The 144179-nt window shown below is 38.6% G+C and overlaps 5 protein-coding genes across 15 annotated transcripts; 3 read left to right on the forward strand and 2 right to left on the reverse strand.

Moving 5' to 3' along the window:
- Positions 1–6506: 6506 nt before the first annotated feature.
- MYOCD (myocardin) lies at positions 6507–45353 on the forward strand. 2 transcript variants are annotated; one of them, XM_063292694.1, is made up of 13 exons: positions 6507–6762; positions 17432–17497; positions 22294–22349; positions 24589–24664; positions 25694–25855; positions 28714–28889; positions 31854–31979; positions 32703–32959; positions 33470–33623; positions 35450–36400; positions 37075–37188; positions 38811–38868; positions 40441–45353. In XM_063292694.1, the coding sequence occupies exons 1-13, from the start codon at positions 6708–6710 to the stop codon at positions 41007–41009; spliced, it is 2820 nt and encodes a 939-aa protein (XP_063148764.1). In that variant the 5' UTR covers positions 6507–6707; the 3' UTR covers positions 41010–45353. The 2 variants fall into 2 exon arrangements, with proteins under 2 accessions (XP_063148764.1, XP_063148765.1); XM_063292695.1 differs by lacking the exon at positions 6507–6762 and adding an exon at positions 18049–18097 and having other exon boundaries at positions 17435–17497.
- Positions 45354–52588: 7235 nt separating this feature from the next.
- On the reverse strand, positions 52589–111688 carry MAP2K4 (mitogen-activated protein kinase kinase 4). 7 transcript variants are annotated; one of them, XM_063292710.1, is made up of 13 exons: positions 111327–111688; positions 101077–101109; positions 91718–91817; positions 86059–86154; positions 74964–75138; positions 69422–69541; positions 67851–67970; positions 63388–63439; positions 61224–61351; positions 60526–60603; positions 58970–59118; positions 55474–55519; positions 52589–54952 (listed from the first exon to the last, which is right to left on the reverse strand). In XM_063292710.1, the coding sequence occupies exons 1-13, from the start codon at positions 111406–111408 to the stop codon at positions 54839–54841; spliced, it is 1293 nt and encodes a 430-aa protein (XP_063148780.1). In that variant the 5' UTR covers positions 111409–111688; the 3' UTR covers positions 52589–54838. The 7 variants fall into 7 exon arrangements, with proteins under 7 accessions (XP_063148780.1, XP_063148781.1, XP_063148783.1 ...); XM_063292711.1 differs by lacking the exon at positions 101077–101109; XM_063292713.1 differs by lacking the exon at positions 86059–86154.
- A 5647-nt stretch (positions 111689–117335) lies between these two features.
- On the forward strand, positions 117336–124004 carry TMEM220 (transmembrane protein 220). Of its 2 annotated transcripts, none has more exons than XM_063292707.1 (6): positions 117336–117501; positions 118848–118877; positions 120287–120347; positions 121426–121549; positions 122673–122732; positions 123603–124004. In XM_063292707.1, the coding sequence occupies exons 1-6, from the start codon at positions 117394–117396 to the stop codon at positions 123733–123735; spliced, it is 516 nt and encodes a 171-aa protein (XP_063148777.1). In that variant the 5' UTR covers positions 117336–117393; the 3' UTR covers positions 123736–124004. The 2 variants fall into 2 exon arrangements, with proteins under 2 accessions (XP_063148777.1, XP_063148779.1); XM_063292709.1 differs by lacking the exon at positions 117336–117501 and adding an exon at positions 117961–118374.
- Positions 124005–125021: 1017 nt separating this feature from the next.
- ADPRM (ADP-ribose/CDP-alcohol diphosphatase, manganese dependent) lies at positions 125022–128152 on the reverse strand. The gene is made up of 3 exons (XM_063292717.1): positions 127508–128152; positions 126679–126795; positions 125022–125691 (listed from the first exon to the last, which is right to left on the reverse strand). The coding sequence occupies exons 1-3, from the start codon at positions 128112–128114 to the stop codon at positions 125378–125380; spliced, it is 1038 nt and encodes a 345-aa protein (XP_063148787.1). The 5' UTR covers positions 128115–128152; the 3' UTR covers positions 125022–125377.
- Positions 128153–130027: 1875 nt separating this feature from the next.
- LOC134489846 (protein SCO1 homolog, mitochondrial) lies at positions 130028–136582 on the forward strand. 3 transcript variants are annotated; one of them, XM_063292718.1, is made up of 6 exons: positions 130028–130208; positions 130766–130856; positions 131742–131939; positions 133714–133806; positions 133943–134058; positions 135840–136582. In XM_063292718.1, exons 1-6 carry the CDS (start codon positions 130059–130061, stop codon positions 135969–135971), a joined length of 780 nt encoding a protein of 259 aa, XP_063148788.1. In that variant the 5' UTR covers positions 130028–130058; the 3' UTR covers positions 135972–136582. The 3 variants fall into 3 exon arrangements, with proteins under 3 accessions (XP_063148788.1, XP_063148789.1, XP_063148790.1); XM_063292719.1 differs by having other exon boundaries at positions 130093–130208; positions 130763–130856; XM_063292720.1 differs by lacking the exon at positions 130028–130208 and adding an exon at positions 130257–130427.
- Positions 136583–144179: the final 7597 nt, after the last annotated feature.

Genomic DNA, 144179 nt, shown 5'->3' on the forward strand with positions numbered 1-144179 from the left:
AGCCTTTCTCAATCTTTTGACCTTGGAGAAACCTTTAAAATATTTTTCAGGCCTTCAGGCTCAAATATAAGCCAGAAGTTACAAAATTATTATATTTGTTTCATGTGTAGGCCTGTATATATGCATTAACTGTGTTCGTAAATTGAAAATAAAGAATGGGACTTACCTCTTTAATGTGAAGTTGCCCAAATTTGAAATAATTTTTTAAATAAATCATGATCTCCCAGGGAACCTCTAGTGACTTCTTGTGGAATCCTAGGGTGCCACAGAACCCTGGTTGAGAAACCCTGATCTGAATTATCAGAGGAGTCAAAAGTTGCTTCCTACTAGCAGAAGATTATCAAGGCTGAGTTGTGATGGTAAAGTTTAAGGTAAGGTAAAGATTCTCCTTTCTGTAGAACATCCTAGTCTATTTATTGCCTTGTAAGAGCTATGTCCTATCTCTCATTCAGAAGCTGAAGTTGGTGTACTTTAGCCCTTTTTCCTCCCTTTTCCCTAGTACTAACAATCCTTTGGTATAGATTATTTCCCTAGCTGAGAGTAGATTAGAACCTGGGTCTCCCCAGTGCTGGTCCAGCATTTTTGTCAGTAGACCCCACTGGCTCTCAATTCTCTTGGCATCATTACAATTCTGTCCCATTGGACACCCTTCAGAAATACTACATTTTTGCAGATCAGTTTTTCAAGAGGCCATCCCTGCCACCTCTGCATTCCCCATCAGAGAAGTGATTGGCGAGGTTGACACCTGAAACATTGCCTGCATCTCTGCTCTTACGCATCCTGATGCATGGTCTCCCTTTACATTATTCAACAGTTGGCATTTGCCTTTTCCTTAATAATTTTTTATGCTATGCTTATAGCAAAAGGAAGTGTACTGGTAAAAAATTGGTTTATCTGTCTGTCTGTCTGTCTGTCTGTCTGTCTGTCTATCTATCTATCTATCTATCTATCTATCTATCTATCTATCTATCTATCTATCTATCTATCAAATTTGTCGCCGCCCATCTCCTCCAACTGAAAGTGTTCATTTGGTAGGAATCTTCAGATAAACTGTGCCATTATGGAATTATAATGGAACACATTGCACAAAATTAGCGAACACAATCACAGTGATGGACTTTTTTTCAGCTGATTTCAGAAGAGCAATTTATCAGAAATGGCAAAAGACTCTGGGGGAAAAGAACCTAAGTACTGGAAACATACTTATTTTATACTACTTCCAGATATTCTGATTATATTGGTCCACCACACTAAGCATGGGGAGACTCAGGTTTGTTTCCACCCTCATGGAAGCTCACTGGATGGCTTTGGGCAGTCACTCTCTCTCAGGAAAGCCTACTTCAGGACTATTGGACTGGGGAGAACATTGGAGCACTGTTATCCATGCTGCCTTGACCTCTTGGAGGAAAGGCAAGATATAAACCTAATGAATATTCTTTCTCAGATGATTAATCTTATATGCTGTTTTATGTATGTTGTATGCTTTTTGCTCAAAGGGCTTCTTGCCTGCACCCAAATGCCTATGTACCCCCAATACTTGCTTTAAATGCAGGTTGTGCATAAGGATTCTGTACGTGACTTTTTGAGAGCCAGTTTGGTGTAGTGGTTAAGGCACCAGGCTAGAAACTGGGAGACCGTGAGTTCTAGTCCCACCTTAGGCACGAAGCCAGCTGGGGGACCTTGGCCAGTCACTCTCTCTCAGCCCTAGGAAGGAAGCAAGGGCAAACCACTTCTGAGAAAGCTTGCCAAGAAAATTGCAGGGACTTGCCCAGGCAGTTGGCAGGAATCAAGACTGATTTGAAGGCCCACACAGCCACGCACACAAAAAGACTATTCATGTTCATGTAAGCCCATCCAAATAAAAGAGTTTGAATCCTGGACCAGCCCATCCTGATGCATTTATTTAGATATCCAGTAATCAACACTTATTTGTTAGTCAAGCAGGGCTTGACTTTTTCAGCAAAAAGGACAATAGACCAATGCTTCAGTTCTATGCAGAGAGATGGTAGTTGTTCATCAGCACCATGAGATCCCACTAAATTCTGATCTTATGGACATTTAACATCTCTCCCTTTCCTAGTTTGACCCTTCCTTTCATACTTTCTTCTGCTTCACTGTTTTAATGAGGGAGGTTTTTACCTTTCTATTACAAAGTGCATATATCAATGACATATTAATACTGCAGACAAGATGCTGTATCTCATCCATCCTACAAGAGCTCAGAGAGGCAAATTTGATGACAGTCATTTTATCATTACAATAGATGCGTAGGTTCAGAGACAGCGTTTCCAAATATCAGTTCATACTGTTACTTGAGCCAGTACTGCAATGAGGATTGCATTGCCTATAGAGCACTTGCCTGTTTTCTTGATGCCAACTCAATGTTCACTCATTTCCTTTTCTTGCTTCAGCATTTCAGGAGCCAAATTGTCCTAGAACTATATTTGGCCAATGAAACAACTTTTTTTTTAGATATATCTCATATTTCTTTATGAGGTTTTATATCTTTACGGTAGTTACTTTACAGTTGCATTTCAGCATTTGCTTCGCCTATTACATCACTGTTTCCTTGCACAATGCAAGGAAGCAACAACAATGGATGGTTTGCGCAATTAGACTTGTTTTCCAGTGAAATAAATGCTGGTTTTCCCTCAATCGCTAATGCTACCTGAGCTCTGGATCTGCTGGCCTCTCTAGATACATCTTTGCTTCTCTGACTATATTTCTGTACCTCAGCTGGCTTTTACAACAGAGCTGTTTTTCAAATGATTGAGAAGTCAGGGGTTATGTAGTATTTTTAAAATGATGAAACTGAATTTGATGGATGCTCATTCTAGAAATGTTCTGGATATTAACTTGGAGAGAAAAGAAGACTTCATTTTTCAAAACCTGGAAATGCCAAATTATAAGGCTTGGGCTTCTAGATAGGTGGGTGATTTGTTTGACATAGCGCCAGCCTGGGGGAGGCTTGCGTATTTCCCTGGGGGATGCTTTATAATATATGTACTATAAATGGGGGAGAGGGCACCCACAGATTGGTAATTGAACTGTTGCCCTTTCCTTCTAGTAGCTTTTGTGTCTTCAGTGTGTATTCTAGAGAGTTCCCATGAGGACATCTCAAAAGAGCCCACCAAGGTTACACTGGCCTGGAGATTAAGGAGCTCACACAATGATCTTCCAGAGGGATAGAATTTGTAGTAGCAAAGCCAGCCTACCCCACCCTGCACTTAGTTTGCATTTTGCATCCCTTCCTTAATAAACACAACAGATTGCCATTTTTTTAACGATTAAATATTTACGCTAAGCAGAAAACATTTTGCATGGTTTTTTAAACAGCTATGTCATCTTGCTCTTTTCATTCTCTAATCTTACAGTTCTGAACCAGAAGTGAAGATTTTTAGCCTATTTACCAAGAAGTAAATATTATGATGGAAACATCAGACAGCTTAGTAGTGACTTTAAAAAAGCAGAGAAAGCACTTTCTGGTAGCGTTGTCAATTGCAAAACATCCCCTGGGCTACTAATGTGCCTCGAATGATTTTGTTCTAGTGGTCTAATCTTAGGGTGTTACCAAGTAGATGGCTCATAATGGTACCAGTCCAAAGGCATTGTGTGGCTCCTTCCATCTTTCCCTCTTAAAGGATTCTGGGGTGGCAAAAGACAATGAAAGACCACAAAACATATATGAAATATATGTTTCAACATATTGAAATATATCATGTCATTCTGGAACTCTGGTAAAATTCCATGCATAAGATAGGGCAATTGCATAGTAAGAACCTCATCACTGAACATCCTGAGGATGTTCCATTCCCGTTTCTCAAACTCCCTCCTTTGCAAGGGAGATGGGCGGTGATAAAAATTTGATAGATAGATAAAACCACTTTGAAGATGCTCTGTGATCACCTCTTTCTAAAACACTGCAGTGCTGAGTATGAGCAAAAACAACCCCAACCCCACAACACTGCACTGAACTATACAGATCCCACGGAAACCCCTACTGCACATAAAATGGAAATATATAAATTAATTGCACCCCCTCTTCCTCATCCTTATTTAATGTTGTATGCATTTGACTGCATGCAAAAAAATTCTGAGCAGTTCCTATGAAGGGGAGTTGCAAAGCCAGCAAAACACCTATCCCTTTAAAAGGCCTGTTAGGGGGCCTGAAGCCTAGGACATGGGGCAAGTGGTGAAACAGTGTTGCCTATAGGTCCTGTACAGCCTCTGCATTTCAAAGAAAAGAGTAATTTTGCAGTGGTTTCATATATATCAGCTGAACCAGAATTCAGCCAGTTTAGCTCTCAATCACTGCCAGTGTTATAGGATTGTATAGTTTCTGAGGAGGTTTTGTCCTGAGTTAGAATGCTTGTGTGGAAATGCTTCTCAGTCTGCTTGCCCATAATCCAAATCTGACAGTAATTGAGCAGTGTGAGAGCTAGTACAGTATTGATCCTTTATCTGCAGCTCCAGAAGCTTCAGACTTACAGAGATCAACATAGAAATGAAAGTTTGCACATTAACAAATATCTTATCCGAAGTCAAAATCAAGTTAATTATTTATAGTGATAATACCTCAAGGTAAGTTTTCAGATCTGAAACTGGAAAGGTGCTTTTCGGTGGATGTAGGTATACACATTGTATCTGTCAGCACCTCCTTAAAGAATCTGTCTTTTTCTGGGCTTGCCCAGTATCCACACAATTTCAGGAAAATAAGGGTTTGATTTAAGGAGGTGCCAACAGGTGCAACAAGATGCTCTCATATCCACTGCAAAGCACCTTTTCAACTTCAGGGCACGTCCTATAGGAATACCATGAAATGTATGGTGCTATGAAATGCACCACCATTTTCTTTCTGTATCTCCATCCACTGCATAGCAGAAAGGTCTATATTTTGCAGGGGCTGAGAATACCCATTGGGACTATAGGGAACTATCAGTTGAGAAAGGTTTTGGCAGAAGAGACAGAGATCAAAATTACTGTTTAATTAATTGTGAATTCCTCATACATAAAGTTAAAACATCAACATTTGGTGGGTACAAGGATAGGACAGAATTAACCACCCCCAGTCCTTTCTCCAGCTATGCTTTTTTTCTCCAAATCACATTCCTTCCTGAAACTGGCAGGCACCATTTTGTCTTCTTTCCAGAAGCCTTTTAGAGTGAGAGTAGAAGAGTAGAGTCCTCGTTTTCAATCAGAAAGACGCATCTTCATAAAATCCTCTCCTGCTATACAGTGGTAAGTTTCACTGCTACTGCCAACAATGAAAACATCCCAAATGATCCTCTCAACTTTCTGGTGAATGGGGCATCCAAGTTGGAGGGGGGCATTTTTGATTAGGATTTGATACACAAACAGTGAAGCATCTCTATTTTAGCGTATTCTGCAATGGCAGGCGTTGCCATAAAGAGACAGTAGCCAGGTGGGGAGGGCAATTAACTTGGCGGTCTCAGGTCATTCTTGTGAGATGCCATTGCCAAAAGGGTTGAAGACTATGCTGGAGTTGTTTATTCCCCCCCTGCAGTATGTGTCCCTGTTATGTGAAGTATCTGTGACTGAAACATTATACAGATTAAAGTAAATGGCACTGCAAGAATTCAGCTGAAAGATTAGATGCATGGAAGTAACTGATGGCAAATTTAAGAAAGTACTGCAAACATTTAAAATAGACATGGGTTAAAAACAAGTAGTAAAGCTGGATGAAAATCCTGCCCTGAGTTTAAGAGGGTAATAAAAAAAAACAATTCTAATTGAACTCCAGGATATGATAACCTCTTACTTTCCTAGCTAGCGAGCTATTGAAACCTTTCCATTTAAGTTTTCTTTTTTGGCTGGCTAGATAATGATTTAAACATGCTTTTTGAAGTGGGTAGAGTAGGGAGAACTTTGCAAGTTCTGGACTTACACAGAACCTGTGTTTTCAGCAATGATAGAATAAAGCCATGTCTACACGTGATATCTGGCTTTGGTGAGTTTTTGATCATTATTTCTGTGACATCAGTGAGTTTATTAATACCTTATTTATCTATAGTACTAGAATAACAGACATAGAAAAGAAAAGCGACCCCAGCACAGAGCCCCACTGCCAATTAGAAATCTCCACTGAAGTCCTTGGAATGTGAGTTATTAAAGTCCACGGTAAGAGCCACGTCCCTGCACCAGTCCTCTTTCTTGAATTCTTGGTTGCAACAGCTCAGCATCATGGAAAGAGTTAAGCAGGAGTCTTGTTGATATTTCAGAGCTGCTTTGAACCCCTGCAGTCAGAGGGAGGGAGCGTCTTGATTGGCCAAGTTCCTGTTGGTAGTAATAGCGGATCAGATATCAAACTTCTGTCTTTCCTAAAGACCCTTTAGGGATAGTCTGCTCCCTGCTAGACTATGACATCAGTCAGGACACCCGGTGATGTTGCTGATAGTAAACTTTGAGAAAGGAGGGGAGGGGGTGGATAGAAAGGAGGGGTCTGCTTGTTGAAGTTAACTAGCCCAACACAGTGCAAAGGCATGCAGTAGGTTTTTGTGGCGGGTTAGTGCTGGATGAGACCAAACTTTCCTTAAGTTACTCTTCTGCTGTTTCTGCAGTCACCTAGACTCCAAGGAGGGCTAGATGATTTGTGATCCTTTGGTTGTGGTCAGCTTCTCTTCTTGGTGCCGGTTAATGGTTTGAACCGAGGGGCTTTCTGACCCTGGGAATTTTCACAAGGCTTCACCATGACACTGCTGGGGTCTGAGCATTCAATGCTGATTCGGAGCAAATTCAGATCAGGTAGGGCTAACACAGCAAGAATTTCTCCTAAAACTTTCCTTTGCTGTAAACCTCAGCTGGAGGCTGTTTCTCATTAAACAGCATGCAAGTAAAATAACCAAGGAGTTGTAAAGCTGTCATGGGCTTGCTATCACAGAGGCTGCTCAGCAGATGAAGAAATGCATTTTCCTTTCTATCTGCTTCCTCTCTTTCTGTTCTTTCACTGCTTACAATTTATGTCAATGTCTAGTTTATTAAAAAAAAGGAATTCCTCTATAATTCTGAGCTCTCCTAATCTAGGAGAAGTTATATATGTTTGTGTATGTGTGTGCATGCAAGAGAGAGAGAAAGGGAATTGGATCAGAAGTCCATAAGGGTTGTTGTTACAACAGGAGTATCTCCTCCCATCCGCTCAAGTCAGGTGCTGTCCTGTGTGTGCCGGCCTTAATGCTTTATTCCAACATCTAGGCAGCCAGCTTTCTTCCTTTAGAGTTGTGACTAATTGGACAAACATGAATTGCAGAAAGGCATCATTTTTTTCAGAAGTACAAATAACAAATGGAACATGCAAAATATTTAAAATGACATCACCAGAGAAATAAAGCTAGAGCCAAGCGACTGATTGCCATTTTCTGAAGCTTTGCTACAAAAAACATGTACCAGATCTCCACAGAGGGTTGAAGCCCCATTCAGGGCTTCTTCTTTGAGGACCTGCAGCAGGAACAAAGGTGAGTGATGGTGAACAAGAACGAGACAGCCATTTGACTGACTAGTAGCATCTGTAAGTAGCATCACGGTAATTTTGAGTGAGTGCAGTATCATAGTGCACAGGAGAAAGGAGGATTCTTCTGTGCACCCTTGTCTTGCTATTTTGTTTTTATTGGCTTTGATGAAAACTGTTGCCACTTTTGAAAGCATTCTGTTCTTGCCACCCAAGGATGTCTCTATGTGTGTCCAATGAATGTACAGCACAATCACATTCTGCATTTAGATGGTGCAACTCATTCCAGAATGTCACCCACTCAATATGGGAAAGGGAGATGGTGGCAGCTGGGTTTGATCTCTGCTACATCAGAGATAACAAGAAGATCAGAAGATCCTGATGCTAATGCACTCGGGTACTATCAGGACGTGTGAGATAGCTGGGTGGTCAGTTGCAGTGTTTGCTTAGAAAATTGGCAGCTACTTAAAAACTCCAGAGATGTGTGTACAAATGTAAGATGCTTTGCCTGGCTCGGTTCTCCATGATTTGGGACCAGTGCTTTGCTGTGGTTTCTCTATCAATGTAATCTTACATTTCATGAGAATAACTCATTCCTCAAAATCCATTAGTACACTCTCTAATGCTAATAGTACAGAGCCATTCACTGAAAAGAAGGCTTGATCTGCAACCCAAGAATCCCAGAGCAACACTGCCATCTTCCTGAAGCAGGCAGGAGAGATGCTGACAGTTCTTTGAGCCGCTGCGTTCTTCTATAATGAGCCACTATTGCTTTTAAGAGTCATTTTTGTGTTATTTTTAAAGGTGGGGGTGTTGGGGGTATGGAGATTACAGAGGTGATGGTAGGATCACAGAACATAGTTTTCAAATGATTCCAGGCTAAAAGTAAACTTTATGACTCTTTGAGACCCATACATTTTGTTCCTTTTAGTTTTTCTAATGGAGTCAGTTTATGGGGCACACTTCCAATCAAGATTCTCTTTCCAAAAATTTAATTATCATGTACTTGTTTTAGGGCAATGACATCAACAGTGCTGGGGTGACTGTGCCCGTCTCGTTTCATGGAGAACCTTTTCTATGGACAACTACAATCATTTCTCTCACGAGTTAGTATTTTAGAAAATTAATGCCACTTAAACATGATGCTGCTGGGGCACCAAGTAGATGCGTTTAGTGTTCTGTCGTTCAGCATATTGGGTGGAACAAAATGAGTCTCTGACATATCCTTTCATTTGTATAAAGCTGAGATCCAACCCTTAGCTGGATCACAGTGCTTAAGAATAGGATCTTGGCTATGGTGTGAACAGTCCCTCTTGTTGAGTCTTGTGCTTCAAGTCATCCTCTCTAAAATGAAGGAAAGGTGCTACTTACAGATTGTAGCTCGCTTGTTGCATCCAGTCCCTGCCATAGGAATAGTAGTGAAGAGACCTAGCTGAATAATGGGTTATTTTACTTTTTTCATTAAGTGAGCTATTGAACCAGATGACCAGAGAAATTAGTTAACAATCATTTGCATCCTTTGTGCCTGATATTGTTATAGAATGACTGCATATCAGCATAGACAAAAGAACTGACCGATATAAGGATAGATGCTTGCTAAGAAGTATTTCATTTCTTAAAACCCCAAGCTGCTCATAGGGAACAGCTTTGTCATTACAACAGCGTGAAGCAGATCAACAATCAGACAAAATGGCAACTGTTTCAATGGCCCAGTTCTCCCTGAGGTAGAAGAGCTGTGTCAAGGCTACTTGAGGAAGGGAGTTAATAAAAAATCAGATCTCTACATTTAGAAATTTCAGCCACAGCCTCCTTTCCTGATACCTAATTTCTAGGCAGAGAACATACAACTGTAGGAGAGTGCAGATCAGACATTGTGCTACCATCTCAGTGGTACAAGGCTAATGTGACGTACATGAGATGAACAAAATTAATTCAAAGTTCAGTGCTTAGAAATACTTAAGCATATTCTTGGCAGTCCTGCTGTAATCAGTGAAACTTACAAATCCTTAACTTATTGTAGTAGGCACGTAGATGCTTACTATTTTGAGAAAAAAACACCTAACCTGTATCTGGTTGATTCCAACGAACATTAGATAGTTTTCCATCTAGATAGAATTGTTGAACGGTATGTTCCAACTTTGCAGTTTGTTTTTAATTTTTATACCTCCCTGAAAACTTTAGGCGATAATAAAAACAGTGTTATCATACTCATTACTTACCACATTGTTCTTATACCTAAGCATATACAAATTCCTGCTTTCTTACCACTGTCACTGCACTGTTACCGCTAATTAATACTTTTGAGTTTCATTCATAGTGCCAACAGCTTGCTGGACTGTGCAGCATTTTCTTGTGATGGACAAGTGGCAGAAGATTTTGTAACAAAGCAAATTTTATAAAACAGCAATGTATCTTGCTGTCTTATAAAATTTAATTCAAATTTGTTATTGCCTTTTCACTTTTAGAGTGCATTTTGGGGACATATTGGATTCTTATGATGACTAATTAAAATAACAGTTACAGAATTAATAAGTGTCTCCTTAAGTGTCTCCTTTCAATTTCTGTGCCAATCTTTGATTTTTATAATTCCCTGTGATGTCTCTTGGAGACTGTCAAACTATTTATGCATTCTTTATTTATTTAAAGGAATGAAATGGTGCTGAAAATGGCATTCTCCTTGTACATATGTGGGAGGTCAGAAGAAGGGACATGTGGCTATTATTTGACACATGAGGTGTAATCCTCTGTCTAAGGATAAGTTGCCTGTATTCAACTAATTGTACACTTGGTTTTTTAAAAAGTATTCACATAGCAAAAGAAAAATGGTATTTCCATGACACTCTCTTGTTACCATTGTATAAAATGTAGTTTATATCAAGATAGTTAATTTCTTGGACTTTTTCTACCAATAACTTTGTGGCAATGGTCATTTTGTCTACTTATGCAATCCCCACACTGGTAACGTATTTGAACATGTACTGAAAATGCTTTGGGGTGATTATTTATGGGATAGTCTGAAGATTGGGGTCCTTGCCATAGTCTTGCATGCCTTTCAGGTCAACCCCTGTAATTGTAATGTTATATGTTGGATTCCCCTAGTAGTAAAGAAACTTTCCCAGAGCAGAATGCAGCAGTTTGAATTTGGTCATCCATTCTAGGTGACCTTCCCTGGTTACCAGGCTGCTTCCAGGCCAAGTTCAAGGGGCTGACCTTTCCTTCTAAAATCCTAAATAATAGGAAGGCATATCTAAGGAATAATTTTGTTCATAGCTTCTTCCTTGTTTTAGAGTCAAATGTAGAAATGCTGACTTAGATGCCACCCCATGCTCAGGGGAAACTATTCTCTCCTAATTGTAGGACTTCCTCTGGGGTGACACCTTATTACAGAATGTTCTCCCATGACAGATTCACCTGCCTTGAAATTGCTAAGCCGACAGTAAGAAATCATATTTTGACAAGCTTGTTGAGATTTGTTTTGTTTAGCTGTTTGGTTTTTTCTAGTGCTGCATTCATAATAAATTTAATTTTAACTGTATCTTACTTTGATAATGTTAGCATGGTTTTAATGAGCATTACAAGGCCAAAAATCTCATTACAAATAAATAAAACAGGCAATAATTTTAAGGTGGAGTTCTGCCAACCTCATGCCAAGGAAAATTTTGCTTACAGTGAGAACTACTTCAAATGCCACTTAGGACAGACCAACCACTGCTCTGAGTGGGGTATAAATCTAAAATGGGTTCAGCAATCTTGCAAGCATGGAGATTTTCTCTCCTCCCATTTCCTTGAAGTTAAGAAACTACGGTGTATGTTATTTTGTCTATTTTGCCAAATACAAAACCTGAGGTCATCCTGACAAATTTCACAAAAAACAATGATTCTTTTGGCCTGGCTGCCAGGTTCCAAGTATCAATGGAATTGCATTAAATCAAATGGACAAACATTAAGTGGTTGGCCCAAGAACCCTCCCCCTAACTGTTTAACTTTTCCTGGAGGTGGAGGGAATCATTCCAGAGAGTTGTTGCTCCCAAAAATACATGTCCAGATATTATCGGAGTGCTGTAACTAGACGATGCAACTTGGGAGACTACTTAAGAGTCCATCTCTGATCTGCTAGCCATCACTGAGGGTTCAGGTTGGTGACTGGTGATTGATTACTTGGGGAGTTACGATATTCTAGGCCTGTGAGTTCAGCCTTAAAAATTGTACTGAAAATTGGCTGGTTGTCAGTGTAGGAAAGGAACATGTGTGTTTCGAACTGAGCATTGAATTGAATTGAGTGTGTTTTGAGTACCGAGATAGCTTGGTGTGGCACACAGTATGATACTGAAACCTCGATTCATTCAGACTATTTATTCTGTCTCTGCTTTATTTGGATTCAGTGCTGTCTGAATGTATTTTATGCTCTCCTATGAATGGGGAGCTATCTTCTAGCTATTTTCATGTCAATAGGTATGAAGCTGGAATCTTTGCTTTGTCTGGAAGTTCAGGTGCTAATCAGGATGAGAGAGTGCTGAAAGAACTAGATATACTGGATTTACATTATAATAGTGCAGACTTTGGCAAAGTGTTAGATAAAAGATCCATTTTTTAAAGATCCACCTAATGTGGTAAGGAAAAGTCTAAAAGCTTCGGATGAAAAAATGGGCAAGATCTAAAGCAAATATTCTTTTGATTATCACCTAAAAGTTCCCAGACTTGTGGCTGTACCTTGAAATCAACACTGTAGGTTTTATTTACACTTACACATTTAATTTGATTAATTATATTTTTCACTGCGACTATTACCGTACCTTTATTACAAAACCATTGGTTAGAATCCTTGTGGTAAGCTGAGGTTTATCCTGGTTTAAATCTCAGATTTATCCTGCCTGTGTTTGTTATAATCTGTGGCACGGTTGGGATTGATCTAAAGGGTAAGGCAAAGGAGAGCAAACTTGTAAACACCTGAAACTGTTTATTAATGCAGAGATTGAGCAGGTGTATGTAGTCTCACTGCTTGAACAGTGGTGTGAAAGGTGCTTCTGCATTATGGGGAAACAATTAAAACAGACATAATGAAAAGAAAGGAACACTGGATTTCATAAATATTTTTGATAGATTCTCTTTACATATTTTACCCAGACTTACCACCAAGTCTAACTATTAATGACCACCTGATCAGTTTAGAAAACACCTAAAGAATTATAATGACTTACCATTTTGATGATACCATCATTTAGTAAATCCCTGATGTGCTAGAAGTTTCATTCTGAGAGACCCAGGGCGTATCAGTTCTTTCACTAATGAACATATGGTGGGGTGGGGTGGTTATAATAATACTGTGCCAAAATTGGTCTTCCAGTTCCCAGGCAGTTTTTTTTCTCTGCATAGGTAGCTTCAGTTTTTCCACCTCTGGCTTTAGAATTCCTTTTATGAGGTTAATGAGCTTGCTTTTGTTATGAGGTGATGACAGAGGTTGCTCTCGGTGGGCGTTGTTTTGTTCTGGGTTACCCATCTTTCCCTTGTTCTGTGGTCACTCTTGCTGCCTGTTTCCGATTTGAGAAGATCCTCTGTGAGGAATTTCTCCATGATGGCTTTTCTTGGGATTAAACTAAGGTGTGGGAAGCCAGAGAAGCTGAAAACCACTGGAAATGAAAGACTGGACACCCTCAGGCTCCCCCCTCCCCACGTCTCATGAAGAAGGGAAGTTCAAGAACTCTGGAACTCAACATACTGAATGAAAATGGGGTAGGGGTGGGGGAATGCAGAATAAATTTGCATTGAACTAGTTTGTATTATAGATAAGTAGCCTGCAAAGCACCAGAAAGTTCTCAAGCTTAGTATAATTTCTGGCCCTGTATCACACATGCAGAAAGGACTGTTACTTGCTAATTTCTGAAAGTGATTTCTACTTCCCTGACATCCAGTACTGGAAGATCTCAGATGGGTGAAATTCATCGGGCAAATGAGATTAATCCATGCCTTGTATTGAACTCTGAATAATTAAATGCCTTTTATGCAGTTTTGTTGCACTAGAATAAATGTCACCTGTGAATGAGCTTATACCCCCTCCCCAACGGCGCTACTGTTGGTCATAGTGGGGCTGCTATCTTGATTAATATACACTGGGGAGTATGGAACAATTGTCTGGGGGTGGGAATCAGAAGTGTGTGTGTTTTGTGAGTTAGACTCTGCCTCCCGGGCTGGTCTGCTGCCCTCAAGTGCAGGGAGGACCAATTTTTGAATGTGCTTAAGGGAGGGAATGCCATGTTCTCCCTTACTAAGGCAGAAGAATGTCTTAGGCTACGCAGGCTTTTTGGCAAGCTGTCTCCATCTGTGTATTTGTAGGGTTATGTTAACTTCCATGGAGAGCTTACGTATTGTAAACATAAAATAGACTGATGGCCCATCTTGTTCATTGTTTTAGCTAAATAGTTTTTCATTTGTGAAGCCATGAAAACTGCATGTTTCATCTCCTGGTTTTGTAACAAATCGATGATGATGATGATGATGTCAAGTAAGCTCAGCCTTCGTTCAAACCATCACTAGAAAACAGTGTATCTCTAAAACTAAATCTAAATTATCACACAGCTTCTCAGCAGATTTATTCAGTAGTAGAATAGCAAATGGATTGTAAATAAATAGAAATAATAATTCAAAATTGTTGCACAAGAGTAATCCACTGTAAATTCTATCTCACAATTGCAGATACTTTTATTAAAAAAAATATTCATAATATCAGTTGTATTGTTATGATACACACAAGACCAAAGTGGCGTCAATTCAGACTTGTGAATAAACATTTTGGTGTTGATTTTCGTAGTATATAAGTATTTACATATTCCGTAAGCTAATAATTAGTTGAAACATCCTAGTCATTGTTTATGCTGTAGTTCAAATGTAAAGAATAAAGAAAACTTTCAAAAAAAAATTCCCACCATCATCACAAGCACAACTGAATAAATAAATAATTACTAGTAGTAAATGCCCAACTAGGAAAGAATTAATATTCTGCCATGAAAATCAGTAATTGTCTATGGCTATATAGCAACTCTTTCTTTTAAAAAGAGAAGAACTTGATTTAGACATTCTGAACCTTGGTGGTTTTAATCTTCTGGTCTCCTATGGGGAAGAAAATTCCTCAAAATTCCTGGAAGTGACTCTCCCCCTCCCATGCACATGTGCTGAAGGTGCAGATCAAGCATTCATACCATTTGAATTGAAGAGTGTAGTTGAAGTAAGGGACTGCAGCAACTCATCTAATATTTTCTTCCAGGATTGGAGCTTTGCAGTGAAAGGGAAGTATTTTGGCATATGTACAGTTAAGTTTTCATGGTGTCAAAGCTTTGCATCTGGTTCCTCAGACCATATGAAACAGGCCACTCTTTCCAAATGCCCAGGTCTGTGGCAGCTCCCAGTTCTCTATCTCTTTTCTCCCATGTTCTCTTGCTGAAGTGACATCTCTTAAGTGGGCAAGTTCCTTGTCTACTCCTGATTAAAGCAGCAGGCAAACGGATGTTTTAATCCCTCTGCAGTGCTAAGCCTGAGCAGGCATAAACAAATCACGAGAGCTTTTCAAGAGGGTGCTGGTGCCCCAAGGAAGCCATTTGTCTCCAGGGCTCATTTCTTGGAGATTATTTGTGGAAACTGCAAGATTTTTTTTCAGTTCCATCGAAATAAGAACTGGTCCCTATGAAGAAGGCAGAGCTCCATGCCTCTAACAGTTCTGCACTGATTTAAAAATTGAAATGCTTTCTCCTCCCTGTAGCATTAATGAATTTCTTCAACATTTGGATAATGGCTTTTGATTTGCTGTAAGTCTTTTAGGAGGCACCGTATGTAACTACAGCAAAGATTCTTAATAGAGCTTTGTCAACTTGTTGACATAGCATTTGTTTTCTTAAGGGTTAAGAAAAAAAAGTCGATTTTGCAAAATGAAAAATCAACATCAGTGAATAGATATTACTTGGAAAAGGAGAAGAAAATTCTTTCAAAAATTTTTATAGGGAGACCTTAATAAAATATTTGTCATCTTCAGCTGGGTTTATGCTGAAACTAATACATGAGGTGAATCAAAATGATTCACCGTGGCAGCTGTAGTTAATCATTTGCGTATAATAATTTTTCTGTTATAACATCTTATCAATAATCTCAGATTTCTTGATATACAGGAAAGAAAGAACTTGATCTGAAAAAATTCTAATGTAGAAGAAAGTGAAGTGGCAAATTCTTCCATTCAGGCAGAGGCTTTGAATGTTTCACTTTTACATGATTGAATTGTATTTGGCCAATGCAAATAGGTGAGATTTTATTATGTTTGTTTTTGGATAAGGACTTTCTAGAAATGGCTGATGTCTTCATCAACAGGATGGAAAAAATGTAAGATGTTTAAAAGGGTTCAGGTGGGAGCAAGTGCAATTGACAGATTCATCCTTTCCTAGTCTTGCTGGACTGTTCCTCTCATGTTGCACTTTTGTGGATGTTCAGTCCTACTGTCCTTTGTCAGGCTTTTACTCCCTAGTAACTATGTTTTGGATTGCAAGTCAGTACAGGCCTATAAGCATGTTGAGCAATTTTGAATGGTTTCCACACAATATTTGTAATATGTAAATTGATTTTTATCTACTTCTTTGGCAAATGGCTGAGTGCATCACATCTCCCTGTTGCAGGCAAAATACGATTTCTTTACTAAACATTTTCTCAGGTCTGCAGCCATTTCCCCTAATTTTTAAAACTTCAGCAGTCCAAATTGCCACTGAACTTGATTTTCAATTTGGAAACAGAGCTGGTAACTTGGATTTACAGCCATGGTAGCTGTTAAAGATGCAAATAGATTTCAGGAAAACCATGCAAGCTAAGGTGACAGTGTTCAGCTTTTGTCCTTCAGGACAAGCTTATATTATGCCAAATGCACATGTTAGCCATGGTGAGTGGAAGTGGAAGAAAGAAAGGCCTTTGCTGCCCCTGTAAGTGGACTTTACTCATAGTGAGTGAGCCAGTGAAAGGGAGAACAGGCTGGGCTTCATAAATGTCAGAAGTTTCAAGATTAGGTTCAATTATTTATAGTCACAGACAGACCTCCTGCGTAAGATTGGCCATAGCTTCCTGGACTGCCTCTCATTTTGAGCTACATCCACTCTTTAAGTTCAAAGGGCCTAAAAAAAAAACAAGAGGAAGAGGAAGAAGATGATGACTTTGCATAGCATGATTCAGTAGCTTAAGGCTGCAATCTCGCTTACCTGGGAATAAGACTTACTGACTTCTGAAAAGATACATGTAAAACACATTATGTTATCTCTTAGTTTAATTTGATCTAGTTAGAATTTCAGTCTAGTAAATCCCACTCATGTTCTGTCAGAGAAAAAATACTGTTCGTGATCTCTTCTTTCTTCATGTTCTTATCTATACAGATCAAAGTTATCCCATTCCTTTTCTGTATCTTCTGTTTCTTGTTGTAGATCATAGAACAGTAAGTATCTGTTTGGACCACATATTCCATATGTGAAATAATTTAATTTTGCAGCTGTCTTCTTTTCTTGTAAACTCCTGAACATATTTTGTTCTTTCATCCCTAAGTAACATGTAAGGGAGCTATACCAATCAAAATAGAAGCATTAAACTTTATTAAACAGTATAATAACTATAGCTCAATACTTTCTTCAGCCTAGCCAAATTTGCTATAGCTCCAGTCTTGCTGCAGTGGTATAAAATTGTTAACCTTTGCATCTGTGGGCTAAAGGGAGAGAAGGTGGAGAAAGGATCATTTGACCAAACCCCAGGTTAATTGGCTTAGTTTTAGAGAATAAAATAACCGCATTTCAGTAATACAGCAAAGCTGTTGGAATTAGGGTGATTCCTTCTTGCATGTGATAAAGCACTGAACCTTCCCTTTGCAGTCATGGTGGGGAAAAATCTGAACGAATAAAAGGTTTGTAGTTATTTGGGCAGAAGTTAGAATTCACTTCTGAAAGATGCACTCTCTCCCAGTTTTACAGTTGCGGCTGCAGCAGCGAAGAAGCCGAGAGCAGCTTGCCAGCCAAGGAATCATGCCACGTAAGTACTTTATTTTCTCCTCCCTACCTTTACGGTATCTGGGCAGCCTTGGCTGAGGTCTGCCCCCAGTCCCTGGAGCGTTTCATTAGGATTATTACTGATTCAGAGCAGGATACGGCCTCTACAGGTGCACTGCTTTAGCATCTCCAGTCTAGTGCCATGCACTATCGTTGCAGGAATCAACTCTTTCACAGGGAAGGGAGCAAAAGGGAGTACTGTACAGAAAGATCTTCTTCCATAATCCTCATCCTGAGCGGGTTGTACTCCTACTTTCTGCTATGATGATAAGCAAGGAGGAGGAGTTTCCTTGTAAAGAGTGTTTGGGTTTTTTTTTCCTTCATCGCCAAGAGCTTGTTACTGCAGTGATAGTCAAAATAAGGTATAAAACTTTAACTTGTACTCTCACACATAAATCTAGAATTCTAATGAGCCCAGGGAGCATTGGGGAGTTATATGTACAGTAGACTAGATTGTTATCAGTTTGTTGCCAGGTTTGCAAAGAACCCCTCTAAGGTAGGTCACTAGGTCATTATTATTCCAATTTTTTGCAGATGGGGAAACTGAGACTGAGAGAGATAACACCTTTCCCAAGGCCACCCAGTGAGTCCATGGTCAAACTAGGATCTGAAAAATCCAGGTCTCCCAGCCCAAAGCTCTATCTGCTGGATCACCCTACCTCTTAGCCACACACACAATTACTGCATAAGCCTTTGGGTTCAGCATGTGGTTGGTAGCTGTGCTATTGCTTTCCTCTTCAGTCACAACCTGCAAACCGTTCTACGTGTTTGGCATGGATTGTCTGTCACTTCCCTGCAAATGGCGCATGCAGCAGCTTGGCATTTTCATAGGGCATTTCAGGGTCTGTAGTATAGGTACAGCATGTAATCACTGCTGAGTGGATCCACACGGACTGTTTATGTAATGGGTTGCCCAAAGTTCTTGACAGTTTTATTCCTAGCCCACTATCAGACCAAACTGGCGTGTTCTACAAAAATAAGGTGTCATCGGTGTTTGCCAACTGTCAGAGGGTGCTCTGACACCCCATAAAAGTTGCTAGTTTACCTCCCCAAAGACATTTTGGTTCACAAAGAGAAGGAGGAAGAAAGTGACGGGGGAGCTGGAAGCAAGACTGTCCTTCATAATCCAAAATGTATCTCCTTCTAGAGGACAGAGGTTGACAATATCCTTCACTACCTCTGAAGAGCAGTAGATTTATTTCCCTAGGTTTTACAAAAGCAGATAGAGCAGCCATGAAATAAGACCTGTGTTTTGTTAGATTTAGCTAGCCATGTACAAGATAAATGGATTTATGTAATATGTCTCTGACCAGTTTATATTTATATTTTTTCCCCAAAAATATTTTTGGATGAGGAAAAATCTGAAATAGCCTTTAGTCCATTTTAAATTGTGGTCATGTGTTACGGCAAGGGATGTCAATTACCTTTCAGTCTGATTATTCCCTTATTCATTCAGTGGTGATTTCTATAGAGTAGGCAGGAATACTCCGCTGTGAGGCTTGGGAATAGCTGCTGTGGCAATAAGATGGATGCTAAGTGGTGTGAACCTGGATAGGAGATCACTGGAAAGCCCACATAGAAGAAGAGCAGGCTATAATGATCAGCTGTATTATTCAGTCCTCTTCCTCATTTCCTGTCAGTATTTACTTTATATAAATATTTTGTTTTCCTTTGTGACTTTTCTCTCTGTATTCCTAGCAGCACATTACATTGGCAAAACTCATAACTAGAGACAATGATTAGATTAGTGGTATTATTTGATTCATTGGGTAGGGTAGATTTTTTAAAAATCTATTTGCCTAAATTCTATTCTTCAAATAATTTTCATCACCCCATTAGCTGCACATTGTACCTCTGGACAGGCATATCTCCTTCTAGAGCATCTCTAAAAGCAGGAAGGAGGTTTTAGATCAGTGAAGTTGGTAATAATCGTGTTTATAACTTATTCTGCTTTTACTCACTATATTTTTTCTGTTGCTAACTGTTGCATTAGAAGGGGTTCTATAACTTTTTTACTTTACCCTTTTTCTAATTTGTATATCCTCTTTGGACATTTAGTTTTTGTAGAGTTGCTGTTTGCATTTTGAGTGTACGTTGGATGCATATATCTCCTGCATCCACTTAAATGCAGGAGATAATAAATTAGCTTGTCCAATTACATCAGTGCAGAATGACTCACATCTCTGACAACAAATTTATTTGGAGCAGAGAGGCAACAACTGGCATGTGAAGATTAGATAAAACATTAATTAAAAGCAGTTTTTACTGTCTTAATTTTTTTCCAGTGGAAAAAAGTAAAAAAAAAACATACTTGTGAAATAAAAAAAATCACCTTTGATTTTCCAGTTCCACATCTTAAATCCTTATCACAAGTTGTACAAAGAAAGCAAACAATAATTTGACACTTACTAAAACAGAGACCTGAATTTTGTCTGTAAACTTTCTTTTTGGATCCTGGACAATTTTCATTGCATAAATAACTAGGCCACACTTCAACAATGAGGTAAACTTCTAGGAGCTTTTGTATAGCTTTGGACAGTGAGAAGCTTTGCTCTTTAACCCTTGTCTTTAACCTATAATAAACAGAAATAAATTGCAAGGCTTAGAAATGGTCCCAAGAATGAGATTGAAGTCAGTCAGGACTTATGTGCCAAGGCACCCTCACTAAGCCTCTTAAAATACAGGGGCAGCCTCCCTCTTGATGGAAAACAGTTCCAAAAGAAGCTTATGAGGAAGGAAGATTTCCTTGTGAAAAACTCACCAATGCTAGAAAGAGACAGATTGGGCCATATTGATCCTGATCCATTTAGCTTCTAGCCAGTACAGTTTTCGAAGTTTAAGATTCTGCAAAAGAAGATTTCTGCCTCCTATTTTCTCATTTTGAAACGAAATGAAAAAAAAATTGAAAATGGGGAAATGTTTCTATCTTAATCTCTCTCTTTTTTCCTTCTCATTTTCTTTATCTCAAATGAGATTACTAGATTAAAGAGGAGTCTCAGTTTTGGCATAAAATGAGCTCCCTGCTGATTAAACCTTATATTCAGGGATTTGAAGTTGCACAAGTCGGTTCTCTATCTCCATTGTTTCTGTGAACTTCCATTTTAATATAGTTCCTTTCTCAGCACAAACAAGCACCAAGAAAAAAAAAGGCAAGAATGCTGGCCTGTCCCCCTGCTGAAGTGGGACTTAAATTGTCCCACAGCTCTCTCTGCAATTTTTTTTTAAAAAGGAAAAAGATAAACTATTAAAAAAAAAAAAGCCCAAGAACACACTGGCTGGTTCCGTGCAAAAGACAAGGGGACTTTTTATTTTTAACCTGCTTGGGAGAAAACAGATAATTAGAGCTGGCCTGTGGCCTGTTAACTCTGTTAAATTTCACCCCTGCTCACTTTTCCTAGGCTATAGGACATGCAAGAAGAGTTTCAGGCAAGAATAGACAGGGGAAAAAATCCAGAAGCAAGCAAAATATTTTTTCTGGGATCGGAAGAGATGGGAGATGGAAAACCTGATTTTCTGGAAGTGCCCCCTGCCAGTTCTTAATTTATTTTCTAAACGTATTGTTGAATTTATACCCTACCTTTTTGTTTACTCCAACATTCCAAGTGACTTACGCTAGTCTTAAAATTGTTTCATACCATAGCAATGTTTTTTAACCTTGGCAGCTTCAAGATGTGTGGACTTCAATTCCCAGAATTCCACAGCCAGCATAGGGAGTTGAAGTCCACGCGTTTTAAAGTTGCCGAGGTTGAAAAACACTGCATTATAGCATAATCAGAATTGGATTCCATGTGAAAGACCTGCGAAGAAGAGGAGATGACTGGCTACTTAATACTGGGGAGATTGAAGAAGCAGATTTTGCTTCATGTACAACCATTTCCTTGTCCCTTCTGTTAGCTGTTCCTTGCTGTAAGGCAAATAAACGTTTTCATAAGAACATTGGCCAAATCTGCCTTCTTCCATTGGCTCTGGGAAACTTGGTAGTCCCAAGAGGCCATGCAAGGTGCAAACCCATTATTATAATTTGGTATTTTTTCTGATATATTTTGTCATTAGCTTATTTAGATGGTTTTTAAGCTGCCTGCTACGAGAAGTATACCAAAGTGGTTCATAAAAGAAAAGAGGCACAATTGGGAAAATTAAAATTTAATGGATAATTTTGCTAACCCTCTAAAACTGAGAAGAGATGAAATAAAAAGGGGTGGTAGAGGGAGAACATATTTTTCCTTTTATTGATCCCTTACGTGCTGACACCATATGATGAAACATAGTTCAAGTTTTGCTAAAGGGAGAAACTCACCGGCAATCCAGTTCACAGCTAGATCTTCTCTGACTGATCATAAATAAATAAAAAATAAATCCAGTTCACAGCTAGATCTTCTCTGACTGATCATGCTGGACTCTCCACCAAACTGTGTATGGCATGACCTAACATAACTGAATTCAGGATTAATGTGCAAGATTACCAATGCGTCTCTCAAGCTTTTCACAGAAAATGTTCAGATCCTGGACAAGCTGTGCTTTTGGGTTAGCCCCCCACCCCACCCCAAGATACCCACCTCCAGAGGGTCTCCTGCTTAGACGACATCTGACTCTTTGCTCGGCTCCACCCTCCATCATTTTTCATGCCACAACCCAACCTATGATAGAGACTGGTGATTTCCATATGATTGCAGCTGTTAGTATTGTTGCAATGATGATGATGATGATGATGATGATGAAGCTGACTGTATGCCCCATGCATGCTGGACTGACTGGGCTTCTGTCTGTTTCTGTTTGCAGCACTGAAAAGCCCCTCTCCCTTCCATGAGCAAAAGAAGAGCTTGGAGAGAACCAAGGTAACACTGGGTAGGCATTTGAGCGGGTGAACGGTAATGGCGCTGCCGTGGATAACAACTCTTTTAGAGCACTCAGGACTCAGAAAAACCCTCTGCTGAACTGTGACTGAAAAAAAAATGCTTAGTGACATCCCACAATGAAGAGAACAGAGTACAATACACATTTATGGGGTGTTCAGCTTAGGCATTGGCACATAGCCATAGGAAACTGAATAGGTGCACTCTGTAAGCTGGAAAGTGTATTCAAGTTGGCTACACTTGTTTGTGCAAGCCGGGGTGGGGTGGGGGGAATCCCAGAAGGAAACCTTGGTTCTTTTGTCTGATATGTACTGCAGTACTCTTCAGTTCTTATGACAGTTTAAAGTTCCTTTGAGCTGGTGACCACTGGCGCTCTGTGTTTTTTGGCAACAGCCCTTGCATTTTGATTAGGCATTGTTAATCAAAGCTAATGGAAGAGCCAAAATGGAAGAGCCAGTGATCAAAAATTGCAATATATTCCCACATTTTTCTTGCTACACACATGCTCATCAGTTAAGCCAGATTCTTATTATGAAAAGAGATTGGCTTCTTCAGTAGCTGATCATAGGCTTGGATGATAGAAACACCAGTACTGCAGCAGAGTTAGAAGTCTAGTAATCTTACTCCCCGATTGCTCACTCTCCAATTGCAATTAATTTACATATTCTGAAAAAAAGTTTCTCATGTGTAATGGATTAAGGAATTTCCTGTGTTTTCTGGTGATTCAATTTGTCATTCCACTCCCAGCTGGTGGAGATCCTCCTACTTTCAAAGAGAAGAAATGCCCCCACCCATCCCCAACAATATCAGCAGGATGTTCACTCTAGACTGCCTGTGATATACCTGATAGAAACAATTCTTCTGTTCAAACAGACAAGATTCCCTTTTTCACTGCAGATATATTAAGGTAACATGGAGGCCTTTGTCTGCGTGGATCAGTCTTTTTCAGGAGATCTAGACCAACAAGTGCTTTTTAGATAAATGTATGAGAAGAACTATAGTCCCACTGGAAAAGCACCTTCTTTGTTTGTTTGTGATTGTAGGTTCAATCCCCAATATTTCTAGCTTGTGGAACATGACAAAGTGGTTGGAAAGTCCTTGGAAAACTACCTACCACCATAAAGAATGCTGGGTTTGGTGGCCAATAGCATAGAAGCAGCTTTGTAAGATCCTAGAAATGTCCATTGGTTTGAATTGCTTAGGAATTGTACTTCTGGCTTACCATAACACACCATATGTGTCATTTCTCTGTTCATGGAACAGCAGGGTCTATTTAAGACATGACTGAATCTTATGTAGACTGGGGAGCCAAATCATTGGCTCCAATTTTACCAGTGTTGGAGAAATATACCCACTTTTTTTCAAATTGATGCCAAGAGGACGATGCATATATTACACTATTTTACATGAATATCTTGCAGAAATTCATGGCTAATGTAAGGAAGGATCTATAGCCCATTGTGAAAAATTAATGTGCTTGGGAGACTTCAAGCAGTCTGAAGTATCTTTGAAGTGCTGTGTATGTTCAGGCATAGGTTAATATCTCACTGTCTCTCTTCAAAAGCTTCTACTGGCTGGTTGCCTGGAAGAAAAAAAGGATTATATGAGTCAAAAGACCTAAACTGGATTCATTCGGAAAGCCGAAATAGACTCATAAATACGTTCTCAGCCTCTGTTGAAAGTACTGGAGGCAGAGTGAGAAATTTACATTAGTATATTTCCTAGGTAGTTAGAGAGGCTGATGGGAGGTCTGTATGAACCTTTTTTCACACACAAAATAACATCAGTTTAATTACCATTGATTCAAACAAATACAGCAGTGGTTACACGGAGAAAAAGCAGCAATTCATCTGAATGAAGTCAGTGTATTTGCTTTAGTCCATCTGTATATGTTGTAGAGAGTTGCAGCCTGTGTTACACGTACAACTGAACTATTTTGGATTTAATGCATATTCTAAATTGATGTTTAATGTCATCAGTCTATTGTATCCGCTATCAGTAATTTGCGTTCTAAGAAATATTCATGGAGGCCTTTAACTGATCCAAATCCTAACTAGCAGATCCAGATAACAAGCTGTTGTAAGCATTTTATGTTTTAAGTCTAGGGCAAAATATAAAGTGAATGTCTGCTAAAAATGTGGAATATCCTCTCTATGATGTGATGCCTAATGCCTTTAAGTTAAGCTAGTGAAGTAACAATCTCTGCTCTTACGTTCTACAGACTGAAGATTATTTAAAGCACAAGATCCGAAACAGACCTGAGCATTCTGAACTGCTTGATATGCACATTGTTCAAGGTAAAACTGGCTGAGTTGCTCTCTGTTGTAAAAAAAAAAAAATCTATTTAATAAGTGAATTGAGTCTTATTACTCCCTCCAACTATATGCCATTCCATCTATGGATGGTACTTCTCATCCACTAGTACAAAAGTTTTAATTCAGAAGTTCAGCACTTCTCTCTTAGTTTTGGAGACCTAGTTAAAAATGCAGTGAGCGTGTAAAGTTACTTTATCCGCATACAATTTCCATAATGTCCAGTAACTCTAGTCTATTTATGCAAAGAAGTCACTCATCGATGATCTCTAGTCTATCCAGACAGAGGCAGTGTTGTGGGAAATGTTCACATGAATGGGGAAGAGCGTTGGTTGGGAACCATATGCAGATAATACTTTTTGCACATTAAACCAACCCTGAAAGAAATTTATATTGGGGTTGAACTAAAACTACAAAGCCCTTTCCAACTCTTACATTCTAAGGTTCTGTGATGTCAAATATCTACTACCTAATGTAGTTAATGTAATTATTTTTGCTGCATATAACTAGTTGGCTATGCTCTCTTGTCATACTTGCTAGAATTTATTTTAATCATGCTTTGTTGAACAAGACAGAAAGAAAGCAAAATTAGCCATGCAGTTGAACAAATCTTTATGATAGTGTGAATATTTCTGATTGGTATCGCTGTTCAGGCATCATAGTAGCTCATGAGATGCAATCAGTAAGTCAATCACTAGCCATAGTTTCAAAGCATGAATTCCTTCCCAAAAGTAAGTCATGATTTATTGACTGACCCCACTGACATATCACACTAAGCCACAATCAAACACACCACTTTATGATATAATACAATGTGCAAACCCAGCTGTGTTCTGGTTAAATGCTTTGTGTTACAGTTGTATCCATGCCAAGGGGCCTGCATATTTCCTCTTTGAATAAACTGTTCTGACATGACACATAGCTTGTTGTGCTTGTTGTGCTTCTTTTTAAGCAGTAAAAGATAAAACAAGTCACTTGGTACAAGACTTGATATTTTCACCATTTACTTGACAGATTCAACTTCAGAAGAATCCATTCAAACTACTCAGATGAAACTAAAACGAGCTCGTCTTGCAGACAATCTGAATGAAAAAATTGCTCTTAGACCAGGACCTCTAGAGCTGGTGGAGAAGAATATCATTCCAGTTGACTCAGCTGTGAAAGAGGCCATCAAAGGTAATTTTATTAGGCACCTGTAATGCTACAGCAATACTTTTCTACCCAGCACACCAGAGGAAGAAGGCACCTTCCACTGTAATGGAGCAAAATCCCATGGGATTGCCTTTTGAGTAATTCCTCTGAAGGAGCGTGGATGCACGTTGAAGAACTACCAGAACTTTCGTATTCCTGAATGGTTTATTCCTTATTGGCGTGTCCCCTCCAAATCCAACATATCTCTTTGCTAGCTAAGCAGGAAGACACTTGATCAAAGCCAGACATGGCCCTGCAAAGATTACAGTGCATAGAAGGAATCTTCTTTTCTTCCACTGCCTACCCTCTGTCTTCCAGCCTTTCGGGGGCTTTGTGATAGAGCCTGTCTTTCCCAGCACTTTACTTATCAGCAGAAGCCAAGGGTCAAGCGCTTTTGCCTGCTAGATGACGGGATATTGCACTGGAACACTTTCCAGAGCTCCTCAAGTCTGCTGAGTGGCAGAGAAACAGCATCTGGCAGGAGCCATACTGAGTCTTGAGGAAGCAAAACCAGCAACATAAAAAGTCTCCTCATTGTGTTCCTCTAAGGAAATTACTAGGTGCTGTATTTCAAAAAAAAAAAAGAAAAGAAAAGGGGGGGAGGACATTCTAGAACTTTGATGTTTGTTGAACAGATTATCTATAGGGCAACACAGTCTTCAGGACTTCCTTGAATATGTTACACCCCCAGGATGAACTATATTTTGCAAGCATTTCTATCAATGTTTAAGAAACAAACTGACATGAGAGGAATAATTTGTTCTGAAAGAAGGGATATCAGTTGCATTCTTGAGAGATGTGAAATTCTGTAATAAAAATAAGGAACTGATTCGACTGAGGCTGCTTGTATTAGCGTATGGCCTGCAGAAGCTTCCAAGAGTTCATTATGGGCCATCATGTTGGGCCCAATTTGGGTTGAACGTGTAAGTGAAACCCTCTGTCTCAACTCATCCTCAGTGAGAATCCACAGCTATTCCAGAGGTATTCCAGTGATATTGTAGATCCTGTCCATCCACCTTATCCATTATCTTTCCCTTCCAGATTGTAATTTTTAATACGAAAGAAGAAAACGATTACATGACCATAGAATAATTATATTTTGTTTCATTTAAGATTCAGTATTAATTAAATGAAATAAGATTTAGCTTTTGTCCTAGAAACACCATTTTTGCAGTGCTGATCCAGCATGAGATTCCAAGATCCAGTGTAGCTTTTGGCTCAAAGAAGTTGCACAGGGGCTGATCAGGGTGGTTTAGCAACCTACATGGAAGCAAATTATATACAAATCATACATTATAATACTTCCAGTAGAATCTTTCAAAAGCCCAGAATAGAAAATAATGATCCTTACTGCTGTAAGAAATATTCTGAATATATACATACAATGTCTGCTGAAGAATCATCACTTGATAGAAATTCCAGTAGTCTAAGTTTGTAACTTACGTGTTCAGCACAGTTTTATCTGTACACATATGATGATGGTATATACACTGAGTTTTACAGCAACAGCAGAGTATTTTTCTGAAATATATAGAGTAGTCTCTTGCAATTGCAAGGCTCAATCTCTATATTATTAACCTTCTATGATGGTTTTCAACTGACTGGGTAACAGATGTGTTGACCATTTCTGCATCTGGGGTTTCTTGGAATTTCTTTGGGGATTGGGTATTTACATTTTATTTTGCTTTATTACTGGTCTTTAGTTAAAGAAGCTATACCAGTGGCCCTTGCTATTGCAGTTTTGCTTATCCTTGATTGCTAAATAGAGATCAGGCTATGGTATATGCATAATAGGTTTCCTATATGCAGTTTTGGTCCTGTTTTTTGTTATATGACACATGTGCAAATAATATACAGACATTTGCACATGTTGTATTTTAAATTTATATATCAAATTTACACACATTTAAATTAAGCTTTTTAAGGATTATGATTAGATCTTCTGTGCAATGTACCTCCTCATTATCCTCCCACAGTCACTGTAGGTTTTGGTGGATCAGCCTGATTGTGAGGCTCCACATGGGTTCCTTGTGGCAACAGACCTTCTTCATCTTTGGGATGATTCACTCAGCTGATGATGGAAGGAATCACCTCAGTTGCATCACATGATTCATACTGGTTTCTTTGCATCATGTGGCTCTTTCACAATCTTGAGAGAGGATCCTCTTGATTGTGCCACTGGATGCTAGTGCTGGTGCAGACCACTCATAGCTTTGCACCACATGGTCACTAGAGTTTGCTGTGAACTGCAGTGGCTCTTTTGTGATCTTGCCGGATGGGCCTCTCATCAGGGAAGCATCTGCAGACATATACTCAAGACTACCTGCATCATCAAGAAGCCCCCTACTGAGATCACAAGGACTGCATTTAGTGGAAAAGCCTGTGCAAGTCATGTGAGACAATTGTAGCTACTCCTTCCATCAAGCAAGTCACTCCAAAAAAGAAGGATAGCTTCCTTGGGAAGCCATGTGGAGCCTTGCAACAGACCTGACTCAGTGAGATCTGCCAAGAAGTATGTTGTGCAGATGACCTCAATGGAAGGACAAGAAAGGACACGCTGTATGGAAGGAAGATGACAACTAAAGGCTCTGGAACCTAACCCCTCAATTCCCATAGACTCAAGTTCCTGTTATTCCCAGTTTTGTGGTCCTCATTTTTAAAATGGGACATTACCCCCCGCCCCGAATAATCGAATAATCAGTGGCCTCTGTTGATGCTGTGTATAATCTCAAGTATGAAAATTGTTCAGTTGCAAATTTTCTTTCTTGCAAATTCGTTGGATGCTCACTGTCATTCACAATAGAGTCACTATCATCCATCACTGAGTCCATCTATCTGTCTAGGTACCCAGGGAAACTTCACTAAATCTTCAGATGCCTTTGCTTTTGAAGAAGATAGCAGCAATGATGGGATGTCCCCAGAGCAGGTTAAAAGTGAAGATTCTCAGGGATCCACAGAATTGGCAGCACGAATCAAAATATCTGAAGCAACATTTCCTTCAGTGTCTGGGACAACTCAGGTAAAAATAATACTTGGTGCAGATGGTTCAAGTCTAATCTATTAAATAACAACAGGTTGTTCTTTTTTAAAAAAAAAACACCTTTCAGGAGTGTTATTCTTAGGTTTGTCTGGAAGCAGAAAAATATGGGGAGCTGGTGAGAAAATGAGGTTTGAAGGTTCAATAATAGTTAACCTTTGAGTCAGAGAGACTTCATAGCTTAGAATCTGTTTTGAAGTGCTCCTCTCAAGAATGTATCATGCCTCTGTAAACAAAGTCATTCTTTTGCAATCATCTTTGGCCCCAGCGGTCTTGTGTGAGAAAAATCTCTTACCTCTTGCCCCCAGAGACAGCTTTTAAAGGGAGTGTCTAGGTAAAATGGGGGGAACTTTGCTCTTGTTGTGCTGAAGGGCTGTTTTAAAATGAAAACTCTGAGATAGAAAAAGACCAGAATCCAACAAACAAAGGACTCTTGCTGTTGTCTAAGATGGGTGGGTACATTTGAACAAGTCTTCAGGGGCCCAAACATAGCTCAGAAAATTATCAGAATTCTTTCCAAATTTGGGGAAATAACTGGATCATATCTGGCTTAACACAAAGTGAGCTGGGGATTGTTTGCCCCAATCTGTAGACAGCTTTGTACCCTGCCATAGTGCTGATGACATGGGACATTATAGGCCTTGGCAGCGTAATGAGTCTAGAGGGATGATCACTTTCCCTTTCTCTGCAATGACAGAGCCTTGAGATGATCAGTCTACCACATGGTTAGGATCACCGTGCAGAAACGTCTAAGTTAGTAATACGTTATTTACTTTCCATTACACTTCCTTGAGTTTCCTCTCTCTCATCTCTTTGAAAATGTAGTCACTATGGTCATAATGCTAATTTCATTGTTTTGTTATTTATTATATGTTTTAGTATGCAAGGTGTGCAAGCAGCAGGCAATATTTCTCCCTCTTCTATTTAGCATGAGGATGAACTGTCATTTATAGCTCCAGATTTCTACTTTCTCTGAGCCTAAAAGCCCCAAATTAAATAGGTGTGCTCAGAAGAAAGTTCCATGAAGAGTATATAACTGTAGAGTATATAACAGTTGCAAGGTACTGTAGTCTGTTAGATTGATATATGACTTCTATAATTTTGCTTTGCTCTATTTTTGGTATACAGGTTCTAGCATGTACTCAGTCAAATATTCATCTTTCATATTTGAATTTTAGCTGTACTGCCAGAGTTTCTGTTTAGCTAAGTATTCAGGGTTGTTAGCAGACTATCATGTTATGCAACACAAGTCTATCTTGGATTACTTGTCAGAATGACACTTACTTGTACTAGCTGGACTAAAAAGTCCTTTGATCTGATGTAGCAAAGCTGTTCTTAGATACTTTCTTAGATATTTCTATCAGCTACTGCAATTTGGAGGATAGACTGCAGAAAGCTGTGGGAATTATGTTCAATCACACCACAGTTTGGGATTTGACTCACTCAGTAGAAGGTGAACCAAAATCCCGTTTGATTTACCAGATCACTGAGAGGATTAATTAGATTGTATATTGTATTACCTCTTCTTACGTGAGTTGTTTGGCCCATTTTTCTGAATTAGTGGCCAGTCATCTCAACTTAGTCTTGGCTGATCACAAAAAGGTAAGGAAAGATCTGGTTAATATTCAAATGGGAGACTACCGGGGGATGTCAGGGATGTTGATGACTAGGAAGTGGAAAAACATCCTGGAAAAAGGCAGTGACAAACTACTACCATATTGCTGCTAGGAAAACTACACAGAAATGTCCATGAAGTCACCAAGAGTAGAGCTTAACTCAAAGGAGATATTACCTGCATTTGGTGCAGTGCACAGCCAAAGCTGTGTAAAAGTGGTAGAATCAGCCATTCTTCCCATCACTACTCTCTAGGTCTGGTCTGGGAAAAAAGATACACTACAACCTGTATAGTAAGGATACTTCTCATCAGCCCCATTGCTATATATTTTTGTAATTTGCCTTCATTCTAAAATAGCATTCAGAATTAGCTAATTGATTCTAAACTTCAGAAGAGGAATAATGTATTCCTTCTAGGGCAGAATACAATCAAGGTATGGGTGAAAAGATGCAGTACATGTCAATATTCTCTAAGGGAGCTGTAGCCTATGGAGGAAGTCATCTATAAGGTCAGCCTTTGGTGGTTACATAAAACATGGAGGTGTCCTGCAAAGGATCCCAAGCCACTGAGCATGACATATTCTTGGCTAGGGCTGCTCTTGTTCATTCCAACAGCTTTGTTACACAGTGTACTTGGCATAGGGCATCTCCATTTTCCAAGCACTTATGGCAGGGAGCCCAACGATCATCCATTTGGTTTCTTAATAACACCAGCCCAATAAATGTGATTGGTCTTAGTGATATAGGAACAGTATAACAGGGTTTCCAGAGTCACCTGCAAAAGATAATTGATTGTGGTGAAAACCAAAAACTGTTGTTTGTACATACACCTGTATATGTGAATTGCATATTACAGAAGAGTTTCTATTTATCACTTGGCAGCCTGGATTTACCTATGCATGTGAAAACTAAAAGATGGCCAGACTTTAGCTCATCACTCTCGCAGCTTGTCATGCATATCTTCTATCTACCTGAGCTTCAGGCTACTCTACTTACATCCTCATTTTGACAGAAGGCTGCTTTTGCCATGACTCATCATGGGAGTCTTCCTAATTGTACAGAGAGTTTGTAAACTGACACACAATCCATGTGATATGCTGCATGGAGAATCACCAAATGGAAGTGACCTCTCAAGAAGATGAGATAACATGTAGATTCAGCCCTTATTATAAGGAAGAATGGGACAAAGCCAAAATAACCAGTTGTCAATCCAACTAGTGTAGCTTATTTATATATGCTTTTGTAAATTGCCTGCTTGCACTAAGCGTCATGAAACTATCCCCATTGATGGCATAATTGCCACATGTATTTTCAGTGGTTTTCTGGTTTCAGGGTCATTCCCATAGTTCTGAAAACGATATGGCTGATTCATCATCTCTGCAAAATAGCCAGCCGGAAAGTCCAAAACAGCTAAATGGGGAGCAGACACCTCCTATCCCTATTACTACATCTGTAAAGGTATGATATTACCTTTCACAATTTAGGCAAAAAAAAAGGGGGGGTAACTAGATCATAACTAGTGCTGCTCTGGAAGACCAAATGTAGGTTTTAAGAATAACTGGAATCTTTCTAAAAAAAAAAAAAAAACTGCACACAAATACACAAATATGGGTTCTATGGCAATTTTACATAATTAAGTGAATTAATCAAAAAGGCAGAATTGCAATTAGTGCTGTATAGATGCATCCTTTTTGCCCTGCTCTCGTTCATGAGGGTGATGGATTTAAATTAGAAAGCTCAGCTTTGGCTATTTAAGGGTACTTTGATTTTGAAATGTTATGCGAAATACCTGCACCAAAATACAAGGGTCCTGTGCCATTTTGAATTGGGTTATTTTCCATGTCTTTTTAAATGGCAGCAGGTGGAAGTTCAGAATGTTTGAAAGGACTGTGCACCAATGCCATGTGAGCATGGTCTTCAAAACTGGTGCCAGTTGTTTTATACTCCGAGCTGCACACAAAGGGGGAAGAGTGACTTTTGGCAAGGTCCCTCTTATGTTTCTCACCCATCATTTTGAAGACCAGAGGCTTCTGAGGGCCCTGAAAATCAGTGGCAATCCTCACAGAGATTTCAGATTTGGTAAGAATTGGGTTATTAGATGGGCTGGTCAAAATTGAGAGGCTGTTGAAAGCTCTGGGTTCTAACCGACATTTCGGAACTGTTTTTTTGCGGAACGAACAGTCAAAATCCTCAAGCGATGGCAAGAATCGCCACAAAAAACCTAAGGAGATGAAGCCCAAAGTGAAGAAGCTGAAGTATCACCAGTACATTCCACCAGACCAGAAAGCTGAGAAGTCCCCTCCTCCCATGGACTCAGCCTACGCCAGGCTTCTGCAACAACAGCAGCTCTTCCTGCAGCTCCAGATCCTTAGCCAGCAACAGCAGCATCGGCATCCACAGCAGTTCAATTACCCTGGGTCACATTCCTCTCAACTGAAGTGAGTCGCTCATGGAAATGCTTCCTGTCTTCCCAGGCAACCTGTTTAGTTACCGACCTATGATTTTGTGCCACAGTTTGATGATGCAGCTAACTAGGTGCCTTTAAATATTAGACTTGCGTGTTTCAAATATTCCTACTGAGTCAGCTGTGGGAGCAGCTTGTGCTCTGGGAACAAAGGGTCGATACATATCTAATTTGTTTTGCTGCCCTTGCTAGGGGAAATGGGAAGAGTTTGGGGCTTAGGAGGTGGGCTGCTAAACTAGGGATCCTTCTTGAACTTGAAGACCTTGAAATAAGACTTTTCATGTGAGCACTACAAGACTGTACCGGGCCAAGGCCTTCCTAGCATCTCTCATTTTGAAATTCTGCAAAAGTGCTATCATTCTGTACTGAAATCTCTGAAAAATGATGGTGAATACATGATAAAAATTGGCACATTGACAACTGACACTGATATTAAAAACAAAACAGGGAATCACAGTAATAAATTTTGCTTCTGTTTTTTTAGGCAACCAAATGAGCAAATGCCTAAAATCTCAAGCTCTTCCCCTGCGACAGTCACCAATAACCCTCTTTCTCCAGTGAAGGGAACCTTTTCTGGGCCATCTTGCATTTCTTCTCTCAAACCAGGTCCTCTCCCATCCAATCTGGATGACCTGAAAGTGAGTCTTATGTGTCAAGTTAGGTGTAACTGTGTTAGAAGACATGGCAGGTTATAGCTTGTTTGATCATGATTTATTGAATCAGTCACAATGGAATGGGTTTGCACAAAGGCTAAACCATAAACTGTGACTTATTGTACATACCAGAGTGCTAAATCACAGGCATGTAACCCACAGCCAACAGACATCATCTGCACCCCCCACCCCAATACTCTCACAAGTACCCCAAGTCATGTTGCTGAAATAGGGTGGCAAAATGGCAGTAAGGATTTTTTTAAAATTAATTAATTAATTAATTGAATTTGTCCCCGCCCATCCCCTCCCATCAGGGGACTGTTAATGTCTTGTTAGAGAGGCCATCCCCACTCTAAGGGGCAACCTCCAAAATTATCATATTGGGAGTCAATTTTGGTCCTTGTGTGGGATTTTTTTCCCCGGGGTTTTGTCCTGACTTAAACAAAAAAACACACTGAGACAAGGATATTGTCTCTAGTGTTTATTAACTGCTATAGTAGATAGAATATCCTACCAAACTGAAGGAGTGTGGGAAACCCAGACAGATAAACCCCAAAACTCAAGGTGGGTCTTCTCTGAGTTTCTTTGAAGGACAGTTCAAAGCCTCTAAACTACACATGCGTTTTCCCCCCTGGATAGGGGCCCCCTCCTGCTCACCATCTACAGGTTTAAAGTGTAGGAGTGGACTTGGAAGCTTCCGAGAGGTAACCCATTTCCTTCTCACCCTTACCCCCTCCAGATGCAAGTTTTGAGCTATTGGGGTGTGGGCTTAAAGTCGACTTGGGATCGTTTTGACTGTTCCCAGTGGCCTTCATCCCACCCTAAAAACTGCAAAAAGAGGGACAAACATTTTCACTGTCCTTTGAGATTACCTTCTGAGGCTCTTGAAAAGGGGAGAAAGCTGAACTGGGATCCCTGACCCTTTAATCGTTACACACTGCTGTGCTAAGCCATGACAGCTTGATGCATTATGTGAGCTCAGTCTTGCAAATGTGGTGTTCACTAACCCTAGCAATTTAACCAATTTGTGTGAGTCTTCCCAATTAGTACAACACCTAGTTAAAGCTACTGTTACTTTCAAAATTAAAATTGCAACCCTTCAACATGCAATAGTTGACAAATGGTTGATTTTGTGCCTGATCTAAGATGCTAGTTAGGTGACAATTAGGACCGTATAATGATGTGGATTTGGCACAGACATGGGCATGCAGGTCACATGTAAGCAACTACTTAAAGACACCGTATCTTTATGTGACTACAGGAAAAGATGCACCTGATTTTGACTCTGGATCTTTCATAGCCTTAGAGTCATTGAACCCATCTGAATTCTGGCTATCTGAGCTAAATCACCTTCACATGACTTCTGTGATCCACACTCTGATTTGTTTTTAGATAAATCAGTTGATATATATCTAGAAACTCTGCATTGTCCAGTATGATTGGAATCCTGTTCTAACAAAATCTGACATATATGAATAATCACACAGGCTGAATTTAGACAAAAAATTGTACAACAAAGGCATTCAGTCTTGATTCAGACTCATTACTCATTTATGATTAGGATATTGAGAATTTCATATAATTCCAAGGTTATAGAAGTCCATTAGAAATGACAATGGTGTACAAAGTATCCCAATTTAGAGTTAATAGCAGTTTCTCTGAAGTCTAGATTATAACAAGACCTCTTTGTCAGAACAAATGATTTAGCTTTTGTTTGGCTAAAACAGTTTGATTAAAAGTTTCTTTTTCAACAATAAACATGCAATAATGTAAAAAATTATGTTGACACTAACTAAACCATTTTATCACAGGTGTCAGAATTAAGACAGCAACTCCGAATAAGGGGACTTCCTGTATCAGGTACAAAAACAGCCTTGATGGAACGTCTTAGACCCTTTCAAGAGTGCAGTGGGAATTCAGTGGCTTCTTTCAATGAAATAACCACTGTCACTTTCCCAGTCACTCCAACAAGCTCTCTGTCCAGCTATCCATCACAGTCTTCTACCAGTCTGTTATCCAATGGCTTTTACCATTTTGGCAGCACTAGTTCTACTCCACCCATCTCTCCAGCTTCCTCTGACCTTTCAGTGAATGGTTCCTTGCCAGACAGTTTCAATGAAGGACCAATGTCTTCCCCACAGTTCATCTTGCACCCTTCACCTGTGCAAGGTGGTTGTGAGGAGAACCTGGTGGGAAGCATTAACGGAGCTGGCATCCAGCATGATGTTGAAAGGGTTGACACGGAGAAAGACAAAATGCTGGTGGAAAAGCAGAAAGTCATCAATGAGCTGACTTGGAAATTGCAGCAAGAGCAGAGGCAAGTGGAAGAGCTGAGAATGCAGCTCCAGAAGCGCAAAAGAAGCCATGGACTGGAAGAGAAGCAGCCCCCAGCACGTGTGTTTGGTTTTCCAGTCAAGCAAGAGAACACTGTGTCCAGCTGCCCATTTGCCTCTAAGCAAGCTGCCTTGAAAGGTAAGGCTAGCAACTCTGAGGCATTGAGTAACTGTGGGACACCTCAGATGCCTCATCTTGTAAATAGCCATTGCATGGAACCTTCTGGACAAAATGGCATACTGTCCTCCACATTCCTAAGCCCACAGTGCTCTCCTCAGCATTCTCCACTAGAGGCAGCAAAGAGTCCTCAACATATCAGCCTTCCGCCCTCCCCAAACAGCCATTACCTTCTCTCCATGTCTCCTAGCCATCAGGGTGAAGGTCGCAGCAGTTCTCCACAACCTAGCCGCCATTTGTGCACAGCTCTGGTAAGGAAGTACATATATTTTCCTCTTGTCATTTTACTCATCAGCCTTAAAATAGTCAGTACAGGCTATCCAGTAATAAGAGTCTTGTTTTAAAAGGACTGAGCAGGAAGTATACCTGGAGGAAGAGTTCTAGTCAGGGTACCATAAGCACCATCACTATTTCCAGTGATGTTGGATGTAAAGAAACAGCCGCTTAGATATACTTGTAATACTTGGACAACTATATACAGAACCTCTCAAGATAGCCAGATCCCAGGTTGTTTGGGGCTTTAAAATGCAAACATGGCACTCTGAATTCAAACTGAAAATAAATTGGGAGCCAGTGCAGATATTTTTAAACTGGTGAGATGGGTTCCAGGCACTGTCTCAGTGCTGAGTAGACCCGCATTATTGAATGTCTTCCATGGATCATTTGGAAATGGAGTTGGTTTTATGGATTATGTGAGGGTGAGAACTAAGCAGAGTTTCCTTTGCATCACTTCAGTGGGACCGTATCAGTGTGGCAAAACTATTTTCAGCAACAGCTGGGTTCATTTTTTTCTTGCTTTGGGGTTGCATTGAGCTACTGATTTACACCCATATGCAAGAAGTTTTAGCTTAGAGGACTTTGGATGCAGCTGCAGAGGAGCACAGGATTCGAATGGATTCCTGTAGTTGGTTTTGCTTCCATGTAGGTGCCGACACAAGGGGGCCCAAAGTATTCCATTCTGTCTGCCAGCTTTTGTAAATCCAGTGCTGCTCTCCCAGAGGGAAAACAGCCTCCACCTTATGCTGATGCTGTGAAACAGGTAATGGTCCAGGGTGGTATTTTTAGGGCTGTGCTTGACTACAGATGGTTTTTACTATTGTGCAGTTTTGTGGATGAAAGCCTCTTGCAGATTTCAGCAGAAAACACAGTCTGTTTCAGGGGTTCTTAACCTTTTTAAGAGTCTGGTGAAACCTATGGATGTCATATAGCAATATATGTCCTTCTTTATTAATTCATTACATTAATAAAAGAATACTCCTTTTTAGGTTTTAATAATTTTAGCTAGTGAGAGTTCTTGAAGTTAACAATCATTTTTGGAGTCTAAAGACCATAAATTACTTTGTTGCCTACATACATTATTGAATGAAAAACTAAATTTCAGTTAGAGGTTAGTGAAAATAAAATTGTAATTTTTTCCCATTCAAGGTAACAGACTCTTTGAAATCCAACCATGGACTCTTAGGTATCCATAAATCCCAGGTTTAGAACCTCTGATCTATGTGGTCCAGGAAAAAAAAAATTCAATGAAAGATAAACTTGAAGGATCTGAGATGCTGTGTATTGCTGTAACATGCTGAAGTTACACCAATTCAGTCTGGGCCAGCAGGGAGTTTACTACAGGAAAAGTGATTCTTCCTCTGGAGTTAAAAGATAACTAGCTTTAATTTATTTGGTCAATGAAGTACAGACTATTGGATTCATTCCTTTGTAGTCCTTCAAGCCGCCTTATTTCATATGGCTTCCAAACCTCTGGCTCTTACACTGTTATCTAGCTATCGAGCTGATTTTTTTTGTCCACCTTGTCATAGTGTGACATTGCAGTTTACAGAATTAAAATAAAATACAAAAGAAAGAATTAAGCCAACTTTTTATTAGCAGTGAAAACAGCACTGGATTGCATTTACTTGAGTCATGTAGACATTTCCTTCCTTCCTTCCTTCCTTCCTTCCTTCCTTCCTTCCTTCCTTCCTTCCTTCCTTCCTTCCTTCCTTCCTTCCTTCCTTCCTTCCTTCCGAGAGGTTACAAACCCAACCAAGTAAGCACTATAAATCTGGTGGAATTTACTTCTTAGTAAATATGATAAGGATGAGGTTGAATATCTCAGTAAACCCCTGAGAGGTTTTCATTCCAGTTTCATCCTTGAAAAATGGGACATAAAATAATGCACATTACGGCATGTTAACCACTGGGTCAGGTGGGCAATATTTAGGGGAGCAACATTTTAGAACTCATAGGGTTGGGTGAGGGTTATAGGGAGGGTGAGACCAAATCAGACATACTGGTGCCCCTGGTGTTTGGAGGAGTTCCTTATTTTTTAACCCTTTTTGTTCACATGGTCCCCAAGTCAAAATGGTGCTGCCAGTTTTTAGCAGTTATGGTCAGTTGTGGCTCCAAGGCCTGCAAACATGGGGAACCACCTGCAGCCTTGGGGTCACAGGTTGCTCATCTGTGCTCTCTGTGCACCAAAAACTGCTGACATTTTTGAGGAGTTACCTTGTCACATCAGACTGGATTGAGCTTTTTAAGTGTCAGTGCAAACACTACAGAACCATGGTATTTCTATCACTTAAGAGTGATTTTTATGCAATAATAATAATAATAATAATAATATGTGGTCCAATCCTCACTTCCCATTTTCTTATGCTTCTTTTCTTGCTGCAGCAAATGACTCAAAGTCAGCAGATGGATGAACTGTTAGATGTGCTTATTGAAACTGGAGGTAGGTGGTGCCACTAGAATGAGGCTCTTGGTTCTAATTTAGCAAAACAGGATTAAAACTTCAGGCTACCCACAGCAGATATTCTGTGCTTATCAGGTTTGGGGACTGCAATCCATAGTGGATTCTGTCCACTTCCTGAAGCAATGCCTAAAATAGCTGCTGCCTAGTTAATTATTCTAAGCAGTACTCAGTCCAAGCACACCCAGCTTCTGCCTACTAGTTACAGCCATAGCCATGGCCACTGCTCATTATAGAAGACTGCTGCTTTTTGCCACAGTTACAAGAAGTGATTATTTAAGAAGAAAGAAGCCATTCTGGATGCTTAGCTGCTGTCAGCAACTCCCAGGAATTGGCCATAGAAACTCTTGTGGTTTATCCTGTCAATTTGTATCTTGCCTTTCCAAAATTGAATAAGGGGATTTGAAATCAGTGACACCCAAAACATCATTAGAAACACAAGGAACCTGCACAGTAGCAATAAAAATAGTCCAGGCAAAATTGAAAATCTGAATGCAAGAATGAAAATAATGCTGAATAAAGTCAGGGAAGAAAACAAACTGACTAGGCAAAGGCTGGCAGTTTATTTGTAGATGCTACAAAGGACAAAGAAAGAGCCACCAAGCTCTCTGAAGATCTAAAACAGGCAGTCATGCAAAGGGGACCCATGTGTCTTCTGGTTCTTCCTTTGGTGCACAACAGGCTCCCTACTCTAGAGCACCTGATTTTTTAAAAGAATTATTTTTAAAAAAACTGAAAGAAGTGGGCATATTGTGCAGGACCCATAGATTTTCTTAAGAGAATTAAAAAAGGTGGGTAACTGCAGCCCAGTACTTTGCTTGGAAGTGTGCCCCAAAGGAAAACAGCCCTAAAACAGGCAAGGCACTGTGGGTGGGAGCATTGTGTGGGGAGGACAGGAAGCGTTTTCTTTTGTTTGCCTTCTGTTATGAGCATTTTGTGATGCTCACCATGTCAGCTATGATGTGAATGTGCAAGCCTCTCTCAATGTGAATGTACAAGCCTCTCTCTCAGTGGCAGGCATTTTGGGAGAGAACCCACAAAATACTAGACTCCACAATCCCACCTTTGTAAATGCTTTTCCTCCCTAGCTTCCAGTGCATCATGTACAGTACACAACTTTCCTGCCTTCATGCCTAATTTATAATGCTTTAACAATCTCTTATCCTTTGCATGCTCAAGCACGTGTACACGTACCTGTATGATCAGTCCTTATTCTAATCATTCTTTACATCAGCTTTTTTGTTGATAGTAGACAGGCATTACAGCACCACTTATAACAACTTTGTCTTGTATTAACACAACTTCATCACTACTTTCAATTGCAGGCATTTTATATGATCTTCATGTTCCTCTCACCATCCCTTCTGTAACTATTTGAGCTAGCATAGCATCAAGTAAGGTTTTATTCAGCCAAAACAAAAGGTTGGAATGTGTCATTGCAATGGCAGATGCTGTTGGGAAGTCCTGTTGCACGAGCAGAAGTGTACTCACTTAAAATTGGAAGTAGACCAAAAGTGGTTTGCTCTTGACTTATCATATTTGGTTTGCAAACAGAAATGCCTGCAAATGCTAAAGAGGACCGCCCTTGTCTTCAGAAGGTACCTCAGATAACAGTGTCTTCAGGGACTTCTGGAACACCCTTGCTACTAAAGGCATCCACATCATTTGAGCAAAACACCTCAAATCAGCTCTCCTTTGAACGCTGCTCTAGCAGCAATAGTCATTTGGAAATCTTGTTAAATTCCCACAGTCCTCTTGGGCGGTCAAGTGAAGTCACCCTCCTGAAATTGGGTACTGAGGAACCTCACTTTGATGGCACAATGGAAGGATTTTCTAACAAGGCTGCCGATGAACTAGTCTCACCCCACGAGATCCTGCCAACTCCCCTCTCGCCCATGGAGACTCAGTTGTCTCCCTCATCTGGTGAAGGATCTGGTTTGCACATGAGCTTCACAGAGTCTCCCTGGGAAACAATGGAATGGCTGGACCTCACGCCACCAAGCTCAGCCAATGGTTTTGGTTCCCTTACCACAACAGGGCCCAGCATCTTTAACATTGATTTCTTAGATGTTACTGATCTCAACTTGAACAGCACTATGGATCTGCACTTACAACAGTGGTGATCAAAGCAAGCTTTAAAAATGAGGAGGCAACCAACCACAAGTAATTTCTGTGGAAAGATTTAAAAGACTATTTCAGCATGCTCTGGAATCATCGAGAGAGAAAGAAAAGAACTGGAGTCACTTTTCCCAGGGCGTAATTTATCTTTTCACCATCAGTGGATTCACCAAATAATTATTTCCTCTCCCTGCTACACTCAAAACAAACAATCCTTCATCTCTAACACAAGTTTCTTCCTCCCCTTTATAAGCAAAGCCAGCCCCAGGAAATGTAGCTGAGCAATAGCTACTCATCAATTCCAACCTCTTCCAGGGGAGATTGTCTATGCAAGACAACTGTACGTTGCCCAAACCTGTCAGTATTAGCCCTAACAGGCTTATCTAACTATATGACTCCGTTATGGGCGTATTTGTAGATTCCATACACTGCTCCTAGGGAACCTTTGCCCTTCATGCTTATCATATATATGAACAGTTTTACTGTTGTTGTTTTTCTCCAAGTCATCTTGCTCAGAAGCATCAACAGATCAGCAACCTTTTACTATCTTTTTTCAAAACTGAAATAATCTTCCAGCATTTCCCTGAATATTTTTCTCTCTCTGTTTTACGTTTATTTATTCCTGTTGTTTTGTTTTAAAGACACATGCAGCAGAGCTGAAGTAACATGACTTATTTTGTGGTGGGCACTCTTCTTGGAAAGGATTTCAAAATGGAAAAAGAAGCAAGTGTAGAAATAAGAGGTCTTTAATTGAGTGTAAGTTGGAGGGGAGCCTCCATGGCCTCATCAATTTTCTGCTTTAAAGGTACATTCCTCCTTTAATAAGTACTTATCTCATTTTTTATTTTTTTATTAAATTAAAATATAAACATATATATGTATGTATATAATTTGAGATACATAAAAGGTTATAACAGATTAGCACATAACCATTATTAATCCATCATTCAAAATCTTTAAACAATTGATATTCTGAATATAAATATTGTCCATGACCATTAGTGTAGAAATTCCAAATATCCATAATCAGATCATCAAAAATAAATTTACCATGAGCAATAATCACTATTTATAAAATGGAGAAGATGGGGAAGATAAAACCTTTATTTTGATGTTCAGAAATCTCCATTATTCTTCAGATCTCTTTGTACTGGGTAGCCATATGTTGTACGAATGTACCAAATAAGTTTATTCAGTAAGTCCCAATGTTTATTGTATTGTCCTCTTGCTTCAGTGTCTTTCCTTTTGAAATATTTGCATATATTATTTTTGCTGCCACTATGGGGGAAAAGCAACAACAATCTCCTTGCCTTTTGGTACCACAGCTCCTTGAAACAATACTAAAAGCATAGGAATCTAAAGTAAAATTAATGAAAAGCTATCTTAAGACCAGAAATTGCTTGGTGTGGAACAAGTATATCACCAGTACAATTTCAGTCTGAGCTATTACATTTTGTTGTTCTTGTTTCCACATTTTAATTCATTTTTCTCTGAGAGGTCTATGAACTGCCTAAGCCAGGAAGTGTTCTACTTAAGTGGAAAAGCAGCTGTGCTGAATTTCTCTGATTTCTTCAGTCTACTGCAACTTCCTAAGTTTCATATCTGTTGCCATTCTAGGGGATCCATCAACCCACAAAAATACTTCTCTGTGGGTTAGTATCAAGTAGGGGAATAAAGTCAGGAAAGCTGCAGTCTGCAAATGGAGTTCCTTTCAGTTTTATCTGGATCCAAAGCTGTTGTATTAATACCGCATAATTATTAATAACCATTGACTTGCTGCAGGCATCATTCCTAGGATTCATTACCTAAGATTTCTAAGAGAACAATCTTGCTGCCGTCAAGGTTGTAAGATAGTGGATTGTCCACAGCTTCAGAAGACTTGATAGCTAGTTTTGGAAAGAGAACCCTGAAGTTGTGTTTTTGCTTTTCACTAGTTAGTAAAAACAGCTCCAAAAAACCCCTCTCAATAAACAATTTTTTCTCCAATGCTTAGTGAAAGGCGTTGTTTATAAGCGCTCCTTCAAACCAACCTTAAAGTTTAAAATTTTAATTTAAAATTTTATTATACCTGGCGCCAGCAGGCAAAGATTGCAGGATATTCATATTTAGCAATCTCTGAATTAAGGGCAAGAGGTAGCAAACAAATTTGATTGAGACACATGTCCGCTATATTTATCCAAAATCAACCAAAACCTTTGGATCACACACCATTACTTTGCTGTAGTGTGTGTGTGTGTCAGTTCTGCTGATTTGGTTCCAAAGGATTCCAACATTTTCCTCTTCCCCATCTCATTTTCTGTCCTGGCCGACATCTTCAAAGTAGCAGTTCCTCCAATATGGACTCTCTTCCCACTCCATGACATTTCTATGCCGAGGACCACCAGAAATCAGGCAATATCAAACCACTGCTCGCTGCCTTCTTACGGTTTAGAAATCTTGCTATTTGTCACTTTTGCATAAAACACTGTAATAGAACTTTACAATCTCTCTTTATTACTATTTTTCAATATGGATATGCTATAAAAATGTAAATGTATTTGGTGAAGTACTGATTGAACTATGGCAGTCCTTAATAAGCTATAGCTTTTGTTTTGACATTCATCCATTTCTTGTTCCTTTTAATTCCCACTTCATTTTAATTTAATTTAACTTTTATAAATCTTTAAGAGAGTAAGAAAGGGAGGGGGAAAAACCTTGACTGGAAAATCTGTTTTAATCACTGTTGATACTTTCTTGCTTAGACTTCAGTGACAATAATTTAGTTTAGGTAATGTTCCATTTATTGCCTATGACAGGACAAATTCATTAGTACATTCAGTATTTCTTCCAAAGAAGGATCTGTGTATCTGATATAATTTGTGTAACCAGAAAAAATTACTTTCTTAATCCTTAATCTCTAGATTACATTTAATATCTCTCAATAATAGCTTTAAATATAAATTAAGTTTGGAGGATAATGACAGCTTTCTATCATGTGCCAACCCAAACCAGGACAGCTTCCCATGAATGAAAACTTTATCTTCCATTATTTCCTTAAATTTTCTTATTTTTGTTAATGCAAAAATATTGAATGCAAATTTCCCTGCATTCAAGATTTTGTAGTTTTGTTCTCAGAACTTCTTCATAATTGTCCACATCAGTTGAAAACTGGAAAAAATGTTAAAACATCTCTAGGATTGAATAACTGGGCACATGGGTGTCCTGCATTTTTATAAACAAATAATTCAGAAGACATTAGTATCTTTCAGAATCAACTTTAAACTAAGCTGCAAGTTCTCTGATTATTTCTCCCTGTATATGTCTTCTATCACTAGGACTTCACTTGATTTCAGTTATCCTTATTCTCTGGTAAATGGATACTGGCTATTAGGGCTATTAGGTCATTTAAAAGTCTCCAGTTGGTTTTTCAAATCAATTACATTGTTAAACTACAGGATCAGCTAGCCAGACCAGCTGTGGAAATTTATACTTCAGTATTTTTCCTAAACTTTTAAAATCAAGTTACTCCAATTTTCTGTTCCAAAAAGGGGAGTCTTGCGTATCTCGTCCTGCTTCATTCTACATCCCTTGAAATTCAAAGCATGCATCGTAGCATATGTTGCACAGTCTTAATAGTTCCATATATATTCTTTAAATATTGTTGCTCCTCTGTCACGTAAACTTTTACTCACCATTTTAGCTGTCTGCCAAGCATACTTTTTTTTTCTATTTAATTAAAAAAGTGGTCAAACAATTACCGCTTTCCTTTGAAAGACTAAAATGTTTTTGGTAATGGTATTTCCTTTAACAATTTGGTACTAAATATATCTTGTTAATTTAATGTTTTAATTTAAGTATTGATTCATAAATAAATAAAAGCAAATATATAAATAGGCAATGATGGATAATATATGGAAGAAATATTTAAGGAAGCATCATTTTAAGAAATTCCTATGGATTTGTAGAACCAATTGATAAGTAATTCAATAACATAAGTTCATAATAACACAATACCGTAATAATCATAAGTTCAATAATGTGATTTATTCTCAACGTAAATAAGACAGCCAATGTGGCCCAGGGGTTAAGGTGCTGGGCTAGGAGTGAGGAGACCCAGGTTCTACTCCACCCTCAGCCATGGATGCTCCCTGAGTGACTTTGGACCATCGCTCTCTCTCAACCCAAATGACCTCACAGGATTGTTGCTGTGGGGGAAAAATACAAAGGAGTGCTAGCATTAAGTATCCTGCCATATTGAGCTTCTGTGTAAACAGCAGGCTACAAATCTAATAAATAATAACAACTGAGAATGAAAAAGGTACAAAACTAATTCACCAAATAAACAAGTGAAAAGAAAAAGTTTTTTTTTTTTTTAAACCTTCTGGGATGATTTTAAAGCACTTTATTTAGATCATTTCCTCAGCAACTCTTCTTGAATATCTGCTAATAGTTTCCCTATCTACATAATTAAGATAACTCCTTATCTTAGATAGGAAAGAAAAACAGATTGTAGAGAAGTTCCATGATAGGGCTACCATATCTGAGTTGCAGCACTCCAGACTGCCACTATTTAGCTGGAGGGCACATGGAGAAATGTGCTGCCATCTTAGGGGGCTTTGGAATTTTTCAGCCCAGCTATAGCAGCCTGCTCCAACTATCTGTCTATAAGTCAGCAAACTTAGTTCAGTGTAATAACATCAGCACCAAATGGAAAGAGCAATCCCACTTTTATATATATATATATATATTTAAAGTCTTTTCAGCTCAGGTGCAGTACTCCATGCTCCCACCCAGTGTCTCTCCAATGCCTGAGACATATGCAAAGTTGCTGCTCTGCCACCTCTATCAACTGGATAGACTGGGAATGGTGGCCCCAAGGGTATTTACCAGGTGTAGTCAAAAAAAGGCAGACACAGATAAAAAAAGCTGGAGGAGCCATCTTAACTTTTTTGACCACATCCTGCAGATACCCCTGGATGACTCCATCCTAGCTTTGCCTCTGCCCTGTCTAGAATCCAGCCGGACTGAGGGTGCCATTTCTGCAGGGAGAGGCAGTTTTGGGGGCAGTAGTAAAGAATAAGTACAAGTTCCTATGCCAGTTCCTTCTCTTCCCTTTGACAAGGTGACATTTTTAATTCCTAGGCTTACAAATGATATATATGAATATGTAGAGAGAGAGAAAGATATGCATCTTTAGCTAAAATTGTGAAGATTTCTGGTATTTAATAAGAAAAACTGGGATTTTGGGCGGGATCTCAGCAAGAGAAACCATTGTCAATAAACCCACTGAATATTCCTAACCATGGAGATACTGGTTTGCGTATCTCATACATACTTTATTTGGCAAAGGTAGCAAAATAGGCAAAGGCCATTTGAATCAATTGCAGAGTTTAAAGCAGTGTTAAATAATGTTGTGCACTGAAAGCTATCAATTTGTATTAGCATGTACACATTAGGAGGAGAAAGATGAACTAGGACTAGACTTACTTTCTAAGCACCATGGCCTATAAGCTTTGCTATTTCAACTCAGAAATTAAAGTGCGTATGTTGGACAATGACACATTAGTCTGTAAATGTGATCTGGCACAATAAATCTGCATGCAGCATCACTGAGCTATCCCTGGAATGCTCACATGTGTCAATAGGGCAAAACCTAGAAAAGGGTAAGACGGATTTAAAAAAAAAGGCTAGGACAAGACTAGGCTAATTAGACTGAACCCCAGCTAGGGAGCAATAAGTTTTCAGGACCAAAGGCTTTAAATCTAATAAAAATACAAGCAAACCAAAAACAGTGTTCTTTGCACTTATGCAAAATTTCCAAGTAATCCAGAGTCCCTGGAATAAGAAAGTGGATGCATCTTACTTCAGCATTCACCATAAGCAACATTTTTAAAACCAAGCAGTAGTTGTCAAAATTGATAGAAAAGCAGGAAAAAAAAACTTTCCATACTTATCTTTAGTGAAAATCCTTTTTTCCAACCTCCAAGGAAAAGAACTCTTCTCATCCATTACTCCAAATATACTTGAAGCTATTTGAGAACAAGAGTATTTTTGTAGGGAAAAACCACTTTAGCATCAACACACTTGGCTGTCTTCTATCCTAGTCATAAATGTTCCACTGAAATTCAATTTGAGCTATTGAATTCATAATTTTCCTTCAAAATAATTGTTGTATGTTTTATTCCCTGTAACAATATACTTTCTGACCAGTATCTATCTTTTTGTCTCACTATACATTATTCATTTTAGCAAGTTGAAGGTATCCTTTTCCTATCTGGTTTTTGTTAATAGACCATGTACAGAATGATTACGTGTAAGAAACAAAACATAAGGTAAAGATGAGTACATTCAATCTTGTCCAATAATTGCATTATATTGTTGAAAATGATGGAAGTAATGAAGCAACTCCAGATGGAACTTTAGATCCAGATAATTTGGCTCTAATCCACACAGACGTACCCCCTTCATATGATTTTATCTTTTGTGATGGTAAATTTTATTTTATGTCTGTCACTAACCCTCTTGATGTAAAATTCAGAGTCTTTCCTAAACGTCATTTTGTTTCAAATCAAGCAATCAGCTGACTTGTAATGCCATGAGACAGGCTTAAAAGTCTCAAGAATACCTCAAAAATCAGTCTTAAACCCAAACAAAAGCTAGATAATTGCCACTCAAACAGCACAATCCCATGCATTTCTCTGTAGAATCTTGTAGAAACAAGGGTATTTCTTATGTTCTTTATTTTGGTCACAGAGCAGAGGAGTTAGATACTACTTTTTCAAAAGCAAGTAGATACAAACCAAGTGAACTGATAAGACATCACTGCTGGAGCCTTTTGAAAAATAGGTGTAATAGGCAGCTATATGTGCTTCAACAATGCAAAAGACTTGCTCATTTCTTGAGTGAAAATATTTGTCACAGCACTCCTGTTGTTACATGGATTCTCTGGTAGGAAAAACTAACCACACCTCCACAAAATGAGGCACATGCAATGCATGGAATTACAGTATTCATACTGAGTGAACAACATACAATGATTTCCAAACACAGTCATGGCTGGCCATCTCTTCTTTCTGGCTGATCTTTTAACTCTTCAGATGGCAGCACAGTGGCTCCTGTTAAGCCAATAAGACATTAGCTACTGGCTTAGTGCTTCATGCTTCAAAGAATAAACTTTGAAAATAAAGTAAATAAAGCCTCTTTCCCCAATTAACCTTCTGATCTGTTCCTGAACTGTAAGTTTACTATAGTTCAAGCAATAGGTGATATTTGTATAGAAGTACAGTTATCAGAAAACCCAATCCAACCCTTACTAGAAGGTCTTTGATTGGCCTCTCTTACTAGAATCCAGTAACTTCTGCTGTAAGTTCTGGGCAGATTTCTCACCAATTTTCCATAATTGAGCAGGATAGGATAGGATACAGCATTTTTGTGACAGATGGGGTGGTGTCCTCTTGAGTGTGCTTCCACTACTAATAGCTATGTAGGTGGAGATGGGACAACATGGTACATAAATGTGTAAAATTTGTAGTTAAAACAGTGTTTTAATCTTGATGCTATTACGTATGTCATAACTTTTTAAAAATATATATATAAACTTCTTAAAGAATCAGCACTAATTATTTGATAGTACCAAATTATACAGTGCCAGAACAGATGCATAGTGATAGATTGTCAAGGCAAATGGAAAAAGCAAAAAGAAATCAGGGGAATATTTAAAATAATTGTATCTGTCTATTAAATAATTGTAAAACGAGTTAACAAAACAAAGCCATTCCATACTTAAAATCTAATCTGAATCATGTAGAGAGGGGCAATTTGCATGGAATGCTAATCTATAATTCAGTATTACAAATACATTCAAGGAGGTGTTCATGAAAAATGCTGGGTTCACAAACTATGCTGGTCTATGACCGTAAAAACAATTTGATTTGATTTGTATGGGTTCACAAAGGCTTCCTCCAATGTGAACATCAAATGAAGGAGAATTTACTTTCACTTTTTTAGTACATTTCTGGTTCATCATTACACTGAACCTCAAAACAAAACCTCAGAATAAACACTGGGTTAAGTGCTAAACAAACATCAAGATCTAGATTGCTATCTAGCTTTGTGTTTTGACTGATTAAGCTACCGTTCCTGGTATGCAAATTATAAGAAGCCAGGATTGAAGCCAGAATTTCTGGTTTATTCCTCCTGTCAGACTTACAAGAAGAGGAAGAGTAAAGAGGAAAGGAAGAAATCTTTTCCAGATTTTCTGGCAAGTCCCATCTTGCGATGAGCTGGAAAACCCCATTTAGGATATTTTAGAGCAGCGGTTCCCAACCTTTTTGGCACCAGGGACCGGTTTTGCGGAAGACAATTTTTCCACGGACCGGTGGGGACAGGATGGTTTCGGGATGATTCGAGCGCTTCCTCTTTTTCCCGACCTTTTATTTTTTCTTTGAGCAGTTTGGAGATAGCAGCCAATGGGCTTGCTTTCTCTGACAGGAGGCGGAGCTCAGGCAGTAATGCAAGCGATGGGGAGCGGCTGTAAACGCTCAGGCTGTAAATTCGCTCGTTCACCCACCGCTCACCTCCTGCTGTGCGGCCCAGTTCCCAGGGGTTGGCGACCCCCATTTTAGAGGAAGCCTGTGAATCTGCAGATGAAGAGGAGGAGCATGTTTGCTAGCTATTTTGCAATATTAGTAAATCTATTACTGTTCTTGTTTTTCTCATAAATCTAGGCACAGAATTCAGAAGGTTCTGTGGGGGGAGGGGGTAACGAAGGAGGAAAAAAAATTGTATTTGTCTTTACTATTTCCTGAAGCTTGTAAAAGTTAGGATTGGAACCTAAAAATCATTATGTTTACCAAATGAGTGTACTTAGTATCAAGATTACTGGAGGCAGCATTTGTTTGGAAATCATGTCAGCATATAAAGGACTGTGTGCCATCAGTATCGTCACAGAGGAAGATTAGCAGAAGAACTCTGCAGACCTCAGTATCTGTAAAACTGTGGCCTCGTTAAGATGACTAACTTCAGAGGCTGAAAGAGGGAAAAAGTAACAGCTGCTGCATGTTAAAAATGTTACCTGTTTGTAAGGTCACTATTTAACGCATGGGTTTTTGATTGTACAAATGTTCACAGCGCGCTAGTAGCCGGAATAGTCCTTTCACATGCTTATTTTCCTTTAGCTTTTAATGTTAATATGCAAAGAAGTTAGAAGCCATTCCAATGAGACTTTTTAAATAGCACTTGAATCCAGAATAGTTTTAGGTGCTACGCTGTTGTGCGGTACAGAACTTTAATGACAGCTTTATCCTTATTTAAAAGGATGCTGTTAAACTACAAAAAAAAAATTAAAATAAATCACATTGTAAATAAATACACTGCCTTACCTCTGTGACCAGCACTGCTGTACTTATTAAAAGAATCCTGTGATGTCACATTGAGCTTGGGTTGTAACGTTATTTTGTCATGTCAAGTCTTACAGTATGCGCTGCTCCGTTTCCATTCAGGAGTGCTTTGATTTCTTCTGTATCCTATCCAAAGAGCTCAGAACGGATTATATTTTTATATTCACCTTACATTCACAAGGAAGACAGCCAGGTTCATTGCTGTAAAAAGGAAGATTGGACTGGAAACCACCTCATCTGCCTCCACTGCTATTTTGTCAGTGAATCTTAGGCAAGCCTACTCTTTTAAGGAGAAGTTATTCGGGCAGGGAAAAAGTCTTCCTTTCTATGATAGAATCTGTTATCACAGCTTATTTACAAACCCTTCTAAGTAGGAGATGGGCTCAGTTACTTGCCCAATAAGCTTTGCAGCTGAGAAAAAGAGTAGGAACAAGTCCTAACTGGCAGTGCAGCCACATCAGTTTCTACTCTCTGAATGCTAAAGGAAAACTTGAAATGTGGTAACTCCCTCATCTTTTTTTTATTCTTCCCCTCTCCCTCCCGTCCTCCTCATTCCTCACATAATAAACATAGGCTTGGAGAAATCAGTTAAAATGGTTTCAGTCCATTTTGTTGAAGCCTATTACCCAAAAGAAACCCAAACTCCATAGACATTGACAGATGGAACAGTAATGACAAATGGTGCTATAGCACTACTACAGATGTTTGGGATCTTGGTGTTAAAGGGTAAATCACACATGTAAGAGAAATCAGCAGAACAAAGAGTAGGAGTAAATGGACATTTCTCACAATGGAGGGATGTAACTAGTAAGGCCCCTCAAGGTTCTGTCCTATGACCAGTGTATAACATGTATATAAATGATCTGGAATCAGGTGTGACTAATGAAATAGCTAAGTTTGCTGAGAACACTAAATTATTCAAAGTGGTAAAAACTATAAGGGACTGCAAAGAGCTCCACATTAGGGGAGTGGGCATTAAAACTGCAGATGTCATTCAATGTGAACAAGTATAAAGTTATGCATGCTGGTGCCAAAAATCCTAAATTATGCATACAAACTAATAGCATCAGAGGTAGCAGTGACTGATGGGGAAAGAGATCTTGGAGTCATGGTAAACAGTTCAATGAATGTTTCAACACAGTGTGCATTTGCTGTCAAAAAGGCCAACAGCATGTTAGGAATAATAAAACAGGACTGAAAATAGAGATGCCAATATCATAATGCCCTTATATAAATCAATGACGTGACCACATCTGGAATATTGTGTGCAGCTCTAGTTGCCACACCTCAAAGATATTGTGGTACCAGAGGAGTTTCAGAGGTGGACAACTGAAATGATCAAGGGGCTGGAGCAACTCCCCTATGAGGAAAGGTTATGACATCTGGCACTTTTTGGACTAGAAAGGAGGTAAATGAGAGGGGACATGACTGAGGTGTACCAAATTATGCATGGTGTGAATAAAATGGACAAGAAGCTACTTTCCCCTTCCCAAAATACTAGAACCAGAGGTCACCCAATGACATTGAATCCTGGAAGAGTCAGGACAGACAAAAGGAAATAATTTTTTACACAATGCATAATTCAACTTTGGAATTCACTACAATGAGATGTGGTGCTGGCTACAGCTTGGCTGGCTTCGAAAAAGGGTTGGACCAATTCAAGAAAGTCATGGGGATCAGTGGTAATTAGCCTTGATCACAGTACAGTTGCCCCTGAAGACCATCTGCTGGGAGACTAGGGAGCTTTCTTGTGCAGTTGGTTGGCCATTGTGAGAAGAGACTGCTGGACTAGATGGGCCAGGGGTCCAATCCAGCAGGACACTGCTTATGTTCTTAAGATGCCACTGCCCAAACAGCAAGTGAAGTTTTGAGATACATTAACAAAATATACATAAGAAATAAATAGACCACTCAAGTAATACTCCAGGTCTCAGTTGCAGTAGCACTTAAGTAGTCATGATTATTTAGGGTTAGGGTTAGGGTTATTTAGGTGATGTATCAGCAGAAGTGGTTGGCAAGGATAAAGACCGGTTTTAAAATGTATCAATGATCAAATACAGCTTATGGTTTTTGTTTAAGGTGGGAAAAGAAGGTAATCATCTATTTTGGTTCTTCTTTCAATAAATAGGGAAAACTGGCCAGAGAAAGGTGGCATTTATTGATTTCCCCATTGCATATCTGACCTTTTAACAAAAATTAACAAGGTCTAAGTTGCATTCTTGATTTATTACAACTGACCTGCAGGCGAAAAAAATAGAACTATTACATTAACACTTTGATTCCATGTAGAATATTTTAAATAGAACAGGAAGTCAATTCAGGAAAAGATAAAATAGTTGGAAGCTCTTAAAAGCCATCATGTTGTGAAACTCCATTTTACTTACAGACGATTAGGCAATATCCCTGCACATCAGCTTATCAATAAACTTTTATACATTTTTTTCTATAGTACAAGAAAAAAAAAATTAACCAGAGCTCACAATGTACAGTTCTTACACTATTTTCACAGCTTCTGAACACTATACATCTTTATAAACATACACTGTAATATAAATGCTGCACCCTTAATAGTATATTATAACAATCTATGATTAATATGCTAAAACTGTCCATCGCACTGAGCCTGCGTCGAAAGCTACCTCCATTTCCTGATCAACTGCATGGAAATATTCTGCTTATATACACAAATAATAGAATTGGGAAAGGGGGCTCTATAACAATTGTTCATTTTTTGGCAAAGACAAGGAAGAGCCAACAGGAAACTGATATGCACAGGCTGGGAGGCTCTGTACATTTTTCGCCTGAAAGGACCAAAAGGAAGAATTACTGCATTATTAAAGTCCAAATTCCATTCAAACAGGTATCTCATTTGATATTTCGTATGTTCTTGCAAGGTTTTTGTTTTGACTTGATTGCTTTTCCTGTTGAAAGATTATTAACCAGTTGGTAAACTAGAAATGTAAGAATTAACTGGCTACAGAAATAAGATCTTGTTTCTGTTGTGTCTTAAAAGGGTCACTTCCTTTCTGCTGTCACTTAGAAATGAGTATTTCATCAAATATAGCTGAAAAAATGAATACCAGTTAATTTTATATGGCTTTTTTTTCTTGGATTGACAATATTCTTATTAAAATTCCTTGTTCTGTCATTCTGTCTTTGAAGAATTCAATACATAAATTCCCTTATATTATCGATTATGTGCCATCAGGTCGGTGTCAACTCCTCGCAATTTTTCCCATGATTTTTTCAATAAGCCATCATAAAACTGAATTCCATTTTCAGGATAATTCAGTAGAGAATGAATTCATCATCAAAAGAACATCAAACTAATTAGCACCATTTTGCAGTGATTTTGGAAGTACAAGTATCTAACTGAAAGGGAGGGAGGGAGGGAGGAAGGATGCTTATCTGATTTCATACTGGGTATCAGACACGAAGCAGAGATCCAAGCCACACCTGGAGTTCTTTAATAACGCAATACAGCTCTTCACAACTGCAGGCCATCCAGTGCCCTTTCCAAATGTGAAAGTTAGCCAGCTAAACAGCAGGTTACAGTTAGAAATCAGGGGTCACAAGCCGGTTAAATTCCACTGAATAGTTTAATAATTCCTCAGTTCAAAATTTTATCTCATCGGTTAACAGTTTGTAGGATACCTAGTTCTGCTGAAGACTGGTTTCCTTGGAAAGTAAAAGAATACATTATTCTCCCTCTCTTATAAGTTGAATTGTTAGCTCTTTCAATGCACTGAATGTTTTTGGTAAAGAAATAATCCATTTTACATGATCACTCCTTCCTTCCCCAACATTATGAAGTTCTGCTGAGCCACACTGTCCTAAAAATATACACTGTGGCTGAAAAGCAACAGAATTTCAAACCAATCTATTGCACTTTGTGAAGAAAAATATATTTATATATATATATATATATTTATATTTATATATTATCCCCCGTTTGCCTTTGCTAGCTCCAGAAGGTTAAAGTAGCTCATTTGGCTGCACAAGTTACTCTCTCTCCAGGCAGAGTTTTTTATATTTGGAATCAGACAGACCAACAACTAACTTCCTTTCCTTTAAATTATTTGTAGCAATTGGAAGAGTTTAGAGAATAAAATCCCTCCAGTAGCTGCTGAGAAGTTTCTGAGTTTAGAACTTAACTTTAGGTGCTATCCAATCATGGCCAACAAATAAAATGTTACTTATTTCTACATTTTATGTATATGTCCACAAAAAGAGCAAAACAAAGTCTCTCTTTGACTTGACACTAACACTGTGAGATCGGCTATTACATGGATGCACTTTGTAAGTGACAATAATATACAGACAGAATGGAGGAGAAACACCAACATTATTGCACATGGTGTCTGGGCGAGCATTAAAACACTGCAATATGGGGTGAAGATTCTGTACATCTTGCTTTCTCTCAGCACTTGCACTAGAGTTTTGATATAGCAGCAGTATCAATCAACATACATTGGTGAGCTGGGAGTTGTTGGCATTTGATCAAGGATTTTGCAAACATAGCATGCAACATCCACTGTTCGTTCCTCATACATCAGGATGAAGGGATGTTTCTGGAAGAAAAAAGGAACAAAACAGTCTCACTGTCAGTATATGTGATCACAGAAGGTACCTACAAGACATAAAGTATTGAGTGATTCTATGTAATTGTATCTTAAATTCTATGAGCTACTGCAATGATTTCTACAATTTCTCATTAGAAAAAACAATCCTCACATGGTTTAAAATAGCTATAAAACATTCAGGATAAAAATCTATAAATTAGACATGATCTGACTGAAGCACTTCAAACTAAGTCTTCAATCAAAGTAAGTTATTTACAATAAATTGTCATGCAAGTCTTTTACCCAGGCACAGAATTTCAGTTTTGTACCCCAACCCTGAAAATAAATAAAAACTGGTTTCCACTCAGTACACCATAGAGAGAAGCAACCGTCACTTAATTCTATTAATCATATTCCACACCTTGAGAGGTACCAATATTACTGTTACAGAGCTTCAAAGTAGTAAAGATGACAGGAATGCCCTAAACCTTCAGTTAAATCTTGCTCATAGGTTCATACTCCATACTCACCAGAAGTTCCTTGTACTTTGGCCTTTTGGATTCATCCTTTGTAAGGCTAAAAAGATTAGTAAAAAGATTACAGATGAAAATGATTGCAGAAAGCCATCTGAGTTAATTCTTGGACAGTACAAGTTTTGTTTTGTTTTTTATTTTATTTTCTATCCCGCCTTTATTATTTTTATAAATAACTCAAGGCAGCGAACCTACCTAATACTCCTTCCTCCTCCTCCTTTCCCCACAACAACAACCCTGTGAGGTGAGTTGGGCTGAGAGAGAGTGACTGGCCCAAGGTCACCCAGCCGGCTTTCAGGCCTAAGGCTGGACTAGAACTCAAAAGTTTTACCTTTCTCTACTTCTTGTCCAATTAATATATTAAACATCATGGAAATTCTAAGACAGCTTTTAATCTGAGTACCTCTGAAAACCACCACCAGAGTAATACTGTGAAGTTACTATAACCTACAGACCATTATTTAACTTGTTTTCAAATTCTGTACACAAGACGTACACAGCCTTTCATCTTCTGTGGCACTCATATATGCTTCCTTTGTTCTTCCTTCCAAGCCTACTCTAACCTTTAGAAACAAATAGTTTTCTAAAAAAACATCTGTTACATTAGCTTATCCTGCCAAAATAGCTATAATCAATAATTAATAATTTACCAATAACCAGACAGAGCTTAGCTGGAAGATAGGGAAAATGGAAGCTTCTTTTTAAGAGAGAAACTTACTTTCCCATTGCTACATAATACAGAATATCACTTTGTTTAAGCTTCCCTGTGCATCAACTCCTGTCTTAGATTAAGACTCCAACTCTATTCTGAAAACAACTTTTACATGAAAACCAGCAGGGAGACCAAACCCATCCAGATTGAAACATTTCAGTTTAATAAACTAAGATACTAAAAAGCCTCTTGTACCCTCTTTTCTGCGAGCTGTCCCTTCATGACAGCAAAGAAACTAGGAAACTATAGCTGACTTTAGCTTTCTGTTGCACCCAAAGCAATAAAAGATTGCCAATGGCTTTCAACCAAGCCCAGATATGAAGTTGTGATTTGCTTACTTATTCAGTTACAGGGCTTGTAGACATGCCAATCTACCGTCTCTGGGGAGTGTGCAGTTCCCCAATATTTCACTGGGATTAAAACCATACAACTATATTCCATATTCTTATGGAACTGCAAATCCTGAGTAAATATAGTAATAGTAAAAAGGCCTTATCCTGCAACCCAAGCGGAAATCACAACAATTCCCCCAGTTTGGTGGAACAACCAGATTTTCATCCATTTTCTAAAAGCCGGGCCACTTGCATATTTGGGGAGTACTATTCCACAGGAGGGCTTTGCAATGGAAAAGGCATGCTTACGTGGCCCCTGAAGTTGACAGCCTCCTATCAAGGAGCCCACCCTACTGGATCCTATCAGGTAGGCAAATATTACTGGGAGAAGGTGGTCCCACAAATTCCCGGGCCCTAAACCATGAAGGACTTGATGACAATCAGACCTTGAACTGCCCCTGGAAGCAAAGTAGCAATCCAGTGCAGCTCTGGGAGTGGGGAAGGAATGAGAAACTGTTAAGGGGAGAATTTTAGAAAAGATTACTTGCTCCTCAGAAACCAGAAGAAACTCAAAATAACCCTGCCTCGGTTTTGTTTGGTGTAAGATTAGAGAGAAACTGCTAAAAAAGCTGAAAGCTAGCATCCAGAATTGGGTTTATTTGAAAGCCACCAAATGCAGCTCTTGTTTGGACATAAAGGAAAGCTATAGTTTAACTGCAGCTTCCTGGTTTTTGCCCTGTGTGTGCAAAGGAAGGGTTAAATGGCTTTAAAAAACTGGTTTAAATATTGCTTATTAAGCCACAAGTTGATAGTCAAAATGTGTTCTACAGAATGTTTGAAACATTATCAGGAAAACAGACTGACCAAGTTTCCAAACAAGCCATAAAATAGCTCTTGCTTTAATCAGTTTGTAAAACCTATTTCTGTACTGTTGTCAAGAAAATGACATGGATATTTCCATGAAATCACCAGGAGTTGAGCATGTCTCAAATGGAATGTTAGTTTACTACTAAAAGTTGTACTACACAGAATGTTCATTATTCTTAAAAATATCTTTCTTCTGCTTTACTTTTTATATAATTGAAGATTCAAAGGCAACTATTTTATCCTGGTTACTTTTACATGCCTGAGGTCCTGTTTGGTTTGTAATTATTTTATTTGTAGATTGTTTGGATGATATTTCCCATCTGGCACTCTAATTGCAATGAGACTCAGAAACAGTTCATTTTATCTCCAGTATAACGTAACAAATGTGTTTCAAAGCTACAAATACAGCCAATTGTACAGGTTCATCAATTCTTGTCACTAGTTACTATAGCAAGGGTAGGCAGCCTGATGCCATCCAAATATTTCTGATTAACTTCTAGCAATCTCAGCCAGCAGGGCTACTGGCAAGGGACTGTGGAAAAAATCTGGATGGCACTCAGTTGCCTATTCCTTCAGAACAATGATGTGAACCCAGTTGGATGCAATCAGCACCATACTACTCCAAAATGCTATACACCCATGAGTACATGCCCAAATGAGCAGTCTTACTTGTTAGAAAATTCCAGGGCCTGCTATGGTGTCATAGCATGCTGTGGGAAGAAAACTATTATTTCCACTCACTCCTATTTAGTACGTCGTCTCAATCAGGACCTTAGGTAGGACATATCCAGTCATTCTTACAACAAAAAAAGTACCAGGACCCTCTATGCCAGGAGTGGGACAGAGGAAACATCTCAGTCATAGCACGCCAGTTACAGGATTCAAAGAAGTTCAATTGGCACAGATTGTTCTGTTTATTAATTTGAGCCTTTTAATTTTTAACTATATTTTTGGGCATGCTGTGAATTTCCTTCCTGCATTTTATGATTTTTTAAAAAAAATATTTTACATATAAATAATATGTAAAGTGTGTTTCCATCCCACTTTGCATTTTAAAAATTCCATATCTTTTTTTAAATCAGCTTTACAAGAAAATATTTTACAAGATTACACAGAAATATCATAATAAATATAGTATTAATTTAAAGCCTGAAACTCATTGTCTCAATTGATACACAGTACTAAGAAAGCCTTACGAAATAAGCTGTAGTTGACTCATTCACCACCATGCTAAGGCATAAGGCATATACCATGTTATGCGAAAAACACAATGGTTGGTTTTACTTTTCAAAAGCAAACACAAAAACTGTATTTTAGCTTAGCATATTGTAGAAATTCAGCAACTCTATATACTAGTCTTTCCAAATCTGGTGGTCTCCAGATGTTAGAACTACAATTCCCAGAATTTTCTGATGTTGTCAAATTGTTTTCTACAGCTTACCTATGTTCTCTGTCCCAGTGGTTATGCTCTTTCATGGGACAGGATTTTTCCAGAAGATAGAAATTCTCTGATATTGCTGCCTACACACACACACACCCTAAACCACTCATCCAGAATGGGATCAGAATGAATCATACCCACCACAAGTTGACAAAGTTGATAAAACTTTGGGAGAACTCCCGCTCCTCTGAGTTGCTCAGTTGCGGAGGGTCTCCTTTGACCACTTGTGTCAGCTGATCAAATACACTATTCCACTTAGGATAGGGAAACCGTCCTGTGGCTAACTCATACTACACCAAAGAGACAGCACAAAACACAAACACACAGGATGAGTTATTCAACAGCATTCACCAAAACAGAAACAGTTATTGCTGCTATTGTTTATGGTACACTATTCTTCCTTCCAAAGAAGCTGAGTGCAGTATATAACGTAATACAAGAGTTCTATAACAAACATAAAACATAAATCAAAGCATCCCAGCCCAGACACTAAATGAACTGCAGGCTTATCACTTCTCCACTGTAAAGAGTACAGGTCCAGGGCCAATTATATCCCCTATGCATGGGGAAACAAGTATTACAAGTGCTGTATCAATCTTAACTGTGCCTTCCTGGGAAAGGAACTCAAATGGGGCACTATAAATAAGAAGGCTGTAGCTCAGATTAGCTAAAAGCAGCAGCATTATTAGTGCGACTACAGATTATTACAAAGTACAGTAAGTCAGTATGTACATACATGGGAAATGAACTTTTAATAGTTTGGATCCTAAGTGATTGAGGGCATGATATACCATATAAATAGTAATACCTTCTGTTGTGCCTGGGAGATCATACTTAGCCATCCCCATTTAAAATGTTGTGTTCTGCACAAACTGTAGCTTTGCAACCATCTTCTAGTTCAGCTTCACACAAAGTACATTGCTGAAGCCCAGCTGAAAGGTTAGCTGAGTGTCAATAATTGGTGCAATAGTCCTGATCCAAGAGGCCAGAGCTAACAAACCAGTTGAAGCCAAATGTAAGCATGTGTGTGTTTCTCATGCCCAAGGACACAGATACAAAAATTGATACTAGCATTGAAAAGGTAAATGGTGAAGTGAAATGGCTACAGCAGTTGTCTTCGTTACTCTACACAGTGTATATGTTGGCAGTGGGCCCAGAGCAATTCTGGTAGCGGCAATGGATGGAGAACTGGTGGATGGAGTTATGCTGCTGCTCTCTTCAGTACCACTGGAGCATCCATCTTTTCTGTTGCCCACTGCTGTCATTTTGGAAGAAACATCCAGCACAGCACTGAGCAGCAAGAGAAGGAAAATGCTCCTTGCTGCATGCGCCTTCAAATCTGCCACTGGTGCTGACCAGTGGCTTCGCCCAACTCAAACTGGCCTGTTTCAAACTTTCTCATTAGTCATTTATGCTAAAATGACATGACTTTCTACCTGAAGCAAACAATTCTTTATACAAACAGTAATTTTATACCTCCACTAGGGGGCAGCACCACATGGTAAAACCCAAAAGTAGACAAAAAAGCCTAAACTATGTACTTTTGCTTAGACATTCAGATATGCAGCACAGGCCATGTGACACCCGACTGTATTCATAAAGGCAACACTGCTCTAACTTTTACATCTCCCAAATCCAATTACCACTTCATAAGCAGCTTTAGGATCTTCTCTTCAGCAACACTCACTATTTCTTACCAATGTAATCCCTAAGCTCCAGACATCAGAACGGACATCATATCCTTGCCTGGATGCACTAGGATCTATCCTCTCTGGCTGAAATAAGAGAGAAAAAATTAGATATGTAAGAAAAAGATCAGAAATATCAAGAAATGATATAAAGTGAGATGGAGGTAGGATTTCATGTAATACCAATTGTCCCTTCATTAAACATCACTTTAATGAAGAGCAAAAACCAAATGGAATTCTACAACCTGCTGAGCGATTTCTGGGCTCTGTATGAATTGTGCAAATTAAGCATAATTTGAGCAATTGTTTACATATTAATGATCCAATACCCCAATCATACAGGTAGTCCTCACTTAATGACCACCATAGGGATCAGAAAACTGGTTAAATGGTGTGGTCATTAAGTGAGTCACGTGACTGGTCCTGATTTTACGACCATTTTTATTACTGTCATTAAGCAAATTGCCACAGTTGTTAAGTGAATCACTAGTCATTAAGTGAACACAGCTTCCCTGATGGATGTGTTTTGCTGGAAACTGGCAAAGAAGAGCGCAAATTGTGATTACGTGACCTCAGGACACTGCAATTAAAACTGACCCAGGACATTGCTCCTCAATATTTAGTATCAGCCTACATATCAGGGTTGTGAAATAAAAGATTTCATTCTTATTCCCATCTCAGCAATTAAGTTTTCCAATCCCACTTACTGCCATGTATGGCCGACATCCAGCATCTCTGGTTTTGGCAATGGAGTCTACTAGTTGTCCACTGATGCCAAAATCACAGAGTTTAATATTTCCATTTCTGTCCAGAAGTATATTGGAAGGTTTAATATCTGAAAGAAATAAAGGCAAATACATATTTATGCAGGCAAATTCCAGTTTAGATACTTTTATTTCAATCTACTGAAAGCTCCCAAACTACAAGAAACAATATCAAGATATTGTTTGCATCTATCCTGGAGAAACCTGATATTCTCTATCCTCCCCCCCCCCGCCCCCCAATACTTAATCAATATGGGTGTGCCAAACATTTTGAATCTGAAACAGGTATTTCAAAGTTGATACAGGTTATTCTAATCTAATCTAATGTAATCTTTTTCAGCTCTGTTTTGGCCTCACCAAAAGTGTTCTGAGCTCTGAGTGAGGCATTTCCAACTTGGAATGTTTACAAATCAAAATATTTGGTGCACCCAGTTATCAACACTGATGGAAGATAGGCAAGGGGAGATTATTTATGGCTAGTGAGAATCTGCAAAACCTAAGAAAGTGATAAGGAGAATTTACTAAGAAACCTAATTTCTTAAATCCTTTTTATATTTTATAAGTATGATATAATGAATGCATACAGGAGGGAGATTAACAAGAAAATATCCACCCAAACATCCACATTTCTTTGCTCTATACACAGAGATAGAGCTGGCTCATTCCATAAACCATTGAGCCTGCTTTGCAGTTTATAGTCAGCTATGGACACACTGTGATCCAGTTCATTCTCTCTCTCTCTCTCTCTTTCACTCACACTCACACACACACCAGAGTTAGTTGATCACTTTTAGTGAAAATTATGCAGCATAAGAGCAAAACCTACCTTGACATATGTCAGGAAATGTTGGGTGTTATTTTCAACCAATATACTAAGGCAAATAGGGTCAATATGACCATTGTGAATGTGAAAGTACACATGAATTCCACTAAGTGATGGCTAAAGTATTTGCATTTTTTCCATTATCTAAAACTTGTTCTGAACATATGGGTCTGGTGATTTGAAAACATAAAAACAAAGAAAAGGAGATGAAACTCACAATGCCTGCAGTTACTTCTTTAACCAGAGGAGGTAGACTAGAACTCTTAGCAGGTCAAGCTAACACGGTAAGCAATAGAGAATGCTGGAAGTTGTAGTCCAGACTGGAAGGTTGCAGGTTCCTTACCTTTGCTTTAAGCAGTAATTTTACCTTATTCTACCCATTTTGGGGGTTAGGGTTCAATTATAAGTCAGTCAATGATAAGTCATTGTTTGGGACATGGAATTCCCTTCTGTGCATACAGAATGCCTTTCATTTATGGAAAAGCAAGCAGGGGGCAATTCTCCCTACTTCCTGCAGCTCCCAAGATCACAGTCCTCATTGTTCCCAATGCCCTGCTCCCCAGTTCTCTAGATCACGGTTTCTCAACCACGGTTCCGTGGAACCCTAGGGTTCCATGAGAGGTCACTAGAGGTTTCCTGGGAGATCAAAATTTATTTAAAAATTGATTTCAAATTCAGGCAACTTCACATTAAAGAGTTAAGTTTCATTCCTTATTTTAGTTTAAGAACATTGTTAATGCATGTATACAGGCCTACGCATGAAACAAACATAATAATTTTGTAACGTCTGGCCTTTTTTGAGCCTGAATGTGTAGGGGTTCCCCAAGGCCTGAAAAATATTTCAAGGGTTCCTCCACGGTCAAAAGGTTGAGAAAGGCTGCTCTAGGGAATCTTTTTTAAGTATTGAAGCATGGAGACAGGAATGAACAAATATGGCCACTTCTACTGGTGGAAGCATCCTTTGGGTGGAATAAAACTGAAGGGACATTCCTGCAAATGGTGGTAAGCTACGATCCACAACAATACAAATAGAAACAGCAGCAGATTAAACAATAAAACAAATAGAAACAACAGAAGATTGAAAAATTAAAAGCAAAGGGCCAGAATTAAAATGCCTCAACAAGACAAACTGTGACAGAATTAAATGTCTTAAACTAGGTATAGACCATAATACATGCAACATCCCTGAATGGCTCAATGTTTTAGATAGATTGTTTCCAAAGATTCAGTTTGAAAAGTAAGATAAGCTGTTCATATAATAAAGACAAATCCAGATAAGCCTACCTCTGTGAATGATTTTCAAGTTTTCTTTTAAGTGGTTTAATGCTTTCACAGTCTAGGAGAGAAGAGAAAGATTTTATTATTATTAGCTATTATTATTGTTATACTATTAGTATAATAGTATTATTAATACTAGTATTATTATACTATACTATACTATTATTATACTATTATATTTATTATTATTAGCTATTATTACCTATTATTAACACAATTCCAAATCAACAAATGCTTTCCAGAATGCCTTTCAGGAAGATTATGAGGCAGAAATGTAAAAGTATTCCTTCAAAGTCTTAACAACAAAATTTTACAAAATAGTTAATAAAACAAAAGACAATTAGAAAGTGTTCAATAGTACCAGTAAAGGTAGAAGAAAAACAATTATCTTAGAAGATGAGCACTGTAAAAATAATTTTGCTAGAAAGACAAACCCATTCCTATAATCTCTGAAGGCTACATGCTACTGCAGGTATTCCCTATATTGTCTCATACATAAAAATATACCCACAAAACACCTTTCTTCCTGCTCCATATTTATAGACACACACACTCTTTTCCCATACACAGAGGCAGACACATATTTACTTATCTTTTGTTATCCAGGGCAGGGATAGTTAAAACCTCAAAACAGCCACCAACTAACTGATGCCTTTCCCAGGACCTCACAGCTGGCCACAGCTTCAGCAAAAGATCGTTACCTTGTTGTGGTGCTGGAGCTTGAGCACCTCAATGATGCCATGAGCAAAACCATGAAGGGCCACCCAAGACAGGAAGGTCATGACAGAGAGGTCAGACTAAATGCGATCCCTGGGGAAGGTAATGGCAACCCACCCCAGTATTCTTGCCGTGAAAACTAAATGGATCAGTACAACCAGAGATATGTCGGTATACCATCGGAAGATGAGACCCCCAGGTCGGAAGATGGTCAAAATGCTACTGGGGAGGAACAGAGGATGAGTTCAACTAGCCCCAGACGGGATGACACAGCTAGCTCAAAGCCGAAAGGACGGCTAGCGGCCGACGGTGCTGGTGGTGAACGGCAAATCCGATGTTCTAAGGATCAACACACCACTGGAACCTGGAATGTATGACCTATGAGCCAGGGCAAATTGGATGTGGTTATTGGTGAGATGTCCAGATTCAAGATAGACATTTTGGGCGTCAGTGAACTGAAATGGACTGGAATGGGTCACTTCACATCAGATGACCACCAGATCTACTACTGTGGACAAGAGGACCACAGAAGAAATGGAGTAGCCTTCATAATTAATAGTAAAGTGGCTAAAGCAGTGCTTGGATACAATCCAGAAAACGATAGAATGATCTCAATTTGAATTCAGGGCAAGCCATCTAACATCACAGTGATCCAAATATACGCCTCAACCACAGATGCTGAAGAAGCTGAAGTAGAGCAGTTCTATGAGGATCTGCAGCACCTACTGGACAACACGTCTAAAAGAGATGTTATTTTCATCACGGGAGACTGGAATGCTAAGGTGGGCAGTCAAATGACACCTGGAATTACAGGTAAGCATGGCCTGGGAGAACAAAATGAAGCAGGATATAGGCTGATAGAATTTTGCCAAGACAACTCACTCTGCATAACAAACACTCTCTTCCAACAACCTAAGAGACAGCTTTATACATGGACTTCACCAGATGGACAACACCGAAGTAAGATTGACTACATCCTTTGCAGCCGAAGGTGGCGGACATCTATACAGTCGGTAAAAACAAGACCTGGAGCTGACTGTAGTTCCGATCACGAACTTCTTCTTGCACAATTTAGGATCAGACTAAAGAGATTAGGGAAGACCCACAGATCAGCTAAATATGAGCTCACTAATATTCCTAAAGAATATGCAGTGGAGGTGAAGGATAGATTTAAGGGACTGGACTTAGTAGATAGGGTCCTGGAAGAACTCTGGAGAGAAGTTCACAACTTTGTTCAGGAGGCGGCAACAAAATACATCCCAAAGAAAGAGAAAACCAAGAAAGCGAAATGGCTGTGTGCTGAAACACTAGAAGTAGCCCAAGAAAGAAGGAAAGCAAAAGGCAACAGTGATAGGGGGAGATATGCCCAATTAAATGCAAAATTCCAGAGGTTAGCCAGGAGAGATAAGGAATTATTTTTAAACAAGCAATGCGCGGAAGTGGAAGAAGACAATAGAATAGGAAGGACAAGAGACCTCTTCCAGAAAATTAGAAACATCGGAGGTAAATTCCAGGCAAAAATGGGTATGATCAAAAACAAAGATGGCAAGGACCTAACAGAAGAAGAGATCAAGAAAAGGTGGCAAGAATATACAGAAGACTTGTATAGGAAAGATAACAATATCGGGGATAGCTTTGATGGTGTGGTCAGTGAGCTAGAGCCAGACATCCTGAAGAGTGAGGTTGAATGGGCCTTAAGAAGCATTGCTAATAACAAGGCAGCAGGAGACGATGGCATCCCAGCTGAACTGTTCAAAATCTTGTGAGATGATGCTGTCAAGGTAATGCATGCTATATGCCAGCAAATTTGGAAAACACAAGAATGGCCATCAGATTGGAAAAAATCAACTTATATCCCCATACCAAAAAAGGGAAACATGAAAGAATGTTCAAACTATCGAACAGTGGCACTCATTTCACATGCCAGTAAGGTAATGCTCAAGATCCTGTAAGGTAGACTCCAGCAATTAATGGAGCAAGAATTGCCAGATGTACAAGCTGGGTTTAGAAAAGGCAGAGGAACTAGGGACCAAATTGCCAATATCTGCTGGATAATGGAAAAAGCCAGGGAGTTTCAGAAAAACATCTATTTCTGTTTTATTTACTACTGACTGTGCGGACCATAACAAATTGTGGCAAGTTCTCAGCGGTATGGGGATACCAAGTCATCTTGTCTGCCTCCTGAAGGATCTGTATAATGACCAAGTAGCAACAGTAAGAACAGACCACGGAACAACGGACTGGTTTAAGATTGGGAAAGGAGTACGGCAGGGCTGTATACTCTCACCCTACCTATTCAACTTGTACGCAGAACACATCATGCGACATGCTGGGCTTGAGGAATCCAAGGCTGGAGTTAAAATCGCTGGAAGAAACATTAACAATCTCAGATATGCAGATGATACCACTTTGATGGCTGAAAGCGAGGAGGAACTGAGGAGCCTTATGATGAAGGTGAAAGAAGAAAGTGCAAAAGCTGGCTTGCAGCTAAGCCTCAAAAAAACCAAGATTATGGCAACCAGCTTGATTGATAACTGGCAAATAGAGGGAGAAAATGTAGAAGCAGTGAAAGACTTTGTATTTCTAGGTGCGAAGATTACTGCAGATGCTGACTGCAGCCAGGAAATCAGAAGACGCTTAATCCTTGGGAGAAGAGCAATGACAAATCTCGATAAAATAGTTAAGAGCAGAGACATCACACTGACAACAAAGGTCCACAGAGTTAAAGCAATGGCGTTCCCCGTAGTAACATATGGCTGTGAGAGCTGGACCATAAGGAAGGCTGAGAGAAGGAAGATAGATGCTTTGGAACTGTGGTGTTGGAGGAAAATTCTGAGAGTGCCTTGGACTGCAAGAAGATCAAACCAGTCCATACTCCAGGAAATAAAGCCAGACTGCTCACTTCAAGGAATGATATCAAAGGCAAAACTGAAATACTTTGGCCACATAATGAGAAGACAGGACACCCTGGAGAAGATGCTGATGCTAGGGAGAGTGGAGGGCAAAAGGAAGAGGGGCCGACCAAGGGCAAGGTGGATAGATGATATTAGAAGTGACGGACTCATCCCTGGGGGAGATGGGGGTGTTGACGACTGACAGGAAGCTCTGGCGTGGGCTGGTCCATGAAGTCACGAAGAGTCGGAAGCAACTAAACGAATAAACAACAACAACACAGCTGGCCAAGGGAGACTCAAGCAGTTGTGATGGGAAGTATAATGCATGGACTGATTCTTCTTCGTACTTAACTAGTATGGTTTAACAGGCAGTAGCAGCATGATTGTGATTGTTTGCAGAATTTCATCCTATGCAAAGTTCTCACCATCACAATGAACATCATTTAACTTGCCAAACTGTTTGGATCCTTTTCCAGTGTCAATCAGGTGAGCATTAAGTAGTGGGTGCAGAACCGTTATGGATGAAACTCGATTTTATCCTTTCTACAAGATTCTCTGCATTACAATTCTGTTCCGTGCAATCAACCAAACAGCTGACTGGGTTGATGCAGGGTGGGGAGAGGGGGCCCTTGGTAATACACACATGCACATACACAAACTTCACAGTTAAACATTCTTAGCAAACAAAATAAGCCATGTTAAAAGAAGTCAGCAGAGTACCAGAGTTCTTTCAGAAACAAGCCTTAAATAAATCAAACTCATTGCTGTCTAGAAGCTGGTTTGGAAAAGCAAAGGAAAGCAAAGCAAAGCAAAGCAAAAGCATGCACAAAAAAAGAGGATTTTTAAAAGAAAACTTACAGCTAAAGTGATTTTGCCTAGAATTTCTTCTGGAATAACGTCATCTAATACACTATATACATATTTGTAAAATTTATCAAACGAGGTAGACATGAGCTCCATACAGATCCAACAGTCACCCTAAACAAAGGAAGAAAAAGGTTTATTATTTTTATTGTTAAAGTGAAACAAGTATCTTGGATGTTCTGTGTTAACTTTTTCTGGGGAAGAAAATGTAGCAATGGAGATCTTCTCACATAGATCAAATTCACATACTCACCTATTTTATTAAAGAAAAAAGCTTTTTTTTAAAAAAAATTACATATTAGTTACCCTCTAGAACCAATACTAGAATACCAGTATTTAAAACAAGTATTCTAAAATACCCATTTTTGTTTTGTTGGGAGGTTGCATAATACCTTGATAACTGATAATACCTTGGACTGCAAGAACAAATTATTCAATATTGGATGAAGTAAAACCAGATTGCTCACTGGAAGTACTAAGTAGGAAGCTAAAACTAAAGTTTAAATATTTTGGGCAAAAAGCAAGAACATTGTATAAGACCCTGATGCTTGGGAAAATCAAAGCCAATTGAAAAATAAGCCAACAGAAGACAATGTGGTTAGATACAATCAATGATGAAAGAAGTATGAGCTCACAAGAACTCAAAGAAGCGGTTACTAATAGATAATCCTGGTAAAATGGTTTGGGTCATGGAGAGTCAGAAACAACAACAAGCCATTTAATAGCTCCAAGATTTCAAGGCGATTAGCTTGTAATTTCTTGAAATTTCTCTTCTTCCTTCCAACATATATAACCAGTTTTCTTCAGATGATAACTACAATTTCAAACTTCTTCATAACCACCGCCTTTTCCTTACACTAAATAATATGCTTTAATGCTTGTATATTTAAATGACATTGTCCTTTACTGGCAAAAGCAGTCAATTTCATTATATAGGGAGAACTGGTGAAATTATATTTGGTTCATAAGTGGATTAAATTTCAGTCTATTTCATGAAAAAAATGTATTCCCACTTAATGGGGCTCTCATACACGGCAGAAAATAGAACATTACGCTGTATGACTTTGTGTCCTAAAATTATATATTATATATTATATACTACCGACTATCATTATGTTCCTTGGGCTTTTGACATGCTGCACAGTAGATCAGTTTCAGTAAGCAAGCTTCTGTAAAAAGGCAAGTTTGGACAGCATTATCAAACTACTTCTCTGAGGTGCTCTTACAAGGAAAGCATCAGACATGTACCCTTTTAGATTACACTAGACAATCCATGACCCACTTCGTCATCATTTCAGAGATATTTCCTTACCTAAACAAAGAAACAGAATGACCACGGGTGGGCAAAATTCAGTGGGAGCGGAAGTGACTTCCAACTTCCTGCTGGCTTCCACACTGAGTTTCCTTGTTGGAAGCTGGCAGGGAGTGTCAGAAATCTCCCTCCCTCCCTCTCCCTTCCTTTCCTTTAATATCTTGCCCTTCAATTAATGCATGCTATTATCCATTAAACATTCTGAAAATGCCTAAACTTTTGGATGCAAATTAAGCAAATTCTGAGTGCCAACCTCTCTGAAGAGTGCTCCATAAAACTGAACAATATACGGGCAGTCACTACTTCGCATTACTACATCCAAATCCATTAAAAGCTGTTTCTGTTCCTTTTCATCCACTGTTGACCGAATTCTCTGAAAGGATAAACACATATTATCATTAAACTCACAATAAGTCACAACAGATTTCTAAAATATAAATGGATGTTATTGATCTGAAATATTCTCAAAGGGGAGAAAGTCCTAGCTTGGCAAAGACTTAAAGTTAACAGAAAAAAATTAAACCAGTTCTTTATTTACAGAACACATCCTAATTAGTAGTCAGGCGTAACTAATCCCAGAGAGATAATACCACAGATACAAGCTAACACCAGTCAGAAACTTATCTTGATGCAAATGTGTCTTGCTAACTGCAGCAGTGTTTCCTTGCAACACACACACACTTCCATGTTCAGTTCCCAGCTTCCAGTGGGGCCCTCAATATGTCTTTTCCAAGAAGCCTTTGGTCATACTGTAGTGTATTTTTTGAAATAAGGGGAATGGAAGCCAGGAGGTGCTGTTTCTCAGTTGCCGCTGCAGCCTTGTGGAATACCCTCCCCTCAGAATTCTTTCTCACTCTGCAAAAGCTACTGAAAGAACTTTTCAGAATAGCATTTGGTTCAATAGTTCGTTATCATCTTTAATTTATTTTACTATGAATTACTTACCTAGATTTAATTGTTGATACAAGTTTTTTTTGGTTCTGTTATCATCTGTTTATTTTTCAACACCAATATTATTAAAATTTGTCTTGACTTGTTGTAACTCTGAGTAGTTATTTGTGGTTTTAATTCATTGATATTTACCCTGGATGTTTTAATGTATGTTTTTGTTGATTTTTTTAAAACTGTGGTGAGTCAACAGAGATTCAGCAATATATAAGTAGAATAAATAAAAAAAAATTGAGCTCAAAGTTTTGACTTCGAAACAGTCTGACTACCATTACTGCAACCTATCCATTCACTTACTCTAAATGTCGTTCCCTCCTCACAATGGTTGTGCAGACAACTGCTAATTCCATTCAAGCAAAGAAAAAAAAAATCCAAGGACCAATGAGTGAGTCACAGATCATACAATAAATGTTGTAAATTTTTAACACTGAGAAAATATTTTCCTAAATAAACTGGATAAATTTTACTTATTAAACATTATCTGATCACTGTATATAAAAAGGAGATTCAAAAGTATCATGTATAAATATATTAAACACTTGGTATTTCTTGTGCAATTTATGCTATGAAAAGGCAAGCTGAATTTCTACATTTCCTTTTAAGGAAAAATGTTTGTAAATAAATATTTCTTTAAAAAAAAACAATTCACCAAACACAGATATAGCTGATGGAAATCATCCATTTATTTTTTCACTAGTTGTAACTTGGAAACAGTTGGTAAAACTGTAAGATATAATGAAAGCAAGGGCACCATTAGCATTCTCAAAGGACAGAATTCTTGGCAAGCAATTCCATACTACTAAAAGTCCTTGGATTATATTAAACAAAGGAAAAGATGGACTATCAAGACTTGGCTGGCAGGATCTCTGCATGTGGGTCTATATCATGTTCTCGTTCTAATCAATGCCAATTTGCTATTTCATCTGTTCAATTTTTTTTATTGTGCTTCGAAAACCATTTGCAACATCTACCATAAGGCAGGCACAGGAATTCTTTATCTGGTGAACATCAATTCTTGTAATAAATTTTGGAAGACAAAAATTTTAATTATGCAAGTTGGCAAAGAAATATGACCCTATGGAGACAAAACGACTAATTTATCCTTTGAAGCAATGAATCGATTTTGACAAGCTAAGAAAGGTTTCCAAATATGCACTACATGAATTTTCTATTATGACTGGTAGAATTTCTAAAACAACATTGTATCTCAGCACATTTTTTCTAACAACTGGAATAATTGGGGAAATTATGCCATTGCCTGAACAGTGAGAGCAAGAGTACAGACAAAATTATTACTGTATTAAAAAAAGTAATACGGCATTAACCTATATTAAAAGTAAAAGCACTGAGTCCAAAATAAGCACAGCTTTTCACAATTTCTTCCTATTAAGGAAAGCTTTGTAAAGCTAAGTATCATTGAATCACAAGGTATCTGATACCTGATGAACCTTACAGGAACATCTGAAGCAAACAATTCCAGTATGTTTTTCTATGAGGCAGACACAGTACAGGAGTATTAAAATGAATATTCATAATAAGACACGGGATTAATAAGGAGAATGAGGACTGTTCAAGCGTTACCAATGGCACTATTATATTAATTTCACCTGAATCACGATTTTTTTACTATTTAAAATGGTTGGTATCTGTTCACAGCAATGCAGTAACTTTATCCTAAATTGGTAAGTAGAATAGCAAACTACACTAGAATCTTTTCACATTTACACTGAGATCTGCAATAAATAAAACAGCACCGCAACTATGGTGAAGTGAGTAGATGGCTTGCTTTTTTTGTTTTCCTCAGCTAAAGATCATCCACCTTCACGTTGGTGGATGGAACTCATCTAACAATCAAAGGCTAAATTATATCCAATGAAAAATGCTAAACTACATCCTGGATTAAAGTCATTAGCTAATATGCTTAGAACTGGCTGACTAGACTCTTTAGAAAAGACAAACTCAGCAGCACCAAATCATCTCAGGTCTGCATAGCTGTCTTTCTTGTCTTTTTCTCACCTGAACCTCCTCAACCTTGTTCACTTCAGTTGCTATTTGCAGCAAATAGCACAAAGTGTTTTTTTCAGAAGGGGTATGAAACAAAGGATTAATCTCTCCCTCACAGTTCTGACGCAAACTGAGGTTAACTTTTTGTTAGCAATTCTAAACAAACTAATTTAAAACTACGTTTGTCACTAAGTTATAACTAAGCAATCATATCTCACACAAAAAATCCTTATAACAATAGTCTGCTCATATTATGGGTCTCTAGACTTCACTTCACCGAAATACTGTATTCTCAGTGCTCCTCCAAAGAACAGTTGTCCAATCTACTTTACATGAGAACACAGAAAAGCAGACATCGGAAGATTTTGTTTTATTCCAGAGGTATGCTCCACCTTTTCTGGGCAAACTCTTCCAGAGCTATCTATCATTCCACACCCCAGAAAACAATAAACAAAGAATGCATCTGTTTGCTTGGAAGTTATAGATACTAAAGATACTTTTTATGCAAAAAACAAAATCTTGACTCTAAAATACATTAGAAAACATATCAACAATTTCTTCTTATAAAGTTGATTCAATATTTATTTTCTTCTTGCAGTGTCTTTAACTCGAGCAATACCATAGTTATTTATGGCAATAAATAAGCCATCAGTTCCTCTAACTTTCATCATTCCCCTCTAGATCTAACCATTCCTTGAATGTTAAGATTTCCTATAACCTATGTACTGGCCTGACACCATCTGTAAAGTAGTTCTTTTGAGTTTTTCTTGAATTATCAACTCTACTAAGCTGCAAGGCATCCCAACTCTTGAGTTTGTTCCTATTTTATAAATTTCCCTCCTGACTTTCTGAACAATCTTTTGTTGAAAGAAGTCTGGCACTTTATTGCCACTTCCCTTAGAAATTCAGAATTACCCCTCCTTAAGTTCACTTTTAGCTGCCATTGAACAGATGTGACAGAAAAAGCTGATGTAAAAATTTCAAGCAAGCAAACCAATATTGAAAAGCATAAAGCATATAGGTATCCTAGGTAAGATTAAAACTGTACAGTCTATAAAAGTAATTCTAAGCCTAAGTATAATATAAATAATGAAGATGGCATAGCCTAAGCTGACAAGTTGAAACCCATTCCTACTTTTATAACATTTTAGAAGTTCTGCTAATGCTTCAAATCCCCACAGGAAGTTTCTCTGAATTTTTTCTCAGAATCTCAGAATTAGCCTACGCTTAACCTCTCTGGCAGAGCTATCAGAACTATATCAGCTTCTTCCAGAGCAAATACTAGATGGGTTGTTATAAGCAAAACTCATACCCTATTCACTTTCGTAATGTCTCCAAAAACATAATGGATGAAAAAATAATTATACCATACCTACAATGGACACTTTTAAACAACAGACTTCCCACAATGTCATGTAAGTGGGGCACTAATCACACCTTTTACATTATATCAAAAAGTAACAATGAAAAGGGCGGGAACATTTTCAGACAAGTTCATATTTTTTATTTCAGTAATTCAGCTTTCACTTCCACACGCAAATAAGCCACAGCCTCAGCTAAGATCCTTCCACATTTTTCTAGCATAAAACGTGATTTCATGGAGCAGCAATCCTCTACTCAGAATAAATTACACCAAATTTAGGACAAAAGAAGCTAATCTCATTCCATGTTCTTTGAACCTCTCATGGCCTGACCAGTGGGACATAACAAAATTATTGCTGCCTACTGATTGGTAACTGTATTGCTGGTTTTAAATTCTCTGCTATAGAGAAGTTAGAGTTCATGACTAGTAAATTATTATTGTCTCTGTGCTTATATTGTACTTTTTCAATGCAAACGTACAGTATGCACTGTGGATGTGTAAAAAAAATAGATATACTGTATCTATGTAATTAAAGTTTCAGATTATAAAATGTAAAACATTATTTTACTAGTTTGTTTAGCTTTTCAGGCAGCATCTGAAATGTAAAACATACACTGTGCATGCATTAGGAAGAAGCCTTAAGCTAATAACCAGACTAATGTATTTTTGGTGCTATTATGTTGTTAGGGTCAATTCGTGTATACTAAGTGCATTTCTATTGCTTTTTGCTGGTCTCAATGCTGTAGCTGTGCAAGCAAGCTGCAAAAAGCATGCTTAACTGTTGCTTCCACTGTTAGCTATTGGAATTTTTAAAAGTTTTGATTTTTTTTTTTAAAAAAGGTTCCCACACATTTTCCACTCCCACTCACCCCTTTATTGCTACAGAATGAAAAATGAGGGAACAAGAGTGAAAGCAATTCTCAACATTCCCTGTGACAGAGCACTCAAATCATGTCTGTTGGGTAACAATCCACTTGAAATGTTCCAAGTGGTCATATTTTGTTCAGAGCTCAGAACAAAATATTTTCATTTCATGCACACTCTTAAGAGAGTGGAAGGAATAGGAATGAGGAGAACTGATTCCTTCATTCTATTCATTGATGTAACTTAAAGACATCTACATTGCTGCTGGAGAAAAGCTGTGAAGAACATTTAAAATTCCATAAGCACATTAAACCAATGGCCTGTCCATGAAAAGGACTGTACCCATATCACTACAACCTTTCAACTTTTTAAAAATCCCATAATATGCATATGCACACAATTTTTAAAAAGAATGGACTTATTTTCTTCAAACTTTGTATATCACATCAGATAAACCAGTAATAAGACAGTTCTCTCAGCCAATACAGCACTTATAAAGTACTGGTAGTGAGGGAAACAACAGACACTTGTTGAGTGCTAGATGGATGAACATTAAATTCTCCATCATGTTTTGCCCCTACTGTTGGAAGTACAAATAATTATGGGCATCACCTACTTTAACAGCCATAATTTGCCCACTTGGTTTGTGGACCATTTTGTTGACAGAACCATAAGCGCCTCGTCCAATTTCTCCAAGGTCTTTCAAGTCCTCTGCAGTAAAATCCCAATGTTGTTCAGGGGAAATCTTCAATTTTCCTGATGATTCAATGCTGTGTGTTCTCAGTCTCTCTCTGTCAAAAAATTTGGGAAGGAATTTTTCCACATTTTAAATAGTTTAAAACTTTTTTCAGCAGCACTAATTAAAAGCATTTATATAGAGGAATGTACATATAGCTAATGCAAAAAGATAAACTCCAAGAAGGAGCTGGAAAGGGGGCAAAGAGCAAGATACTAACTTAATTGTAACTACTACAAAAGAAAAGAGAATCAGTTATTTTTTTACATTATGTCAATTTTGAGGATAAATTCCTGGCTATGCTAGGAAATGGTTTATAATTTGTCTCTTTAGAATACAGTAATTATATGGCAATAACTACCTGTCTTTTCTCTTTTATTATCTGTATTAATAATATCATTAAAATTTTACATCTGTAGTCACTGCATTTTTATAAGAATTGATCTTAACAGAAAACTAAAAAATTAGAAGGGCTTTATCTCTTTATTTAACTTCCAAAAATCATTATAAAGTGACTATTTTTGTTATATTTGTAAAGTAAATTTAAAAGCCACAGAGCTACTGCTGCTCATTTTTATCCCTAAAGGAAGGAAGGGTGTCTAATTCTTATGATATAAAAAAGACTTGAATTGTTAACACTAAACTCTTTAACTCCTACTGTGGAAATGCTTCAGAGTTACATTTGAAAACTCCCACACTGTTAAACCTGATTATCTCAGCAAGTAAACCCTATCTTTTACTTCTAAGATATGGCTCTTTTTAGGAATGATGCTAAGCTAAGATTTGGAATTGCATGAATAAGTCTCTGCATATTCTTGCACATTGTCTTTTATGGTAAACTAGTGTGCTATTGCTTTTGAACAAAATAATAATAATAATATGACTGCAAATCAAATAGAAATATATAGTTTTATTGAGGTTTCCAATTTTGAATTGATTGAAAGATGTGCATAAAGATATGAAGGAAACACATATTATGTAATGACATATTACATATGAACACCAACTTCCTGAGGATTCTGACCCTTTTTCTCCCTCTATTACAATATTTTATGGGATACAAGCTATACAGAACATAACCCTAATGGAGGACTGAGAGACACAGAATGAGGCCATATCACACATGTGGACGTGGTTGGATTTTTAAGGAAGATTTTTGTTTTTTCTAATTTTCTTTTGCTGTAACTGTGATATGATATTTTAGGTTGACTTTACATTTTTCATGTTTCCACCACAAAATGACAGGAAACTGTGCTGCCAGTCTTCAGAAATCATCCCAAAGAATTTCAAAGGGTGCTGGAAAGGGCTGGAGGGGGAGGGGAGGAGATTACTGACCTCTGGGACACAGAAAACCTAAAGCATATCAAAGAAACATTTTTAGGGTTGCATTTCAGAATCCTCTTTAATTAATATGTACCTAGATGTTCAATGCAGTGAAGCTTTCTAACATAATTTATGAATAAATAAAAAAAATAAAACTGAAATAAAAAGCTGAGTGGAACTGAAGTTCAAGGAACAGAAATTAAATTTTAAGCTTTGCCATGACACTCCTAAAAACAATCAGCCCCATCTGTTAAGAGAGCCTCATACTGACACTGCGGATTCAGTATTCCCATGTTTCTGCTGGCTTACTGCAGATTATCAGTAAAATGAAAGTGTTTACATTTCAGGAGGAACTTGAGGGTGGGGGAAGGTGTCAGATGCTATTGAGGAAAAAAACCCAGACATCTCAATCCTAGAAAAAAGCACTTGGATTCCATAATTGCCCTCTGCAGCCCATATTGCTGAACATGTAGAACTTGCTCAAAAGAAACAAAGCCTGCTGTTGATGATTGATGATTCAGATGAAGAATTTAACTAATGGCAAAAACAATTATGTCATCACACCATTACATTTGTCCCCACAGCCTACTGGCTCTTTATTTAACGTCTTGGACGTCATAGGCAGGTAGCAAGAACATAGCTCATGATCACCTGAGACACCATATTTTTTCTAGGACTCACAGTTATAACATCTTCCAAATGGTTCTCCCACCCGAATCGCCTTGAAAATATTCACTGCCCTCAGCTACTCAACTAGATCGATCTTAGTTTAATACAGCCTTGCAATGAATAAACATAATAAACAACTTTAGTGGAAATTAAGTTTTTAACTTAAAATCAAATACCTACTATCTTTGTAGTTCTATTATGTATAGAAATGAAACAATCATTGGCTCTGTTTAACAGTTAGATACATAAGCAAAGTTACTTCTTTTCCATCCAACCTAGAATTAGTATCATCATAATCTAATTTATTCAGACTGTAGTTCATAACAATTTCCCATTTTTAAAAAATCCTTATTACAAACATTTGAAATTAAATTCAAAAGCATGATCATTTGGAAGAAATGAGAGATTAAAGCAGGATTCAAAGCATATAAGCCAAAATATTTTTAAAAAGTCAATACAGGTTTTTGCAAATTCTGTTAAAAAGTGTTAAGGTTAATACCAAAACATCTTCATTCTCAATAAGCACTTGGAAAGAATTGATGTTCAAATTATTTACAGAACTACACTTTGACAGTTCAAAAGAGCAACAAACAAACAAAAGGGCCAATTCCAATCTTCATCTTTACTGATGTATCGAAACCTAAGTATTCTTGAGAGTAAATCTCAGTAAACAAGAGGGTCCTGTGCTGAGTTGGACCATTTGAAATGAAGCACATTTAATCTCTACTAATTACCTATTTACGATTGAGGATAAACTAAAGCTCATGTAACTATTTTGCAGCAATGATGGAAAGAAATGTTCTTCCCATATGACTAACATATTTGCACAGCTATTTCTTAAGATGAGGAGTTTGTTGCATCTAGTGTTCCACTCTTTGACATAATATACATGGAAACAAAGTCAGTCTTTCCATTTGGTGGATAAGTTTTATTTGTGTATCTAAGTAAAAATGCTTAACCATGGAAGGATGCTTGTGTTTTCACCAAGAACTTTTTTATGAATGGTAACTATCAATCTCCTGCCAACCTAGCAGTTCAAAAACATGCAAATGTGAGTAGATTAATAGGCACCGCTTTGGCAGGCAGGTAACAGTGTTCCATTTAGTCATGCTGGCCACATGACCACGGAAGTGTCTACGGACAAACGCCGGCTCCTCGGCTTTGAAACGGAGATGAGCACCGCCCCATAGAGTCGAACACGACTGGACTTAATGTCAAGGGAAACCTTTACCTTTACCTTTAACTATCAATATTATCCCTGTTAGTATTTCCTACATTTCATTTTCCTACAACCTCACTGTTTACAATCCTTCAGAACATCCACAAATGAACGAGGAACTGGAATTCTGCATTAGTATTTCATGTATCTCATTATTTAGCATGTAATCTACAAATGTTTATACCATAATCAATCTCTTTAGCTTTATAGTTGCCACAAGGTTCTACAGGCTATACTCACTATCAAGCTAAGTCATGTTAATCAATGGCTGGTGAACAAGCCAGGGCTAGCAGTATTTACAAACCGTATTTAGTGCAATTCTAATTAGATGCCTTTGTTTTTGTTGGTCCTCTTGCCTTTTTTTATTTGTATTAATAAGAGGGCTGGGATATGGCATATGAAAAAAGGAGAACAAGTCAGGAAAACACACCCAATTCTTACTTTCTTGTTCACACATATGAATAAAGTAGTTACTCATCAATACACAAGCCACAGATTCAAATTTTGACTTAGTGCACAATTTGGTTTATTCACTGATCTCATTCACATCATGCTATTCTCCGAACAAACCACAATGTAGTTTAATGAGATGAGTACATCCTGCCTGTTGTTTTTGCAACAAAGGGGCGGGGGAGGGCAGGGCAGGTAACATGGTATCAATTTAAAGTTACTTGAAATAGTAAAGAGGAAGAAAGAGGAAATTGCATACTGGTTTTCATAGATTTAAAATTGTCAATATCCCAGGAGTTAAACAGGATCTACATAGTTAAGAATTTTATACTGTTTTATGGCTCCTTGGGGACCCAAAGACTGTCTCTTACCCTGTTCATTAAAAGGATTCAAAGATACTATTTGATATATCCTACAGTCATCTCATCTGATGAGTCCCTCAGGTCAGAAGGTGTCCAATATGCTACTGGGGAAGAGCAGAGGGGAATTACAAGTAGCTCCAGAAAGAGTGAAACGGCTGGGCCAAAGCCGAAGGGATGCTCAGTTGTGGATGTGTCTGGAAGTGAAAGGAAAGTCCGATGCTGTAAAGAACAATATTGCATAGGAATCTGGAATGTAAGATCTATGAATCAAGGTAAGCTGGAAGTAGTCAAACATGAGATGGCAAGATTGAACATCGACATCTTGGGAATCAGCAAACTTAAATGGACAGGTATGGGCGAATTTAATTCAGGTGACCATTATATCTACTGCTGTGGGCAAGAAACCCTCAGAAGAAATGGAGTAGCCCTGATAGTCAATAAAAGAGTGGGAAGAGCAGTACTGGGGTACAACCTCAAAAACTACAGAACGATCTCAGTTCAAATCCAAGGCAACCCATTCAACATCACAGTAATCCAAGTCTATGCCCCAACCACTGATACCGAAGAAGCCGAAGTTGATCGGTTCTATGAAGACCTACAACACTTTCCAGAACTAACTCCAAAAAAAGATGTCCTTTTCACCATAGAGGATTGGAATGCTAAAGTAGGAAGTCAAGAAATAACTGAAGTAACAGGCAAGTTTGGCCTTGGAGTAAAAAAAATGAAGCAGGGCAAAGGGTAATAGAGTTTTGTCAAGAGAACATGCTGGTCGCAGCAAACACTCTTTTCCAACAACACAAGAGACAACTCTACACATGGACATCACCAGATGGTCAATACCAAAATCAGAATGATTATGTACTTTGCGACCAAAGATGGAGAAGCTCTATACAGTCAGTAAAAACAAGACCTGGAGCTGACTGTGGCTCAGATCATGAATCACATGATCTTCTATTGCAAAATTTAGGGTTAAATTGAAGAACGTAGAGAAAACCACTAGCCCATTCAGGTATGACCTAAATCATATCCCTTATGAATATACAGTGGAGGTGATGAATAGATTTAAGGGATTACTTCTGGTAGACAGAGTGCCTGAAGAACTATGGTCGGAGGTTCGCAACGTTGTACAGGAGGCAGCAACTAAAACCATCCCAAAGAAAAAGAAATGCAAGAAAGCAAAGTGGCTGTCTGATGAGGCTTTACAAATAGCTGAGGAAAGAAGGAAAGTGAAAAGCAAGGGAGAAAGGGAAAGATAAAACCAAATGAATGCAGATTTCCAGAGAATAGCAAGAAGAGATAAGGCCTTCTTAGATGAACAATGCAAAGAAATCGAGGAAAACAATAGAATGGGGAAGACTAGAGATCTCTTCAAGAAAATTGGATACCAAGGGAACATTTTGTGCAAAGATGGGCACAATAAAGGACAAAAAAGGCAGGGACCTAACAGAAGCAGAAGAGTTTAAGAAGAGGTGGCAAGAATACACAGAAGAACTATACAAGAAAGATCTTAATGTCCCTGATAACGACGATGATGTGGTCACTGACCTTCAGCCGGACATCCTAGAGAGTGAAGTCAAGTGGGCCTTTGGAAGCATTACTAACAACAAAGCTAGTGGAGATGACAGTATTCCAGGTGTGCTATTTAAAATCCTAAAAGATGATGCTGTTAAAGTGCTGCACTCAATATGCCAACAAATTTGGAAAACTCAACAGTGGCCACAGAATTGGTGAAAGTGAGTTTACGTTCCAATTCCAAAGAAGGGCAATGCCAAAGAATGTTCAAATTATTGTACAATTGCGCTCATTTCACATGCTAGCAAGGTTATGCTCAAAATCCTACAAGCTAGGCTTCAGCAGTATGTGAACCGAGAACTACCAGAAGCACAAGCTGGGTTTCGAAGAGGCAGAGGAACTAGATATCAAATTGCCAACATTCACTGGATCATGGAGAAAGCAAGAGTTCCAGAAAAACAACTACTTTTGCTTCATTGACTACACTAAAGCCTCTGATTGTGTGGATCAAAACAAACTGTAGCAAATTCTTAAAGAGATGGGAGTACCAGACCACCTTACCTGTCTCCTGAGAAACCTGTATGCGGGTCAAACAACAATTAGAACCGGACATGGAACTACTGATTGGTTCAAAACTGGGAAAGGAGTATGACAAGGCTGTATATTGTCACCCTGCTTATTTAATTTACATGCAGAGTACATCATGAGAAATGCCGGGCTGGATGAATCACAAGCTGGAATTAAGATTGCCAGGAGAAATATCAACAACCTCAGATATGCAGACGATACCATTCTAATGGTACAAAGTGAAGAGGAACTAAAGAGCCTCTTGAGGAGGGTGAAAGAGGAGAGTGCAAAAGCTGGCTTGAAACTCAACATTTACAAAACTAAGATCATGGCATCTGGTCCCATCACTTCCTGGCAAACAGAAGGGGAAGAAGTGGAAGCAGCGACAAATTTTATTTTCTTGGGCTCTAAGATCACTGCAGGTGGTGACTGCAGCCATGAAATTAAAAGGCGCCTGCTCCTTGGGAGGAAAGCTATGGCAAACGTAGACAGCATATTAAAAAGCAGAGGCATCACCTTGCCGACAAAGGTCTGTATAATCCGACAAAGGTCCTTTTAGGGGGAGATGGGCAGTGATAGAAATGTGATAAATAAATAAATAAATAAATAATCAATCAAAGCTATGGTTTCCCCAGTAGTGAGGTATGGCTGTGAGAGTTGGACCATAAGGAAGGCTGAGCACCAAAGAATTGATGCTTTCGAACTGTGCTGCTGGAGAAGACATTTGAGAGTCCCTTGGACTGCAAGGAGGTCAAATCAATCAATCCTAAAGGAAATCAACCCTGACTGTTCATTGGAAGGACAGATACTGAAGCTGCAGCTCAAATACTTTGGCCACCTAACGTGAAGAGAGGACTCACTGGAAAAGACCCTGATGCTGGGAAAGACTGAAGGCAAAAGAAGGGGACGGCAGAGAATGAGATGGTTAGATAGCGTCACTGATGCAATGAACATGAATTTGAGCAAACTCCAGGAGACAGTGGAGGACAGGAAGGCCTGGCGTGCTATGGTCCATGGGGTCACAAAGGGTCGGACACAACTTATCGACTGAACAACAAGAGTCATCTAACAGGGATAAAGGAAAGTACCTTCCCTGCAACCACCATAATTTGGAACTCCTCATCAAAATCATTTTTCTTTTTCATTCATGATATTTCATCATTTATGAACATACAAGTAGTCCTCATTTAGCAACCCACAATTGGGACTATTTTAAATTAAAAGAAATGAGCTTTTAGAATTGAAATGTTTAATTATACCATTTGCTAGAGCAAACACTATGCCAAATTAAGCTTTGCCTCTTCAACAGAATCGTAACTGGGCATGAAGATTTTTCTCTTCTCCACCCCCTCTCACTAGATTTGTAACTAAATAGGATCAATCCTAATAATTTAATAACCTGTTTGTTCTCTTTCTGCAGTATTTCTACTTTTACTCAATCAAATCAATCAAGCTTACAGATTTATAATGATTCCGTTCCCACAAGTCTGCTTGAATAGATCAATGTTTAAACTATGCATCTGAAACAGAACTTTTTTCAAAGCAGATATTCATCAGACAATATTCATCAAACATTTTTCTTGGATAACCAAATAGCCCAATCACTTTTTCTGTACCCTCTCATTTCATTTCATTTCATTTCAATCCATCCATCCATCCATCCAATAACCTTTTCCCAGGTGACTTTCATTCAGAATCTTGCCCAATGTTTCCCAGAACTCATCCTTATTTCTTATATTAACACAATTCACTGAAATATAACATGGGTCATCACCAACCTATGAAGTCTTACTTTCATATGAAACTACAACAAACACAACCTTAACCCATATTTTCGAACATACTTAATGTCTTCATCATCCACTCACTTCAAGATCAAATCACCTTCATTTAAATCTATTACATCCTTCTCTTTTTTCTTAATTTCACAAGCAAACTATGTATCTATTTTTCTTTCTTTCATTTCATTAATTCATTTCCTTACCATTAACTCTTCTTACATTCCAATCTTCTATATATCAAAGTAGTCACCAGATGGGCCCAAAGATATTTACCTCTGACCAGGGCTTTGGTCAATCAAGGCTTTCACATAATGCTTTTTATATATGTGAAGGATTACACTAGGTGATCAGCCTTAGTCATCCTGTACCACATGTAGCATTGTCTGCTTTGAGAATTCTGCTTTTTCTTTTCTAGGCCTACATTAAATTCCACTTTTTCAATGTCAGAAGAGATATATAGGACTGGTAAAAGACATCTATAGCATTGCAGAAATTGGGAAAAGTGAAAATACAGAGAATAAAATTGCCTACCAGTCTTTCTCATTCTAAAATAACAACAACATATCAAAGTATGTGAATACGGTATACAGAATATGCCAGTTTTCAAGCAAACAGTAAAGATTTTTTTAAAATGCAAAAAGGTCTCTAAGCAATAACTAAGGCCAGTCCACTATCACGGCACACACATTAGGCACCACCACTAGTTCTCTGTGCTTGGGCATGAGCATCTGCAACACAAAAGCTTACACAAGAACAGTTTCTTTTCTAAAGGATCCACACCAAAGCATGGATGGGCCAGTGATATGCCAGAGAGGTGTTTATGGATTCAGGTCTATGAAACTGCTCCCTAGTTATCGTACGGAGCCTCTTTTCACCTGAGTAATGCAGAAAATAAATGTGTACATTTTGCACATCAGTATGACACCATAATTAATGAACTGATCTAGGTACAAAGAGAGGCCCAACTATCTTTCTTTTGAGTTTCTGAGAAACAGCTCATAAAATGAAATAAATATTAGGCTTATTTATGTGCTAAGATTAATTATCCTTTGACAAGGATTATAAGAAAAGAGGTTCTATAACTGGAATATTTTATGGAACTTCAAGTCACCTCTGGAATAGGAAATGATGTTTATTTGTTTAATCTAATGTATACAATCAAATGTTTCTTAGTTGAGTAAGGCATTAGAAATTTCCATTTTTCTGTCTGTATTAAGACAGAACTAACACAATTATACCCACTGTTTAGAACCACATTATCTGAGATATCTAGGGTCAGAAAATTGTGGCTTTCCAAATAATGCTCAAGCCCCAGTAGCTGGCTAATTGTGAAGGATACAGGGAGGTAGTTTAGCAATATCTGTGGTACCACAGGTACTTCACCTCTGTTGTGTAATATTGCCTGACTCAGAAACATGGTTTTCTAAGAGTACTGCTGAATATCTCTGAAAAACCTCCCCAAAATTTTCTTTTATCTCCTTCCTAAGACCAGCAGCAATTAAAGGAAAATGTATTTTAGAAGGCTCACATTCTTACTTATTGGATTGCTTGAGAGTGATATGTATCATTTGAAAGTGGATTCAGAGCAAATCTTACACAATGCAGTACCTTCTTTTGATCATCTATAAATGTATTCAGCAGATACATGTTCCACATTCACTCATCCACCATTTTTTAATTTACAAAATGATAGGTTATCTAACTGTAGCTTCTGTTGTAAGACAGGTATTTGATTACAAGTTTTAGAAGTATCTTTTCAACTGAGTCTTTTTGAATGCATAAATACTATTTATAAACTTAATTTGGTATTATCCTTAACATTAGTGTAATATTTAATCACCTTATTTTGGCTACCCTCTGGTAATCTGAATCTAAGTAATGGACATATTAGTTAAGTAAAATAAAAAATGAAGTTAAAATTATCTAATTATAAAATGGTTTTAAGAAGTTAATGTATATTCCAGGAGAATGAAATCTGTTTGTTTGAAGCATACTGAAGTGACTCATTACTACTTGTTGAGTATTACATACAAAGTTTATACATTTATTTATTCAAAGTTTATTATGTGTTTATTTACCTATCAAATTACATGCATATCCAGACCTGTATATATACCTTAAAATAAACTAAAAAATAGGAATTGGAAAATGTTATTCAAATAAACCTCAAGCAGACCAACACTCCTTTTGTTGTCTTGTGATCTTTGAAAATTTTTAAACCTATCACATTTTCCCCCCTCTATGCCCTCTGCAACTATCTTCTTTTGATAATGAACTTGTTCTCTTAAACATGCAGTATTATGTCACGCATAATGATTTTTTTAAAAAGGCAAGCAAGACTTGCAAGATGATGGTGTTCTGCACTGGAGGAGAAATCTAGTTTGCAATCTGCAAGGTCTTTACACTGGCGTTCGTCTCATCCATTAGAGAAAACTATTCTTTGGGCACCATCTGTTGGCATAAAAGAAGAATTGAGCTGAATCCCATCAAATTCAGCTCGATCTCAAAATAAATTACTGAGATACATTTATAACCTTCACACAACTGCCATTGAAGTAAGCAACATTATGTAAAGTACAAAAAAGGAATAATAGTATGCCAAATAAATTAAAAGAATGTGATGAAAAATAATAACTAAATCTAGTTTACCAACACCATTCACTGTACCTCTCAATCTCTTTACTCTTGCAAATCATCCTTGCTTCTACCACATTTATGCATTGCTTCGTATATTGTTTTTTTGTTCTTTAAATGTCTTTCCTTTAAATGTATTTAATTTAAAAAGAAGTCTGTTGTAATCCAATACAAAGTATTTTTGAGAATGCTAGCATTATTTTTACAATACAGTATCATTTTAACAGAAGTGACAGTTAAAAGGGACAGAACAATGGTACTGTAGATATGAACACAACAATAAGTTCAATTATACAGATATAATGAAAATGTAGATTGACGTTATTCAATAATTTTACAGCTGTATTAATTAATTCATGAAATGAAAAATTCCTGCAAGGTACTACAATTGTGCTGGTGATCTCTTTTTGGCTGTTATGAACATATTTGATAATGGGCTAACACACAGTTATGCTTACTGTAGCCTGCTGGAAAGTTTCACGATCATCTCCGCCTCTCTCCTTTTGAACGTGAACGGGGCAATGTGATTACTACCCATTGTTGCTTGAGTATCACTTCAGCCAGGAAAAGGATTATAAAAATGACAGGAAAACACAGTGCTGTTACCATATAATGCAAGAACACATGCACACATAGTCACTGAGAAGACAACCTGCTTTAGGCAAAATATACACATTTTCTTTTGAAAAATATAAAGAGGCTATAGTGTACAAGTTAACTTGAAACCCTTGTTAAAATCATTGTGCATTAAACTGCACATTAAAAAAAAAGTAGGTTATAATCTGAGGCTTACTTGAAAGTAAGTCACACTGGAATCTATGGAATTTACTTCCAAGCAAATCCATTACATTTTAATTTCAGGTAAAGTACCTTTAGTTATCATATGAATTAACTACAATTAAGTTGTTAGCTAAACTGATAAATGATCTTCATGATGCACTGTATTTTTTATCACATTGTTTCATCATATTTTGACAACAAAAACCTTACCAGTAAATTACTGCTGGTGTCTTGGATCAACCCATCAGGAGTAGTAACTATAATCTGATTTTTAAGGTGGAATGGATTTAATTCACCATGAAAAACTGGAAAGGCTAGGGGTATTTTCACTGCTCATTCAATGATTTCTTGAGGAACAAGTTATTTCCAGATCCTATTCTTTCATTGATATTACCAGGTAAGAAATCTCCTATATTAACTCTGACATTCTCTAATGGAGGAGGTGGAATAAACTGGGGAGGGGGGAAGAATTAATAATCCTTTCACAGAAGAAGCAGACAGGAGATAATACACACAAAAATGACTATATCAGAATCTCCTGAACCTTCTGCTTAGCAAGGATAAAGAGATAGCTAATGCTTTTATGTTTTTTTGAGAACTTTCTTTTTATTTTTAAAGAAAATCCAACTAGAGCTTCCTAGTAAAAAGTGAGGAAATAAGATCTTCTGCTCTATTAATCAATATTAATCATATTGAGAATTCTAACAGGATGGGAGGGAGTGGGTGAATTCAATGATCCTTTCTGGAAAAAATTAAAACATACATGGAAAACTCAATCCTGAAGGCAACTTGTCCAAGGATAAATTTAAGATTACTACAGCAAGATCGATACATCATACATAGGCAGTCACTGGAGTCATCACAATTCCTAAAATCAAGACATGTGAATGTGTCCTTTCAAATACTGAAATAAGGGTGCTTACGTATGGCACTAGACACGAAATTCATCAATCATCAAATATAGCAATAATTCTGTCTAACTCTGCGTTCTCAACTTTTTTGAGACAAAGTAATCTTCTTTAATTGTTTCAGCAGTAATTATTTTAAAGTAGTAATTTCATATAATTGTTATCAAGAATTTTACTGCAAATACATTTTTCAGACAATGAAGAATAGAAGATTTTACTTTATTCCTCAGTTATGATCCTCAATTTTAGAAAGTGAGAATACATTTGCTCCAATCCTTGAAACGTGTACAAGTCATTTCAATTCTCCTCTCACAAGAAAGGATAATGCCAGTTGTTCTCTGGTGAGAGTTCTAGAATGTGTTTGGATAGTTATACAGTGCACCCCTACACAGACACTGAACCCACAAGTGGGACTCCAAAATGGTGCTGAAAAATTGCAAGTTTAAAAGAAAATTAACCTTTTTAAAATTCTAGACACACAAAATTAAAAAAAAAAAATATGTCCCAGATCAACGCCACATCTCACTTGATATGGCTTAATGAAAGCAAAGTCCTTTTTAATTTGAACTGCAACAAGAGGATCTAAAGGAATGTCATCCAGCAGAGAATTCCTACAACCACCTGCAATCTTCATAATCAAGAACTTTTGTACTTTTCCATCAGGTTCTGGAGCCTACTTTTTAGGTTTTGATATATTAGCCTGACTTATCAGACCAAATTAACTTTCTTTTAGCAAGCCAACTCTAATAAGGATGACTCTTCCTTCTACAAAAACTTAGCTATTCCCCTTGGATATTCTGAACAATTCTATATCTGAAGAGAAGTTAATGACTTTTAGGAAAAAAGCTCCTAAGTTGGCACTTATGAACCAAAGTTTAAAGCTTTCTGACCACATCATCTCTTGCCCTCTCTTACTGTGGTCAGTTCAGTAGTGCAAAGCAAAACTAACATAAACGACTGAATAGCAAGTATTAAATCGTGATCAAAGATAAATTCTGAAGAAATGCAGCCAAACCAAAAATCTATGAATTCTAAAGACCAGAGATTCAGTTTTGATACTGCAACTAGACCACAATATATAAGATAGAGCCACCTTGGAAGAAATTATATCTAGCTAAGAAATTTGCATGCATATTTCCTTGGATTTCTGGCGTGGTTGTGCAAATAGTTATCTAATATGATTTCTAGCTCCCACCTCTGAACCTATGCTGAAATCAAGGAGCTTATGCCCAATGCTTTAAAATTTCACAGCAATGCAATAGGAAGGAAGAAGCATAATTAATATTTCCATATTCTAGTTTCAATTTAATTCATCATAGCTGCTTAAATCACCAATAGTAGAGGTACAGAGGAGTCTTCTGTCACAAGCTCATATCCCTATTACAGCAGAATATGTTAGTGTACATTTCCTATTTTCTGTACATTTTATTTTAAATTAAACAATATATAAAAATATATATAATATTCTACATACATCGACTATCTCCACCAGCCTTCAGAATAATCTATTAGCATTTTTTATAAAAGACTAATCCTGTATCTGTATCTAACATACTGAAGCCAAGCAACAGATACAAAAGATATGTAAATATGAAAAATAATACTAATATAATACAGACCTTACGTGAATCCTCACACAGTGGAGGATTACCTATATTAAGACTGCATGGTGAAACTAGCAATGGAAAAGTAAATTATAATGTTTAAAGAACATGAAATGTCATACCACACTGCATAGGAGAAAAATGATATACTTTATATACTACGTAATAACTAACTCAGAAAATCTAACTCAGAGTAATTCTGAACATATCAATCATACTCTAAAAATATTCAAACACAGTAAATGATATTAAAAATAGCTTTTTACATTTGTCAAACTCGGATTCTAGAATCAATACAAATATATTGTAGATATGTTATAGCTTTTTAATCACCAAGACAGCAAATCAAATAGTATTTACAACATAAAAACTCATATAACTTCTCAAGATGGAACAAAAAAAAAGAACATACAAATTTTATATTACAGTAGTCTTATTTACTGGCACAGCCAAATTTAAAAAGTAGATTTTTAAATAATGGCCTTTAAAGAAGATATATTTCTTTATGTAAAAACAAGCTATGACTTTTTAATAGAAAGTCCATCAGGGCAACCTAAGCAGACCCAGATTGCAACTTTGCAACCAAGAAAAATATATCTAACAGATCATTTTTGTGAAGAATATACACATCACTAAGTACTTCCTTTTCCATTATCCTGAAAGAAACAAAGATTAACAATTTTAACTTTCAAAATGGTGCATCAAGACACAAAACTGGCCACCTCATAGGAAGAACTATCCTCTATGAACTTTCCTATCATTCCTATGAATAGAATGACAAATTATTTCACAAGAGTTATCAACACAGTTGTGTACAGCTGCACCACAATTTAGAATCAATAGCAGCAATCAACAGTACAAAGAAAATTTGGAAGACTGGAAAGTACAATTTAAGCTAGTTACAGCTTTGGTCTCTGTGTCCATAGTCTTCTATACTACATAATAATCTAAATAATTAACTCAAAACAGGTATAGAGTTCAAGAATACTAATCATAAAGCTTTTCAAAAGATTTGTGAAAATTTTCTTCTAGATGAAAAGGTCCTATTTGTTAACTTATAGTCTCCTAAAAATCAAGCTAAATGATGAACATATATGACAGAAGTATTTAACCTTGAAGACTTCAGTGCAATTATACACATATCTACATAGAAGCAGGTGTATTGAATTCAGTGGAACTTAATCCCAGATAACTGGATTGTAATTTATAACCTAAATTTCTCAAAGTAGGTGATTCTATAAGGCAAGAAAAATGATACAATGGGTCTGATTATTACCCAACACAATTTATATCATGCACAGTCTTTCATAGATTAAAGAATAGATTTATTCACTGAAAAGGATAACAGTGCTGTATTTATGTCAAGCACAAGTTATACTGGGATTGAATTGGAACAATCCCAAACTCACTATAGTCTTGGAAAGTTAATTACCACAGAAAAAGCTTTCTCCCATTTTCTATTTTGATAACGCCATTTAGCTTTAAGGACATAGCAATACTGCCAGTAGCATAATGTGAAATTAGGGACGCCATGATTTGATCCTAGAAACTGTTATGACAAAAGCTGCTATCACCAAGAGAAATTCCAATTTAGAAGTCACTGGATGAAAACATCACTGGTAACAAAAGTCTCTAGAGCTGATGGATGCCTACTAAAAATAAGTTTCTTGTAAAGAAGTAAGTTATCAAAAAGAGAAGAAAGAAGCACATTGTGAAAAAGGCACAGGAAATACGAGGCCAGTACCAAAAGACTGAGACTGTAGAGTTCACGTATTCTAATGTAGGGAGTAAGTCCTGAAAAACTGTATGACGGACAAATCTTGCTTTTGTTTCTAGAGGAGAAACTTGAAATTCTTTAAGAATATGAACATACATACATACATATATACATATATAAAATGTCCATGTTTTCTAGCTTTTGGATCTCATCATTTAAATATAACCTCATGCTGACTTCATTATGAGGAATACATCCTTCCCATACCCCTCAGTTATTACTTAAACAGTAATTGTAATGTTATTACTTGAACAGATGTAGAGCTGAAACAAGGCAGAACAATAAAATTGTGGGAAATGGAAAACTCTGGACTACTGGGGGGGAAAAAAGCACCAATACATTCAGCAAACCAGAAGCATTTCATATTGCGCAAATGGCAACATTGTCCAAAAGAAATACAAACACCTGAGGGAATTAAGACATAGAAAGGTTCTTAGGAACTTCAGCAATTAAACTTCTGAATTCTTAAAGGGAAAGGTAAAAAGTTCTATATTTTACTACATTTGCAGCCTGAGGAAACATACCAGGTTTCAAGGTATGTTCTGCTGTATTGAATGTCCAATTGTTACGTACGTCTGTCAACATTACTTACACACATAAGACTATCCTGGATGCTATTTCTGAAAACTGAATCAATCTAGTAATTCCTGGAAATCTGTATTTTATCAGGTTTTTTTTTTAAAGAAAAAAAAATTCTTTTAGGAAAGAAATGCCTCAGCTGTATCTTTCGTAAATATATGCAGAAAGTAAGAATTTAACTAACTTGAGAAGCAGAAGCATCAATCAGTTTACTCAGTGAATGAAATCAATCATATGGGAATATTTCAGTGAAAAATAACATGGCTTCTTATGTACATTCAAAAATGATAGTTTGAATTTAAGTAAGGGTAAAGCAATATATTCCTCTTCTAATTTCTCAAAATACATGTGAAAACGTTAGGTAGACAGAAGATCGTACATCTCAGTCCAAATCAATGTTTTTGTGATTTGAATTCAGTAGACATGAGACAATAGTTCTAGCTTGTGGAACTTCTGACTTTATACTCACATGTGTGGATTCTGAAAAGGAACTCCGGGGTTCAAAGTAAATCGTGCTGTGGATTTGAAAGGTGGATTTGCAAAATTCAGCTTCAGTGCTCTGCGCTTACCTGAGAAATAAACACAAACTCTGGTCGGGAAGAGAACACAGATTACTATATTAAGAACACTAGAATAAAACAGAAACTATAATAAGCTCTTCCTTGCAACATTTCACATTAGCATTGAACAATTTTTATGATAGCACTCACAAAATCAGTAAGGTTCTCACATTTAGCACCAAATAAAGCTGCTCAAAAAGTATGCATCTGATAAACAACTTGATTGCTCCAGAGTTATCTTTCATTGGTGTAATAATTATACTACATTATTTTTATGAGTTAACAGTAAAGGTTTTCAATTTATTAGTATTTTCAATAATATGATTATACAGTATCAACTATATATAAAACCCAACACTAGCTGCCTGAAATTATGAGATGTAGGGTGCAGAACATATATGAGAGTAAATTAAAAAGTAGGGGGGTTCACAAGTGATTTACAAATATCTCAGGCAGTCAATCACAAAATCTGGCTGAGATTTCTTGCAAAACAGGAGAAAATTCTGTTGTTACTCCCTGATGGGGAGCATGGGATTCAGAAAACAGGAAAAAGTGTGTCAGTCTCTTAGTTATATAAATACTTAGTGTTACAGGTGAATATACATAATAAACCATAATTTGTTTAATCACAGTTTACTGAATAACCACAATTTGCTGGTTTTATATAAAATGCCTAGGCCAGAAGCTATGGTTTACAAACCACAATATCTCAAGCTCAAATTAAATAAATTTAGTGTTTTGTGGGAATTAGACCAATGCCTGTAAGAACTGACAGAACAAATGTTGTTGTTCCCATGGCCTATTAATATAGGAGATATAAAATTACAGAGCATAATAAAAAAACACCCATATTTCTGACTTTAAAATTATGTACTGCTCTTGTGTGAATCTTTTGTTGGGGAACATTATAAAGTGATCAAAGCACTCTTCTGAATCTGCTAATAAAAGGATTGAACCACCACATCCTCAAAGCCAAATGTGGCCACCTCAACAACTTCCCCATCTTGTCTGTGCATATGTGTGGATGTGCAAAAGATGCAAAACTTCCACTGGAATTGCTGCTGAAATGGAGAAGCCTTTACAACAGCTGCAAAGAATTTAGTGCCATAACACTTTAATCAGCGTGTTTGAACATGAACTCTGGTCAAAAATGTCTCAATATGGTTCATACAAAACATAATTCATGGCATAGTAATATCTATTATGAGCAGCTGTCAATTATGTATGGATTTGCTAAGCTTAAGAAAGATACGTGCTCTTAGAGTTAAATCTACTGTGACGTTAAATATGCACATGAAACACTTTATTGCCATGTACTCTTCAATGTTTCACTCATATTTAGTGATTTGCCATTTCTATTTGAAAGAGGGAGGAGAGGAGAAGAGACTAAAGTCAAAGGAGATAAAAGTCAATTAGGCTGATGAAAATAGAGTTTGCTAGCTTTTGGGAAACACAATTAAAAAAAAAAAATCCTCCCTGCCTGGCTGCCATTCCTAGCAAGTGCAAATAGTTTTCATTTGCCCCCAAAGGCCACAGTGCACTTCACAGCCTTCAATTTCTACATCCTGAAGCTCATGTGTGTGTCGATTAGTGATGCGACTCTATCAACAAAGCATACGTTTTAGAATAAATTCATATTTTACTGCCTTACTATCTTGTTGCACATTCACTATATATTATGTAACAGTTAAAACAAACATTTGATTTCCAGCTTTGAAAAACATAAAGATTTATGACTTATCACATAGCCTTATTATTTGAACTCTATTATATCTCCCCAGCAAATAAAAAACAACTGCAGGAATTCATGGCAAAAAAAATACACATTTAAAAAGAGAGAATGGTGTTAGCTATTGTTTGGAGACCCAAATAACACTTTAGAGGGGCAAATCAGGGTAATAACCGTATGAAAATAAAGTTAATTAGGCTGCTGAAAATAGAGTTTGCTAGCTTTTACCAACACCCAAATGTCATGAAACTAGACAAAAGTAGATTTAGCTTAAATATAGGAGGAACTTCCTGACAGTAAGAGCTGTGAACCAGTGGAACAGACTGCCTCATGAAGTGGTATATTCCCCTTCACTGGAGATCTTTAGACCGAGAAGCTAAATGGTCATCTGTCCAAAATGCTTTAGCAAATCCTTCACTGAATAGGGGATCAGTCTAGATTACCTCTGGCATCTTTTCCCATTCTATAACACTATGTAACAGTGCCAAAATATTATATATATTAGGACTTGCAGCATTTCAAATTCAAGCTCCCAGAATACAAAGAAGCACAAATGTACGCCCTGTCTACAATATCTTAAAGCTGCCCTCCACAACTGCCATATAATTCCAGGAAAACACAAAGCTGCTTTAAGATAGTGCAGACAGTACTACATTTACTCTCTCATATCCTGCAAGGACCTTCTGGAGCTTGAGCTTCTGGCTCAGACCTAATACATATTCACAAAAAAAGGAGTAGGGGCCTATTCTGATGTCTACAGAACTCAATTAACCCAGATACACTGGCAGAAGCTAAGTTGTACAAATTCTGAAAAGCCTACCTACAAATTCATAAAAGTTGTATTTCTGTTGCTGTTCCTGGTATGAAAACTTAAAGCAAAAACAAAAACTACCAATTTTCTTTTTAAAACTACATTTAGATATATGCAATAGTAGGGACATTAAATAAATTACTGTATTTTAGATTGAGATGCAAAAAACTTTTTTTTTCCTGGGAAAAAATTGACAGTTCTATCTTCCTCAGAAACTACAATTGTCCCCTTACAGACTCTATGTTTAATAATACCCTAAGAAAATAATTATATCCTGTTCAAAGAAAACTACAGTGGACTCTCAGTTAACCGGCACCCATGGGGATTCGTAGATGCTGGATAAATATAGTTTCTGGTTGCTTGAGAGTTACTATTAAATTTTTATTTAAAGTATTATTTCTTCAATTTCTTTGCCGGTTGCTTGAGAGTTCTGGCTGCTTGAGTTCCGGTCAACTGAGAGTCTACTGTAATCAAATCTGAAGGCCTTGTTACCAAATACTTATTGGTAACTTAATCCAAATTAAAAATGTGTATTGTATTGCTTCTTGCATTTCCAATTTAGCTTTGAATTCTTAGAGGTTTCATAAGATGCTATTTAGACACATAGTGGTGTTTAAAAGTTTGTGAACCCTTTTGAATTTTCAGTATTTCTGCATAAATGTAACCTAAAATGTGATCTGTTCTCCACACAAGTCCAAATACTAGATAAAGAGAACCCAAAACTAGATAGAGAACCCAGTTAAACAAATAAAAAAAACATTATACTTGTTTATTTATTTATTTATTTATGGAGGAAAATGATCCAAAGCTACATATTTGTGTGTGGCAAAAATATGTGAACTTTTGCTTCAGTAACTGGTGTGCTCACCTTGGGCAGCAGTAACTGCAACTAAACATATCCAATAACTGTTGATCAATCCTGCACATCAGCTTGGAGGAATTTTAACTTATTCCTTCTTACAGAATAACTTCAACTCAGGGATGTTGGCAGGCTTCCTTGAACGAACTGCCTACTTCAGGTCCTTCCACAACATTTCTATAGGATTGTCAGGACTTTGACATGGCCATTCTAAAACATTAACTTTTCTTCTGCTTTAACTATTCTTTGGTCATACAACTTGCATGTTTTGAGTCTTGCTGCATAACCCAGTTTTTCTTGAGCTTCAGTTCATAGACAGATACCCTGACATCTTCCTATAGAATTTGCTGATGAAATTCAGAATTCATATTTCCATCAATGATTGCAAGCCGTTCTGGTCCCGGGGGAAGCAAAGCAGGCCCAAATCATGATACTGCCACCATCACGTTTCACAGATGGGATAAGGTTCTTGTGCTGGAATACAGTGTTTGCCTTTTGCCAAACATGACACTTTCATTCCAGCCAAAAAAATTGTATTTTGGCCTCATCTGTCCACAGAACTTTCTTCCAATAGCCTTCTGGCTTATCCACATGGTCTTTCGCAAACTGCAGATGGGCAGCAATGTTCTTCTTGGAGAGTAGTGGCTTTCTCCTTGCAGCCCTGCCACACACAGCACTGTTGTTCAGTGTTCTCCTGATGGTGATCTCAGGAACACTGACATTCACCAATGCAAGAGAAGCCTTTAGTTCCTTAGACATTACCCTGGGGTTCTTTGTGACCTCCCGGAGTATTACATGACTTGCTTTTGGTGTGATGTTGGTTGATTGACCACTCCTGGGTAGCAGTGGTGTTGAATCGCCTCCATTTGTACATGATCTGCCTGACAGTGGACTGGTGGAGTCCAAACTCTTTGAAAATAGTTTTGTGACCTTTTCCAGCCTGGTGAGCATCAACAATTGTTTTTCAGAGGTCCTCAGAAATCTCCTTTGTTCATGACACACTTCCACATACCTGTGTTGTGAAGATTAGACTTTGAGAATGAATAGCCAGAATTCTGTTCTTTAAACAAAGCAGGACCTCCCACACTCCTACCCAATTATCATCCCATTGATTGAAACCCCTGACTCTAATTTCCCCTTCAAATGAACTGATAATCCTAGAGATTCACATACTTTTGCCACACACAAATATGTAATTTTGGATGATTTTCCTCATTAAATAAATGAACAAGTATAATGTTTTGACTCATTTCTTTAACTGGGTTCTCTTTATCTAGTTTTAGGACTTCTGTGGAGAACTGATCAAATTTTAGGTCATATTTATGCAGAAATATTGAAACTTCAAAGGGGTTCAGAAACTTTTAAGCATCACTGTACATTTTATTGCATTGGTCCTTAGAAAATCCTCTGAAGATAAATCTTCTGAGCCAGAACAAGGATAGATCCTAACTGGGAACATGCTGCAGGTGCAAATAACACTATCTCCTCCTTTACAGGAGAACCAAGAAGTAATGCATAAAACAGTAACACAACTGGAAGAACAGTAACAAATGGAGCCAAGAGGCAGAATAAAAGGAAGATAACATAAATCTTGCAGGCCTGACTTATACTGGTGAATTGGGGGAGAAAGCCAAGGTATATTACATTTCAGAAGAAACCTCTACCAGGAAATCCTTCAGAGTCGGGTGAGTGACTGACTAGCTGGTGTCTGACAGAACAAAGGAAGGAATGAGCAGACTAGCATTCCCTGATGTGGTTAAATTTTTGCTTTACTGCTCTTCATTTCCCTTTTCCTCTTGCCCTAGGCTCATGTGACATAACAGAACTAGGACAGGGAACATGGTCTATGTGTTATATAACTCTAAATAAAACTCTTCCTCACAATCCTTCCCTTTTTTTGTAATAAAGGCTGACTTTGGGCCTGCTAGCACACAAAAACTGTAACAAACTACAAAAAGACTGTGTTTGGGGTTAATAATGCACATATCTGTGTGTGAATGCATAGAAGCAACTTTTTTATTCATTCAATCATGTCCGATTCTTGGAGACTGCCTGGATAATTCCCAGCAGTTTTCTTGGCAAGATTTTTGGAAGTGGTTTGCCATTGCCTTCTTCCTAGGGCTGAGAGAGCGCGACTGACCAAAGGTCACCCAGCTGGCCTCGTGCCTAAGGCAGGACTAGACCAAACTGGCTCTCAGAGAAGCATAATCTCCATCAAAAAATAATCTGGAAAAGAAGACAAATCCTTTCCATGCTTAAGCTGACATTTTTAAGACTATAACAGAAGAAACTGAAAAATTCTATTTTAATAAGCAGGATGGTCAGAGCAAGGCTGCTACTTAAAATATTTTTTCCAGTGCACCATCAAATGTCCTCCAACCATATAAATTTGTTAAATAAATAAATACTGCTATCTTGAGTTTTTATCTTTTTTGTTCTTCTGTTTTTACTTACAGGTAGTCCTTAACTTATGATCACAACTGGGACCGCAATTTCCCTTGTAAGTCGCTGCAGTTGTAAGTCAAGTCACATGACAGGACCCGATTTTATGACTATTTTTGTGGCAGCCGTTAAGCAAATCACGGGTTGTTAAGCAAATCACTGTGGTCATTAAGTGAATTTAGCTTCTCTGATGGGTGTTTTTTTGCCAGAAAACAGCAATAATCATCAAAAAACACGATCACGTGACCACAGGATGCTGCAGCTGGTTGTAAATGCAAGCCAGTTGCCAAGCGCCTAAAATGCAACTATGTGACCGTGGGGGGTTGTTGTGATGTTTTGCCATGCTCAGAAGTGCTTTACAGGCTGTAAAGCACCCATTCTGAGGCTGTCGTAATTTCGAACCATCGTTAAACAAATGGTCATAATTCGAGGACTACCTGTATTTTATGATGTTATTTGTTTTTATGTATTGTACACCATGTTTTGTGAGATGGACGGTTATATAAATTTGTTAAATATGTAAAATAAACAAACTTGGGGAAATGGTTGTACATCCTGTCCCCTTCCCCAAATGAAAAACTGATAAAATTTCATAGTCTTCCATCACTTGCATTTTTTGAGGTTAACTTTGACTGTGAAATGGTTACACAATTTTGATCTTCTCTTTGCAGCTCCCAGAAAAAAAAATATCACAAAGACTAACCATATTTAAATGGAATGTTGTTCCATTTAATCAGTTTAGCCAAATTTCTAAAGGTGTTTGGGAATGGGATATATATTCCATACACTATGGAATATGTTATTGCATAAATAGAATAAATTGCAAATACAAAAGTACAGAAAGCTGTAAGATACCACCAAACACTACCACATGGCCAGATAGACCACACAAAATTGATGAGCTTTCTTAACTAAGCATATAATATGCAAAAGCTGTTGCTATGTAGATTACATTTTCAAATATAATTTGCACAGCAGCTCAAATTATTTAGTCTTCATTAATTCCTTCTGGTAAAACAATAATGCTATTGCTAACTTCATTTTCAATGTCTTACTCCTAAAAGTAGGACACCTGTATGACTCAGACTGGCAACTGTGGAAAAAAAACTATGGTGGTATAAAATCAAACATTATGGCAACATAGAACATAATTTTAATGTAATTTTTATCTGGCTATGTTTTAATGCTATTTATTGTAAACCACCCAGAGTCCCCCATTGGGGGAGATGGGCGGTGATATAAATTTAATAAATAAATAAATAATAACCAGAAAATAAAAAGGGACATTAAAGCTGAAAGTCTCATTTTATACAAACATCTTATTGGAAGGAGCTACAACTTAATACTAAAACTCAATGTTTCTAACACAGATGATAATCAAGAACGTGGAAGAACAGAGGAACTCACATCAGGTGAAACGGAGGAAAGGTGTCTTTAAACATTTGCTTCTATTTTTTACCCAATCTGGATCCTACAGCTGCTACTTGTACCACAAATTGCAGCCAAGTCCTTTCGTCCCTTTCTCCCTATCTATACAAAGACTGTAGCAGAAGCAATGGGTCAACAATTCTCCATACCATGGGACCAGTCTCAATCTTGGACCCATGTGGTTCCTATTTACTTTAAAGAAACATTCAGACAATTACCAGCTACATTAGTTATGTCTTCCACATAACTTTTCTAAGAACTAGCGTTTGTCATCCATGTAGATATCAAAGTCTGCAAGAAGCACAAGAGAAAAACAGCATTCCAGAGAACAGTGGATGTCTTGTTGGGACAGAGAAAACATAAGACCCCAAAAACATTATGCAAATTCTCTCAACACTTTACTTGAGTCTTTGTACTTTCTTTTGCAGTGGCATCATTTCTGTATCCTGCATCTCAAACTGATTACAAAATACGATTTCCCATAGTAAGCCTAGTATGATCATGAGTAATAATCTAATTTACTAATTTAAGGATGCTTTAGTCTTTGTACTTCTTGCCTGTAATCTGCCAACAAGAGATCTTCTTCAAAAATCTCAGAGATAAAATTCTGTCACAAATTACAGAACAACCACAATCATTGCAGAAGCATTTATCACTTCTAACTTAAATAGGCATATTTATTAGCTTCTAAATAAATAAATAAATTTGAATTAAATGCAGAATGAATATGTTTAAATGTTTACCCAACAGAGAAAAAATTGCTAGCAATGCTACGTTGTGTTCTTCAACAGAGCTCCCACTACAGCATGGCAGGCAATTATAAAGATATAATGTACATAGCAATTAAAAATGAAAGCCATGAAAGAATGAAACAATGAAAAAATTGTGCAGAGCTTCCATTAATCATCCAAACACAATCTGATAATGACTGATTAAAATGTCTAAGCTTCACAGACATTTCAGACTCACAGCATGTACTCAATGTTTTCACATCATTCTGAGGGCAGATAAAAAGCAGTATCTGATAAACTTTTGTGTCTTCAGGCATTTTTTTAAAAATTGGGAGATTATATTTGTATTCAAGGACAGTGCAGATGAGCATGGTAGATCCTTTTATTGTTGGCTTATACACATAAATAGCAAATGTTCATACTGGAAACCCTCCTCTCTACACAAACAAGAGCCCTTGGAATGCAACAACTTCTATCACGTGGAGAGTTTTCATGAACAGAGGAAACTGTCCTCTACAGTTATTTGTTCTCTACAAATGATGGGTGATGTGAAAGGGAAAACTTGAGTGTGCTTGTTTTCACCATTTTTTGCAACAGTTAAAGAGGTTTAAGATAAAACCTTAACTGAGAAAAGAGAGCCATGGCTTAATGGTATAGGACATATTCTTTGGATGCTTGAAGTCCAAGGTTCATGCCCAGCATTTCCAGTCAAAGAATCTCCTGTAGCAGCAGTGGGAAACAGCATCTTATGATATCCTGGTAAGTTGCTGGTCAATATCCCAGTCATTATTAAACTGTTAATCTAACCATATACTGTATGACAGTTCATGTGTAGCTTGATATCTGAAGGGGGAGCCCTAAGGTGCCGAATGTCAGACCCCTACTGAAATAATCATTTCAGTATTTAAGTAAAGTTTCCCTAAGTCTAGATATCTAAGTCTAGATATCTAGATACCATGTGAAAACATTATATGTGAAAACATATACATTACATAGAATTCAAATACATTTTATTTGGTCAAAGACAAAAGTCCTATACTGATTTTAAGTTATTTACTGTGGGAACAACTATCATTATTATCCAAGATAAATAAGATACATTAAAGTATTACGAAATAGAATCTGATTTTGGAAAATGAAAAATGGAAGCCCTGCCCATGTATTAATGCATGGCCAGTTAGTTAGATCAACAGTGGACACATTCCCAATACCAAGAATGATTTAAAAATAAATTAAAACAGCAGAATACTATAAAACATGTAGCTTACTTTGTGCTTTTTCACAGAAGTTTATCTGAAAGCCTAAAGCAAAAAAGATAAGTTCTAGTTCATTTACTGGAAATTACAGATGTTCATAACCTTTAAAATCACATTTAATATTCATTGAAAAAAAAACCCGATACCAAATAAAAGGTTTAACATAGGTAAAATAACCGCCCAGAGTCCCCCAATGGGAGGAGATGGGCGGGGACAAATTGGATAGATAGATAGATAGATAGACAGATAGACAGATAGATAAAATAACATCTGAATTGCAAAGAGGGAATTCCAATAATCTGTTTTCTTGTCAATATCAAGTGCAATCTCCCTTGGGGTACTCCCCTCCAACTATAATGAGAATATAATTTTCAGAATGGCAATGCAGGCTCCAAATTCTGGAAGCTGAAGTTCCAGAGAATCTGGAGGGTCTTAGCTGAGGGAAAGCTTATCTATTATCTTTTTAAAAAAATCTGTTGTACTATTCTGTCCAAAAGTTTTGTAAAGTATCAGATGAACATCCAGATCAGATCACTGAGAAAGGTTACATATTAGTTTATTGTTAACTTAAAAACAGAAGGTTAAAAATAAATAGCTAGTAAGATTTCCATATGATGACTTCTTCTTTGGCAACATTCCTGAAATTTATAAATACAATTTTGAAAATAGTTACATTATGGAGAGTTCTCTTCGGCAGGCTAAATTTTTATTGTAAAGCATGGGTGGGAAACATTTTTTGACTTAATGGCTGAACTCAGACTGAAAAGGCCAATAATCATAGAGTGCTTTGAGTGTGGAAGCCAGATTACATGCTGGTAGATAGTAAGGTTTCCAATTTAAAAACCCAGAAAAAGTGATCAGCACAGTAGCAGCTGCCACATCCCTCTCTCTACAAAGGAAGTAGAGATACCCTCTTTTTCTCCCTGTTATTAACAAGAGCAAATCTTAGAAGCAGTAAAGTTGGGCCAATGTGATATGAGTGGCAAATCAATGCAGCAGATCATTGGCAGACAGCAGCAGAATGCAAAATGTGGGTGACAACAGGAGTCACCAAGGGCAGTGGCAAGAGGCAAGCTGTGGATATGAGCAGCAAATTGGGGGGGGGGGGGAAGATTCCTCAAAGTTGTGGAGAGAAACAGGCCTGAAGTTAGAAGTTGGCTTGAATAGAGAAGATGTAGAAATTGCTACCAATATGCAACTCAGATTATCCTCCAGTGCTTTAATGGATAGGGACTGCTGTTTCTACATTAAAAAGTACAGTTCTCTGCTATCAGATAGCTAGTTCTATAATTCATATAACCAGAATTATACTTTGCATAAATACCAATACTGTTTCTTCAACTTGTATGAAATCAGGCAGATGTTGCTTTTGCCTTGTTTGGTTATTATACAAAACTGCTTTATGTCATTTTTGCTAATTTAAAGAATGATTAGCTTTCCTTGAGGTACTGAAATTTCTCTTAAGCATGCTCTGCGTATTTTTAAGGCTACCTTCCCAGGTATTTTAAATCTCAGGCCTATGAATATTATACCCAATACCAATCTCTATGCTTGTCAAAGAACTGGCACTACTGCATTCACAAAACACATTATGACATGTTCAAATGTCTCTTAAAGTAATGTATGTATGTATGTTAGATTTCTATCCCACCTTTCCTTCAGTAGTTCAAGGCATAAAACATAGCACATTGTAATAGCCACTGTTTTGCCATTTTAGGGTTAAGAATTAAAGTTATAATAATCTGGCAACCTACAGAAATCCAAGGTATTTCAATGACAAATTCCATTCTAATTCTCAGTCTACTGTAATATCCAGAGGCAAGTAGTCATCTGAGAGGACACTTTTCCACTAGATACAGATAATGAGAATTTATAGTAGCCTTCTCTGATGACCTCAACTACCATCACTTAATAAAATGTGGACTACTAGCTTGGAAACAGCATCTTGTTTCAAACCAGGACAATCAGATGATCCTACAAAATTCAGAAGCAATGCATTAATATAACAGTGATAGGTACAAAGCCTTTAATCATGGAAGTCTGTTTAGCTATGGACTAATCTGTCTTTATTATTGAATATGATTTCAGTTCATACTTAATAAATGGAATAAATACATTCAAACACTACTGATAGCTTCTAAAACAGTAACAGCTCAGAGTTTTAGCATCACAAATAGGATTGGGTGCCTCAAAACGGTATCATTTTTCTGTTTTAAAACTGTAAAGGGACCATATACCTACTGTTACTGGCATCTGACAAATTAAAGGTTTCAGTTAGCCTTTCTATCATATGCCACAGCGAAGGCTTCAATCTGAAGGGAAATTTGCACCACGATAAACTCCTTACAAATAAAATGAATATATATTTTAATTCATCTCAACCAATAGCAAGAATAAGACCACCACTTGATATTTGACAATGTGCGTTCCTGTGTATGCACAACCTGAAAATTCTATGAAAATTCACAGATGCAGATAAAATATACTACCTATGTTATCACATGAAATATAATTAATATTAACAGAAAAACCTTGCTCTCAACAGTTATGAAAATTCTGCTTCACAATGGGTCTCCATAATTAGTCCTCTAAAGAACTTTATGCAAATGCCCAGTTGCAAGTAGAAAACAAGGGATCTGGAACTATAAGCAAATCAAAAGGAAATAATCTTCTCAAGTATATGACCACCAGTTGGAAACATACCGAAGTCACTCATATTTAGTATGATTTTTTTGAAAATTTGAAACATGAAAATCTATACTCCCTGAAGTTCAACCATGTTAAGGGAGAGAAAAAGACCACCAATGATGAAACTGAAATAATATGCACAGAAGAGGGAAGAGCACCAGGGGAGGGGGGGGGGAGAGAGAGAGAGAGAAATATAGCTGTAAGTAAAAGAACACAAAGACAATCAGAATAGTCTCATTACAAAGCAGCAGAAACTCTATAATTACAATAAGCTGAATAGATTCAGGGGCATGCCATGAACATAGTGATCTTTGATCTTAGCAAAACATTTGATAAAGTCTCTCATTTATTCATAAAATGGTACAACATGATCCAGATGATACAACTGAGATGGATTCATAATTGGCTGAATGTCCACTGCTAGAGAGGACTGATAGATAGTTTCACAGCCATATGGAGAGTAGCATCAAATGGAAAGGCAGAGCTCTATCCTGAGCCCAGCGCTGTTCAGCATGTTCATTAAACACCTAGATTGAGGGGCTGAGCGGATGATTATAAAATATAGGCTTGGAGGATAGGCTAAAACAAACAAGGTGATAGTTAACAAGGAAAAATATAAAATCCTGTATCTGGGGAGAAAATATTGGAGGGGGGAGACCTGGCTTGTAAGTAGTTCATGTGAAAAGGATCTCTCTGTTCTAGTATGTCACAAGTTGAATGTGAGCAAACAGTGTGATGCAGCTGCTAAAAAGCTAAATGCTATTTTGGGATGTATTAACAGAAGCACAGATTCCAGATCACAGCAAGTAACTGTCCAACTCTACTCTTGTAACACTGAAAGGCACCCTCAGGGTTGATCCAGCCACTCCCTTCAGGCATTTCGCTTCTGAGGGGTCAACAGTAACTGGAAAATTAGGTCCCTTTGCTGCTGCTGCCGCCACCACCCCTTCAGCGTAACCACTTTTTCCCTTCCACATCAGACCTCTGGGGGAACGAGGGGAGGACTCTAGTGGAAATCCTTATCCTGCCCTGGGTCTGGCTGAACTATGCGAAGGAAAACCAACACAACTTTGGAAGTCTATAGCTCAGCCAAGCTGAACCAGGTGCTAGTCAGCCCCAGGATGGAAACAAAAATCAACTTTATTAGAGGTGCCAAAAGAACATAAGGTTCCACACACACAACACAGTTAAAAACAGATAAAATACTGAAAAACCCTAAGGTAATTCTAGCTACAGCCAAACAACTCAATTTCCTGCAACCCCTTCCTCCATCCAACTCAAAAAAGCACCAAACCTTCTTCCTGCCCAAACCTGACAAAAACCCCTTCTTCTCCTTTATTGGATCTCAGGGGCCAGGTGACTATCCTGGGCACGTAAGTCTGGTTTGTTATTTAAAAGGCCAGCTGCTGCCCACTATAGCTAAAAAAGGCTGCAGGCTACAAAGAAGGCAAGGGGACTGGAAATTAAGTTCTATGAGAAAAGATTAAAGGACGTCAGTACATTTAGCCTGGAGAAGAAAAGAGGGAAAGCATGATAGCAGTCTTTAGATATCTAATAAGGACTGTTATACAGAGGAAGGAGTGCACGTGTTCAGTTGCCCCAGAGGGCAAGACCAGAACCAATGGATTGAAACTACAGAGAAGGAGATGCAGGTTAGGTATTAGAAGAATTTCCTAACAGCTGTCAACCAGTGGACTATGTTGCCTTATGATGAGGTATGTCCTCCTTCACTCAAACTTCCACTTCTTGCATATGAAGCTTCAGATCTACAAGGAGCTATGCCAGACACTGACGACTAGGGCAGGATATTTACTCATGTTCAAATTTTACAACAGATGACAATAAACTGCATTTCTGCAAATAATTGTAACTTATATTTTAGTTATATTGAATTAAGGGATCATTCCTAGAAGAGATTAATGAGCACTTTGTTTTGCTTTAAATTACTTCTCATCTAGCACTGTGCAGAGATCCAGAGTCAAAGAGCAAAGTGCAATTTGGAGGCAGCACAGGTAAACCTGTTGCACCTGTTGGAAAACTCTTAGATCAGTTGTTTCTTTTCCTAGGCTTGCACAGCAGATGTGAGATCCCAGAAAAAGATGCCTTTGGTTTAAAGACAGGTGCTATGCTTATGCTGTCATGTACTCTGGATCATATTTTGCCCTTCCACTCTGGATTTATTTATAATTAAGATTTATAAAGCTGCCCAACTCCAAGGGATTCTAGGTGGTGTACAGCTAAAAACAATACAATGCCTAAAACAAACAAAAAGAGAACGTAACAGTAAGCATAGCAGAGACGAACTAAGAAACATACCCTAACCAAACAGACACTGCACATCAAATGGCCACATCATGAGCTATCCCAGAACTGAGGGGTGGAATCATGTTTTCAAAGATTGTTTAATGGCTTGCAGGGTCAGGGCAGTCCAAACCTGGGTGTGTGGGGGAGATGCTATTTCAAGGGGAAGATGCTGTGACAGTGAAGGTCTACCTCTTAAATCCCATCAGATGATATCAGTTAATGGAAGACTATGAAGCATTCCAGCTCTGTTGGATCTAATGATAGGAGAGCAGTGGCCATTAAATAGCCAGACCCTGTGCCATAAAGGGCTTAAGAGGTGATAACCAGCACCTGGAATTGCACTTAAACTGGCAACCAATGCAGTTCATGTAGCAGACATGCCCCATAACTGCTTGCACTACTACATTCTGGACCAGCTGTAGCTTTGAGTGGCTTTCAAGGGGAGCTCTATGTACAACATGTTGCAATACTCCACACACAAGATAACTAAGGCATGCATGACCGTGAGAAAGGAATCCTGGTAGAGGAAATAGAATAGTCGGTACACTAGATGACTCTATACAAAGCTGTCCTGGCCACAGCTGCCGCCAGATCTGTGTATCCAGAAAGACTCCCAAATTGTGCATCAGTTCTGCATGGGAAAGTGCCACCCCACCCAGAACTAAAGACAAAGCATCTCCATCCCCAGAAGATCCATGCACCAATTCTTGTCAGTGCTGAGTTTAAGCCTGTTCTTCCTCATCCCCAAACAGCTTCCAGGCACTGGGACAAGACCTCGACAGCATACCTTGGTCAACTGAATATCTTAAGTACAGGTTGATGGAAGACCTTACCAAGCTGCTTCATGTAGACGTTAAACAAGGGAGACTAGAGAATCAAATCCTGAGGCACTTTGGGCTGGACTTCTCCCTACCTATAAACACCAACTGGAACCAGTCACAGAGAAAGGAGAACCACCACAGCACCAACTTGGCCCTAAAAACCTTCCTTCATCTTCAACTATCAAACTCCATAGCCAGACCAGAGATACTATGATCAATGGTATCAAAAGTCACTAAGAGATCAAGAAGAACCAGTATGATGGTACCACCCCATCCTACTTCTATCAAAATTCACTGGCAAGCACAATCAATGCTGTCCCTGCACTGTGTCCCAGCCTGAAACTCAACTGAAATGGGTTCAGATAATCCACTTCTTCCAGGGCTCTCAGCAACCTTATCCAAAAAAGGGAAGGTTAGAGACTAGACAAAAATCATTTAGAGCTGTAGGGTCCAGCTATAGCTTCTTGAGAAGGGAGCACATCACCACTTCTTAAGGAGCTGGCACACTCACTACACAGCCCTACTCTTTTCCTTTGTGAGCAGTTAATCATTCTTGGTTCTCTCTGAAAGCTACCTAAGCTTATCTGGGGGTGGGGTGTTGTTCACCACTTGAATACAGGCAGGGAGGGAAAAGAAACATAATATTAAATCCTCTCCAAAAGAGGCAGTGACCAAGATAAGTCTATACTTGTTAAAGTAGAATGATGATTTAGCAAGTGGGAGATCAGCAGAATGGCTTTTGACCTTGAACCACAATTTATGACTTACATCCAAGGATCTGTAAGAGCTACCAAGCATTCAGGCTTCCTTACTCACTTGGGTGATTAATATACAACCTGTGTTCAACTGTATGTCACCTATCACTGAAATAAATGGGAGAAGCACTTTTGTACATCTGTGAGCTGGTATAGTTACTGAAGCACCAAAAATCTGACATATGATTCAGAGACTAAACATATAACTCACCTCTTAACATTTGGTCAAACAAATCTAGAATGTTAGTGTAAAACAGTTTTCATAAACTTATGCAGATAATGAAACCATGTGATTCCTATATTAAGAACTACATAAACTTGCATTTTCTACTCAAGCTTACCATTCCATTATATGATTATCTAAATTATACAGTTCCATAATTTAATTATGCATATTTTAACATAATTTAAAAAACGAGTCAGTGTATCAATACGTTTTAGAAGGTATATAATTTTCAGTGAGAATACAGTTTCTCTTATAAAATAGCCAGGCCATACAAACAAAGCAGGAACAAGTCAATTATTTAAATAATGGTTGATACCTAATCAATTCATTCTATTGACCAATCAGTTCCTACCAACAGAATGGAAGGGGTGGAGTGTTCCTTCAACTTACAACTCAACTTGAGACCCTCTGGAGCAGACTGAAGAAAGGAACATGGCAGGCTTCTGGAAGAAGTAACACATGGAAAGTCGCGTTGCATGAAGCTGGATTTTCCCCAAACTTTTTAAAAATATTGGTTTAATGCAGTTTGTCTAGTTCTCATTAATCATAGTTGGCACCATTACATCCTTAGAGTTAAATGTCTTGTCTAAAAGATAAATCTAAGGCAGCAATATACAAGTATTTAAAAGTTAGTTTGGTTTTTTTCCTCAGGAGCAGCCAGCTAGGGCAGCCTGTCTTCGGTTAATTTATCTGAAGTTATACCGGACTAAAAGCTTCCAAGTTGTTGATCCAAATGTCTTTTTCAGAAAGATACAGAAACTGTTAAACTTCAGAGTGCCTTGCAATAAACTATTAGTTGCAATAAGCAGATTCTGAAAACAACTTTACACAAGATGTTTTCCGAACTTAATATATTATAAATGGAAAAGTCCTATCATTCAACACATGTTGTTTCCAACATCCAGAGGAAGTAATATTCTTTACTATGAGACAAAACATGGAAGTAACTAAAACATAAATGCTACAATGTAGTGGTTTTCTGGAACATGCACATGCTGAGAAATTAGCTCAAGTTAACTATTGGATTCTCAAAGTCCTTTTTCAACTATATAAGAAACAGAATATTCCCATTGTTCTCTTAATATCACAGAATGTGAGACTGGAAATAGGAATAACATTTTATAAGTAAGTAAAGAATCTTCACCCTGCTGTTTAAATCTACACACTAAGATTCTAAATTAAAAATACTGGGCAGGTAAGAAAGAGCTTAATAAAGGGAGTCTCTTACCATACAAGAGCTATGAAGAGATCTATTTGCTTGTTGATAATAAGCACTTCTAGAAATTAGACTGAGCTTGTCAACATTAGCTGTAAACTTTTTCCTGGCTACACATGGTAATCAGATATCATACTATACTTACATATGCTAATCAGAGGAGGCAACCTGTGGCACTCCAGATGTTACTGAATTACAACTCCCAGCATTCCTAGGAAGCACAGTCAATGTATTTACACTGTGACAAAAATTTTTGTGGGACAAAACCAGAACAAGAAACAAACTGCTTATCATGTAATTACTAAACATGAGTAAGACAAACCAGAATAAAAATTGATTAATGTACTGTATTCATGCCTACTCCATCTAGTACTTCAGAGATAAACTAATGTGCCAAAAACTGGATTTAAAAATATACAGTTTCTGAAATATTGCTACATATTTCTCCTTCAAATAGGTTTTGAATGCCTCCCTGACCTTAAATATATTACTTTGACTATTCTAACGTTTTAGCATAGTAGACTGCTTCAAACATAGCACTTCTGTATATCAAGCAGAATATAATAATCTTATCTGATATTTGCAAAGACATTTTAATGCATGTTTAATGCAAGGAAAAGTCAATCTCAGGTTTCTAGCATCTGATGAGCACTTTATACAATTAATTTAGTCAACTACTGGCTTGAACAATTTAACATAGTCTAACATATACCCTAATGGTAGCTGCTCTTCAAGGCTCACAGCCCTGTCATCAGAGATCCCTTGAACTAGAAATACTAGGTATTAAATCCAGGATCCTTATCATGCTTCACAAAACATAGCAGGCTTTTCACTGATTCCAAAGAAGCAATAGCAATATTAAAAAAACGTCCTGCCCGAAGTCTAGCAGTGTTCAGTTGGCCTGAAGGACAGAGCACCTTTTGCCTTTTCAATAGTACTAATCTAAACTCATATTTATTAAAGTAATATAATTGTATAGCCACGCTAACGTATTTCCAAATACTGAACTGACAAGGAAAAAATAGAGCATTAAGGAGCTCAATGTAGAATTTTTAGTTACGCAATATTTAAAATGTGCTTTCACCTCTGTATTTCAGAATGTTTTTCCTAATACAGATATCACAGTGAATCTCTCTCCAAACTTCTTTAAGTAGAAACAGTAGTGGTTCTGCTTATAACGAGAAATATATGATGATGGCAACCCCGTATTCGCTATATACAGATCCTGAAAAAGAGAGCACTCACATCTATATACGGTATAATTATAATCATCCTCTTCCTTTCCTATGAAGAGGAACACTCAGAACCTACTTCTATTGCATTTTTCATTTCACTTACCGAACCTACTATCTTCGAATTTCTGAAGGGCACACCTCACACCTTTATTCATTTCGCACTCTTAAAGCTACATCACCGCTTCCTCCATGACTCCATACAAACACGCTCAAGTGTTTAGCGAGCTTTATACATCTCACCGAAGACCTGCTGTAACCCTTTCCCGACCCTTTCCCTGACACACATCACACACACACACACAGCAACAAGCCCTCATAGCGATCGCTCCGTTTGTTCTGCCGTTGCATACACACCTCGTCTTCTGCATTAGATTCTAGTTCTCTCCAGTAATTAAGCTTCCCGAATTTACCTCGCGGGATGAGTTAAAAGCTCCATTTCCCACATTCCCGGAAATTACCCACCTATCCTCACACATCAGTTTGTTTCAGAGCAACGGAAGGTCCGATTTTCTGATGATCATCTGCTTTTGACTCCGAGTGTTTTTCAACGCATATTTATATGCACATTGCCCTCCCCTCCTCCAATATACACGTACTACTAGTTCGTTCATTCCCTCGTTCTCGTGGCCCATAAACTCATCTCGTCTTGCGTCTCTTTAACACTCTCTCCCGTTTCATCTTTCTGCATGCACACCACACCCCCTCCCCCCGAAATTCACACTCTGTAAAGCTTGGGGGGTCTTCCCGGGTTCGCCAGAGAACTCAGCCTCCACCGCCTCCTTCCCAGGACGCGCTTCTAGGCCTATCCTCCACAGAGGCCTGGTCCTCCTTTGCCCAGCTCTGGCGCTCCCTCCTGTCCCTACAGGCCGGCAGGCAGGCCGGCAGGCAAGCAAGCAAGCAGGCGAGCAAGCGAGCGTGCGGCTCGTCCAAGGCTAAGGCCGGGGGTGGAAGCGCGGCCTAGAGACTCTGGGTTGTCGCTCGGGGCCCGGTTGCCGCTCCCGAGGCGCGCTCCCTTACCCTGCATGCTGCTGACTGTCGTCTGCGCCGCCTGCGACCCGGGGCCGGAGCCAGAGCCGGGACCAGGGCTGGGAGCCGCCATTGTACAGCGCGCCAGACGCGAAGGGAGGGAGAGATGGACGGACGGCAGGAGGGAAGGAGGCTGCAATGCAGCAGAAGCAGCGCAGCGGACCGACCCCCTCCCCGTCCCGCGCGCCCGCCCCCGGCTCCTCGCGCGCTCCCGCCTGGGCCCCAGGCAGCTGGCGGGACACCCAGAGTCCCGACTCAGGACGACAGGCGCCAGCCTCCCGGGCCCTGACCGACCCAAACCGCGGCTACTCTCCTCTCCGCGCTGTTGGGGCTCCGCTTCCCTCCGTCGCTCCCTCCCACCTCCACGGCATAAGTATAACCCCTCCCAGGCAGCGGGCGGAACGGATGATGCCTCTTAGTCCTTCGCCCAAACAGACGAGCGAGGGAAGGACGGAGGAAGGGGAAGGAGCGCGGTGTGGGCGAGTTCCCAGCCTAGCCGAGCTTGTCACGTTCACCTTCAAGTGGGAGCGCCTTCGAGGTATCCTGTGGGGGGTGGTTGTGCAAAGCGAAAGGGCTGGTTACGGAAAGAGGCTCGCTGACCTCAAAAATTCAGGTGCTCTGCTTCAAAGCGCGAAGAGCTCGCCCGCCGCTTCTTAACCGTGAGCGGATTGCCATTGGAGGCAATCCTCTCTGCCTCTCCTCGTCTTAGGTTGCAGCACTTCGGGGTACAAAGAGGTTGAGCGTGTCTAAGCCGGACGGCGTGAGAAGGGAAGCCCCGTTACTTGACTGAGTCTGTGGCTGGATCTCTAGAGATCAGAGAACATAATCAGTTCCGGTTCTGAAGGAATCAAACTTGTGAATTATGCTGCCCTGCCTTGCCTTAATTAAATGGGGTCCTACGCTTAGTAGGATATTGCAGGGGGAAATGTATACTTGGGAGCAAAATGTTTTAGGGAACCTTATTCTATATTTTGTTACTAGCTTCTTCAGTGTTTATATTTTCAGTGCTGTAATTAATGAAGAGGGAGCTCTTTCAAACTTAGATTATTTTTTAAAGATACCCATACTCTGCTTGTCCACCTGGGGGCCAAAGATGACTAACATCAGAAATCAGTTACAAGCGTTCTTGTAACTTAAAATGGAACCTCAAAATATTAAAACACAAAACAATGGTAATAAATATTTTAAAATATTAATTTATTTACAATATTTATTTAAAAACTCTAAATATTACTCAAAACCCCTCAAAAAACAGATTAAAATGGGATTAAACAGGAATGTTTAAAAATTTCCTGAAATACAGGCATAATGAGAAAGAGAAAAGGGCTTCCTTGCAGGAGCTTTCCCTAGCCCGTTCCTTGTATTATAAATTTATAGCCAACTGTATTCCCAACATATATAATCTTTCAAGCTATTAGTAGGCATGTATTACTATTTTCCTATAATTATGTACATGCTTTTACCCCATATAAGAAATATTTTGTATGGAAATAGCTTTTAAAGCACAAGGCGAAGCACAGTTATTGGGGAGTAAGTTTCAGTTTATTTTGTGGATTTTATGCATAAAACATCCATCCAACTCCAGAATGACTCCAAGCAGCTCACAATATAACAGACAAAATAAAAATAGAATATACTGTAAATGAGAACAAGGAAAATAAGAGCAAGCTGAAAAAAAAAAGATGGTGAATCCTGCTATAACACAAAAACATATACAAACTCATCCAGTGAAGTGATGATCCCACCACCCTAGCCCTAGGCCTGGTCTTTAAAGCTCTGTGGAATGCATCAGGGTGGGAATCAGGGAAACCTTATTCCAGAAGGCAGGTGCTGCAACAGAGAAAGCATCCTGCTGGGATCCCAATAGATGACACCGTTCGATTGAAGGAACCCAGGGCGCACCAACCCTGTCAGCTCATTTCACCCAGGGAGACACCACAGAAGATAGGCAATTCCTCAGATAACCAGGCCATATACCATATAGAGCTTTGTGGGTCATAACCAGCACCTTGAACCGCACCCAGAAGCAAAATGGCAACCAGTGCAGCTTGTGGAGCAGGGATATCACATGAGCATACTGAGGAAGGCCCTCCTTTGCTCACACCACCGCATTCTGGAGTAGTTGCAACTTCCAAGTGGTCTTCAAGGACAGCCCCATACAATAGTTGAGCCATGAGGTGACGGGTGTGAATGACTGTCCAGACAGCCACCCAATCCAGGCAGGGACACAACTGGCACACCAGATGAAGCTCTGTAAAGGCCTTTTTAGCCCCAGCTAGCACCTGCAGGAGCTGTCAGTCCAAGAGAACCCCCAGATTCACACCACTGCTGAATGGTGAAGTGAAACCCTATCTTGTAAAGGTAGAAGATTCTCGGAACTAGGCAGTCCCAACAACCACAGCCGCTTGGTCTTGGTAGAATTGAGTTGGAATTGGTTTCTCCCTATTCAGGCCTCACAGCTTCCAGGCACTGGGACTAGATCAACAGCATCACTTGGCTAGCCTGGGGCTGAGAGATATAATGACCTCACCCAGCGGTTTCATGTACAGTAATTGTTGAATAGGAGGAGAAAGAGTGTCAAGTCCCGTGACACATCAAAAAGGAGGGACCTAAGGAGCGACCCAACCAACACCAACTGGAATCAGCCCTGAAGGAAGGACCATAAAATAGTAAAATAATGCTTCCAATTGCCAACCCCTGGAGCCAGTTCAGAAGGATACCATGGTCAGTGTATTGAAAGCCACTGAGAGATCATGGAGCAGAAGGATGGATGCACCATGGAATGGACGAGTAGCCCTGGAGTGCACTGCACCTAAATGCATCAACTAGTACAACTGAGATTGTTTCCATACTGAAACTTGACTGAAATTGTCTAGATAATTACTTCCTCCAGGGTTCTCAGCAGCTACAGTCTCAACAACCTTCCCTAAAAAAGGAAGGTTGGAGATGGGGCTGTCTAAAACCATTGGGTACAAGGACAGCCTCTTGAGAAGGAGACGTACCACCACCTCTTTAAAGGCCAGAGGTACTACCCTCTCCCTCAAAGAAGTCAACACCATGGCATGGACCAGGGTCCAGCAGACAGGTGGCCAAACTAACAGCATCAAGAACCCTGTCCACTTCCTCAGGAGTTACCAGGTCAAATTCATCCCAGATCACATCACAGGACCAAGCCCTAGGCATCTTAGCCTGACCTGCCCAGTCAAAGTCCAACTCATAGAGAATCTAATCAGCTTTATCTGTCAGATAGCCATAGTACTCCTCACAGCAGCCTGCAGATGGTACTGTGGCCCACCCCTATCCAGTAGGGACTGGGTCACCCTAAATAGCATGCATCTATGGCTGCAATACAGGTAAAGAAATATTGACATTTCACCATTCTTTATTTCCATGAGGGCTCTTTTTCATGTTTGATTGGAATCAGTGATTATTCCAATGGCACTCCAAGCATTTCTTCTGGTGCTTCATCTCCTCAAGCTCCTCAGTAAACCAGTGAGTACCTGAGATTGGTGCACAGGGAGAGGCCACGTAGGGGCAGTGCAGTCCAAGGCCATCTGCCCATTCCAGGTAGCAACTAGGGCCTCAGCCAAATCACCTACCAGATCTTGGGGGAAAGCCCCGAAGTCCCTTTGGAATCCCATAGGGTCCATCAGTCATCTGGGGTGGGGGTGGAGCAGTCAAACAGGTCCTATCTCCCTGTGGGTTGGAATGCAATCAGAGAGGGATCTGTCTATGGCAATAGACTGATGTTAATGACCTCCACTATCAGATCATGTCACAACTGCCATGAGACAAAACCAGATCTAATGTGTTACCTACCCCAGGTATGTGTCAGGCCATTGATGACTTGGGACAGGTCTCCGATTGCCATGGAGGCCACAAACTCCTATATCTGTGCCCTGGACTCAATGCCACTAGGCAGCATCTAATATCCTTTGCCTAGTTTGTCTACCCTGTTCCCTTGTTTTTTTCTCTGACTATACCACTGTTCTCAGAATGCTAGATAAAAAGCCAGACCCTGTATTCTGTTGTAACAAAAGATGGAAAATATAGTTAGGGCCCATTTAAAAGCAGCCTGAGAGGACATCCTGATAAAAATTATCTGGGAAGGAATTGCTTAGATATGAGGCCACTTTGAAAAATTTTGGTTTTTGCTGATTTGATCTTTCTTGGACCTTCTAAGGTCAATATATGGCTTGGTTATATTCTTGTTCATATATAGACAGTCTTTCAAATAATCTAATCCCAAACCATGAAAAACTGACAATTTAAACAGACTCTGGAAAAAATGGACAATCAAGGCAAAGTAATAGAAATCTGATGTGATAGGGTCATTCCAGTTCATGCTAGCATCCTGTTTCTTTTGCAATTGGAGTTTTAAAACTATCAATGAGACCCATATATAAAGGATTATAGTAATGTACTAATGGGTATTGGATATAATCAGCCTTAAGTCACTAAGGGCAGGCCCTTTTTCTCCACATGGAGTGGAGTTGGCATATCTTCAACTCCATTAATAGTGTGGTTCCAGAAAAACACACATACCTGAGCATTTAGTGGAAGAACAACTCTGTCCAGAATAGGTTGTGATCCTTCATCTATACTGACAGTCATGCCAAACAACAGTATCTCTGTTTATCAGGATTAAATTTCAGCTAGATGTACGCTCATAGTAATAGCTGTCCACCCATCTACTAATTCAAACTTTACCAGGCAGATTGATCACCTGATTTGGTTTATATGTGTGGCTAACAACATACAAACACCTCACAAAATGATAACAAAAAGCAACTGATACATAAAACCTATAATGACAAGGTGATCTGATAATGAAGCCATAACATGTCCTTCCATGTTCTTCCACTGATAGATCATTTTTTTCTTAAGTGGTCTAGTTTGAGTCCACTGTATGTTCTATGATAGGTAGTGTGTGTGTGTGTGTGTGCCTTTAAGTCAGTGTCAACTCCTGGCAACTGCCTGGACAAGTCCCTGCATTTTTCTTGGCAAGATTTCAGAAATGGTTTGCCATGGCCTGCTTCCTAGGGCTGGGAGAGAGGGACTGGCCCAAGGTCACCCAGCTGGCTTCGTGCCTAAGGTGGGACTAGAACTCCTGGTCTCCCGGTTTCTATCCTGATGCCTTCACCACCACACCACATTGGCTCTGCTCATGGGTATAAGGCTAATTCTAATTTGAAAGAGGTCTGTTTTTGTCAATGGGCCACATGCGTTCAAACTCCCCCAAAGAAAGTTATCTTGGTGTGGACACTGAATCCCCTAAGACAATCAATCTCCACACTGACTGTCGCTAGACATCTTTAAAACTTCTGTGTAATCTCTGACATGGAATTTTGCTTTTCTTTACCACTGCATACCAAACTACTACTACTAATTATTATTATTATTATTATTATTAAGCTATTTACCACCATCTCAAGATTAGTTTCCTGAAGGTTGTCATCAGCACAGTAGATGAACGGGCAAGGGAATAATACGTTGGCATATACTGTCTCTCAAAAAGTGCAACTAGCATTTTATCATTGGTGTTTGTCCAAACTCCACAACATACATTTTTAACTGGCAACTGAACTTGGGGGCCTTTGGTGCAAAACGTAATTTTACCACTAAATGCATAGTAAACATCAAGTTCATTGGCTCATTATTAAGCATGTGATGGGTGCAGGAGTAGAAATTTAAATCTATGTTATATAAGGGTGTGTGTTTGTTTAATTAAATTTAACAAACATGGGAATTTGTTTTGTATCAGTTGTCTTTAACCATCCACTATTCCTTGAATTACTACCTAGCAGCACATTTGGAGGCGTTAGGCGCTTGGAGACGTCTCCAAATTAGCTCCGTATCAATAACAGTCTGTTAGGGCTGCAGCACTGTATGCATTAGCTGCCCTCATCTCGTGTCCCGGCTGGGTTCGCCGAAAGGAAGACAAGGGGCGGTCCCCGGCTCCCGCTCGGCGGTGTGGGAAGTATGGGTGGGCTTTGAAAGGAGGCGGGCTGGGAAGGGCAAGCCGTAATTCCGGGCGGGAGAGAAGGAGAACGGGGCGATGGAGGCCGGCTGTTCTACGTCGCCTCCTCTCCCGGGCGGCAGCCGGCTCTGGAGGCTCAGCAACTTGGTCATGGCCGTCTTCTTCGGGCTGGCTGGAGCTGTTCAGGTCTGGCTGGGTCGCTGAGCGCTCGTGTTGAGAGGGGCAAAGGATACGCGGGGGCCGGGACAGGCTAGTCTCCAGAATAGCACTGGGCAGATCGCAGTGGCGGAGGGGCAGAACCTGGAAGGTCCCTGAGTTGGGGAAAGGCTGGAGGGGGTTACAGGAAAAGACAACTCCCCCCGCCCCCGTCCTCTACCAACTCTACCTAGAGTGGTAGGAGGACGCGGGAGCGTAAACTTGAAGAAATTGGGAGAAGGCTTAGCAGGAGAAGCAACTTTAAAAGTGTAAACAGTAAAGTCCAGTCCGTTTCCTGGTGACTGTCTGGACGCATCAGGCGCCCATGCAGATTTCTTGGCAACAGTACGGAAGAGGTTCGCCATGGTCTTGTTCTGAGGTGTTTCTCGAGGTTCCATCTATTCTCCAGCCCTGGACTTTCCCATCAGCTTCCTGGCTCAGGTAGGTGACAGTACATGTGTACTGTCCAAGGGCCTCTCTCAGCTGACCACACCATTTTTTTGCCTTATTTGCAGAGTTGCCTTAATGTCCTCCCCATCCATGAGCAAGCCTGGACTGACACTAAAGCAGCATTTTCCTCCTCATTCCAATACCTCAGGCAACCTCAAGGTGTATAAAAGCTGCTATGCTTCCCACTCATTACCTTGGTGATGGAATCAAGTGACCAGTAATGGAGGAGGAAGCACACCCTTTTCTGTCTAATCTCAAGTCAGCCTCTTCTGCTACCATTCTGCTATTTTATCCCTAGACAGCTACCAACAATTTGGCATGTGAAATGACAAGAAAAGTATTTGGTGTGTATTCTTGCCAAGAAACTACATGGAAGGGTCAATATGGTCGCCAAGTTTGAAGCACAACTTGAAGGTGACTTGATGTTGCTTTTTAAAACGTATAGTACAGATTGGGATGGGAGCCACCAGTGGGTTGGCAGTCAGACAGCACTTTGCAGTTTCTTTCCATTCCTCATGTAGTTTGCAAAATATAACATTTGCTCATGATCTTTATCAGTGAGAAAAGATCCCTAGTAAGTCTTTTAAGGGCTGATTAAGGAAAGCAGACAATGCTTTGTGCAACATTATGTAAATGGTTTGTTTGCTTTGCATGAATCTCTGTGCAATTATTATTACTATTATTACTACCGATACTCCTAATTAGTCAAATTTCACAGGCTTTTCTTTGTAACTTCCAAAATTGTTAGCATGTTTTTACAAGATAATGTAAAAGTTCAGAAATAGTTTGTCTTGGACATGTGTATGATTTATGGTTCATCTTGAAGGATTTTATGTGCCATTTAATATCAGAGCTTGCAGCAATAATTTTTCCCTTCTTTGTTACAGATCAATGATCCTGATCCTGGACTTTGGATAGTGAGTATGCATTTGGTGGCTATGGTGTGCGGAAGATCTTGATACTATGGAATAATTTGCCTGGCATCTCAACATTAGTCATTATCCTGAAACCCTGATCTCAGTTCTAGCCTTTGGTTTGCCCCTTGCCTTGTTAACATTATGTTCTAACGTGTTACTGTATTTTCATATCTATTTGATTTTTAGAATTTTTTGCCACATGTTTATATAAATATTTTTAGAGTCATATTATGCTTGACTCCTGATAATTGCATCCATTTCACAGAAGAGTTATGGATGTGTGCTTCTTCAGGAGGGTTGCTTTGATGTCCCAGTCTACTCCCCAACTTTAGAATTCCCAGGTGGTCCTCCATCCAGGTGCCTATCAGAGCAGACCGGGTTTTCCCCTGAGATCAGCCATGATTGCTTAGATGCTGCCACCTGCTGCATATAGAATAAATATAAAACTGGACCTAACAGCAGTTAAAAACAACACTTAAAAGATCTAGAAAAAATGGGAAGACACTGTCTTGTGATGGAATGATAGCAGGTTCAGCATCAACAGAGCTTCCTTGGAGAGAGAACTTCCAAAGGGAGAGTCTTGCACCCGAGGAAGCTCTTTTCCCCATTAGCACTTGTTTCAGTTCTGATGGCATCTGGAGCTGGAACTCCAAAGATGATCTCAGTGTACAAGCAGACTTAACTTGCAGAAGGTGGTTTTTCCATTACTGTACTGAAGTTTCAAATTAAGTACATACCATTAGTATGTAAGTATAAGTAGATTTTGTTTACTATCAAAGGCTGCTGTACCTGCATGAGCGAAATACAGTCCTATTGTGTACTTGCATGGAGAAACTGTAATTGTGCTTTAGCTGCCATTGCTGAACAGTTTTCAAAGCTAATCCTTTGTGCAACAGCCTCATTTGGAGCTTCCTTGCAGGTCCACAGCTGGTACATCTGCTTCTGATGGTGCAAAGCTGTCAATCCCGTGAAGTGAATTTGAATGAGCAATAGCAAAACTGAATGTAACACCTAAATTACAGTTCTCCTGTGTGGGAGTAGCAGTTGACTTCCCTGTATAGACTGATTGTTTCCCCACAATATTCATAAGAAATAATAATTTCACCTGCAATCATCTGATTCAACCCGGTAGGACTGTTTGCTTTGATGATGGGTAGTTTGTCTGCAATTCTTTTCCTTTTGTGAGGCGTCAGTGGTCCAAAAAGCCCACAGTCCTATGCATGGTGGAGCTTTTTTGCCCTTCTAAGGTCTGCTCTCCTTAGACAATAAACCTCACAGCTTTCCTCTCTCTCCTGTGGATGTGTTCTTGGGACTTGTTTATTTTTCTAGTCATTGGGATGGAACACTTTCATTTTCTTTGTTCCTACCTTCATTTTTTACAAAATATATTTAATATATCTCGCTCTTAGGTTGTGTACTCTGTGCCAGCAAGTCTTTCACTGGTTGTCAGCCTTAATCCACCAATCACAGGTATAGTATTATTAGACAAAATAGAGCCCTCTTCCAATTACTGGTAGAGTTTAGCTGTGCATCTTTTCTTCGCTTTTTGATAATTTAGAAATAATCTTTGCCCATCCAGCTAACTGAACATTCTTAACTACATTCTTAAACTATGAATTTATGTATGATTGTAAAGTACTACTAGGCAGTACGCTGAACATTGAAATCATAAAGTCGTTTAAGGGTATTACACTCTTCCATTTTTGGGTGGATGCTCTTTGGAAGATAGTTGATAGTTATAATTCTTTTAACCCAATTCCTTTCCTTTTCTACAAAAATTCCTCACAATTGTGATATTCGAAACTGTATAGTTGGACATAGAGAGGGGAAGCTGGCATTAAATCACCACCAGCTTTCAGCTTAACTTACTTCATGGGATTGTTGTGAGAATAAAAGCAGAGAAGAGAATATAGTATACTTCAGTTCTTTGGTTGAAAAGGCAGCACATGAAGGTAACGTTTTAAGTATTCTTAGATATGCCTGGCATTCTATTTCTTCCACATTTAACTTGGTATCTATACTGTATAACCCATGTGTTATTTTGCCCCTCTATTCCATTAAAGCAGTTTGTTGTATTCTGTACAAATGTTTGCATGTATTTTTGTTAGGTTTAGATGTTTTAAACAATATATTAAAAGTCAGCTGAAATCTGTTATTTCTGATATTCTCTTCTGCTCTTCTTACTCTTTCTGGAATGAAGAAGTCTACCATATACTGACTAGTTTCCCTGAGATTTCATACCATATTTATTTATTTTCTTGTGTTGTATCTGTATGTAATATGGCCTGTTAGCTGCTCTTTCGCTTTTCCATGTCAGTATCTCTTACATTTTTAATTCTCTAAATTTAGCTGTTTTAGATATTTATACATGCATGAAAAATGCCTCCTCTCGTTTGGTGATTCGATTATATGCAGTAAATCCTAAATCTAAATAATTTGTTCTCTACAATTGTTGTTTGAAGGCTTTTGAAGAGATTATCCAAGAAAAAATGAGCCCAGTTTGCAAATTCCATTGTAATTTGTACAAATAACTTACCACCTTTTCCAGATAACATTGTGTGGAAGAGTATATCAGATCTACATTCAGCTGCTTGTGTTGTGGGTTCTGCTATATTAGGATACTCCTTGGTTACTAGTGCTCAGAATAACATCTTGCATGAGGAAGAAGGCAGGTCAGTAATGAGATTTTTTCTGCATTAATTCAATGTCATATTTTCATGATCACCGTAGTTCTCATGCTTAACATTTGTGAGAACCTCAAGCTACCATGGATCTAAGGAATTAGAATCATTTAAAGCTTTGAAATCCCTAGAACAAATTCTTGAGACACATTATATATTTTGATGTGTCAAGAAACTTAACAGAAAGAAATCACAGAAAATTTTATCCTGCAATCTGAGTTTACTAACACTTGGTACAAAGTATTGGAGGTAGTCTGATTTTTTTTTAATGGTGCACATGTATATCATTCAGGTTCCTCTGTAGTTGCTGCTTAATCTAATTGTGTATGTTTAAATACAGTGCCATATTTTATCCTGAAGATGCTGAATGTAACCAGACTATAACCAATCTTATTACAATAGATGTATATATGTTTTAATGTAAGAAGGTAGGGCATTAACTGGATAGTATGCAAGTCAAGTAAATTTATTTATTTATTTATTTTCTATCCCGCCTTTATTTTATAAATAACTTATGGTGGTGAACATACCTCATACTCCTTCCTCCTCCTATCTTCCCCACAACAACCCTGTGAGGTGAGTTGGGCTGAGAGGGAGTGACTGGCCCAAGGTCACCCAGCCGGCTTTCAGGCCTAAGGCGGGACTAGAACTCTCATATCATGCCTAATTGGCTCTTGGGCTGAGAGAGAGTGACTGGCCCAAGGTCACCCAGCCGGCTTTCAGGCCTAAGGCGGGACTAGAACTCCCAGTCTCCTGGTTTCTAGCCCGTTGCCTTAACCACTAGACCAAACTGGCTCTCTTATATCTTATATAAAACGCTTATATCTCTTGCCTAAAATGGAAGTATCTCGCATTCCCTAATCAAATGGGGTTAATACTCGCAACTAATGAAAATATGGCAAATAGTTTTTGCCCAGGCAGCAATTTTTTTCATATCCCAAACAGCCAGTACGTGCTCTCAGTACTAACAAGTTTGTGCTTGTTCAGTACCAACAGAATTACTGCTGTTGTTAACTATAAGCAAGGACTTTGCTGAGTTTTTTTGCATATACTGTGGTTTATTTTATGGAACCAATTCTGTACCACTTACACAGTTGTCTTTGATTAAAAACAGGGAGTTATTTGGTCTGGTGATTGTCACAGCCTGGATGAACCTTTGCCGCAATTCAGCCAAGTGAGTATTTTAACCTGCTAATTCCAACTCAGTGGTTATAATACATGGAAAACTTGTACTTGCCTTGGTAAACATATTACAATTTTCTGCTGAGGATGACTGATTTTATGCAGTCTTGTTATAGATTGGAGATTAAACTTAATTTTTTAAGAGAAAAGCAAGTTATTTTGTTCTTGATATGTTTTTACCATAGAGAGCCATATCTGTCTATACACTTTAAAATGTGCAGGAGGAAGAAGTATTTCTGAAAATGTGGTATAGATATTGCCTTCTCATGTTACTGCAGGATTGAAACTTTTCTTGAGGGGGGATTTTATTTTGAAATAAACGAATAGGTAGTCCTTGCTTACTGACTGCTTCATTTAGTGGCTGTTTGAAGTTACGACAGTATAAAATAACCCAATCCTTGCATTTATGACCATTGCAGTGTCCCATAGTCACCTAATCACCATTCAGGCGCTTTGCAACCAACACACATTTACAACCGTCGCTGTGTCCCACAGTCTCGTGATCACCATTTGTGTGCTTCCCAACCTGCTTGTGACAAGCAGAATTAATGGAGAATGTGGAAGTAAAATCTTAAGTCGCAGTCCCATTATGTTTTGCTTAATGACCAAATGGGAAGTGACATCCTTAGTCCATCATAGTCACATGATTCACCGCTTAGCAGCCATGGTGCTTAGTGACAGAGTTGCTGGTCCCAGTTGTGGTTGATAAGTGAGGACTACCTGTATATCTCCTCTGTCACAGTTCCAGAAATTGTATCAATGTACTTTTATGAAACCAACAATAAATCCTGCTTCTGAGTTCCTGTTAATTGGATTGAATTGGATTGAATTTTCAGCAAAATCTCTGCCTGTTTCTTTCCAGAAATTCCCTGCGTGGATTTCACTTGGCTTTTGCAATTTTCCTCTCTCTTTCTCCTTTTCTAATGTGGTTGTACATCTATGTGAATACAGAAATGCGAGCATCGTGGCCATCTCACTGTAAAACCGTTATTTAAAAGGATGGAAAGCATCAAGCAGTGTCAATATTCAGAGCTTGACTCTTCACTGATGCCAAAAAAAACGGATAAGGCAAATTACTTCCCACAAAGTCCAGTTTATCTACAGTGCCCCTGAAGACTGAAAATCCAGAGGCAATTGAAAGTTGAATTATCTGGATTATGACCAGATAACTAAGGCTAGTCGGTTCATTATTTCCACTATATTAATTGTGTGTTCTTGATACATGCAAGGGGTTGGACTGAATAAAATGAAAGTGCTTCTGTGGGAGGTGCCTAACATTAGTTTGAGCTTCATGCTGAAGTCATAGGACTGAAGTTAGACAACACCATTGGAAGAACAGTATGTTGTATATATTTATGAAATGTAAATAAATATATTAGTAATTTGATAGGGATGTATCCAATGTCTCTGAAACTCCATCCATTAACCATCCATACTTCTCTACATACATCTGCACTATTCAGATGATTAACATATAATTTAGTCTATAACAGAATGTCATACTCCATTTAATATGTCATAAATTAAAATTTGGAAAAGTGAATGCTTGATGTAGTGCTAGGCTCATTTCTCTGTAAATTATTCTTCACAGAAGCTGATTTAACTTAAAGCTTAAGTATTTTGAAGAAGGCTACCATATCTGGGCTACATATTATCTTGACAACCACTATATCACAGACACAGAAAAACTGTGTGTGCTGCCATCCAGTATTGGATTTTGCAGCCCAGATATGGTGATCCAAATACTGAAGTATGATAGCATGAACTTCCATGGTTACTACTTGTTTTAGTGAATAAATCCTTGCATCTAATTGGATGTAGATAATTTTACAACTCATTTTTAATTGAACAAGGTGTGTAAGGAGTTTGACACTCATTCTCCATTCTTCCTTTGGCAAGAGATTAGAGTATCTATTTCTGATATTCAAAACTATGAAGAATTACCACCAGAACTCTCAGCCAGGAATTTATTCTTCAATGGAAGTGGTGGTATCTGTCCTAACAGTCAGGAATCATGCTGAGACGAGGAGTAGGTCTCTAGTGTTTATTGCTGATACATAAGACAGAATCCTAACAAACTGAAGAAGCGTGGGAAAAACCCAGACAGATAAACCCCAAAAGTTAAGGCGGGTCTGATCTGTCTCTCTTTGAATGGCTGCTTAATTCCTCAGTACTACGCATGCGTTTTCCCCCCTGGATAGGGGCCCCTTCCAGCTTGCCATCAGTACTCATGACAGTATCATTTCAAAGGGACCAAAAGGGAGAAGCACAATAGTAGGGAGTGTTTTAAATAGAATGTTATTTTATTCCAAGATTACAGATGTCAATCTAATGTATTATTTTCCTGGTCTTTGTATCAGCAATCAGAGCTTCCATTCAATTTCTATGTCAGACTTAAAGTTGAAAGTGTAATTCTCCAAATAGGAAACCTATGAGAGTAAACTTTTGGCAAATAATTACTACAACATAGCATGAAATACATTCAATTTACCAGGACTTTTTTTTGTTGTTTAAAAATTTATATGATACCTTCATAGCTTTCTTCATTCAATCTTCAATCTTGATTATTAAAACTGTATTTTAATTAAAAACAGCTGGAAAAATAGCAATTTCTAACCCAGACCAATACAGTAGTATTTAAAGTGGAGAATGGTATGGATGATCTTTGTAATGCATCTCCCTATCTGGAACTCTTCCTTTTCCCTTTAATACCAGTCTGTCATTATAGACATATATCGTTCCAAAAGCATTACTTTCTGGAGGAGTTTCTATAATCCCTTCAAGGGTTAGGTGATGAACTCCATGAGAATCTAGACAGTAACCACCATAATGGAGATGGCCTGCAAAAAAACACACTACTGAGTGATGTGAGTAAATGACAGAAAGGGCATCTTTATAATTCCAAGCAAGGCAGATGCTGCTTGTACAGTCCGGGTTGATAGGTATGTGTCCTGCAACACAAGAAGAGATGTACCCAAAACAAATGAAATATCACAATTTTTACACAGTACTGTGAAATCTGCAATAGTATAACATTCCACAGAATTTGACTGAAATTGGATATCCTCAGCTCAAACCTTCGTTCTTTATGTAATCTTAAAAGCCACCAATTTTTACATTAATTACATTCCAATTTGTAATATAGGAAGAAAAATACTAGAATACTTTGGTGTAGCTGTATTGAAATCACAAAAGTGAAATATTTGCCCTGGGAATATTCAGAATTGTTCTTTAAAAAACTGATATTTAAGTAAATGCAGGAATAGTCATATCTTTACAATTTACGTAGTAAATATTGATTTAAATTTCTCATCAAATGTTCGGAAGAAGGAGAATTAGAAAAATAGAAGTAACTAGGCCTTTTTTCTAACTCTTCTTTCTTTTTTTTAGAAAAGCTTAAATAGAATGCAAGGTATGAAAAAATAAATACCAGAATATTTGTTCATTCTCTCTTAGGTCACAGAACTAGTTAATATGGATGGAATTGAAAAAATGTTTTGTTTCAACTCAGAACAAAACTCAGTTACATTGTGAGGCCTGTGTCATACTGTTTCAGGTCAGCAGCCAAAAATTCAGATAGTGCAGGAAGAGCAAGACTAATACCTATTACCTCCTTTCCCTGCTGTGCAGCTCCCAGTGTGGTACATACCACAGCTAGCCTGCCCCCAATTTTTCCAGCATGTCCTCTCTGCCCCTTCAGCTATAACAGCTGCTGATGTTCCTACAAAGTGTATCCCACTGGCCTGCCTATCCCCGGATCTTCCCATCTCCCTTCCCCGAAGCATCCAAAACATAATGTAATTCAGTTCAGGAAGCAAAACACTCCAAACCAGCAGAGAACACATCCCTAGCCGGAACTGTAAAATTACATATATTAAGATGTTTTATTCCTTTTATTTAATAAATAGTACTACTATTTATTAAAAATACAGCCATACCTGCAATCACAACTCTCTCTTGATTCTCATCAGCATATGTAAGAACTTTGTCAACCCAGTCCAGCTGGTCTTGACTGAATCCACCATTGAACTGTACAAAATTGCACTCAACAAGCCCTGTAAAAAAAAGTAAATAAAAGACAAGCTATATTTTTAGTTTGAAATGTACATTTTATGAATAATAGCCAGTTCCATAAATGTATGTTGAAGGCAGGGTGTGCCTCACTTTAAAGGACTGAACTAGGTCTCATAAATGAAGAAAATGGGATTAAAAAAGGTTTGCTTCAATGGAAGGAAATATATCAATGTTTCAATGTTGATATTTCAATCAGGTGGCCTAAAATGTAACAAATTATTATCATTTAATAATAATTAGCAAACATGCTAATATTAATATTGCATCAGTCATATAGAACACATCAGTGTTTGTAGGCAGTAAATACAGCTTTTTCACCTCCCCTTTCCTAATTTAGAGATTATATAAATGCCATGATAGGTAGCTCTATTGCCTAGCTTAATTTTGTAGAACTTTTTGTGTGAAAAAGTTGGCAATCTGAAATGAATGGGGGTGGTGTCCTTGCCTTATACTTTATAGGAACATATGCCTAGAAAACAAGCCCATTTATGACCCTACAATAGATCTGTTGCTGTTAAGGTTTTCATAAACTCTTTTTATCTTTGGCATGACAGACTTAGCACAAGTAGTCCCTTAAAGCAGAATATATGGAGACATCATATTCATCAATGGCAAGTTCTTTTATCTACACATAACCAGATCTTTCCTAGACCACGATTCTAAAAACGTGCAACAATCAGCACAATATATTACCTAGTGGACTATTCAGATTTTCATTCTGATTTTTTTCTTGTAGCAGCTGTAGAGATTCTTTATATTTTTTTGTTGATGTTTCCCTCCCCAGAATACTTAAGTCATATGCATCAAGAAGAATGAATCGAAATTTAGGCATTGGAGAAAATTGGTAAGCGTAATAGAACTCTGTAGCTGGGTTTCCTGTGGAGCTCTGGCCTCTGGTAGAATTATTAAGTAAAGTTTGGTCTTCTAAGTACTTGGTATTTAGTTCAGATTGCATCAGATCATTCCGGCTGAAATTATACAATTCATGATTGCCCCATACGTGATGAACTGGTGCACTGAGCTTCTTAAATTCCTTCATAACTCGTTGCAGTGCTTTCTCTGATGTCTTATGTTGGGCATTGAAGCCATCAATGATGTCCCCGAGCTGTATTACAAACTGAACCTCAGTTCCATTCCAATCTTCTATTGCATTCTGGAGGCAGCACAGGCTGTGCTTATAGTATCTCCTATGGATTCCCAGGAAATCATAACCATCCTCTTTATCAGCATACTGAATATCTGCTATGATTCCAAAGGAAAAGAGTGCCTCAGATGTTGCTGTTGTGGTTCCTGCATCCATGTTACACAATGGGCTTGCTCAGAACTAATGCAAGGAGGAAAAGAAGAGTTGTTTGGATAGTAAATCAAGTGAAGCAAAGTACAAGTGTGCAGGACTGCTTTATTCAGATAGTTTTTGATGGTACTGATGATCTTTTCAGCAAATTGTATTTCATGAAGATGGTAGAACACCCCAGATTAAAACTGCAGTCATACACAGTTCTTTTCCTCACAACTTTACATATGAAAAGAGAATAATACTAGCAATCTTTTATCAGTCCATATTCTGTCAACCCAAAAGTTTAGGCTGGAAAGGCAATATTCAACAAATTTATATGTGCCTATTCAGAACACAAGGGAGTCATTACTAGTATGTGGCCAAGCTAGGTGGCAGTACCTACTTGATTTCAAAAGAACCAGATTAATATTCAGATGGGATTCAGAAAAGACCAAAGCTTTAGGTTAGGCTGGAAATTGAAAGTACTGTATACTGTATTGTGGAAGAAGGCAATAGCAAAGTACTATTGCCAAGAAAATGGCATGGGCATGTCCATGAATCGCTAGCAATTTGAACATAATTTTACTTCTGTGTAAACACGCACATGCCTGCAGCCTTAATTATTAAAGCCTATGATAGCTAATATCCATGCATACTGTCATGTTATCCCTTCCAACCTAATAATAATAATAATAATATTCTCCAGATATACAGATCTACTGTTCTCATCATCTCCAGACAAGCATAGCCATGATGCCTGGGGATTATGGCATTTGTTATAGGACAAGAGTCCTGCAAGGCACCAGATTAGATGTCTTTTCAACAGATCCCGAACCTAGATTTGGGGAAGGCTTTCCGTGCTGTTAACTAGGCGTACTTTTGTCCTGTTCTCCTCCAAGCTGTTCTCCTCCAGAGTCCTTCTCTGCCACAGAGGGGGCGAGTAGGAAAACCCCTCTAGATCAATGGTGCTACAAATTACTTACATTTTTCAAGAACGAACAACTGAAGATTTCCAATTAGCCACCCGCACATACGTTTCTGTTAGCCTTGCCTTGGGTTACGAAGGTCCGCCCTGGTGAACTTATGGTTACTTTGGGTACAAGCAACCGGTTCCGCTCATTTCGCTTGAAATTTCGTAATTCTTTCGGTTAAAAAAAAGTATTAAAAATGCCGGCGGAAGTGATTTCATTTCCTTCCCTTCGCCATAGAGCTATAGCTTTAATGTTTGAAACTCTGTGGGTGGCATTGAGGGAGCTACTCTTCACTCTCACAAGAAGATCGTTCGTGGTTATTTCCTATCCTGTTCTCTCCTCTCTCCCCGGTCGTAAGAGGGCAACTGGTAAATCGGGGAGGAATCTAGACGGCCTCGAGGCTATGGTTGGCTCGCCTGGCGTCCACCCGAAAGCAAAACTTGGCCGGTTGGCAATGGATATGTTTTTATTGCACGCTTGTTTTAAGTTCAAAATGCGGACTTTTTCCATTATCGAAATGCTTGAAAAGTTACTTTGTAATCCACTGAATTGTTTTAAAACAGGGAATGAGAAGTTGGGATTTCTCCAACTTTCTTATCAGCAATTCTTATTACTATTCAAAAGAAACGAGGGAGGGAGGGGGAGAGAGAGAACGCGACCTTACCACTGACAGAGAGGAAAAGAAGAGGAAGTCTTGACGGACGACATCCCTCCTTTCCAAAGCCGCCTTAATTCCTTTCCTTTCTGCAAAGCATTCCGTGTACTGCAATTTCGAGGCGAGAAATGGAGGGAGAAATACTTGAAGACGACTGAGTTTCAAAGAGCCCACTCTTCGTTCCCAGGCAAACCATAGAGAGCCAAAAGAAAGCACAAGCGCCCCTTGCCGTCCTCGGAGTTTACGCCATGTGACAGTCTGGAAGCCAATGCAGAGGCAGGACGCCGGTCTCTCCCGGAAATTCAGGACGGGTGTGCCGTTGCGTGAGTCTGGGAAGGGAGGATGGCGGGAGCGGCGCGGTTTCGCCTTGTCCCGCTCGCCCTTTGCGCGCGTCCAGCGTTTCTGCCGCGTTGCTCGCCTGGCTGCCCTCCCGCTCGGTCCCTGGTCACCCCCGGAGTCCGGGGATGGCAGAAGGGCTTCAAGAAACCTGGGGTGAGGCATTCCGGCTCTAGAAGGAAGGGTGGGAGAAGCGGAGGGGCCGCTGCAAGCGCTGGATCTCTGGGCCCCGGGTGGAGGCCTTCGCTTGGGCATCTTTGCGCGCAACCTTCTTGGCAAAAGAGGGCGCTTCGGTCGGGATCGCGGGTCTGTCGTTCTGCGGAGCTGAAAAATGACGCTTGGCCAAATCCTCTCTCCTGCTGAACATGCTCAAAGGTGCGGAGTCCCGTTCGTGTGATGTTAACCGGTTTACATAAAGGGGCCCCTTCACCTGCTTTCCCGATCTTGCCGTCGGTTGTCCCCATACCGGCTGAAAATCTTTGTCTGAATAAATATGGATTTCAGCCGGGAACAGGGAAGAAAATTAAAAGTGCGTGGCAAAGGAAGGTGGGACAACGAGAAGGCATACGATTGGTGATCATAATTGCTGGTCTATGACCGAATAAAGATTGATTGATTGACTGACTGACTGACTGACATGTGAACAGGGGGCTTGGGCTGGTGCGAAAGCATTTCTTTGCATAAACATTTCGTTTTCTCTTCTTTCCCAGTAGCCAGTAACGTGGAAGAGTTTAGCAGTCTCGGCTGTGATTGGAGGAGGGTTGCTAGCAGGAATGAAATACATGAAGAAAGAGAAGGAAGCAGGTTGGTATCATTTGCAGTCCTTCTGTTGCTGTTTTATTGCCACCTTGTAGAGATGTAATGATATTGTGTTGTGTAAAGATTTGCACATGTGGCTAAAAGTGGCTGTTGTGTAGTTTGATCGTTCCTAAACTGGTGGGTTTCAGATGTGTTGGGGATGGCTAGGAATTCTGGGAGTTGTGGTCCAAACACATTTAAAGAGTAGTACAAATAATTGTAAGTTCTATTTATTGTTTCCTACCACTATGAGATATGCCCATATGTGTGTCATGGTTTTCACGTAACTTCTTCTTATTGTCCTTGTCTTCAGTTGATGTGTACATGTGTAGATAAATATTAAAGTTATTCCTCTTCCGAGTTTTGCTATCAATAAAATCTCTGCTAAGGTGTAAAACTGGGATGCTGTAATGGTTGTTCTGAAAATCACTAAAGCAGCTGAAACAGTAAATGTACTAGCATTTATTGAAGTGCAATCAGGAGTTATCTTAATTAAAGTCCCTGAATGTAAATGCAAAGAGATGATACAAGTGATCTTTAAATCATTTTCTATGCAGATTTTGAAAGATTCTGAAAGTTTCCATGTTAGCTTTTCCCAAATTGTGGATATTTCACTGTGGTATAATACCATTTCTTGCTACTACCTTTGGCTTTTGCCATTGTAACTCTGTATTTTCACCCCCAGGGTAGATGTTATTCTTCAGATAAAGCAAAAACACAATAAACCCAAAACCCAAAACAGGTTCTAAGGAGAGATAAGTTGTCCCACAAATACGAAAAGAAAAGGTGAAGGATTATGAATGTATATGTAGGAATTTCTGTTGGAATCTGCTGAAGATTTTCTTCCATCAGTCTCCAGGCAGATAATCTAATTCTGTGATCCAATTTCAGCATTGGAGAAAGAGAGTACCCGATCCATTGGAAAGCCTTTGTTAGGAGGCCCTTTCTCACTTGTTGATCACCATGGACAACCCAAAACAGATCGTGATTATCTGGGCCAGTGGGTTTTAATCTACTTTGGTTTTACCCATTGCCCTGACATTTGCCCAGAAGAACTGGAGAAAATGATGCTAGCAGTGGATGAAGTTGGTAAGTAAATCCTGCTGAGCCCTTATTTTATTGATTTGATTTGATTTCGGCACCACCCAGCTCCAGAGCAACTGGAATGACTCTCCATGTGGAACAGTCATGCTATCCTTTTCTTGACTAAGAGAAAGATTGCGATTCAGGATTACCTTAGGATCTGGGCCTATTATAAATAAGTCACTCTTACCAGAGAGCTTAAGGAGAGTGGGAGATGAGAGGGAGGTAAAAGTAAAGGAGAAAGGTTTTACATCCATTTAAAACTTGGCTATAGTCAACAAACATGAATAAAAGGGAAATGTATAGCATAGGAGAGTGAAGACTAGGTACCCAGGTTCAGAAAGAGAAATAAGAAAGAATTAGAAACAGCAAGAAAAAGGAGACATGTTTACTACTAAAAGGATCTCAGTGGTGTACTGTTTCATTTGTCCATAAAATCATCTTACAAGAGCACCTTCTTGCACCTGGATTGAATTAAATTGCCACTTGAGCAGCCTTTTCCAACTTTGTTCACTAAACATTTGACCCTTCTGCTAGTTTTTGCTTAGACTATAAAAACTTAACCCTAATCATTGCCAAAAGCTCAATACTAAATAGAAGAAAAACCTTAGGCTGTCACTAACCATAAACATTCACTCACATTCTAACCATCACCCTAGTTTTCCACATAGATTTCAAAGACACTTAATCTTAACCCTAACTTCACCCTATAGCCCATAAGCCACTTATTTAGGAGTCAGGCAGCCTATAAATGACATAAATAAATACATTAAAAATATTTCCCGAACTAGTGCTCAGTCATTTAATCCTAACTGTAATATGATCTATACTATTATCCATAAAAATTCTCCCTGATTCTAACTCTCTTGCTATTTTTTAAAATAGAATTCGAGGAAGTCTTACTTTAACCTCATCCTAATGCCAAAAAAAATTTAGTCAAAACTTTGCCTTATCGCTCAATCCATACATCAGTCTGACTACTACAATGTATATATAAGCTCAATGTAATATTAATAATCACACTTATTTTTACTATAGACCGTTTGGAATTTAAACAGATAAGTCCTAACTTGATAGTAAGACTTATCCTAACTATGAAGATTTCCCATTAAGAGTAACACAGTAGTCAATTCTGAATCTAATAAGATGGTTAAGTTTTGGGTAATTCTTATAAAGAGTGATAGTCCCAGCTTGATTTTATGAATAGGATTGGGTTCTTTGGCAATGGTTGGGGAAATGTTAAGGCAGATTAAAAGCTTGTAGAAAGACAATATGTGTTTGAGCATTGATAGTCGTGTACCAGCGTGGACGATAGCTGAGCTTCTCAAGGAAGATTCCGGGGGAGTTCACTTTATTGGTGCCAACAGGGAGGAGATACTTTCATATTTAACTGCCATATCTCAAATGGGAGATGAATGTGACCTCTTCCTTAGTTGCTAGTCAAAGATAATAGGAATGTAATCCAACATCTTGGAGCCTATTGCTGTAAAAGTAACTAGAGCAAGGGCAGGCAGCCTTTTTTTTTTAGTCTGAGCAAGGTTTAAGGCATTTGTTTATCCCTTAAAACCTGTCCAAAATGCACCAAAAAACATGGAAAGCTTAGATCCACCCACCCTGGGGAAGCTGGACTATATATAGGCTTGAACACAAAGATGGGTAAGGGGTATAGGTTTGTGTTCAAGGTTATTGCCAGGCTTAATCTAGGGGATCTGCAAGCTTGAACATAAATAGTTTTGGGTCTGATTACTTGAAGATTCAGTATCATCTTTTGTGATGACAGATGGAATCGCATCTTTGCCTAATGTCACTCCACTCTTCATCACCATTGATCCAGAGAGGGACAGTGAAGAAGCCATTGCCAAATATGTTAAAGGTAATCTTAGCTTTTCTTTTTATTGGACACTCCACTGACTCTATTTTAACTTGCAATTCAGAGCAAGTTCACTTTTGATAAATTGGGCTCTCGTTTTTCATGCATCGGGTCTTGTTGGTTTTATTTTGGTTTCAAGAGTTTTCACCAAAGTTGATTGGATTGACTGGTACGAAAGACCAGATTGATCAAGTGGCTCGAGCCTATCGTGTCTATTACAGTCCAGGTCCCAGAGATGAGGATAACGATTACATAGTGAGTATACTTCCTATATGGCATTTCTCCAGTTTTCCCACCAATCGATAAAGCTGTGAGAGGTTTTATGAAAGTGGGTCATTGAATCAACAAAATGTGAATGATCAGTGGGCAAAACAGTCCCAGAAGTATATACATTGGAGGACATTGTGGGGATCCTGAGAATGTTTGGCCTATAATTGAGCTACTTTTCTGAATGAAGTTAGCAAAATAGATCCAAATGGAAATATCAGAAAGGTAAAAGGCACTTGTCGTAGAGAACATGGGAGCTGACTGTGCACTTTGTGCTGAAGAAGAGGCTGTTCTTGGTGAGAAGACAGCATTTGGTCATTTGACTCTTCTGACTGATGGGAGGCGGCAGCTTTGCAATCTTCCTTTGTTTGTGCAGAGGAACAATCGTTGGGACGTTCTTATTTTAAACATGTACAAGAAAAACCGAACTGAAAAAGAGCCTGTCAAAAGAACTGAAAACTTTATGTCTTGATACTGAGGGTGGTTTCAGTATTCAGATTAGTTCTAATAAGGCCATGCTGGAAAAACTCAGTTCAGACTTTCAGGATTGTGTGTCTGTGTGTGCATGCATGCATGCCTTCAAGTGAGTCTTGATTCCTGGTAACTGCCTGGATGAGTCTTTGTGTTTTTCTTGGCATTAAGTTTTTGAATGTTTTTCTAATGTGTTACAGAGAATTGTTTTTTAAAAGTGAAGTCTTTTTAGAGTACGGCTCAACTCCTGGTTTCTTTGGTGACATATTGACGCAGCTTTCTTGGCAGTAGTATAGAGGTGGTTTGTCATTGTCACCTTTGGGGTTGTTTCAGCTTTCCAGTCTAACCTATAACCCTGAACGTCCTGGTGGTTTCTCATCCAATTGCTCAGCAGGTCCAGTGGTGCTTAGCTTTTGAGCTCGGACAAGGTTGAATAGGGGCTGCCTTCTCAAGAGTCTTCCGACAACTCTGGCTCTTCCGCCATGAAACGGAGATGAGCACCGCCCCCTAGTGTCGGACATGACTAAACAGGAACCTTTACCTTTTTTTATCTCCTCAGGGAAGATCAAAATGGGAAAACAGCAGTACCAGAAGATAGCCAGCAGAGGGCACCAGATAATAAATGACATTGGCCATAAAGGGTTGTCAGTGGCATAACTTCAGTCTTTGTTGTTGCAAATAGGAGCTTTTATTAGCCTAAATGCTCCTACGTCTACTTTAAAGTATAGACATCCCAAGGTGATGGTGGTTGGTTGTACTGGCTTCGGTTCCCCCCAAATGAGCAGTCTGGTCATGAGAAAGTGGTATTTTTAATTAATATTGTTTAAAAATTGTATCAGAAGCAGCTTCTTGCTGCTGGTGTTCATCCCCTGCGCCCCCCCAGGAAATTCAGAACTGTTCTTCTGCCTTACAAAAGATGTTGAACTGGTTTTTCTCATACTCTAGGATCCCTACTTTACTTTTAACAGCTAGGGAAAGTTTGGTTCACACAGCAGCTCAAAAAAGCAGTTCTGTAGAGGGATTCCCCCCCCCACTTCTTATATAGGGCTTGGCTGCTTTTGTAGTCTTATCATAGATATGTGGGATTCTGCTTTTCTTCAAACGTGTTCTTACATTTGCTGCTGAAGAAATACCTTTTTTTTAATATGTTTCTTGGCTGCCTATGAAAGCCTTCCTCTGCGTAAAAATCTAGAGCTGAAGAGTAGTTCAGTCACAGAGATAATTTAGTGCTTAGCAGAATTGTCCATTCTCAGAATTACCATCTTACCTCCATCTCTTTCATGTGCCTTTTCTTGCAGGTGGATCACACTATCATAATGTACCTTGTTGGGCCTGATGGGAAATTTGTTGATTATTTTGGCCAAAACAAGAGTAACATTGAAATTGCTTCTTCCATCCTAAAGCGCATGAAGCAGTACAAGAAAGAATAAGGGACTAAGGTTCCTGACCGCCAGGCAAGTGAGCCTGCTACGATACATCTAAAATGCAGCTTGTAACATTAATTGGAGGAATTACTGTGCAGGTAGTCTGCTCTGGCACCTTCTTTGTGCAGTGAATTTACTAAGCCTAAGACTCAGTTCTGAAGAGAAGCTGGATGTCTGTCACCACTTTTCTCTGGATATGCCTCAGCCATACAGTGGCTTGCTAAAAGCCTTTGGTGTTGATGCAGATTCCCCGAAAGGAGGAGCCTCAGTGCTGAACGTAAGCCCCCCGTGAGACTTAGAAGCGTTCGTTCTTGGCATGTTGAAGAGACATCTGCTGAGCTGCACAGTGCTGAAGTTGCTGCTGGGACTGGTCTTCTCTCAAGTTTTACGAGCGACTCCTAGGAAGCGTGGCTTCAGGTCCTTTCTCAGTCAACATTTCCAGACAGATATAGAGTGCCACTTTTTGTTTTTGAAATAATTGGTACAGTTTGCAGTATGGCTGCTATTCAGCAACATGGTAGGATGGGAACCTTAACTCTTTTTATAAAGTGGGATTACTGATCAGATAAATCAAATGTGGTGCACAGATGATGAAATAAAGTGAGAGAGACTTGAAACCTGCATTCTCATCTTGAAATCTGTAAGTTCATAAGGAGACAATGTTCAGAACAGAGCCTGTGACTGATTAAATTAGATACAGTATATCATTATCAGTAAATAGCAGGCAAATATTTATCTGTATTTGCCTGGGTAAAATAATTGTCTCTGTCCTATATCTCCCTTCATTTAGACTGAGTATCAAAACATTCATTGGTTTCTCTGCTTTGAGCAGCTTTTATCTGAAGAGTTGTTCCTTGGGAAAGTACCCTGCCAGGTTTGTTTTTCTTCAGACACAGGCATTTTCATGTAAGAAGATTCTCCTGGAACTGAAATATCTCTTGTGATGCCAGATGGGGAAAAAAATGACAAAGTCTCCTTTAATCTAAGTGTCCATCAAGAATTTCCTTGGGTCAGTTTGCACCAAGTGCTTTTGGGACTTTGGTAGAATTTAAACTTCATTCTCAGCTGTTAAGGATTGTTCCATGCATAGATGGCTCTTCTCTCTACTCTGTGTGAATGTGGGAGTGAGAAGGAACAAGAGCATTACCATGAAATACCCAGAAGACCTCAAACAGAACATTATTTTAAATTCTCTCCTTTAATTTTCTTGACAATACGTTTGCACACATTCCAGATACTTATTATTATTATTAATTAAATGTATATGCCACCCGACTCCCAGCGATGCAGTTTAAGTATGTTTTAGCGTCCTTCACCAGCAATAATGGAAGTATCTTTTAGTTAATTTTTGGTCCAAAATAACAAATTGTCAAAATTCATGAGATTTCCTATGAATTTTCAGTTTACTATATTTTTATCATATTTGGGGCTCCAGTTTTAGATTATGTTTTCAAGCTCTTTCTGCTTGACACCAATTCATTAAAAAACTAAAAGTTTTCTGGATTTTTTGTCTACAACTCCCAAACACATTGCCAATTAAAATATTAAGAAAATAAAACAAAACTGTTTGTGGATATATATAATGCCACAACATTGCAGTTCAAATAGCCATCTGATAGCCTCCAGAAAGTTCTAAAAAATCTCTGGTTTACTTGTTGCTCTAAGGCAAATAATGGAATCAGACTGGATCTCAGTAAATGTGTTCGCCCTTGGATAGCTAAGGCCAAACCGCTTTGCAAATTTTATTCCAAGTGAGAACTACATGATGCAAATTCTTGTTGATCAGGTAGGGAAGAAGCTGCAACAGAGTGTCCCAAATCATAATTAAATGTGAGTTGTATTATAAATTAAGATTCAGCTGTCTGAAGTTCTTTTTGTATAATTATTCATATACAGTAATTAGACTGGGAGATAATTTGGATGAGGAATTGAAGCTGCTGAGTAGTGCAGCCCGAGTTCCCCAAACACACAAAAAATACCTTGGCCAATGTTGAAATAAAGTACAGGCTTATGGTATGAAGACACCAAACACGGATACTGCCAAGTACGGAGATAATACAGTCTGTATTAAATGATGTGATAAATGAAGCATTTGTACTACAGCCTTTTAAAGAAAGGTATTTTACCCTAGCCAAAAAACCAACTGATACATTGCAAGAGGAAGTATAATACATGTAAATGCCACGGAAAATCAAAATTATAGGGTCTCTTAATGTTTCAAGTCCTAAAGGATACAACCCAAGCAAAACCAAGGAACTGAGAAGCATGGAGCAATATATTGAGGAAAATGAAGAGGAAATTACTGTGTCAGTAATATCTGGATGTTTGCTAGATAAAGGCATAGCAGCTTACCAAGTGGAAAGAAGGATAGAAGAAACAGCAGTTGGACAATTGGTATATGCAGGAATACTTATCCTCAGAATATGGATTATGAGTTATGTTTTGAAAGCAGGCTCTCTTAAATAGCAGACATTGAGCTGGAGAGACCAGAAAGCAAATGGAATATGAGATCCCTTCAACTTGCTTCAACTTACCAACTAAATAGGGAACTTAGAGCCTTGGCCAAACGTTCTAAGCAAAACACACAGATTCTTCTTTCAAAATCGTGCTCTGGAAGTTTTGAGGCTGTTCGCAGAGCGTTTGGAAAATGGAGTCACACTTCTTGCGATCATAATTTTTAAGTATCGTAGGGCCATGGTTCAAAAGCCCTGCACAAGAGAGTGTCACGGCCAGTGTGTCTCCCTTTATAAAGGACAGCTTCTTTTAGGGGGTGTGCACTTGATTGGAGCTTTTCTTAAGCCAGCCAGCTTATTCCTGCTCTCTGCCCTTTTGAGTTTCACTTTTGTCAGCACTTTCTTGGCTCAAGCCACTGGGGATCTCCTTACACTAAGGGACAACTGCAGCATTCCAAGGGGGAAAATGAATTCCTTCTGGCACACCTTCCACTTTCCATAAAGTGCTGCAAATAACTAGGGAGTCAAAGTTGGTGGGAAGGAGACAGATCCTTTCATTACTCTTCATCTGCCTGCCCAAGTCATACCCTACTCAGTCAGAAGAGGACACTCAAAACCATTGAGAATTATGAAAACTTGCCAACTGGGTGGGTTGGTGGGGGGGCAGGGGGAACATGATGCATGTGATGTTACACAGATAAAATGTTTAACATACTTCCAGTTTTTTAAAAAATAGGCCTGCCACAAATCTCTAAGTGGGGCTGAAATTAACACTCTATAAAAAAGTGGGAGAATCTGTCTTTTCCTAACACAGTTGCAGGGCTGAATTGCTCCCCAAACCCTTGTTCTTATCATAGTTAGATATTCCTTCTAATCAATGTTAATACCTATTATATAACTGACTCATAATAATTCCCTGATTTTCCACAAGAGATTTCTGTGACAATAAACACATGATGCTATCTCTCTCTCTTTTTTTCAAGAATGAATGGAAACTAAAGACTTCATCTGTAGTCATTGGTCTATGATGATTTCTGCGGTGTGTACATTTGTACAGTACAAGTATATGGATATGAATAGGAAACTCAAGTGTGTGTTTGTGTAGCTACAAAGTGAGGGAAAGTGTCAGCATGTCTGGGTGAAACCTAAGGAAAACCAGAAGGGAGAGAAAACTGCATTTCTCAATGTTGTGGGCGCTCTGACACTGTGGCTGCTGGGCCAGCCCAGCCCATTCACAACATGCCTGCCGTAGGTGGTTTTCCTGATTATAAAATACTACCTGCAACTTTTCTAGTGCCTCTCTTGACAGGATACTTCAATAACTATCGCTGCTTCCCTTGACCCTTTTTTCATGGGGAGGTAAGCACACATTCAAACCAAGCATTGGGATTCAGTAGTCCATGATGTAAATTTTAGGAGAATTTTTGCAAGGCCTCAGTACTTTTCTGGGAATAAATAGGATGCTGGAGGCTGGTACTTTGTATACCCTTCCTGCAAACATTGGGGCTGGGTGGTTAGGTGAGCCCTGTTGTTGGTCTGTAAGATCAGTTTTTTGTTTTTGTTTTTTTACCTCTAGTGCACTGAGCGTTGCTTGTCATTGCAACTGTTTTTAATTGGGTTGTTGTTTATTATTATTGTTAGCCATCCAAGTTCGTGCAGCAAGATGGGCAGCTGTATGAATTGTTTCAATAAATTAAAATATTAACATTTGGTTTTCAAAATGCAGAAAAAGTCAATTCAGGCCAGGATCTGGTGAGTTCCAAGAGGAATGTTTTCTAGATTCCTTGGGTCCCAAAGTGCCACATTGGGAATTCCAAATTTGTTTCAGACAACATTCTTGTTAAGATTATATTGCCGCAGCCAGGCTTTTGGAAGCAGAAGCCCATGTTTTCTGGGATTATTGTCGTCTTTGCTTTTATTGACTACCCCTTTATTCATATTCTTGTGAGCAGTGCATATCCAGCTCCATGAAGAACTCTGACAAGCCCAAATCCAGATGGCTCAAAAAGTTGCCTGAAATGAATAAAGGCTTGCATGGAAGGGGAGTGCTCAGAGTTGGCCACCCAGCTGCTGCAGCTTCCCCTTGAGAGAGTTCAAGTAATGATGAAGAAAAGATCTCAAGACAATCTAACTAGCTCACCCCTGTGGCCCAAACCAAGATGGCCATAGGAGGGAGTGCCCAGTGACGTGTGTGTGTGTGTGCGCGTGCGCGCACGCCTCCAGCAACTTCAACCAGCCAAGAGAAGCTCAGCAGATGCCAGCTTTCAACACAAAGATTGTGATAAGGTGTTGTAGATTGTTCATACAACAAGACATCTGTCAAGAGAAAATGGAAAACACAGCCTTAAAACTGGAATACTAAGGACAAATTTAGGCTGCCTTTGAGATAAGTTAAGAATGAAACAACGGCTGCGTCATGATGACATATTCTTTAAAAATGATTAGCTGGACATCTTCATACATCTTCATGGTTAGCAGGATGTGAAGATAAAGCCTTGTGTCTGCCCAATGTGGCTTATTCAGAAAGACTGCTCATGCCTTCACCTAGAGGAAAGTCCAATAAGTCAAAAGTCTATTCTGATTGTCTTACTGTTAGCTTGGGACTTCTTGCAAGAGTATCCTTTTTCTCTTACATTCAAGGTGATCAGCACTGATTACATTTGCAGCCTTTCAATAGATGGCTGTTGTGCTTGCTTCACCTCCCCAAAATGAAAGTTTTATCCCTATAAGCAACCCTAGCATTAAACTGAAGTAAAATGTCACATTTATAAAAGTTGGGGGGGACTAAGGAAAGGAGGATTCTCCATATCTCCTCCGATACCTGCTTAAGCTGTGCAGTATTGGAATTTCAGGGGTGAAGGTCTCTAAAGATAAGCTGAAGGGGATGAAGGTTCTCATCAATTCGGGCCTTTATTGCCGTGGTCACTCTCCCTTAAGACATCTGAATCCTTTAGTTCCTTGACCCATTCATTTCTATTGGTCAGATTAAGTCCAAAGTAGCTAATCCCTTTGTTTCTTCTTCTGTCTTCTGAAAAATGAAGTAGCAAGACTGTTCAAAAATACATTGGACGTTCCATTCTTAGCTGGGTTAGTTTTCCTGCAGATATTGAGTAGCTGATATATCCCTTTATGACTGTAGAATGACCTCTTGAGAACATGATGAGTTGATTTTGAAAAACATTGTCCACATCCTCTACGTGGATAAATGGCTTGTTGTAAATTCCCACAGTGATATAGTTTTGTTGTTTCTTATTATTCCCAGAAGCTCTCAACAGAACGTTTGTATTTCAAGGACATGAATTTCTTCATAGGTATAAGGCTTGTTGCATATAAAGCCACTCTGCCTCCCTTTTCTCCTTTCATTTGAATGACTAATCAAGATCTATCTTCTAACCATGTTTTTTATTCCACTAGATTTACTTGATATCTATCCAGTGATAATTACACATCTTATGTGTAGGATTTCTAGTTCCTTCTCTTTGCTATCCATACTCTGTGGATTGGTGTACAGAGACAAGAGAATGGGGCATTGTCAGATTCTTCAGTTCGGGACTGGACTATAAACTTCCAGCCCTTAACTTTATTTAGTCTAACCAGGCTTCTAGGCAGAAACATGAACTAGAGGTCTTTCAGACACTCACCGCTGCACAGCTAGATAAGAATCTCTGTTGCAAACTAGACTGAAGTCACATTAAACAGTTTGTTGCCTTCTATCCGTATGAGAGTGCAGTGCCCTCTTATACCTGCTGCTTCTCTGTCTCATTTTCCCTTCCAAAGGTTAAAGCCCTCTTGAGAAGGTTAGAAAAGCTTGTGAAAATCTTCTTTTCCCTATCCAAGAGTCACCCTCTATTGGTGATATAGGCCACAGACTAGGAATCCAAATCTTTTTTGATGACAGTATCTTCTTAAACAGTTTTTTTCCCCTTCATTTTCAGGTTCCTTCGGTTACTTCTTGTCTCATGTCTCCTTCAACTTCCAATCTAGGATTTTATGGTTGTTTGTAGTCTTCTAAAGTGATTGTCCACATCTAGCAGTGTTATTTGTCCCTATGTAGAGAATCAGGAATGACAAGAGATCAGTCAGTTTGATTAATCTACCATTACTTGTGCAATAGGAAGACAGCCCACTTCTTGCTGCCTATAGGCTACCTATTTGGTCCACATGCATTTGCTTCTGTCCCTCATGATGGGGAATCTTCCTGAGTCATCTGTCTTCTTTGCTTCTGCAGTAAAGAGCTTCAGCTATGTTGATCCCTTCAGAGATGATTTACTATTTACTTATTTTACAGTTTTTGTATACTGCCACATTCTAACGTGGCTCTGGTTCCCACAGAAAAACAGTCACAAATAATTTTAAATCAACCCAATGATGTCCCTTCCACCAGTGACAGTTCCAATAACTAGTTCGGAATCCTTTCCATTGGGATGATCAAACTCTCTCAAGGTAGCTGGAGCTCACCTTCCAGATCCAGAGCTTCAAACTGGCCAGCCAGTCCCAGTGGCATAACTCTCCTCTCAATTTGTTCACTCCTTCTTTACATGTGTTTCCAAACACTCACTTATTTTCACTGGGATGCCTTCTTCCTTGGAGGCCTTTTTCTGCTAGATGTCACAGAGATTTCTTCATGTGAGATTCTGTAATGGAATATGAGAAGGACCTTGGGAGACGGGGGGAAGAGATGCTGCCGAGAGAACGATCAGATAAAAGTGGGAGGAGCCCGCAGCTGCATAACGGGAACAGAAAGTAACTTAGAAAGGATCCGCCCTAACTTGGCAGGTGGTAAAAAGGAATGTAGGGAGGTTTGTACTTTCAGACATGAAAGATTCTGTTTAATGTAGCTTAACAATAAAGAAGAAGTAGCTCGTCTAATCCTTTTTCCTGTCTGGCTTACCTGAGAGGGCTGACAGATACCCATGTGCTGTTCAATGCTTCTTTGAGGCATTGCAAAGAAGAGTGATTGTTCTGTCCTTCCTTTTTTTCCTCCAGCAAGGAGGCAAGCTTGCATTCGCAAAACTGTAGATGTAATTAGAAGACAAACATAATACCTACCTGGCAGGTCACCACTGCTGCTCCCCCAGTGTCCGTCTTTTGGCAAGGTCCCAGGTCAGCTTGTTCCCTACTCCTAGATAAACTCCCTTGCAAAACTCCCTTGTTCTTGTTTGCCAGCTCTGGTTATAAATTCCCAGATGCCTGTCTTCTTTCTAAAGAGTGCTGGCTGAGACTTAGTTCTGATGCACAGTTACAATATTTATTTCTTCCATATAACAGGACTGGTTTTAGAACTTCATAACAACAATAAATCTGGCACTATTTCATGACGCTCTTTTACTGCTGAATATGCCATTATCATCCATTATGATTCCTTCGATAATAGCTAAGTGACTTTTTCCCATAGGAGTTGCTGCCCTCTTTAATCAAATCATTTAGTGCAAAGGAAAACATAATAATTGTGGAAGGAGAAGAAAGAGATTGGGATCGGCTGAACCTGGTATCTGTCGGATCCATATGCATTGCATAAAATGTTAATAGTGTGGAAAATAGGAAGGCGTGGGTTGGCTCTGATGCCATGGCATGTTAACAAATGAATAAGAATTAGCCCTTTATTTTGGCAATCTCACTCCCTGGGCAAGTAAAGTATTGTTCTTTCTTTTTGTTCACTTTCACACAGAAACCCAGATTGTTAGACTACAGGGAAGTCATATCCTGCTGTTTCTGTGGAAGCCTGCTTTTCCCAGGTAGAATTATAGCTGTGTCATACTCT

Source organism: Candoia aspera, chromosome 2, assembly GCF_035149785.1.
Source record: "Candoia aspera isolate rCanAsp1 chromosome 2, rCanAsp1.hap2, whole genome shotgun sequence".
Taxonomy (NCBI): domain Eukaryota; kingdom Metazoa; phylum Chordata; class Lepidosauria; order Squamata; family Boidae; genus Candoia; species Candoia aspera.

Excerpts from the sequence above, each read along its gene's own strand:
- MYOCD (XM_063292694.1), top strand. The coding sequence starts at position 6,708 with ATGACACTGCTGGGGTCTGAGCATTCAATGCTGATTCGGAGCAAATTC. Across the intron at positions 24,665-25,693 it reads TGATATGCACATTGTTCAAG|ATTCAACTTCAGAAGAATCC; the intron begins GTAAAACTGGCT and ends TTTACTTGACAG. Across the intron at positions 28,890-31,853 it reads CAGTGTCTGGGACAACTCAG|GGTCATTCCCATAGTTCTGA; the intron begins GTAAAAATAATA and ends TTCTGGTTTCAG.
- MAP2K4 (XM_063292710.1), bottom strand. The coding sequence starts at position 111,408 with ATGGCGGCTCCCAGCCCTGGTCCCGGCTCTGGCTCCGGCCCCGGGTCG. Across the intron at positions 75,139-86,058 it reads AAACTTTCCAGCAGGCTACA|AGAGAGACTGAGAACACACA; the intron begins GTAAGCATAACT and ends ATTTTTTGACAG. Across the intron at positions 54,953-55,473 it reads CAAAGTACAAGGAACTTCTG|AAACATCCCTTCATCCTGAT; the intron begins GTGAGTATGGAG and ends TTTTTCTTCCAG.
- TMEM220 (XM_063292707.1), top strand. The coding sequence starts at position 117,394 with ATGGAGGCCGGCTGTTCTACGTCGCCTCCTCTCCCGGGCGGCAGCCGG. Across the intron at positions 118,878-120,286 it reads CTGATCCTGGACTTTGGATA|GTTGTGTACTCTGTGCCAGC; the intron begins GTGAGTATGCAT and ends TCTCGCTCTTAG. Across the intron at positions 122,733-123,602 it reads CTTTGCCGCAATTCAGCCAA|AAATTCCCTGCGTGGATTTC; the intron begins GTGAGTATTTTA and ends GTTTCTTTCCAG.
- ADPRM (XM_063292717.1), bottom strand. The coding sequence starts at position 128,114 with ATGGATGCAGGAACCACAACAGCAACATCTGAGGCACTCTTTTCCTTT. Across the intron at positions 126,796-127,507 it reads AAATCTGAATAGTCCACTAG|GGCTTGTTGAGTGCAATTTT; the intron begins GTAATATATTGT and ends TTTTTTTTACAG. Across the intron at positions 125,692-126,678 it reads AGAGAGAGTTGTGATTGCAG|GACACATACCTATCAACCCG; the intron begins GTATGGCTGTAT and ends CTTGTGTTGCAG.
- LOC134489846 (XM_063292718.1), top strand. The coding sequence starts at position 130,059 with ATGGCGGGAGCGGCGCGGTTTCGCCTTGTCCCGCTCGCCCTTTGCGCG. Across the intron at positions 131,940-133,713 it reads GCTAGCAGTGGATGAAGTTG|ATGGAATCGCATCTTTGCCT; the intron begins GTAAGTAAATCC and ends TTGTGATGACAG. Across the intron at positions 134,059-135,839 it reads ATGAGGATAACGATTACATA|GTGGATCACACTATCATAAT; the intron begins GTGAGTATACTT and ends CTTTTCTTGCAG.